The 121896-nt window shown below is 33.5% G+C and overlaps 3 protein-coding genes and 1 pseudogene across 4 annotated transcripts; 3 read left to right on the top strand and 1 right to left on the bottom strand.

Moving 5' to 3' along the window:
• The first annotated feature begins 6741 nt into the window (after positions 1-6741).
• On the top strand, positions 6742-7486 carry LOC141485267 (uncharacterized). Its single transcript, XM_074181642.1, has one exon. The coding sequence runs from the start codon at positions 6823-6825 to the stop codon at positions 7459-7461; it is 639 nt and encodes a 212-aa protein (XP_074037743.1). The 5' UTR covers positions 6742-6822; the 3' UTR covers positions 7462-7486.
• Positions 7487-21073: 13587 nt separating this feature from the next.
• On the bottom strand, positions 21074-98640 carry LOC111515112 (retinol dehydrogenase 14). 2 transcript variants are annotated; one of them, XM_074181637.1, is made up of 5 exons: positions 98373-98640; positions 77393-77716; positions 28125-28448; positions 24507-24832; positions 21074-21370 (listed from the first exon to the last, which is right to left on the bottom strand). In XM_074181637.1, the coding sequence occupies exons 1-5, from the start codon at positions 98506-98508 to the stop codon at positions 21179-21181; spliced, it is 1302 nt and encodes a 433-aa protein (XP_074037738.1). In that variant the 5' UTR covers positions 98509-98640; the 3' UTR covers positions 21074-21178. The 2 variants fall into 2 exon arrangements, with proteins under 2 accessions (XP_074037738.1, XP_074037739.1); XM_074181638.1 differs by lacking the exons at positions 77393-77716; positions 98373-98640 and adding an exon at positions 38515-38704.
• A 1241-nt stretch (positions 98641-99881) lies between these two features.
• LOC141485266 (uncharacterized) lies at positions 99882-103544 on the top strand. Its single transcript, XM_074181639.1, has 2 exons — positions 99882-103411; positions 103473-103544. Exon 1 carries the CDS (start codon positions 102059-102061, stop codon positions 102926-102928), a length of 870 nt encoding a protein of 289 aa, XP_074037740.1. The 5' UTR covers positions 99882-102058; the 3' UTR covers positions 102929-103411; positions 103473-103544.
• Positions 103545-116526: 12982 nt separating this feature from the next.
• Positions 116527-117503, top strand: LOC141485265 (uncharacterized; annotated as a pseudogene).
• Positions 117504-121896: the final 4393 nt, after the last annotated feature.

Raw genomic sequence — 121896 nt, 5'->3', positions numbered from 1 at the left:
CGGCATATCATGATTTCGATAAAAATATGGCAGAGCATGTTATCACGGACGTCACTGATAAAACATTAAGAATACCTTCATCATGGAAAAATGTATTTTTATGCATACTTTGCATGTAGCAGAATTGAAAAAAGTCAAAGCGGTTTTAGAGATATAACGGAGAAATTATTTTTTTGTTGAATTTCAACATTCTGTATCTCAGAAATAAGGCAGTTATGTGTATTATGTGTATAGAGTAAATGGTAGTCTTTGCTGACTACCTAGTTAGAAACAAAATTACTGAACTGTTGGGGTACGCAGCTTGCAAGAGAAAACTCTTATGACATTATTTCCAATATTTCGACACTTTCTGTTGTCATTATCAGGGAAACTACAAAAATGAAAATGTGCTGTTCATATAGTGCTTGAGTTTTGATAAAACAACTTCCATTGTCCATGAGGTTGTTTGCAAATGGTTGAAAAATTATCACATAGATGTACAAAAACACATTTAAGTAATTTTGACAAAAACAATATTGGTAACAAGTTAATCTTCTTTGGAAAATGATCATGAGTATTACAGTCAATACTTGAAATAAAAATTTATTTTGTTGAAATTTTTGCGACGCAGTAACGGAATAATGAGAATATTCGAAATTGTAGTTGATGGATTAAAATTTTTGTTTTTTTCTCTCCAAAGTCAAATTACTAGTGGTGCTAACACATTTAGTTAAGGCAACTCAAAAATTAACTCAAGTGTCATAGAACACTACGTCAAAATGTATTCATAAAACACTCATGCCCGTATTCGCCGTATACCAGTAAGCGAAGCTTGAGGGGTAAGCTCGCTTAACGCTTCAGTTTTGTATGCCCCGTATCCTCAATCACCTTTAAGTTTGCTTAAATGTAAGCGGAAACATTCGGTAGCTTCATATGCAAAGCCAAGCTTATCTAGACATCAGAACGTCACTTTTTATTCTTTAATTTTGGTAATAATGTAAGTGTCATTTTGCTGAAATGTTTCAGTAAACGGACGTGTAAAATTAAAATCAGTTGTTGCAGAATGATGGAACTAATCAAATCAAATCAAAATGTACTTTATTGTCGAAGATGAAATCTCATTGACAAAGATATTCGATCTAGAAATGCACTTTTTCAATTTTTTTCAAAAAAAAAGTTGAATTCGACAAACAATGAACGTCAGTGGGTTGCAGTTGGCCGCATCATTTTAAGTTAAATTTAAAGCACAAAAAAGTGCCGAAGTTAAACTTCATTGAAACTTTTCGAAAAAAAAGTTTCCCATATGGTGCGCATTTTAATGGTGACAAAGTATATGCTACAAATTGAAATAAATAATAATAATAATGAATATTCTTATGCAACACATAAATGTAAGTATAAAAATATAAAAACTATAAACCATTGAAATATAAAAGTGAATGCATAGAAAATAAAAGTAAGTATCAACTTCGTAAACATCGAAAAACTAGAAGATAAACTCATGCTGAAAGTCAATCATGTCATCTTACACATCATTGATTTTGGATTTCCATAAAGAATTTTCAGGAGGCCAAATTATTTCGAGGTGATGGATGATAAGGCCTTTTACAGAAGATTCGGACTGACCAAGCTGACAACATGTGCTAGAACTCATAGAAGATGTTTTAGAATTCGAAAACGATTTGTAAAAAAAAACATTCGTTACACATGTAAAATAGAAAATTTATAAGTGGTTTTATAGTATTATTATTGCCCAGCAGAGCTGGCTATCGGCCGAGAATCAGGTAGTCCTGAGTAGAAAATTTCTCTCTCTATACGTGGCAGTTAGATCTTATTTTGCAATAATAATAATATTGCGGTATAATCTTAAAAAATGTAGTGAAATATTGAAATATATAGGTACGTACTCAGTAGTACACAATTAGTTATACATACAGATATTCGAGGTTGACTGGTTACACAATACAAGAAATATATATATATATATATATATATATATATATATATATATATATATATATATATATATATATATATATATATATATATATATATATTGATTGATGAAATCTCCAAAAAAGATCTATTTTCTTTCAATATCCACATTTTGGCTTTTTTCTTGAAACTATTTCTATTTTTAGTGTCTTTTATAGGTATCGGTAGAATGTCATAAAGCCGAGGTCCAAGGTATTAAGCGTTATGTTTTCCTATATATTTTTCGCAGCGAGGATGAAATACATTTTTATTTTTGTTTCTACTATCATGGCAATGGTTTATAGGCTGTAAAGTTATGAAACCGTTTTTAATATGTTTCAAAATACTCGAGCAATAGAGTTGTATCACGTCGAGATTCCAGATTTTTTATATAAGTTATCACTATACAAGGGGTAAGTAGGTATTTTTTGATACATCATTTTAAGTATATATTTTTGCACAATATTCAGACTCTCTAGATGAGTATCAGTCACCCCTCCCCATCCAATTATTCCGTACTGCAATTGAGACTCTACTAGTGCATGGTATAATGTTCTTGAATTTCCAATATCAAGAAAATCCCTCAGATATTCAAATTTATGCAATAATCCCCTTACCTTCCCTACAACATTTTTAATTTGCAGGTCCCACCGCAGATGGCGATCTATTACGAACCCAATATATTTTATTGATGTGTCTTCTGGGATTTCGTAGCTCTCTCTTATTTTCAACGGGGGCTATACAGGAGGTTATGATTGAACTGCGAAAATTAATTCTCTGTTGAGGTAAAGTTTGGTACCCTTACTTTATCAATCATTTCTCTTGTAATAGATATGAAAATTCACTGGTAAGTATGTCTAATTCTGATACTTTTCGACAACAAGGTGAATAGTCTAATCAACAAGTTCAAAAACATGAAAAATAGAGATAAAGGTCGTAAAAATATAAGCTATAGCTCATTCGATACGGTATCACCTCTAGAGAAATGTTGATGACTCAAAAAATATTGATATTTTAAGCAATTTTGAAAAACGCTCGTTGAAGCTCTATCTCCATTATTTATAATTTCAATTTGACTTTGAAAATAGGGTTCCGCGCGGCTGTTACGGCATGCGCGCGCTGCCGCTAAAGAGAGTTTATCAAAAGGAATAATTTTTTTAATAATATCAAATGTCATTTTAAAAATTTGAAAAAAATCTAGTATCTTCTTTACACTTAAATGAATCGAGTCCCGTAGGAAAAAAAGTTTTATCACCAGTTGAAAAAAAATTCAATTTTAATTTTCAATTCTTTAATTTTAATTTTTTTGTATTTCGATTGTTCAAATAATTGGTTAAGAAATAATTTTGCTTTTAAAAATCATAATTTACACTTTTAAAAAGTTTGGCAAAAAATTTTCATTTATCATTCAATTGATTATTAGTTTAACAATTTGTTATAAACAGATATTCACCAACGTTTTATTTTTTTTCTGATGCAGAAAAAAATTATAAAAACAGCTATATATCATATATATTATAATAAGTATTAAAACAAAAAGAATAAAATTATGGCACTTTTTTATATAAGTATAGCTGTTTTTATAATTTTTTTCTGCTTCAGAAAAAAAATATAACGTTGGTCAATATTTGTTTATAATAAATTATTAAACTAATAAACAATTAAATAATGAATGAACAAATTTTTTTTGCCAAACTATTTAGAAGTGTAAATTATGATTTTTAAAAGCGAAATTATTTCTTAACTAATTATTTAAACAATCGAAATATGAAAAAATCGATTTTAAACAGTTGAAAATCAAAATAATTTATTTTAATCATAATTATCTCTAAACAACGGATTAGCAAAAAAAAATTTTCAAAAATATTGAATTTCTCTATTTGTTTAAAACAATTTAATAAACAAATAACGTAAAAAATTCATATCTTATGTTGATAACTGCCATTGTTTAATGTGAAAACAGACATAGCTAAAAATCAATTGGAAAAAATTCCCTTTTGCAATAGTTATGAAAAATCATATTCAACAAATTAATTAATTTTTATGAACTTTTATCGCAGGATCGTATGAAGTATATATATCAAAAGGTCTCCACGAAGTTTAAAATTTATAGGCCAATTATTTATACTTTTTATCCCATTATTTATGCTAACGGAGATTTGGAAAAAATTTGTTAGTTAACAATTGAATACATTTTTGAAAAATGGTGATAAAACTTTTTTTCTACGGAACTCGATTCATTCAAGTGTTAAGAAGATACTAGATTTTTTAAAATTTTCAAAATGACATTTTATGTTATAAAAAAAATATTTCTTTTGATAAACTCTCTTTAGCGGCAGCGCGCGCATCAAAATTATGAATAATGGAGATAGAGTTTCGGAAGTCGGGCCTTTTTTATTGGAAATTTCCTCCTCTTTAACGAGTTTTTTTCAAAATTACTTAAATATTAATATTTTATGAGTTATTAACGAAAAACTTAATACCATTTCTTTTAAATCTTATTTTGTTAATAACAATTGCAATTTTTCACCTGCACCAAAATCCTTCAAAAAACATTTTTCTAGAAGTGATTCCGAATCGAATGAGCTTTCGCTCATATTTTTAGGACATTTATCTCTATTCTTCATGTTTTTGAACTTGTTGATTAGACTAGAAAGTAAACCATGGAAACCCCAATTTTTATTAAATTCACCTAACATTCGGTTCTCGTAATTTGAGAAATGACGCGTAAACAGTTATTATCCACGAAAAGATACAACATTGCCAAGTTATTTTGGCGCTTGGCTAAGCTACGTTTATTGATCTGTGGTGCATACAGCAAACATTTAGGCTTGGCCTGAGTTTTAAGCGGGCTTACGCAGGCTTCGCTTCACAGAAAAAACGGCGAATATGAGCGTAAATGTAAATGAAATTGACAGGTGTCCTAACTCTTAATTGAATACTCTGGAGATTTGTTTATTTTATTGTGGTGATATTCCCAATATGAAGTTTAATTTTCGAATTCAAAAAATTTACCAACCAGTGTACTAATGTACACTGAAATATAGTTTATAAATTTGAAAAATTATTCCATAATATTTTTGATCCATATATAAACAATAATATTATATTTCACTTTGATAAAATTGATATCAGATTTCCTATTCAAGCATGATGATGATGGTGGCCATCTCTAAAAAAAGTCTTTTGTAGTATTCATTATATTCCGTTGCTAATATTTTTGTGGCATTGAAATCCATAAAATGACCTTCTTCATTAACGTGATTACTCGAAGCACATCTTTTTGGTCTTGATCTACAATCACTTTTATGAAAAGTTATTCTATCTTTGAATAATATTGTTGTTCGTCCAATATATATATATATATATATATATATATATATATATATATATATATATATATATATATATATATATATATATATATATATTGCAATTGAAGCATGGTATACATGGTATCGGGCGTCCCGCAGCAGGCCTTGCACCTTGTGTCAGGAACCTCTACACCCATCACGCGACTGCGGTAGACTAAGGTGTTGAAGACACCATCCTGGCAAGCCATGATGAACCCCTCAGTTTCCGACTTCAGCCCACTCGACCTGAGAAAAGCGAACGTCAGGCGCTTTGATAAGCCAAGGTCTTATTATTATTATCATTATTATTATTATTTTTTCACCGTAGTGTGTGCTGGTCAGGCCCTATCCCCCGAAGCCCCGATACATTCGGGAGGGCGCGCCAGCATTATCAACCAATGACCACTCCCCACACTGTGGGGTAAGTGATCATTGGGTCCGAGAATCATGTGCCCTGAGCAAACGTAGTGAGCCAAGAATGACAGCCTTCTGCATCTGTGCGGCTAAGATTTCTTATTATTTCTTATATTATTATTATTTTGTGAAGGAACTGAATATAATCTTTTTTAGTAGAGTTTTGTAGAAATAGGCCACATAACACCTTCAAGTTTCCGTCATGGAAATCACTGTGGAGATCTTTAGGACTCGTTTCATTTGTTTGACTAAGTTCACTTTTATTGTCTGCCTGTGGTATGACAGGCAGAAAAGTCTCGGGCCTAACAATAAATGGCGCTAGACTTATTGCATCACACCTTTTTCAGTTCTCAAAAAAAAACTATTGAAATTTCATGATATTCTACTTATAAGTTTTTGAATTATTGTGCCAAATGTGACAATGTGACACTGTTTTTCTTATTTCCAAAAACAATAGATCAAAAAACCAATTTCGAGTTTTAATTTTATACTGCTTTTTGATGAAACAATACCGTTCAAGCGAAGCAATGACTTGAAAAGTGTTATAAGGACTCCGCGAATAAACTCAGTGTCTAAGAATGGCACAGTGTGTTCGTTTTTTTCACACTCTATCGTGAACGGTATATATGGGTCGTAGCTGTTGAAACTTTCCACTATCTCTTCAGTGCAATCACCTGGCAGAGCAATATATTGCCATCAACACATCTCTTAATGAAATATGACAGATGACAGCTTTTTGTAGTTTCTCTGATGATGACAATTAAAGGTGTTTAAATATTATATATAATGTTGGAGTTTATTTCATTTATTTAGTTTAAAATCGTTACATTCTGTATAATTATATTTGATGTTTTGTAAATATTTGGTAATATGTATCAGTTAACTGTGACATTGAAAAAAAATAGATAAGAGTTTGACAGACAAAAAATTGGATTTTAATTTGGTTCTTCGAGACAATAACATCTAATTTACAGGTAAAGTCAAAACATATGGTCATTCGAGCCGGATCTTTTCAATAACACCTAATTTACAGGTGAAGTCAAAACATATGGTCCTTCGTTGCCTATGAAGAACAGCAATTTGGTAATACAAAGCCAGAATTATGTCTGAATTGAGAACAAGTAAACGACTTGCCGAAAAAAGAAATCAAAAAGACGTAGAAAATAATGCTGAAGCTGATGAGAAGTTGAATAGACCAGAAATGGTGCATGTGCAATTTTTTTCTGATAGATCGGTGGTAGATCCAAATGACGTTGACAAATCTACCCGAGAATCAATGAATGCAGACAGCAAGAAAAATTATTCTGTACATGGTAAATCTCATGAAAGCAAGAAAGTCAGCACAAGAAGTACTGCGTCATCAAGACGTCAAAAGCAATGTGAAATCGAAATTCAGATAAAAAAGAAACGACTGGAAGTTAAAAATCAGCAAGAGGTTTTGAAAAAACAACAAGAAATCTTAGATTTGGAACTTGCAATGAAACCAGCCCAAATTGAAGAAATTGAGTCAGTATCTACTTACCAAGATAAAACTGGATCAGATGGATACAAGGAGTCAGTGGCAAGCTATGTTCCTAACGTACACAAGTGGATGACAGGAAGAACTCCGTGGGATGGTAATGACAAAGCAGGTATTTTCACACCAAAATATGAGCTAGATCAGAGAAATGAGACCAAATTAGGTGATTTTCATTTAGAAAATCCACATTCCGAAAATAGTCATGAATGCATACGTCAATAACAATGACAATCGGAAAATTTTGGTTAGACAAGGTGTACCAAAAGAATTGCAAATTTTCAGCATTTTATTCAGCAATACAAACATTCTACATCTATATGTGGCTACTCCAATGAAGAAAATCAATGTCGATTTCAAAAATGTCTTAAAGGTAATGCAAAAAAATTAACTCAATCTCTACTAATATTGCCACAAAATGTTCACAGAGTAATTTACTTTTTACAAAACCGTTTTGGATGTTCAGAACAAATCATCTCACTTTTATTAGACAGGGTTAGAAAGTTTCCCAATGTTAGGGATGAACAACTAGATATGTTAGTAGAGTTCTCAGATGAAGTGAAGAGTCTTGTTGCAACCATTGAGACATTAGATGAGGAAGACCGTTTGCGCAATCCAATATTGTTAAAGACATTAGTGGACAAATTACCAACTTCACAAAAACTCAGTTGGGTGGAATATACAGGGTGTAACTGGATAAGTGTTAAACATTTAAGGAGGTGATTCCTCATCGTAAAAAAGATAGGACCTTTCATGTAAAGAAACTTCATTGGAGCATCCCTTGTTAATATACAGCCCCTTAAAGGGGGTACATAAAATTTGTATAACAATTTTTTTCACAAGCACTGAAAAAGTTACAATATTGAAATTAACCTGACGTTTTGTACTACCAAAAAGACACTTAGCCAGTAATTTATTTGGTTCACCCCATGGTTTTAAGGGGTGGAAAACGCAACCCCTAAAATGTATTTCCAATGTTACTTTTTGTCTCATTATTTGTTTACCATTTAAAAATTTATTTCCGATAGCCTTTTTCATTCTAAACAAAAAATGTCTCTTGGGTTTTTTGCCCAAAGTAAACCAGTTCGCAGCAAAAAATTATTTTACGAACAACTACAGAGATACATCGTCATAAATGCGAACTAGATTTATTGTTATTTTGTAGTTAGTACCTGCATTAAACGATTAAAGGGTCATGAACAAAACTAATTTATCAATAACAAAACACACAACATGTAGAAATCATAGTAAATGTTCAATATGTCTACCATCATTACGCATGCGTCTAGACGTCGGCGCATTGAGCCACGTATTCGCTCAAATATTCCTGGAGTCTCTCTGATTACCCTGTATGCATCAATAATGCGGTTTCTTAAGTCCTCTACATCGCGAACAGGAGTACGATAAACCAAATGCTGTAAATGGCCCTAAATAGAGAAATCGAGAGGATTGAGATCCGGGGATCGAGCGGGCCAGTTCTGTAGTCCTCCTTGACCTATCCACTGATTTGCATATGTTTCAGTTAAATGCTGACGTGCTACTTGACTAAAATGGGCGGGAGCCCTATCATGCATAAAAAACATATCCCTTCTGACGCCCGAAGGAACTTCCTCCAGCAGTACTGGATGCACTTCTCTTAAAAATTGAACGTATGCCTCACCATTTAATCGAGGAGGTAGGAAATGAGGCCCAATTAAATCATTCGCGATAACTTCGAGCCACATGTTAAGAGAAAACTATTCTTGATGGTTAGTTACGACAATAGCGTGAGGGTTTTCATCAGCCCAAATGTGGTGATTATGAAAATTAATAATCTTGTCCCGAGAAGAACTATATTCGTCTGTGAATTCTATCGTCTTCAGAAAGTCACAATTTCTTCTAATCATTTCCAGCATCCAATTGCAAAATTCAAGACGGTTCGGAAAGTCTCGCGGTAACAGTGCCTGTACTCGTTGCAGATGGTAAGGGTTTAAGAGTTGTTCCTTTAAAATTCGAAATAACGTCATATGATCAACATTTAGCTGGAAAGTAATCTTTTTCGTAGTGGTAGTAGGTTGTTTTTCAATCAAATTAAGTACTGCTTCCTCAAGCTGTGGTGTTCGTACTTCTCGATGGCGACCACAATCCTGCGTTCTTTTGTCGAATGAACCATATTCTCGTAATCGTTGATGAAGTCGAGTAAATATTCTATGTGAAGGATGCTGCCGTTGAGGATACATTTCAGCATATCTTCTAGAAGCTTCTAACCCATTCCCCTGCGACAGTGAATTATCAAAGTAACAAATTAGGAACAGCGAAATAACAACACACAATTATTATTAATTCAATTTCGAAAATTCACAAACTGACAGCGTCATATCAATTTAATTGTCACTATCGCTAATAGCGACCTACTAGATAGATTAGTGTCGTATTTTCGCATTTATGACGATGTATCTCTGTAGTTGTTCCTGAAATAATTTTTTGCTGCGAACTGTTTTATTTTGGACATTTTTTGTTTAGAATGAAACAGGCTATCGAAAATAAATTTTCAAATAGTAAACAAATAATTAGACGAAAAGTTACATTGGATATAAATTTTAGGGGTTGCGTTTTTCATGCACCCCTTACAACCACCATGGGGTCAACCAAATAAATTTCTGGCTTAGTGCTTGTGAAAAAAATTGTTATACAAATTTTATGTACCCCCTTAAAGGGGCTGTATCTTAACAAAGGATGCTCCAATGAAAGATCCTATCTTTTTTTCGATGAGGAATCACCTCCTCAAATATTTTACACTTATTTAGTTACACCCTGTATATCAAATAAAAGATCCAAATGCAAATTGTTTGAATTTACTACCTGGTTAGAATCAAATGCAGCATGCCAACTTTTGATTCCATGTATTTCTGAGGACAAAGGTTGTAATTCGAAAAATAAAATACGTAAAGACGATACCCTGACAACAAAAACCGTTTTCGAAACTTGTATGTGTTGTAGAAATGAAATTCGTCATTTGACTGTTTGTCCAAAATTCAAAGCTTTCTCAACAGACGAAAGATGGTCCTTCATAACATCCAAAATAATATGTTTTTCTTGTCTTTTTCCATTTCATAACATCAAAAACTGTAGAAAAAGAAAATTATGCAATATCAATGGCTGTCAAAAGCCTCATCATGAACTGTTACATAAAGATTATAGTCAAGAGACAAATATTCAAAAAAATACAGATGTTGAAACTAACTGTCACATATTGACAAACAGAAAAGTATTACTCAAAATTTTACCCGTGGTGGTCTATAAAGGAAAATAATTAGTCGAAACATTTGCCCTTCTTGACGATGCTTCAACAGTTTCATTAATCGAGAAGAATTTTGCCGATGAATTGAATTTGACAGGTCCTAAAAAACCTCTTCAATTACAATGGACAAACAATCAAGTGGAAGAACAGAATAATTCAAGAGTTGTTAGTTTCAAAATATCTTCACATTCAAATCAAAATTCAAATTTTTATGTGCGTCACGTTCGAACAATCAAAGGTTTATCTTTACCAAGCCAAACGGTGAATGTTAGTGAGATTCTGAACGTTATCTATATATAAACAACAGATTTAAGTAATCAGTTGACGCTCAACCAAAAATTTTGATTGGGCAAGATAATTGGCAATTACTGGTAAGTAAAAAAGTTATATCAGGACCTTGGCATGGGCCGCAGCCAGTAAAACGCCTCTTGGATGGGTCATACATGGTAATTTCAGGAATAATGATCAAACTGTACCTAAAAATTTCGTTTATTATACAGATGACAAGGTGAAGGACGACATCGACATTCTACATGATCTTGTCAAGGAGCAGTGGAAAATCGAGATTTATGCAGAAGTAGGAAAGTCTATGTCCAAAGAAGATTTACGTGCTCAATGAAAAGAGTTGGAAATGAGTATAAAACAGGTCTTCTTTGGAAATCAGATGATCTGGTTCTACCAAATAGTAGAGACAATGCATATGAGAGACTTCATGCTACTGAAAGAAGAATGGATAGAGACGAATCGTTTGCAAAGAACTATATCGAGAAAATGCAGGACATGGAAGGTGAAGGTTATATTTATAAAATTGATTCTGAAGAGATAAAATGTAGTTTGGATAGAATTTGGTTCCTTCTTCAATTTGGAATAACTAACCCAAAGAAACCTAAAAATTGAGAATTGTTTTTGATGCTTCTGCGAAGTCCAATGGGGTAAGTTTAAATGATTTTTGTTAACTGGACCTGACCTTTATAATTCACTGCAAAACATTCTCCTTAACTTTCGTATACAAAAGTTTGCTTTCACTTCTGACATCAAGGAAATGTTTCTCAAGGTCAAGGTAAGAAAAGAAGATCGAATCTCCCAACGGATTTTATACAGAGGAATAGAGTGGGCAAAACAACCAGATGTTTATGAAATAAACGTTGTTTTCTTCGGCTCAACTTGTGGTCCCTGCTTAGTACAAGAAGCAAAAAATAGAAACGCTCGAGACTTTAGCCAGTACTACCCGAAAGCAGCAAGGGATATAATCGACGCTCACTACATGGACGACTATCTTGGAGGAGAAGATACGGCAAAAGAAGCAGCACAGATCATGGATGATGTTATATATGTACATAGTAAAGGAAATTTTGAAATTTGTAATTTGATAGCTAATGATACAAATATATTATAGGATGTAGATGATAGGTTATTAGCTGATTACCAGAAAAATTTTGATAAAAACTAATCGTCAAACGAAAAATATTAGGTGTCTGGTGGGATTCTAAAGACGACACATTCACTTTCAAAACCAATTTCCATAAAATAGATAAAAGTCTATTAGATACTGGACTAAAACCATCTAAAAGAGAAGTTTTGAAAGTGGTGATGTCGATTTTTGATTCCCTAGGATTTCATGGTACAAGGTAAAATACTTCTCCAAGATATCTGAAGAAGTAAACTCGACTGGAATGATGACATTTCCGATAACTTGTACAAGAAATGGACAGAATGGATTGGCGATCTAAAAAATATTCGTCACTTTAAACTTCCACGACAATTTTGCATAATGCAAAGGCAGAAAAGTATTTTTCAACTTCACATTTTTTGTGATTCTTCTGAGAACGCCTACGTGTAGGTTACATTCGTTGGGAACAAAACAAAAATGTGAAAGTTGGCTTCGTGACAGCCAAAACTCGAGTATCGTCTCTAAAACCTTTATCAATACCCCGCCTGGAATTGCAGGCTGCATTGATGGAAGCTAGATTGGGTTCTTATTTGACCAAATCTCTGCAACTTAATATTTCAAGCACGTTCTATTGGACTGATTCACAAACCGTACTTCATTGGATACGTTCAGATGCGAGACGATTCAAAATGTTCTCCAAGACGATTCAAAACGTCTTGGAGAAATACAAGAATTAAGAAACGTTTTTGAGTGGAAGTATGTTCCGTCAAAGCAGAACGTTGCAGATGAAGCAACCAAAAGTTATGGTAAAATGAATTTCTCAGCTGAAAGCAGATGGATAAATGGTCCTGACTTTCTATGGAAAGATTTTGAATATTGGCCGAAAGAAGATGTTTGCAGAAAAGACTGTTCAACCAAGCAATGTTACGATCAAGCAGAATTAGAAATTAGGAAAGATTTTGTTTGCGTACAGGCTGTGCTTAGTGAAATTCAATCTCCACAAGTTAAACATTTATCAAAATGACAGAAATTACTACATTCAACCGCATGGATGTTCAGATTCGTGAATAATTGCAGAAAAACCAGAAAAGATGGGGAACTTGATGTACTGGAATTGGACAGAGCAAAAATTCATTTATGGAAAAAGGTACAGTTTGAATCATACCCTGAAGAAATATTAATTTTCAAAAGAATAGGAAAATTGACGCCGTCAAATAAATTGTACACATTTGATGGTTCATTTGATGAAACCGTAGGACTGATAAAATGTTATGGAAGAATTGATAATGCATTTGTGAATGAAAACACCAAAAGGCCTGTCATATTGAATGCCAAACATGAAATCACAAAATTAATCATCAAATACCACCATGAACTCGTGAACCATCATGGTCAAGAAACAGTTGTCGAAAATCTACTTCAAGAATATTGCATTCCCAAAATTCGCCAAGCAGTTCGACGCTGTTGGGCAAATTGCCAAATTTGCCGAAATAGAAGAAGTATTCCAAAAATACTTCTAATGGGACAATTGCCAATTTGTCGACTCGAACCCACTGTGAGGCCGTTTATCAAAACCGGAGTGGACTATTTTGGACCAATTGAAATAACTGTTAAAAGATCACACGAGAAACGATATGGTGTAATATGTCCTTGTATGGTTACAAGAGTTGGCCACTTAGAAATAGCCCAAGATATGACCACTAATGGATTCATTCATGTATTCAAATAATTTGGTTGCAGTTTCCCAGAAGAAATTTCCAACTTCAAAGGAGCGGAAGCGGAACTGGATGAAAATCTTCAGAATATGGCCAATTGGAAATTCAAAAATATTGCACAGTGAAAAATGCTAAATGGACATTCAACCCACCGTTAGCACCGCATATGGGTGGCGCATGGGAACGTTTGATACAATCCATCAAAAAACATTTTGAAAGAAATTTTAAGGAAAAGATATCCCCAAGAATGTCTTGAGGACAGCCTTCGCAGAAATAGAGAACATTTTGAACCCCCGATCACTGACGCACGTATCAACTGATCCAAATGATTCTGATGCACTGACTCCAAACCATTTTTTGATTGGGCCATTATATGCGGCATTACCTTGTTCAAAGATTGAAGAAATAAATTCACATCTCCTGAAGAAATGGAAGGCAGCTCAGAAGATTGCCGATATATTCTGGCAACATTGGTCACGTGAGAATGGTCGCCTTGGTAAGAGTTACTGCAGGTAAATTTGCCTGTAGGTATTTGGGTTACATCAGGTTGGATTTTCTCTAGGTTCACTGTTTTTAGGAATATGTAGTGTATTGTGTAGTACATTAAATGTTAGGTCTTGTTGTGTTTTGATTTGTATTTGTTTCTCCATAAGTGAATTATGACTTTTAAATTTATGGATGTTTAAGTTTTCCCAGATGTCCATACGGTTTCCTTTATTGACTTGTTTTATGAGTTTTATGTTCTCTGGTGGGGGAAAGTTATGTTTGTTTTGTATGGCGTGTGTTGCGAGGTTTGCTTTATTTGTTATTGGGTTTATGTATGTTGAGGATGTTAAGGACACCCCTTAGCAATGAAGCCCGGAACAGGGAAAGGAAAATCATATACCAAATAGCGAACGAGAATGGATACACCCAAAAGACAATAAATAAATAAGAAACTAGAATCAAACAAAAAAAATACAGAACAAGGATCAAACTACTCCAACAGATAAAATAATACAACGATGGACTGCATTCACATTCGTAGTTCACCAAACAAAAAAACTAACAAACATCTTCAAACCCCTGAACATCAACATCACATACAAGCCAAACACAAAAATGACAAAAAAAATAAACAGCTATGAAAAAGAAGAAGATGAAAACCTAAACGAAGTGTACAGCATACATATAAATCAAACCTCGCAACACACGCCATAACAAACATAAATTTCCCTCACCAGAGAACATAAAATTCATAAAACAAGTCAATAAAGAAAACCGCATGGACATACGTGAAAAACATCACATACGTACGGTGTCACCAACAGGAGCCAACTACACATTTGTAGTTTCAGTCAGAAACCTAGGTTTCAGTTCAAGGGATGCCGCTATTCGAAAACTGAGGAACGGACAGTTCCGATAATAGGAATTGAGATGAGAGATGTAGTTAAAGAACAACACAAACATTCTGAATCAACTAGAGACAATCGCACATTCAGAGTTTTTGTTATAGGTATATCATACTTGAAATGAAAAAGTATTTTTTCAAATCATACTTACCCACAAGTAAATGAGTCAGCAGAAACGAACTGTAATAATTTATCTGTATTATGGAATTCAAACTATCTTCAGTCAGACCTTCGGGTCCTTTGCCTGTTCTGGCATTATTGATTAGAATGTCCAACTTTTCTTCAGATTTTTTCAATTTTTCAGCCAATCTCCTAACGGAACTGAAAGATGTTGATTCCACAAATTCTAGAGAAATGTTTTGGTTCAACGTTTCCCTAATCAACCTTAATCGCCTGTCAGCGATTATAACTTTGCACCCCCTAGATGCAAAATCAAGAGCAGTTTGGAATCCTATTTCTAAAAAATAATAAACGTTCAAATCAGGTTCAAAACGATGAGAGTTCAGGTTGAATTTCAACCACAGGGTAATTTTTAGTATATGGTCGTTTCAAAAGTTTTGTTAGTCTACTTCAAACTATAATATATCAGTGAATACTTATTAAATTCAATCGAAATAAGCGCCATTTGAATCAGTGCAATTATGCCAATAATGACAGGACTGATAATTCCGCATTCTGCTTCGATAAGTTTGTTGGGGAATAAAATGGATACCAATATGTCTTGGCACAATCATGTAGCTGAAATTGCAAAAGCTGCTTCTCAAAAGTTTGGAGCACTGTTCCGAACCAGAAAACTGTATACACCTCAGCAACTTTTGATGATTTATAAAGCTCAGATCAGACTTTCTTTGGTATATTGTTCTCGTGTATGAAGTTCCACCTCTAAGCATACCCTGAAGCTGCTGGATTCCATCCAGAAAAGAGCCATCCGCCTGATTGGAGACGCGAACATCAAACTTGATGGTCTGGAACTTCGAAGAAAGTTGGAAATTTGTCTCTCTTCTGTAGATACGTTCTCGGAAAGTGTTAAAGTGACTTAGCGCATTTGATTCCACAAAAGTACGCGACGGACTGTGACTGCTCAACGTTTTGAGGTTCAACTCAGTACACCTTGAACTTCACTGTTTGATAATTATCTTATTTGGAGAACTGCGTTGATGTGGAGTAAACTTTCTAAGAACGTTTTTCCAAATGGATTTAATCTCCAGTGATTCAAAATCAGAGCGCCTTAAGAATTTTCCTGTAGTGCTTGTGTTTTGTCCTTAAAGAAACGTAATACAAGTCGATTAATTCAGTTAGCATACAAATTGTGTGCTCAGAATTCGATGAAGTTGACGAAGGCTTTTTGTGTCCGGTCCTGATTGACGAATATTCTACAAGTGAGAAGTTATAGAAGTGCTTGAAAAATTGGTAGTCGGTTGCCGAGTGGTCTGGGGAGTATCGTCGATAAACAAGAACTACGACGCTCAATTCGTTCAATTTTCGGACGGTGATATGTGAAACGTGCGGACGAGCGTTGTTTTGAAGCAGGATTGGACTTCTTCTGAACACAGTAGATATTTTCATGAATTCAACATTCCGGCATAGTAAAAATCAACCAGTAAGTCCACTCCCACTGCTTTCATTCATAAATACACAAAGTTCTTGGTGATCTCGAAACGAAGTGCGGAGCCAATTTCGTTCTTTTACCATAGGCGTGCGCTCATATAAAAACAAAATTTGAGGTTATTATAGAATATTTTGTGGTAAATTACTCAACACCAACTACAAAAACTAAAAACAATAATAACAACAGCGAATGAACTAAAGACAATCTCAATTTCCGACCGTTTATTATAACTAATCCGATGTCCGTGGTACCTTTAATCCTTCGATACTGCAGCACTGACCGCGTTGGATGAGAATCTCATCCTGAGAGCGGTTAAAGGTCCCCGGCAACTCGGAGACCTTTAACTGTTTTATGAGTTTCAAATACACACCCACAACATTCAAAAACATGATTCTGTTATTGACAAAAACATTGGTTGCTGGACAAAAAGCTCTACTTCCAGCAAACTCTGTTTGCATATTTGCATATAAAATGAAGTTCACATTCATTTAGTTACTATCGTCAATATTTTTGCTTTTGCTATCTATACAAAATTTATGCTATTCCTTTGAGCATCCATTTACTGCCAATAGCCCCTGAAGTCAAATCTCCTGAGACCTACTCCTATGGGCCAAAATTCTGATGTATATAATTTTTTTTGTGGGAGAAGTCAGCCCCCACCATGAAACATTTCAGATGGTTTGAATCTGTTTGCAGCTCTGAACTGTGACATCACTATTTTCTTCCCCTTCTGGTTCCTCCGGGTGAAGCTTTTTCGATATGAACTTGTTTATTTGGGTTACTCTGTATAGATATAACCATACTTTCGGATTTGCCCCTGTAAAGTCGGTTTTATCTTCACTGATGCCAATATATTCTGTTGGATTTCCTGATTTTCTATTTATGTTGTTATGGCGTCGACTGTTTCTACTCTTAGGGCGTACAACATTTTTTCTATCATCACTGTCACGGCCAGCGATACCATTAGTTTCCCCTTGATAGATGATTTCATTCATCAAACTCACTTGTTCTAGTTCGATCTTACTAGGCATCCCTGTTAGTTCAGGTTTTTGTGGTAAATCATGTTTATTTACAATTCGTTGGAGAGCTGGGGGATTCCTTGCTGGGTAAAAAACTTGCAGATGTATGAGTTCTTTTTACACTTTGACTGGATTTTGTTCGGTTCATTTTTCGTTGGTGGCTTATCTGTTGTGTTTTTATAATCCTTGAGTTTTTCTATTAGGAAGTGAGCATTTTGTTTCAGTAGATTGTTATTTTCTAATAATAAATTGTCTTTATCTTCTTTCTCTTTTAGCAGGGCTCTTAACATATGGTTTTCCATTCCCAGGTTTTCACATCTGTTGAGTTTTTCCTTTTCTGCGTCACTTACTGGGTATTGTTTTTCATCTAGCTCACATCACTGTATTCTGGAATCACATATTTTGTAGCACTTGAGTTTGTTTTTAATCGCACATGAAAGATGGAATACATTTCAACAAACGAATTATAGATTTACTTGGCTTTGTTTGGCAACATTTATGCGCCTTTTCACCGAAAATTTCATCTTTTAGTTGGATGACTTCTTCAAGCTCGTCGTCAGAAGACGCCATATTGAATATGATATTTTACCGTTTGAAACGCTACTTATTTTTGAATATATTATTGACGATTTGGTACTGGATTCAGTTTCCAACATTAATTAATTAGGCGTTTCTTGTAATTTGGAACTTGTATTTCATCTGTCATCAACAAAGCTCTGAAAGTTTTAAGATTCAACAAAAAAGTAACTGCTGATTTTACAAATATATACTGAAGACATTGTATTGTGCCTTACTGAGACCTCACTTCGAATATTGAATGGTTTCAGCACAAATTTTTCAATTACCTCAATTTCACCAACTTCTCCTCACTCATTCATAAATTAATCACCTGTAAAATAAACAGTGTCAGTCCCATGGAAAATATGTTTTCCAGTGCCATCTCGTACCACCAGACTGTCATATCCACTTCCATCGAACCAACTTTGGTTACAGGATTTGTCTTCCACGTATCCAAAGCAAATGGATTCCATCATATTGATTTTTTTCATCTCATCTAAATCTAAATTCAAAACTCATCTCAAATTGTATGTCATTTCACCATGTCAGAGAGAAATTTTATTATTAAGATATCGTTTAGAAGTGTCTGTCCAAAAACATACAAACAAGAGAAATCAAGTCATTCGACGATGACAGTACGTAATGACATCCGTAATCCCAGCCATAAGAATATCTTCAATATTGAAAGAAGAATTCAAGAAACAATTCAACTATGTGTTGAAATATCACAATAAAGTGTTTCTTGAATACGTCATGGATTTTTTGTATACAAAAAAAGTAGGAACTTCCGAAAATGAATACACTTCAAGGATGGTACAATTCCATAAAACTGCAATTCTATATCAATTATCTCAGTGTAGCGTTCTTGTGAATAATCTGTTTCAGTTCCAAGACGAATGCTCGGAGTACGAACTGGATGAGGAAAATGAATTTTCTTGCAGTTCAGTGTTCATAAGAATACTTTGTGTCTGAAAGAAACTTTCATGTATAAAGCGAAATTGCTGTATTTTTAGGAGAGATTCATTTTTGGAAAAGGACGTTTTTGGCTTTTTTCTTCTCCATCTTAATATAAAAAATGTGGGAATCTTACAAATGAAAGGAAAGAAGCAATCAATTTCAAAAAAGTTGAATCTATTCAAAGATGTATAGATCATGCGAAGAAGTAATTTTCAGACATAATCTGAAAGAAAAAGCCTCAACTGCCACTTTCATATAAACATTGAATTATAGGAAAGAAAATTACTTTGAGAACAAATACTTTATTATGAATACTGACTTATACAAAGAAGACTTTTGCCTATTCAGTTTGTATTCCAAACATTCGTATCAGAATCGAATCAGATATCATTCACAGGACTGCTACCCGTTTCTTGTATCAAAATGGAGAAGAAGAAAGCCAAAACCTTTCTTTTATGTATGTTCTACATCTACGCATCGCATTTCTTGCGGAGTTCACACATTTTTTGTATAAAGATAGAGAAGTAGAAGAACAAAAGGCTTCATGATGAGTACAATGAAGTATTTTTCTGAAACACATCCATATCAACATATCCAAATGTAAAAAAACTAATTGATATAGTTTATTGTATGATTTTCACTATAAAGGGTTTTATAAAAACCGCGACACGTGTTTTGCTATACAATAGCTTCCTCAAACAAAAACCGCGTGTCGCGGTTTTTATAAAACCCTTTATAGTGAAAATCATACAAAAAACTGTATCAATTAGTTTTTTAATATAGATTTTCGTCAAGTACCGGCCAGTTTTATTCAAATATATCCAAATGTAACGTAATGTCCTACTCACTGAAAACGAATCTGACATTACACAACTATGTCGTAAACAATCAAGTTCTGGAGCGTCCTGACACACTCACTGATCTAGGTGTTACTTTTAAACAATTTCTCTCTTTCAATAAACATATTGACACTACTCTGACAGCTGCTTATCGCGACAAAAGATTTCGAAAAAGCTTCAATATTGAAATTACTTTATTCCACTTTTGTTCGATCTAGGCTAGATTATGAATCTGTTGTGTGGAGTCCCTACTATCAGGTTCATATAAATCAATTAGAAGCCCTACAGAGACACTTCCTAAAATATATGTCTTTAAAACTTGAAGGCACGTATCCTACTGTAGGAATACCCTATTATGACATGCTTGAAACTCACAATTTTTGTAGTCTCGAGGTAAGGCGTAAATATTATTCATATCTTTTTTTATTCAAAATCATAAACAATATCATTACCTGTTCTCAATTGTTACATATGTTGAATTTTCGGGTTCCTAGACGGTCATCTAGGAATAGTGTCACTTCTTATCTCAACATTCCGCGAACGGATATAATGAAAACATCCCCAATTTATAGAATTTATACATATTCAACTGCCAGGATTATACAAATCAAAAGACATTTCTTAGCTAACTGACAGTTCTGTTTTTAATTTTTTTTTTATATAGATTCACAAATTATATTATGTAAGTACATATTTGTAAATGCCACTGTTTCTTCCTATTCTGTAATTGGGTTCATCCTGTAGAATAGTGTATGAAATAAATGAATAAATAAATAAATGAAATCAATCAGTTCACGGAATTAGAATATTTTGCAACAACACTGACATCATTGAAAAAAAAAATATTGATGGAAAATGTGCAACCCAAATAATTTTGGGTTGCACTGCAAAAATTTTGAATGATCAGAAGATACATTAAGATGCAAAAATTTCTCCATCTAGAATATCAAAGATTGGAAAATATGCAAAAATAAATAAACCTAGAAGAAAAATAATATTTGTTCGAAGGTTATACTTTGGTAGAAACTATTATGTGGGTTAGACAGTAGATTAAAACATGGTGAAATGAAATCTAAAACTAACAATGCTGATCACTTGTTCAATTCTATCATCTATGAAAGAATACATATTATGGAATATGAGATACAGTTAAATTCAATTTAATTATAAACTTATTCAACAATTCACAATTTCTCTTCTGGTCTTAATTTTACCACCACTTCGGAAGCGTTCCATATTCCTTCGCAAAAGGCTTTGTTATAAGCTCCTCTTGGCTTTGGAGTAGGTGTTGTTTCTCCAAAGTATTTTCCAGTTACACCTTCAACATCTTTAGAAATTGCTAGATGAATAGCAGTTTGTGCTCCTTCTTCTGGTGTCTGTAAAAGATGTCAAAATCAATCTAAAAACCAAAATATTCCCATGGTGTGGAAAAAACTGTTAGCGAGGAAATTACAAGAGTAATATTCCAAATCCGTCGTGACTGTCTCTTTATAATTTAAAAATTTCAACATTATGTTCAATGATCATAACATATTTGAAATGTGACGTTCTATCGGCACTTGAAAAAAAAATGAAATTACATGTTTTCTCATATTTTGAAATTGTCAGAGACAAAATTACTAGAATTTTTAACTAACATGTTTGTATTTTATTCATTCGACTTGGACGAATTAGATTCAATTTGATTTTAATCTAATCTAATATTACTCAAATGTATTGTGAACATTCATCAGACTTCCATTGGAATTCGTCAAGTAAACGAATTCAATTTCGTAAAGAACCTTAGTTTGGAATCTTTTTAACTTTTTTTTCAATTTCTTCAATTTTTAGTTTCTTGCTTATTTTTATTTTTTTAAATTTCTTTTTACTCTGTGCCTATTTTCATCTTTCGCCTTGCTTATTTTATTCGTCCTATTGTATTTTCATTTTACGTTTTTATTGCTTAATATAATTAATATTTTAGCTATCCATTCTGAATTAATTTGGTCTTTCATAGATTTCGAATCATATTTGACAATGGAAGTCCGAACTAGTAAAATTCATCATTGGTGACCACTTTCAAAAAAACTTCACCATTGTAAACTATATATATATATATATATATATATATATATATATATATATATATATATATATATATATATATATATATATATATATATATATGTATATATATATTTGATATCAATATATGGTGGCTCCGTGTATTTGTATTTCTATCTTTTGGTAACCAAGTGTTGCCCATCCTTATACTTGGCTGCCCCATTCTGATGATGGACCAAAAGCCCGAAACACGTGTCTATGGTTTGTCACTTTTTTTAACTTTTCAATTTTGAAGAAATAGAATTTTGATTCTGTTTGACTTATACTTTTTATTATTGCTTTTAAAGTTGTTTATTATTTGATGAAATAATAATTTTGGCTCAGCTAGACTCTTATGTTGAGTTGAAATCCCTATAACTCAATGTATAGAAATTTTTTTCAACACCTCAGGTGGATTCAGGCTCAAATACAATTATTACTTACCCAAAATAATCTGAATAGCAGGTGTTCCTGTAAATAAATTTGGAAAAGACACCACTGAATATAAGAAAATGTAGAACAGTTTAATAAAATGTAAAATTCCAAATATAAATTACCTAAAGAGAACAGCAAATAACTCGAAAAATGTTCTATGGCTACACCGAACTAATTAAAGTGAATAACGGACTAACAGTCGCACTAACAGTCTGTAAAATATCAGTTAATATCTCAGGGACACTATGTGATTTACTACTTGTTTTCGATGGAAGTTCTTGGAATAAATTTTTCAATTCAATTGTCCAGTTTTTGTTTTTGGACGAATTATTTCTTTATATATGCATATATTACCTGGTTTTTCTTCAGTGCGTTGTGTGTAGTGAAAATTTCTTATCCACTGGATCTTCTTTTCCTGTGATTGAAATCCTCCAAGTGCTGAATTTGTGATGGAATTTATCTTATACAGGTTAGTTTTTATTTTAACTCCATTCAGTTACCATTATTCCATATAATTATTTAATATTTTTAATTTTTTATTGAATTTAATTTGGATACAATAATTTTACGTAGCGTCCACTTTCGTCGCCTTCAGAAGAATCCTTTTGTTGATAAAAACATAGAAAATCTTCCTTCTTCCTTAGTTACCAACTGAGTTAGTTAAAATTTTCAACTTTTATATCTCAAAAACTATCTGCTCTACAAGTTTATTACTTATATTTAAATTTAGATACTTCTTTCCTTAACATTCATGTAAATAGATGGTTAACCTCACTTATGTCTAAATATAAAAATTTTTCTTTAGAATCTTTTGATGTCCGTAACTAGGGAAATGGTTTACAACAATAAAATTCAAACTTTTCGTTATTTCTAAATATTTACAACAAGTTTATAATGTCTCTTTAATTTTATTTAACAGATATCATTTTGTTTTCATTTGACATTAATTTACAACCTCTGCCAGTTATCTGTTTTATGAAAATTAATTAATTTTGATACACAAATTTTGAATTTCCCACTCTTTTGTACTTGTTTCATGTCAAGTCTGTGGATTTCTAGACATGTTATGTTCTTTTTTAATATAACATATATATATATATATATATATATATATATATATATATATATATATATATATATATATATATATATATATATATATATGTTTTTTTTTATTTTTGTTCCAGAAGCCATGTCACATCAATATTAGGTCAACTATTTCGTTGATGATCTTAAATTCCAATGCATAACAATCATTACAACATTATAAGTATTAAACAAGATTCATATCAGAAGTTTTCTGACATACCTTGAATCTTATCTTTCCTAAATAAGGTTCTAGAATGATTTCGAAGTTCAAAGATCACAACTAATCGAGAAAGAAGCGACTGAAGGTGCAAAGTGCTTGATAATAGACGATAATTAGGGCTATAATGCAACCGATAATACAATAGTCCGCAAACAAGTGATTTATTTAGGCATGATGCATGAATAATTTCAATTCCTTCAAGCCATGCCACATCAATATTAGGTCAACTGTTTCGTTGATGATCTTCAATTCCAATGCATAACAATCATTACAACATTATATGTAGTAAGCAAGATTCATATCAGAAATTTTCTGACATACCTACCTTGAATCTTATCTTTCCTAAATAAGGTTCTAGAATGATTTGGAAGTTTAAAGATCACAACTAATTGAGAAAGAAGCGACTGAAGGTGCAAAGTGCTTGATAATAGTCGATAATTAGGGCTATAATGCAACCGATAATACAATAGTCCGCAAACAAGTGATTTATTTAGGCATGATGCATGAATAATTTCAATTCCTTCAAACTTGGCACGTTACTCAGAGAACGGTTGATTGGCTAAATATTCATCCAAATAGGTATTGGCTCCTCAATCTCGATTAGACGGTAACTTTCAATGATCTTTGTATAATCTGAAGGTGCTTGAGTATTTTATTTTGATAGTTCAGATATCCAACCTTCTTACCTTCCCATATAGAAATAAGAGACATAGCAGGAAATACACCAGTAGACTCTCCCATAGTCCTCGAGCGTCCCTGACGGCTTGGTTTATTATTCCCGTGTTCACAATTCCGGGATGATAAGCGTTGGAAGTTATATTGAATTTTTTCAGCTTCATGGCGAAAATATCGGACACCACTATCTGCATGAATTTGGAATTGTTGTAATCAAATATTTTCATCTTCTCTTTGATTTTTCCATTTTTTGCATCACCTGAAGAGAAGTTGTGGAAGTGTGATAAAGCCGAACTCGTGAAGACGATTCTACCAGATGATGATTTTTTCAGCAGATCTGTGAAATAGATGACTGACTTACTGATTTTAACTCGACTATATCTATATTTGTTTTGGACGTCAATGGACCTCCTACCCTCCTAATTTTTAAACGGATCAAGATATTTAAGTCTGCTATAATTTCCGGCATACGTAAAGCGTGAAGATACTGGTATATTTATCTCTTTTTCTTCAACCGAGCACAACTCGAGAAATTCTGTTGCAGTTTAACTTTCGTACCCAGTAACATACGGTTCATCCAAATGGAACTTCAATTTTCCAAAAGATTGGGGTATAGAAAACCGCCCTGAATCTTCTAATTTATCAACGATGGATTAAAAAAAAAACTTTCAAAACGCTTGCATTCTTCGGAAATCATTCCTTTCGTAATCAACAACTAGGTATAACAAAAGCTATATTAGAAGAAAATCAAGTGAATGAAAAGTAACATACGAACCTCAAGAATGTTGCAGAGGCTTGAAGAAAACATAATGGAACACCTTTATCGAAAGGTAAAATCTCCAATCCAACAAGTGAGGTACAATTCGTTTCATATAAAATCCAGCATCCAACATAGGTGATTCAGAATCGAAACTTATTGACAATAAATTATTTATTAGTACAAAAATGATTCATTTGAACGTATCGAAAAAAGTGTGTTTTACCCATGGAAGTAGAAACAAATGAAATGTGCATAAGTTAGACTATAGGCACATGCAAGTGAAGCCTGAAGTGCGGTAAGGAGTATCGGCCCCGAAGGCAGATCCGTACTTATATTAAGTTTAAATACAAATATAGAATCGTATGAATAGTTATGAATTTGTTGCTAGTTGAAGTCATATTAGGACAATAATACATTTATTCAATGGTTATCGATACATATCCACTAAAACTACCCCTCAATTCCAAATAGCTCACAATTTTCCTGTATACAGGATGTGACATAAGTACGTTAAAATATCCAAGTGACGTATTTCCGAGACAATTTCAAGAAAAAAGTTTATATAAACTTGTGCCCGGAAATGTTTCATTTTGGAAATGCAGGGTGTGGAAATGAAATTTTTGTGTTCGTATTTTGAAAATTACTTTTGCAAAAAAATAAGTTATTTACATGAAATTTGGTGCCTGGTGTTTTTATTGATTTAAAATTGCCCTAATATTTTTGACAGTTTACTTTTGGTACTTTCAATGGAAAGAACCTTTTTCCACACCTTTCCCAAATAAAAACGGTACACTTCCTTAAGAGGTGATCGTTTTCGAAATATTCAAAGTTTGCTATATCGATGCATATTATTTAGCTCCTAGGGCGCTACGTGAAGCTGCTGAGATATGGCGGATCTCTTCGAAATAAACAACTTTTTCTATAAATTTTTTATTGAAAAATCATCCGTTTTCGACATACAAATAACTGAAATTGCAAAAACTATGACAAAAACCATATTTTGAAAAATTTCAACAGCTTGTATCTCGAAATCGAATCATTTTTTGATGAACCTCTTGAAAGAAACAATTGTTTATTTTGACGAGATCCACCACAAACTTGGATTTTTAATGTTCTCAGTAACTTCATTTAGCGCCCTAGGAGCTAAGTAATATGCATCGATATAGAAAATTGTAAATATCTCGAAAACGATCACCTCCAGTGATAAGTGTACCTAGTTTTACTTGGAAAAGGTGTGGGAATTGGGTTTTTTCATGAAAATTAATATAAAATTATGATTTCACACATAAAAAACCCAGTTACCAAATTTCGTGTAAGTAACTTATTTTTTGCAAAAGTTATTTTTAAAAAGCGAACAAAAAAATTCAAATTCAACACCCCATATCTCTGAAATGAAGCATTTCCGGACACAAGTCTATACAGACTTTTTTTTGAAATTGTCTCAGGAATATGATACTTGAATATTTTAATGTACTTATGTTACACCCTGTATATCTTTGAATTGTTGCTCCCCCATGCGATCTTACGTATCCGAAAAATAATTAAAGGTATTCTTGAGTGAATTTTCACATTGAAAGATATTTTAATATATTAGTATCTATGAGGTCTTTGTGTTCTGATAATTTACTCTCATTCGTGAAATAGACTATGAAACTAAAATCTACGGTATGTTAGTGTTTTTATATGTATATGGACTTCACCTTCACTTACCATTATACTGACCTATCCACTCAAATTTGTGTCATACCCTTCATGCATTTCACTCTATTCATATGTTATTGATCATCCTTTACATTCTTTGATTCAACCAGGTTTCTATCTGGGATTACTACGTATAACATCAAACAAACGACTATTTGAAATAGGACCTTCATTGCCTTTCATAGAACAGCGGTGGGTTAGTCCACATACATATAAAAACACTAACATACCGTAGATTTTAGTTTTAGTAATCTCCTGATGATGCTAACTTTGTTAGCGAAACGCGCGTCTAGAGACAGTATTTTTGTTCTGGTGAGAAAAAAATTTCTCAATAGATTGATTTTTCGCCAGAAAATACAATTCTACCTATTAAGATTTTTGTTTTATTATAAATATTGGGAACAGATATCAAATATATAAACCTATCACGAAAAACATATGAAATTTCATGGAAACTCCAATTCCATGTGATATTTAATTTTGAGAAAACAATAGTCTAGCAGAGAATGTGCAATTTATTGTGCTCATTTGTAAGTTATTTAGTAAAATTCTAAAGTTGATTGCATAAAATAATAAAGAAAATGTAACTTTTTTGCGAGTACGGTCCATACGATTCTGCAAATTTTAATGGCCTCGAATAAACAAATATTTTATTACCTTAATATGGAATGTCACACCAAAAAAAGCTGAATACCTTTTTAAAAGAAGTGAACTACACGAATACTGAGTCACAACTAATGCGCTTCGATTTATTTTACCATAAGTGTACCATACTTCAATCGTCACTCGGCGATTTGAGTGCTTATTTCCTTGGTTTCTACTTTCATGGTTTTACTAATCCTCTCAAATCCTCGCTTTTCATACCGACATAAACGATCGCTCGCTCAAGCAAAACGGAACGTAGTCGTTTTTGAAATGATTTTTCGAAAGAAAACATATATACAGGATGTTCCAAAGAGAATAAACAAAACTGAAACATTACCGAGCCAAAACCGTTCTGTCTGTAATTTGAAAACTGAAAAACCGACACTTCCGAAAGTAGAAATTAAAATGAGGTATAAAATCAACAAAAACACAAGGAATCGTCAACAGGGACAATCGCACATTTATGGTTTTTGTTATACTCCTTCGTTGAAATGGAAAAAAATTTAAAAAAAATCATATTTACCAACAAGTAAATGGGTCAGGAGAAACGAACTGTAATGATTTATCTGTATTGTGGAATTCAAACCATCTTCAGTTAGAGCATCGGGCCCCTTGCCTGTTCCAGCATTGTTAATTAGAATATCCAACTTTTTTTCTGATTTTTTCAGTTTTTCAGCCAATCTCCTCACGGAACTGAAAGATATCAGGTCCACAAATTCTAGAGATATGTTTTGGTTCCCCGTTTCCCTGATCAGCTTGTCTCTAATGTCTTCACTCACATTTTTGTCAGCGATTATAACTTTGCACCCCCTGGATGCCAAATTAAGAGCAGTTTGAAATCCTATTCCTGAAAAAATAAATAACGTTCAAATTGAGATTTCAGAATGAATTTTAGAGTGTTTTAGAGTATATACTAGGGAGAAAGATTTCGTTGCCAACAAGGGATAGAAAAACATTTGATTCATTGCAAATAAATTCATAAAAAAATCCGTTTGTTTATATATATATATATATATATATATATATATATATATATATAGTGTGACCCATTTAAGATGGAAGCACCTATATAAAACTTACATTTTTCAACCGATTGGAATGTTTTTTTTTGTTAGGTAGATATTCAAAAAGTCTATTAGGACACCAAATATCATGAATAAATCTCAATTTCCAGGGCCAACTAATCTTATTTTTCAAGGTCAAAAATCTAAAAAAATTACTAGCGATTTTTTTAGAAAAACTCTGACTACACCACTGGATTTGTGACATTTTCAAATGGGTAACATGTAAATTACGTTGAAATGCGTCAATCAATAAAAAAGTTATAATGGAATAAAATTTGAAAAATATGCCGTTTAATCAACCCACCAATTCATGTTCAGGAATTTTCATAAAATTCTGAATACACCACTGGATTCAGAATGTCTTGAAATATCACTGGTCACAGTTTCATCGAAATCTGTTCAGTAATAAAAAAGTTATAAGGGAATGAAATTTGAAAAATATGTTGTAAAATGAAATTTTAACAACGTTCTTACTACACCACTGTTGATTATTGAAAAAATTATTGGGGTGATTATTGCAATGTCGTACAATTATAACATCTGAAAATCATGATGGTAAAAATAGTCTATAGGTATTTCTCGAAGTGGAGTGGATACATAAACAAGTACAATCAGGAGAGAACTCCTGGTTAATCTTCATGAAAACAATTTTAACAATATAAGACAAGTCTAATGTACTCCCAATAGAAATTATAACGAAAAAAATATGCAATGGATAATAATTATTATCATTCCAGTAGGTAACATCAGCTGAGATTTCTTCCTTTTGTTGAATAGCAAAAAATGAGATTTGCAATTTTAACTGCCTGTTATTCAGAATGCATTAATGAAATAAACAAGTTAGCTGTGACTTACAGTTTCTCATCTATTTATTTGCGCATGAATTGTCATTTTGTTAAATTGTCATTTTGTTACGCACCATTAGTGAACTGAATAATTTGTGTTTCAAAATAAAAACAGATAATGGCTCAATTGTCAATTCAAGAAAAAATCGAAATTATACGTCTTTCCGGTGATGATTACCGGAGTGAAAGAGAAGTAACTAGAATATTCAATGAAAGACACCCAAATCGTCCAGCCATAAGTAACAGCACGGTACATAAAATAAACCAAGTTTTCAATCGGACTGGAGCAGTAACCACATATATTTTAAAGAACAATATACGAAGAAGGAACGAAAATAACCAGACTATATTAGATTACTTCAGAAATAATCCAAATAGTAGTTTGAGGGATGCCAGCTTAGATTTAAACTTACCTAGGGAGAATGTTAGGCGATGTCTGAAGATAAATAAATTGAGGCCATTTAAACCAAAGTTTTTACATACTCTGGAACTAGGTGATCAAGAAAAACGATTGGAATTCTGCTTATGGGCCCAGGGCGAGTATCTTAATGACAGGCAATTTTTAAAGAAAATTTTATTTAGTGATGAAGCTAGTTTCACAACAAATGGAGTGGTTTCATCACAAAATATTCGCTATTGGGCCACTAAAAATCCTAACTGGGTGATAAACTGTAAAAGGCAGTATTCAGAAAAAGTGAACGTTTGGTGTGGAATACTGAATGAAAGGATAATTGGACCATTCTTTTTCGACGGCAACATGAATGGCGCAATTTTCCTACAATTTTTAAGGAATGAATTTTCGGACGCAATAGATGAACTTCCCCTTGCAGAAACAAGAAATTTATATTTTCAGTTAGATGGTTGTTCCACACATAATGCGGGAATTGTGAAGAGTTGGCTGAATCAAAATTACCCTAATCGTTGGATAGGAAGGGGGAGTACATTAATTGGATGGCCACCAAGATCGTCTGACCTTACTTCACTCGATTTTTTCCTTTGGGGTTATGTTACACAAAAGGTTTACAAATCACGACCAAGGAATCGAGTGGAACTGTGCACCAGAATTCAGCAAGCTTGCGATGCAATTACTCCACAACAATTGATGAATACTTTAAAAAATATTCGTAAGCGATATGATAAATGCATTGAATTGGATGGAAGTTTGGTGGAGGCCACCAGAATATGAATTGCACTCATTTATTTTTCAATTCGGTATCTTCTTGGTTTCTATTTTTACATTGATTGTGAATAAAATATTGTTTTCCGCTAGTTTGTAGCAATTAGAAAAATGTACTTACAGTTAGTTTTTTGTAGATTCATTTGAAATTATTGACACTAAAGTTTGTTGTGATAAACTGATTGATTGATATGGTTCGACATACATTATGAAAGGAAATTGATTCTCCCATAAACGTTTCATGAATTTTATTTGAATAAATAATATTTTGTTGAATATTGCCCCTAATCCAGTGGTGTAGTAAGAACGTTGCTAAAATTCTATTGAACAACATATTTTTCAAATTTTATTCCTTTATAACTTTTTTATTACCGAACAGATTTAGATGAAACTGTGATCAGTAATATTTCAAGACATCTTGAATCCAGTGGGGTGAACAGAATTTTCATAAAATTCCTGAACATGAATTGGTGGGTTGATTAAACGGCATATTTTTCAAATTTCATTTCTTTATAACTTTTTTATTGATTGACGCATTTCAACGTAATTTACATGTTACCCATTTGAAAATGTCACAAATCCAGTGGTGTAGTCAGAGTTTTTCTAAAAAAATCGCTAGTAATTTTTTTAGATTTTTGACCTTGAAAAATAAGATTAGTTGGCCCTGGAAATTGAGATTTATTCATGATATTTGGTGTCCTAATAGACTTTTTGAATATCTACCTAACAAAAAAAATCATTCCAATCGGTTAAAAAAAGTAAGTTTTATAAGGGTGCTTCCATCTTAAATGGGTCACACTGTATATATATGTATACAGTGACTCACGGTCGATGGTAAGTTAGACGTTTCTGGAAAACGCAAAGCATGATTTTTCTGAAAATTTCACCTCTCACATTTCCTTACCTTTTGTATCGATCTAAAATATTTTCAGCATTGCGGCGTTGCCACTTCCATCAAAAAGTCCTAGCAACATATTTTTTTTAAATGGAACACCCCGTATATTAATACATTTTTGGAATCGCACTGGTATTTTATTACTTTTTTGTTAATAATGTGCTGAATATGGTCCAAAACATAGCCTTAATTGAAATTAAGTACATATTTTGATGATAGTTTGGACAAACTCGGAATATTCAAATAACACCAAGAAATCGACTCCATATCATACAGGGCGTGCTAAAATTACAATTAATTCCATTGTGCATAAAAGTAGTCAAAAGTTCATTTTTTCAAATGAAACCCCCTGTATATTACTCAGTAAAATGAAAGATGGTGAAAAATGCTTCAAGATGATATATCATGTCCCTATACCTAAATCGTCAAGTTTTCTCAATAAAGTCGCTTCTTCTAGAAACATTATTTTTTTTTAGAATTTGGAGTTAGGTAGCAGTGGAATTATCAAGCTCATAGCAGTTTGATTACTTTTACAAGTAATTTACAAAAAGTTATCGACGGTGTTTCGAATCCTCTTCCAAAATGAATGCAAATATTGATTATTCAAACGAAGTTCTTATGAAATTATTTATTATACACATGAACAAAGTGATCAAATTATTGTCAGAACGTGTAAAAAATTCAACCAAATGTATCCTGAATTAACATCAATGAACGAGAGGAAGTTTGTAAGGTTACAAAATAATTTCCTTAACTATGGCTCAAAGTTTCCAGGGAACAACTGTACCAAAAATCTGTTATTTCTAGGTAAAAAGTAAGATTTTGTGGGCAGACAATAACAGAATAGGATGATTCAAAATAAAAAATTGTAAACAAAATATCACATTTTCACAATAAATGCTGAAAATGTTGTCCATTACATTCTAAACACTTTAAAATGTTTTTTTGTACGCGACTTGTGGTTGCTTTTTCAATTTCCTGGGGATCCAGATCTTCAATACTCCGCACTATTCGCCGTCACAATTCTTCTTTGGTAGGCACTAGAGTACTGTATACCCTTTCTTTCAAAAAACCCCATAAAAATAGTCAAGTGGCGGGAGATCGGGTGATCTAGGTAGCCAATCCCACGGCCCTAAATGCCTAAACCAACGATCGTCAAAGAGTTCGTCAAGTTTCCTGGAAACCACGAATTCCTATATTCCTCTGAAGGCAAATTTTCAAGAAAATCGGCTACAGTCGTCTTTAATATTTAGAGATATCTCTCTGCATTCAGTGTGTCTTCATAAATAAAAAATGCTAATTTTATTATTCTTCAGAATACAGAAAACATTCAGGTCAAATTTTTCTTGAAAACCCATTTCTTTTGTAACATGAGGATTATGATCAGCCTAAAAATGTTTATTCCTTCTATTGAAAATACCATCCCTCGTAAATTTTGATTCGTCACTCCAAATTATTTTTGACAAAAAATTCCCGATCTTCCTGTGTCTGAATCAAAAGGGATTCACAAAAATGCATTCTACGTTCGAAGTCTTCTGCTTTTAGAGCTTGAACTTTGGTAAATTTATACGGATACATTCCGTGATTTTCCAAAATTCGTTGTACTGAAGCATGTGATACACCTAAATCTTTTTCTGCACTGCAAATGGAAGCTTCTTGATATGCATTAAAATATGCCAAAACCTTAACAGTATTGTCCTCATTTGAAGTAACAGGTTTTGGTAATGTTGAAGGCGCTTTTAACATGGAGCCATAGTTAAGGAAATTATTTTGTAATCTTACAAACTTCCTCTCGTTCATTGGTGTTAATTCAGGATACATTTGGTTGAATTTTCTACAAGTTCTGGCAATGATTTGATCACACTGTCCGTGTATAATAAATATTTTCATAAGAACCTCGTTTGAATAATCAATATTTGCATTCATTTTTGACGATTTTTTGAAACACCGTCAATAACTTATAAAAGTCACCAAACTGTCATAAGCTTGATATTTCCACGGCTACCTGGAAATCAAATTCTTTAAAAATAAATTTTTGTACAACTGTTATTCAAAATCTCTTTGATAGAAACACTTCAATCAGAACACCTACCAAAAACTCATTTAGAAAAGTTCACACATGCAGTTCGTGCTATTGGTAATATTAAATCCCTGTGAAGTTACTGACGATGACGAAGTAGTATTTAGTCCAACTGTAGAAAGTCCTTCATGACTAACCAATAATCCTCCTTAAAATAACGTGAGTTGGCGTATGTAGTTGTAACATATGCCTTGTAATCCATTTTTTTTATCAGCAGTATATTACATTTGATATTTTTATAGCGTTTCATTTGAAATAACCACCGTCATCAGTGACAACAATCAAACAGAAAAACAATCTATTTTTATTATGAACTTTTGGGAAAAATTAAAACAATACGAAAAATCAAAGCTACATGGCAATCTACATTGAATGCTCAATTTGACGACCTCTTTGTTGAATACACATAAGTTGTCGGTCCAGACAATTTCTGTGGCAATTTTCTAGCATAATAGATCTAATACTAATACATGCATTTTCAATTTTTTGTTTAAGATGATCGATATCTGTACTTGGTGTACTTGTATCCCTTATGTATCCCCAGACAAAAAATGTAAAGTAGTAGATCTGGGGATCAAGCTGGCCAGTTAATTGGTCCATTGTTTCCAATTCATTTTCTTGGGAATATTGAGTCTAAATAGTCCCCTACTATTGCTGCATTATGGGGAGGAGCGCCGTCCTGTTGAAAATGTTGTATTTCATGGCGGATATATATTCAGTGGCAATTCATCTGAGAAGCCATCGAATTCATTGAATAGAAAATGAAGATACATTTCGCTATTCAAATGATCATCGTAAACGAAAGGGCCACGGATGTCTGTTCCCACAATTCCCAACCAAACATTTATTCCGAACATTTCTTGGAAATTGGTTTCCCTATGTTAATGTTCCTTTGTATTATTCCACCTATAATGGATATTTCTGTTAAACCAACCATTGTTGGTGAATTTTGATTCGTTCGTCCATATAATTTTTTTACAAATATTTCCAACTTTCCTATTTCTACGTCTCAACCACTTTACAAATCGTACTCAAATTCCGTAATCCCTTTCATTGAGGTGATGAACTTTGTCGTATCCTGTAGCATTTATATTTTTTCTTTTTCGCAATAGTTCCGGTGGATTTTACAGAAATCCCCATTTCGTGAGCAATTTCTCGTGAGCAACAATCTTGATTAGCATAATTTTTGTAACTGGCCCATCTTAAATTAAAAAAAAATGTTTTCATTTTGTAAATTTTTTTGTGGTAATATTTGCTTACCTATACCATTCATTTGATTCCTCATACTTCCAGTAACCTCAAATTTTCTTGTTTTCTTTCTGTCAATTGCACCATAGTCCCACAAATTTCTTTCTAATCGTCTAAACATTTGGATGTTCGGAATACGACGATTCGGGTATAGCTCAACATATTCCTTGCCAAAAAAAGATTTCTATTTGATTTTGCATAACTAAATAGCATATCAGTCCTTTCATCATTTAAATACATCCTTGATATGTTCAAAAACCTTTGACAGTTCTCAACAGATATCAACAACGCATTAATTTTTCCTGCCATAAAAACCAAGCGAAGCTTAAAATGAATTGAGATGCTATTAGATCATACCAAATTATACAACAATAAAATTTTGTCCAAAAACTGATATTTTTGTTACTTCCAGGATTCAGAATTATAGAAATATTACGTATTATAATTGATTAGGGAGAAATAAGCCTTGAAAGAAGGATTACGGCAATACATAAATTTCCAAAAAAAGTACGAATTTTCATTGTGTTAGGGTACCTACCTGTCGAATTTATTGGGTCGTCTGAATTATATTTTGAAGAAATCGAAACAATAAATTGATAGATGTAGCCGTTACTACGTGGTAGGAAATCATAATGAAGAAAAGATAATTGAAACTTTCTATGTTTTTTTACCACTTTTATCTGTAACTAACGTTACTGTATTTTCAAACTTATACATTAAGTAAGTTATACATTAAGTAAGGACATTTTCAAACTTATACATTGTTTGAAAATGCCCTTAAAGGATGAAACTGCAGTAACGTTAGTTACAAATAAAAGTGGTAAAAACATAGAAAGAAATCGAAACAATTCAACGACAGTTACGAAAAGGATTTGAAGCTCTATGACTTCTATTTGATTATCTGCGAGCGCTTTCGATAGCTGGTCGTGCTGTCTTCTTCTAGGCACTCTTCTATCTGAACGTGTTATCCTGTTGTGTGTCTTTTTATACGGTCCGAACGCCTCAATACAGTTACTTCTGTTGTTTTAGGTGAATTTTCCTGTATTTGGATTACATCAGGTAGGTACTATTCTTTGTGTTAAATCTTCTCCAGGTTCATTGCTTCTAGGAGTGTATATTGATTTGTTTAATATACTGAATGTTAGGTCCTGTTGTGTTTTGATTTGTATTTGTTCCTCGATAAGTGATTTTTGACTTCAAACAAACTTCAAACCACAGACACGCGTCTATTAGCTATTTGTTTCATCAAGGCAGTGTACCCAAGGGCAAATGGCAACACTTGGTTGCCAAAAAAACAGCACAAATGAACGGTGTGGTAAAGATTTGAATCACATATTTCACATCTCAAATAGTTTACCAAATTCGTGTTATTTTCAATTGTCTTTTCAGCAATTCTAGGTAGAGAAACGTTGCAGGTTCATTGAACTCACCATAGCTATACCTCGACCTGATTACGAATTACTGCAACCTTTTCAGTACATTGAACTGTGTGTAGTTCAAATATATAAACAATTAGATAATAAGTGATGATCAACCAATTCCAGTTCATTCAGTGTGAAGAGAAAAAAGAAACTAGTTGAAAATGTGTGGATCAAAAGTTACAAACGAAGAAAGACTGCAGATTCAAACTGCTGGCACGGGATCAAACAATGCAAATCAATCCAGTTACACCGATTCACAATTGTTATCAAAGTTATCATTTATTTTATATCGAGGGAAATGCGAGATGGTTTGAAAAAATTAAAGGAACAACAAATCGCGTTACGCGAACTTCGACGGTCTCGTGAAGGTGTTGATTCAAACTAAAAAGGAGAAAAGGAGAATATCAGAACATGCTAGTACCCAGGGCTCATGAGCAGCAAAGATATTCTGGATGAGTTCACAGAAGCTGAAGAACAACTAGTGGAATTTGAAAAAAATCTTCGCAAAGACTCTTACGAAAAACGATGTGAAGCAACCACGCAGAAACGGTATCAGAGGTTAGAAAATGTTAGTTCACTTATTAATGAATTAGTTCATAAGTTCAATAGTAGCGGGTCAACTGAGGATGAAATTACTGAATTAGAATTATATTTACTCATATTAGAGAAAGTATCTATTACAGTAAAAAATGTTTTGGATGATCAGTTCAATAAGGAAAATAGATATTAGCACTATTATAGATACAGGTATCTATAATAGTGATTATCATGTAGCTAACCTATTGCGAAAATTTGACGGCACAACTGAAGGCATGTATCAATTAATAGAGGCTTATGATGCACTGTTTGGACCCTTTGTAGTAATAGAGGGTATAGAATTATACGAATCTACGTTAGATACGGCAAACAATCTCTAGTAAATTATGTTCTCGAAGCTTGCATATCTCACAGAGATAAAATACGAATAAAAAACAATTATACCACCGCCGCAAATTGATTAAAGAATTTGAATATTACCTTTTCGCCAAAGTGATTTACTTCAACACTTTTGGCTAAATTGCCAAATTTAAAACAAGCTTATTCAAGTAGATATCGATGAATACGGAAGATCAATAGAAACACTAATGTCAGATTGAAATTTCTAAAAATGAGAATGAAAAACTAGTCATTAACGTTTTCGCAAAAGGTTTACAAAATACAGAACTATCATAAAAGCTCGGATTTACAACATACTGACAGACGCCCGTAATGGAGCAAAAGACGAGTTCACACAAGACAACCATCAACCACCGACTATATTTCACATTCGAAATAAACAAAACCATCATTTCAAAAATTCTAACAATAGGTATAGAGGGCAAAACTTGAACAGGTATCGAAACAATTTGAACAGATATAACAATACAAAGTACATCCAAAACAACAATTTCCGAGAGCAATTCAATCGTGATAACAGACAAAACAACTATATGAATTGAAGTCGTCCCTCTCAAAACTCGCCAAATTATCGTCCCCAACGAAATTGAAATACTAGAGGAGATAACAGAAAACAAACTATGTTTTTAGTGAGTGGTGCAGAATACGAGGAATCAAATCAAAACAGCTCACAAGAACACACATTTTTTCGAGGCCAGTAGCCTGAAAAATAATGCTAATTTTGATATACGCGGTTTAAACTATGTTAGATTCAATTACAATAATCAGGAAATTTATTCACTCCTCGACTCAGGTACATCGATTAGCGCACTTTTCCTCAAATATGTAAACAGACTTGTCTACAATGGGTTACTCAGACACAATAAAAATCGACGGAATTTCAGGTTCAACAAATACGCTAGGCTCATTATATATTTTCAGTACCTACATTGAACTATTGCAATTCAAATATATAAACAATCAGATAATGCGATGATCAACCAATTTGTATCAAACCCGATTCTCGCGACATGATTAGTGTGCATATACTCTTCGATGTAAGATGTCAACTTGTTACGAATAAAACGGAACTCTTGGTAATGACTGGTTTCAATTCAACTACTTGAAGCAACCAACAGGAGCCTACCGCACATTTGTGGTTTCAGTTAGAAGACTTACAATTACTAAGAATTATCTAACATTACCACATAGGCAGCTATACCTACAGCTGCTACAATCTGGACTTGGCTGTTTCATTAATAAATTACCTGAACTTCCTCCTGTGATCAAAGCAGTTTTTCCCACCAGGCAAACTCGACTTCTGCACCGGGCACAACTCAGTAATACGTGAATTCTGATTAAAATGATGAGGCCAACAGTCACCAAAATAATACCAACGGATATTGAAAACATTTTCAGAGGAGATCAAACATAACAACAATGAAATTAGCGAAATGTTTATTCATGAATGAAACATTTTAATAGCAATTGAATTATGAAGGCTGCATGATTATCACCAATACAACTTTTACCTATCATTAATTCAAATATAAGATATACTTCAGATGGAAGGTCGACTTCAAGAAATGAATTTATTCAAACATATCGATCAAGGTGAAATATTTTATTATTTTTTAGTCACGTCAAAATATACGTAAAACAGGCAACTCCTCAGAAATATTTCTCATTTTGATGATTGTGAGTCATGATGGAATCATGAGTCAAGAGCTCAAGCTGAGTATAGATGGAACGCTGTTTATTGAAAACACAATAATCTGCACAAACTCTGCAAAAGATTGAATGGTGTAATATGAAACTATATAGCTTCACTACCAAGTTGAGAGTCATCTTCGATGACTTCACTGAACTATATTCAGGTGATTCGTCCAGTGGTACAGAGTGATCTTCTTTCTTGGGATTGCGAAAACATACGAAGTCATATAAGCAGACGCAGTTAATATGTACAGTTATATTAAGCCATGAACAAAGAATTAAAAGAATATTACCACAGGACAATCCTGCTAAACAAGAGTACAGTACATTCAAGCTTAGAACGGTAACGTACGAATAAGCGTCAGCCAGTTTTTTGCTTCACGATGTTCATTCCAACTTGTAAAAGAAACAGATGACGATGTAACAAGAATAATCAAGGAAGACTAACGACAATGACGCTGCTGGAAAATGAAAAGATGAATAGATGAATACTATATTCACATACACACTAACAAATGAGTTAGAAAAAAACCGTCGTACATTCAAGCTTAGAACGGTAACGTACGAATAAGCGTCAGCCAGTTTTTTGCTCCACGATGTTCATTCCAACTTGTAAAAGAAACAGTTGACGATGTAATAAGAATAATCAAGGAAGACTAACGACAATGACGCTGCTGGAAAATGAAAAGATGAATAGATGAATACTATATTCACATACACACTAACAAATGAGTTAGAAAAAAACCGTCGTATTAATTTATCTGAAAGTGCAATTCGAACCAACTTCCGTGAGCTTATAGGGTTATCTGCCTACTCCGGCGTTATTTATGAGGATACTCGTATTCAATTTCTTTTCTGAATGTTTCGATCTATCAGCTAAGTTCCTTACAGAGACGATCATCTCAATGATTTCCAAATAGATTATGGTATGGAAGTATTATATTCAAACTTATACCAAGTAACTTTTTCAGTCAGTGATATACGAGTGTGATACTTATGTGATGAAATTTTGGAAACACAAAATTATCCACAGTTCTACTAGTGATTAATATGTGATGAAACTCAATTTCACTATCAAGTTGAATGTATTCAATTGAATATACTTGCTATACAATAAGTTTCATTGGAAAAGGGCATACTATATTAGGTGTAAATAATGGACCTAGACCATTCTAAACAACTTATATTCAATAGATTCCAGATTTTTTTATATTCAAGACACAGGATGATTTCATTTATTATGTTCGATTTTTCAATTCTCTAAAACTTACGAAAAACTATATAACTTCTTTTCATATTCACTACATATATTTTTCGTTCAATGAAGTATCGAAAGGCGTATAATTAAAATTTGAATCCAAGTTCGGATAAAAATTAAATTATTTTAATTTTTTTAATTTTTTTGTAAATGGAGAAATGAAGTTAATAGTTTGTTTAAAAAAGTTTTGTTCGTTTTAATGTCTTCAGTGTTTGACTTCTTCATATCTCAATGAATATGTATGGGTCGTTCTTCTTTTTAACCTACAAAAAGATGTTTCCACCAGTTAGTGAAAAAAAACAAGGAAACTACAGTTGCGAAACGTCGTTACAATGTTTTTCAACATAACAATTATGAATTAAGATATCAATGTACATAATAATTATATAACTAGTTTAGTGATCCAATAATTTTTTTGAAATAGGGGGTTGGTTGGGTAACAGGATCAATTTTTTCTTAAAAAAACAATTGTATTCTTTCCGACGTTTCGAATTTAATTAAATTCTTCTTCAGGGCTCGAAAAGTAGTTTTTTCGTGTTGATAATAATACTATTATAAAAATCATCAGACATATCAGATACGTATTTGAAAAATAAAAAACACATTGCAAACAACAAATTTTCGAGAAGACACCAACACAAAACGACATGAAACAAACGTTTCAACATTCGATAGGATTTTGGTGCAGGTAAAAAATTGCAACAGTTATTAACAAAATAACTACAAAAATATTAATATTTAAGTAATTTTGAAAAAAACTTATTAAAGAGGAGGAAATTTCCGATGAAAACTGCCGACTCCCGAAACTCTATCTCCATTATTTATAATTTTAATTTGACGTTGAAAATAGGGTTTCGCGCGGTTGTTACGGCATGCGCGCGCTGCCGCTAAAGAGAGTTTATCAAGAGAAATAATTTTTTTATAACATGAAATGTCATTTTAAAAAATCTAGTATCACCATTTTTCAAAAAGTTATTCAATTTTTAACTAACAAATTTTTTCCCAATCTCCGTTGGCATAAATAATGGGATAATAGTATATTATGCAACGATCATGTAATGATGGTTATTAAGACACGAGCATTAACCGGGATACGAAACGTGCCGAAGGCGCGAGTTCTGTATGGTATATGCGAGTGTATTAACAACCATTACATGAGAGTTGCATACGCTATTTTTTCTAAACCCGATAAATAATGAAAAACTATAAATATTATATTTGTATTGAACACATTTACAGCAATTACACAAACTTAATGGTATTATCATGGATATATGAAAACTATGAAGATTCTAATTATATTTATATTGAATATAACAACTGTAATTAATCTGATCTTTTAAAAATATTGGTGTCGATGGTATTCCTTCTATATCGCTGTTTTCAGACATTTTGATAATATAGGTAGGTAATATGAAAACTGATTTTGACAAATAAAGCAATTAGTTACTTAGGTTAGAATCTAGGACAAACAAAGGAACAGGATTCTTGATTGAAAAATTATGGGTTTCTATTGGTTGATAATCTGTATCGTTATGAAAAATCTGTATCATAATGGATATCATTATGAAACGGATTATGGTCATATAAGTGTATTGTTAGAGCACGGGTGTAGAAAAAAGGTATAAATGATTGACCTATAAATTTTAAAATTCGTGGAGCCCTTTTGATACATATACTTCATACGATCCTGTGATAAAAGTTCATAAAAATTTAATAATTTGTTAATTATGATTTTTCATAACTATTGCAAAATGAAATATCTAAAAATTGTTGATACATTTTTTTTTCAATTGATATTTAGCTATGTCTGTTTTCACATTGAACAATGGCAGTTATTAACATAATATATGAATTTTTCACGTTATTTGTTTATTAAATTGTTTCAAACAAATATAGAAATTCAATATTTTCGAAAAATTTTTTTTGCAATTTTGTTGTGTAGAGATAATTATGATTAAAAAAAAAGTTTTTCCTTAATTTTAATTTTAAATTGTTTAAAATCGATTTTTTCATATTTCGATTGTTCAAATAATTAGTTAAGAAATAATTCTGCTTTTGAAAATCATAATTCACACTTTTAATAGTTTGTCAAAAATTTTTTTCAAAAATTTATTATTTACTTGTTTATTAGTTTAACAATTTGTTATGAACAAATATTGACCAACGTTATATTTTTTTCTGAAGCAAAAAACAGCTAGGTATATATAAAAAAGTGCCATAAAAAATTATATTATAATGAACGAAAAAAACTTTATGGCACTTCTTTATATATAGCTGTTTTTATAATTTTTTTCTGCTTCAGAGAAAAAATATGTTGGTCGATATTTGTTTATAACAAATTGTTAAAGTAATAAAAATTGAATAATAAATAAAATTTTTCTCCGCCAAACTATTTAAAAGTGTAAATTATGACTTTTAAAAGCAAAATTATATCTTAAATAATTATTTAAACAATCGAAATATAAAAAAACGATTTTAAACAATTAAAAATTGAAATTAAGAAAAAATTACTTTTTTCAAATCATAATTATCTCTAGACAACAAATTAGCAAAAAATTTTTTTTCAAAAATATTGAATTTCTCTATTTGTTTAAAACACTTTAATGAACAAATTACGTAAAATATTCATATCCTATGGTTATAACGGCCATTGTTCAATGTGAAAACAGACATAGCTGAATATCAATTGGAAAAACAAATTTATCAACAATTTTTAGATATTTCATTTTGCAATATTTATAAAAAATCATAATTAACAAAATAATTAATTTTTATGAACTTTCATCGCAGGATCGTATGGGCCGATTATTTATACCTTTTATCCCATTATTTATGCCAACGGAGATTGGGAAAAAATTTGTTAGTTAACAATTGAATGAATTTTTGAAAAATGGTGATAAAACTTTTTTTTCTACCAGACTCAATTCATTCAAGTGTTAAGAAGATACTAGATATTTTTCGAATTTTTAAAATGACATTTTATGTTATAAAAAAAATTATTTCTTTTGATAAACTCTCTTTAGCGGCAGCGCGCACATGCCGTAACAGCCGCGTGGAACCCTATTTTCAACGTCAAATTAAAATTATAAATAATGGAGATAGAGTTTCGAGGGTTGGGACTTTTTTATCGGAAATTTCCTCCTCTTTAACAAGCTTTTTTCAAAAGTGCTAAAATATTAATATTTTTTGAGTTACTAACGAAAAACTAAACACCATTTTTTTAAAATCTCATTTTGTTAATAACAATTGCAATTTTCTACCTGCACCAAAATCCTTCGAAAACATTTTTCTAGAGGTGATTCCGAATCGAATGAGCTATCGCTTATATTTTTAGTAATATTTATCTCTATTTTTCATGTTTTTGAACTTGTTGATTAGACTAATAACCGTTACTGGTAAAGAGAACCATCAATTTTTGATTATATAACGCGAGTCTTCAACTTGTTAAATTAATCAATGAATCCAAAACTAATTAGTTCATGCATAGTACTTTGAATAGTTTTCTATGCAAACAGTATTTATACAGTACGTTTCGAATTGAGATATGACATTATCTATGATTTTTTACATGGTAACAATATGATCCACAGATTTTCAAGATAGATGTAATGTAATGTTTATCCACCAAATACAAAAAGAAGTTATACATATTTCTCACATTTAATATACATATACATATGAATGAATAAACAGGGTAATCACTGAAGCTGAATTGGGTACAGCTTTTGCGTGATGATGATGTGTAGAATTTTTTCTGTATATAAACATGTATATTTGCAGATGTTGATGTAATGTGTGAAGAAATAAATTGAGAGGTAAATTGACTCAGTGAAAAAATAGAAGTTGACCGAATATAAAAAAATATTATTATAAAATATTGTAAAAGTTAAATGGAAATAAAATACATAATAACATAATATAAAATTACCAGTAACGATAATTATAAATGTAGATAAGCTCTTCGAAAAAATGTCATATAATAATTACTAGTAAAATACAAACTTCAGAAAAGATGCATCGATAGATGGGGATCTTACCGTCAGAGTTCATAAAACGAGGCAGGATAATGGTGACTTGAAAAAAAAAGGGATATGAGCTTAGGCTAACACATCACAGAAGTTAATTAGAATTTCATTAGTTGGTACTTCCATTGTCCAATGTTACATAAAATGATTTGACATCCCAAGTTACTTCACGACGTTTCGATTTTTAGTATCCACAGTCGTCTTCGGGTGATGACTGGACTAATTCCTCCGAGAGATGACTATTTATGGCTCATTCGAGTACTTCTACTTATCTCCGGTTTCTTTAGGGGGAGTTGGCCAAGGTGGCGTTGATAGACGCTCGTATGAACACATATAATCCCCCAAACGGTCATCTTCCGCTAAACCGATGAAGCGGAAAGAGGAGATCAGTGAAAGTGCTCGAATGACCCATAAATAGTCATCTCTCAGAAAAATTAGTCCAGTTATCACCCGAAGGCGATTGTGGATACTAACAATCGAAACGTCGTAAAGTAACTTGGCTTGGAATCTCTTAATTTTTCATTTTTTGGTTGATTGTGTTTTATTTTTACTTGTATTTTATTTCGCTGTTTTGTCATTTCAGGGTTTTTTTGCTTTATATAATTGTTATTTTCAGCTATTCTTTTTTTAATTCTTCCTTTATTATTGGTTCTTTCAGGGATTTCAAATAATTTTATGCAATATTAGACAATGGAAGTCCGAACTAATGAAATTCACCATGAAACATTGTCAATTATCTTCAAACAAACGTTAAACTGAATGTTCAAACCGAGTTTCAGTACAATTTAGGATATTGCTAATTTTTTCATGAGCGACACTTTGACATTGTATTGAAGAAACATCATCAATGTAACTGAAATATGGTTTATATTTGAACTATGATTTTGTTATATCTCGCGCTTTGAAAATACTTTGTTTCGATTTAAAAAATTGTCGATAACATCATATCTCCAATATGGGACGCGGTGTATAGATTGACGTGTCCGATTTATCGAATTCATTCCCAGTTAGGGACTCGCACAATATACGATTCAGCGAATGATTGGGTGAATGCAAATATTCATTTGAAATTACCGTATTTTGGTTAGCACAGTTCATTTTACTCATGATGGATGAATTGATGAATCAAATACCTGAACTTCCTCCAGTTATAACTGCTGTTTTTCCTATAAGGCATTCGTTACTAGTACATCGCGTATATTGTAGTCTTATTACGATATAAATCAACATAAGTAGTGTTGAAAATATAAGAAGGAAGAACCAAACCATTTCACAACGAAGGTCTATAACCAAACTGAACTGACTCTACTTTGTCAAGGATGTTCATGTCGTGCTTCATTTATGTTTCATAACAAGTCTATCAACTCATCGAGTGTTCATTAGCTTGTTTCTCTCCTTTATCTCGAGCTCACTGAATTTGTCAACTATACATGTACAATCAGATATTTTTTCCTAATTGCACTGTTTATGTTTAATGAGTTTAAAATTACTGCGAAGAAAACTTCGATATTTTAAAAAACAAGTTCATGTATATATAACAAACTCATCATGGAGTTTAACTTTTCTGATAAATTTTTACTCATACGGACATTTTTAGAGCGAAATTAAAAATGTGCTATAAAAATTTCAACATGACTGGTGCGAAGTTTCAATCACTTGGCTATTTTCTTAAACAAACGTCAGTACCTTCAATTTTGAAAAAGCAGACACAACTCAAAAACTGCAATAAGTATTAATAAAATTACTAGAGTTGAAATTACATTAAAATTTCAATATTCAGTATTTACAGATTATTTATAAACACTAACTAGGGCGGTAAGGATGCTTAATCACGTTGAATCAAATTTTTAAGTAGGTCTTGACAAAAAAAATGCATGCTATGGTAGTGTCAAGTTGTTGATTTACTTGTGTCAAATTTTTAACAGTTATTGTTGCAATAATGTTGTCTCTTCAGGAAATGATAGAAATAATTTTAATATGTGGTGAGAATACACCATACAGGCAAGTAGCTAACATTTTTAATGAAGGGCATCCAGGAAAAAATGTGCAACATACTACAGTGTCAAGGATAATGTCGAAATTCAGAGAAACAGGATCCGTAGCAAATCAATTTAAGAAATAGCACACTCCAAGTAAATATGATGAGGAGGCCCAACTTAACATTTGTTTAAAAGTTATTGAACACGGACAAACGAGCATAACCGATATTATAAAAAATACCGATTGCAAGAGAGAAAGTGTTTGAAACATTTTATTAAAGAATAAATTTTGGCCTTACAAGCCAAAAATTATTAACACATTAAAAGAACGAGATTTTGATGTCCGTTTGGGGTTTTCATTCTGGTTTCAAGGAGAGAGAGAAGAAAATGTAAAGTTTCCATATAAAATTTTATGGACAGATGAAGCAACGTTCTCTTCAAATGGAACGGTAAGTTCTCAAAATTGCCGATGGTGGGCTCAAGAAAATCCCAATTTCACAGTTGAATGTGGTGATCAGTATTCCTTCAACACTAATGTATGGTGTGGGATACTTAACGACCAAATAATTGGGCCATTTTTCTTTAGGGAAAATTTATCATCCGTCGGTTATCTCAATCTTTTAAATAATGAGATTAGTGAAGTTTCAGATAATATGCCTTTAAATATTAAATACGACCTATGGTATCAGCTTGATGGCGCACCAATACATCACACGGTTGCTGTAAAACAGTCCCTCCAACAAATGTTCAGAGGCAAAGTTATTGGACGTAACTGGGAACATTATTGGCCACCTAGATCACCCGACTTGACGCCTTTAGACTTTTTCTTGTGGGGTTCCCTGAAACAAAAAGCGTACCGATGTAGACCATTTACTGACATATAACATCTGGAAAATACCATTCGCGAGTGCTATGCAAATATAAATCCCCGATTTATTGAAAATGCAGTTACAGATGTCAGTAGAAATACCATAATTTGTATTGAACGTGGAGGACGACGTACTGAAATATAGGCTATAAGTGTCTGACAACCTCATTTAGATCAATAAGTAATTTTTTGTACCCATATGTATTTTCTATAATATTATTGTTGAATATTACTGGAGTTTTTTCCCAACACCAAATCGTTATTTTTACACCTCGACACGTGTTTCGATCACCAAGTGATGATCTACAAGAGGAAGAAAAAACTGTTTTTTCTTCCTCTTGAGTTCTATCGAAATTATTTGCATTTTATTTTAGTTGCCTCTGCTTTTTCGAAATCCAAGGTTTGTTTAAGAAAATAGCCAAGTGATTGAAACTTTGCACCAGTCAGTCATGTTAAATTTTTTATAGGAAATTTTTAATTTCTCTCTAAAAATGTCCGTATAATGGTGATACTGTATATATATATATATATATATATATATATATATATATATATATATATATATATATATATATATATATATATATATATATATATATATATATATATATATGTTAACTCGAAAAATTTCTCCCCATAAGGATTATTTTCACAACGTTTCGGCAAAGTCTCATTTGCCATCTTCTGGTGATGTCTAGTTGAAAAAAACCAGACATCACCAGAAGATGGCAAATGAGACTTTGCCGAAACGTTGTGAAAATAATCCTTATGGGGAGAAAATACACAGAACACGGAGCGAAACCCGAGAAAACAGCTCATCATATATATATATATATATATATATATATATATATATATATATATATATATATATATTATACGATGAAGATGTTGATAAATGATTTTTAATTGATTTGGGTTTTGTAAAATATAATTTTTACTATACTATACCATCAAGTACCCTCTGTGATGAGAACAAAAAATATATAAATTCTGTATAGACAAACCAAAACTGCGAGAAATTAGAAAGGTTAACATGTGAATAAAATGACAAACAACTTCATCAGTACCTTCAAAATCAATATCCAACTATGCACTAACCAGCCATGAATTAAAATAATGTACTGTATAGAGCACTATAGAATAAACCAGACAATATGATATTGCATAATAAGTTCAAGAAATATAGTAACATTATGAATCGATTAATTGATAGTACCAAAATGAGTGTCTGTAAAAATGAAGTAGACCAAAATATGAACAATTCTACCGGTTTATGGAAAAGCCTCAAAGCCCTCGATGGAAAACAACAAAATCAAAATAAAATTCAATCAGTTATAATGGAATGAAATTAACGAATAGAAAAGCAATTTCGGAATACCTTTTGAAACACTATACAGACCTCGAAATAAAACTAGCTACAAAAATTGCACCAGACCCTGCGTTCAAAATACCACAAACCATTACGCCAAATTCACTATTCTAGAAACCTCTTACAGTAGATGAAATTACCAATACCTATTTGCTAAAAATAGGAAAGGCTCCTGAACCTGACAAAATTGAAGCTGAAATTCTTAAGGAATATACAGATCTAGTATCAAAATCTCTCACATATTATCATAGACGAATCATTCAATTATTGCATATTCCCTAACTGACTAAAAATGCATTGATCGAACCAATGTACTAATCTGGTGGTAACAACTTCAGACCAATATCAATAATCAACAATGTAGCAAAAGTTTTTGAAAAAATTATCAAATATTGACTTCAAAAAATAAATATAGTTCAAAAAACTAAAAACACTGTTTTAAAGAACATCGAACTGAAAAGTTAAAAATATTTTTTTCAAGCTTGAAACAGTAACGAACGAAAAATACTAGTATTATTGTGAAAAAAACTATGGGCCCTTGATATACAAAAAATATGGGACAAAGCGCCCACGCTTTTTCACAATAATACTAGTATTTTTCGTTCGTTATTGTTTTAAGCTTATTTAAAAAAAATATTTTTAACTTTTTTTAACAAAAGCGTGTTTTTTAGTGTTTTAAACTATATTTATTTTTCATTTTTTTTAGTGCTATAAAAGCGTGTTTTTTAGTCTTTTTAAACTATATTTATTTTATCCAAACTTTGGGATCAATAAGCCGTATATTGTTTAGAAAAATGACCACTGAGGGAGAGGGAGCCTGAACATCAGCCACTAAGCCCAAGGCAGCAGGCACTTCAAGGAAGGTTACAAATAAGGCAGCAGGCGCGCGTGTTAATGAAAAAACTACTTTTTCCAAATGAAGAAATACATGTGAAGTAAGTTCGAATTATATCAAGGTGTTTAGGTACAGTGCCATCTGCCCGCGAATAGGTCAAGCAATAATGTCGATAATTCTGTCAAATGCAGATCTCGACATTCAAACGGGAAAAATATGAAATGAAAAGGAGAGTTTCAAACAAACAAACAAACATACATACTGACAAGTGAAGCTGATAAAAGCGTGTAAATTAAAAATAATTAAAACTATAATATACAGTCTGATGAACAGTTCGGGTTCAAAGAATCCAGGTTGACTGAAGATACAAAGACTGATCTTACCAATCAGATTTACTTCTAATTAATTAGATTGTATTACCTATAATTCATATGTATTGCATTAGATGCAATTGTCTGAAGTGTTTTCCGGAAACTTGGAAGATACCTTGGGAGATGAGATAAATATTCAAGTCAGAGACTGAATGGAAATCCAAAAAATTGATATCGGTCGATAGAGTGGAAAAAAGATAAAAAAATGTAAAAAAAGTTCACTTTACAATATCTTAAGGACTTTTTGCTTTAGAACCGACTTCGAACAATCAATTGAACTAATAACAGATACAATTGGAGAAAATTGAATAACTTCAAGAAATGTCACGAAAAAAAGTATTTTGTTGTATTTCATATACGTTAAAAATTTTGAAACTATGCTCTCAATCTAGTACTCCGTCACCTCCAGTAGTTCCAGAAAACGTCAAAGTTCCACATTGTTTGTGGACACTGAAGTGAGGAGAGAATATTTTCGTATGGAAGACATCAAGAAAGAGTTGAAATTTTTAGGAAAATATATAATTATATCAGAGCAATTTTTCGAGTTGTTTCGCCGTGGTCTGCAGGTTTTTTTTGACTGACGTTGCGTGTACTACTGCGATAGACATAATCAAAAGCGATTAGATAACAAACAATTCGTGGACACAACACTCCAAAAAAGAGGGGCAAACCGCGGACACGTGTTTCTGGCTATTGGCCTCATCAGCGCGGTGCAGCCAAGTGTAAAGATGGGCAACACTTGTTTGCCGAAAGCAGGAAACAACACATACGCACGCAACATCCCGAGCACCAACTCGAACACTTCGAAGGTTACCTCATCGCCATCGATAATGTCCACCACAGTACTGGACGAAACGTCAGGCATCAAAACCTGCAGAGTTTTATATTTGATAATGATATTTGATATATATATATATATATATATATATATATATATATATATATATTATATATATATATATATATATATATATTATATATATATATATATACATATATATATATATATATATATATATATATATATATATATATATATATATATATATATATCCGCGGTTTGCCCCCCTTTTTTGAGTGTTGTGCCCACAAATTGTTTAATTTTTTATTTATATATATATATATATATTATATATATATATATTATATATATATATATATATATTATATATATATATATATATATATATATATATATATATATATATATATATATATATTATATGATGAAGATGTTGATAAATGATTTTTAATTGATTTGGGTTTTGTAAAATATAATTTTTTTTATTATTATTGTTATTTTTTTTATGGAACAACATCTAGAATTCTTAATGATAGAATAACTTCACATAAAAGTGATATAAAGCTCAATAAAAAATCATGTGCATTAGCACAACACTCTATAGAAACAGGTCATAAACCAAATTTCTCTAATATCAAAGTTTTACATACAGAAAAAAATATTTCCAAACGCCTTTTTCTTAAAATGGTGGAAATTAATAAGTCTTCTGATTGTATGAATAAGAAAACTGACATTGATAATCTCAGCAGTATATATAGTAATTTACTAGAACTACATCAAAAACATAATAATAATGAAAGATGTATCAATCAATAACTCTTTCATTACAGTAAAAAATTATCAAATCATCATACCCATTGAAAAATGACATTTATGTGAAGGTATGACATTTGTCAAACCCACAAAAAAAATCGTATACATGTTAACTTTTATGTCAATTCTATCTTCAATTTATTGTTTTTCACTCATTTTTACTGTAAGTATGATTTGTAATATTATTCAAAGGCGAAAATATTCAAAAATCATTAAATTATAGGCCCTGAAGAAGCTTCCCATTAGAAGCGAAAGCTTGGCAAAGTAAAGCAGAGTTTGATTTTTGATTTTTTGACTGAGAGACCCTGTTAATCCATTTTACCATACATTTCTCCAGTCGCTAACATTATCCAATTTATACAGTGTGTCAATTTGAAAACTTCCCACCCTCAATATCTCCCTTCCAGTACATAATATGAAAAAATGGTCAGACAGGTCAACTTTATTTGCAAGGGGGACACTCTGAATGAATATTTTCAACCCTCGGGGTTCAACCCCCTAGGAGGGGTGGATGTTACCCTCAGAATTTCAAATGGAAAGGGGGGTCAAGTGGCACATCATTTTGAAGGGCATTCAATTCGCTTGCCGACGGTGCCCTCATTTATTATTTTCCGATCAGCAGTATCCGAAAATGTAGTTCTAAACTAATAGAAGTAATTAGAATTGGCCTATACTAAAATGCCTGGTTATCAAGTTAGTATGCAAAGAAATACAATTTATTGACTCTCTTATAAGTAAAACTTGTGATGACGGGTCAGCTTTTCAACTTTCCATCAGGGGCAAAATTAGACAAGCCTCAAAAAATTTACATTAATTAGTTATCTGATTTCGGTGACTTTCATTTGGGTTTATTATCGGATTTAAAACTCTTATCCCTTTTTTGTTACTTCTGCTATAAAAAGTATCGTTTTTTGAGCAAAAAAGGTGTTCATCGCATTCAAGCCATTTGGTAGTACTATCATTTCAGTTTCATTTGTTGAGCTGATCAGCGATACCTTAGAAAGTGTATAAATTGTACGAATGGTTTACACTATCCAAGACCGAATTGAAATAATTTTTATTTATGGAGAGGTGGGCAAGTGCGCACGAAGGGCGGCATCTCTTTTTAATGAAAGAAATCCAAATCTTAATATAAGTCACCGGTATGTGCTTGATTTGGTGACAAAGTTTTCCGAAACTGGTTCGGTGAAGAATAAAAAAAGGAATAACCCCAGAGTACTGAATGAGGATGCTCAAATTGAGGTGTTGGGAACATTTGCTGCAGAGCCGACTAGCTCCTTACGATCAGTAGCAGAACAGACGGGAATGTCACACGAGACTGTAAGGAAAGCACTGAAAATGCACAAATTTCATCCATATAAAATGCAGATTCTCCACGAGCTCCATGAGGATGATTATGACAGAAGAATAGAATTCTGTGAAATCATGACTCTTCGAATCAATGCTTTACCTAATCTTCTGTTCAATATCTGTTTCAGTGATGAATGTTCATTTTTCCTGAATGGCAATGTTAATAGGCAAAATTGTCGCTATTGGAGTGACGAAAACCCTCACAATTTTCGAGAAGGACATACACAACACCCACAAAAAGTTAATGTTTGGGCTGGTATTCTTGGAAATGCCATTATCGGACCTTTATTTTTTGAAGAAAACTTGAATGGTGATCTGTACCTAGATATGCTTCAAGCACCTATCGATCCACTTATAACTCACGAGCTCGAAACTCAAATTGATGCACACGGTAATTTACTGTTGCAGGAAGATTTGTTACATTTCCAACAGGACGGTGCGCCACCTCATCATTTTCGCCCCGTCCGACAATGGTTGAACGAGCGATTCCGGGAGAGATGGATTGGCAGAAGGGGATCAATTGAGTGGCCACCGAGATCACCGGATTTGACTCCATTAGATTTTTTTCTTTGGGGATATCTCAAATCTGTCGTTTATAAAACACAGCCCACTGATATGGATGACCTCAAAGGACGAATTACAGCAGCATGCCGGTCAATTAGTGGTGAAGTTTTCCAAAATGTTCGAGAGGAGTTCGAAAACAGACTGTATTACTGTTTAGAGCAGAATGGACAACATTTTGAACATATTATCAGATAAAGCGTAACAAGATGGTTGAAATTTGTTTTTTGCAATTTAGTATTTTTTGTTTGCACTCGATGCGTATTTCGTTAACTAAGTAGTTCTACATTCCTCTCACATTCACGAATTCGAATATTACTCAAGGGTTGGAACGATGCTACCTAGTACGATGCTCACCTTTTCCAATAGTCCATTACAATCATTTGTTTTGAATACCAACCTGAATACCAAACATCTAGTGCGGGCGAGTTCTAATCATTTATTCTTATTCACTTCTAATCACCGTTCGTTTGGAACGTTATTGTTCAAAAACTGCTCATCAAAAACTAATGAAAAAGGTATCATTGGCAAGAGAATTGAATGCCCTTCAAAATGATGTGCCACTTGACCCCCCTTTCCATTTGAAATTCTGAGGGTAACATCCACCCCTCCTAGGGGGTTGAACCCCGAGGGTTGAAAATATTCATTCAGAGTGTCCCCCTTGCAAATAAAGTTGACCTGTCTGACCATTTTTTCATATTATGTACTGGAAGGGAGATATTGAGGGTGGGAAGTTTTCAAATTGACACACTGTATATATATATATATATATATATATATATATATATATATATATATATATATATATGTAATGAAAATAAAACCTGCAGACCACGGCGAAACAACTCGAAAAATAGCTCTGATATAATCATATATTTTCCTAAAAATTTCAACTCTTTCTTGATGTCTTCCATACGAAAATATTCTCTCCTCACTTCAGTGTCCACAAACAATGTGGAACTTTGACGTTTTCTGGAACTACTGGAGGTGACGGAGTACTTGATTGAGATCATAGTTTCAAAATTTTTAATGAAATTTTGAAAATGAAAATGAAATTTTTATATGAAATACACACAAAATACTTTTTTTCGTGACATTTCTTGAACAAGTTATTCAATTTTCTCCAATTGTATCTGTTATTAGTTCAATTGATTGTTCGAAGTCGGTTCCAAAGCAAAAAGTCCTTAAAATATTGTAAAGTGAACTTTTTTTACATTTTTTCAGCAATGAAGTCATCTTTTTTCCACTCTATCGACCGATATCAATTTTTTTGATTTCCATTCAGTCGCTGACTTGAAGTTTCCGGAAAACACTTCAGACAATTGCATCTAATGCAATACATATGAATTATAGGTAATACAATCTAATTAATTAGAGGTAAATCTGATTTGTAAGATCAGTCTTTCATCTTCGGTCAACCTGGATTCTTTGAACCCGAACTGTTCATCAGACTGTATATTATTTTTTTAATTATTTTTAATTTACACGCTTTTATTAGCTTCACTTGTAAGTATGTATGTTTGTTTGTTTGTTCGAAACTCTTCTTTTCATTTCATATTTTTTTTGTTTGAATGTCGAGATCTGCATTTGACAGAATTATCGAAATTATTGCTTGACCTCTTCGCGGGCAGATGGCACTGTACCTAAACTCCTTGATATAATTCGAACTTACTTCACATGTATTTTTTCATTTGGAAAAAGTAGTTTTTCCATTAACACGCGCGCCTGCTGCCTTATTTGTAACCCTCCTTGGAGTGCCTGCTGTCTTGGGCTTAGTGGCTGATGTTCAGGCTCCCTCTCCCTCAGTGGTCATTTTTCTAAACAATATACCTACGGCTGATTGTTCTCAAAGTTTGGATAAAATGAATATAGTTTAAAAAGACTAAAAAACACGCTTTTATAGCATATGACACTAAAAAAATGAAAAATAAATATAGTTTAAAAAACTAAAAAACACGCTTTTGAAGAACATCGAACGAAAAAGTAAAAAATATTTTTTTTAAATAAGCTTAAAACAATAACGAACGAAAAATACTAGTATTATTGTGAAAAAGTGTGGGCGCTTTGTCCCATATTTTTTGTATATCAAGGGCCCGTCGCTTTTTTTACAATAATACTAGTATTTTTCGTTCGTTACTGTTTCAAGCTTGAAAAAAAATATTTTTAACTTTTCAGTTCGATGTTCTTTAAAACAGTGTTTTTAGTTTTTTAAACTATATTTATTTTTTGAAGTCAATATTTGATAATTTTTTCAAAAACTTTTGCTACATTGTTGATTATTGATATTGGTCTGAAGTTGTTACCGCCAGATTAGTACATTGGTTCGATTAATGCATTTTTAGTCAGTTAGGGAATATGCAATAATTGAATGATTCGTCTATTATAATATGTGAGAGATTTTGATACTAGATCTGCATATTCCTTAAGAATTTCAGCTTCAATTGTGTCAGGTTCAGGAGCCTTTCCTATTTTTAGCAAATAGGTATTGGTAATTTCATCTACTGTAAGAGGTTTCTAGAATAGTGAATTTGGCGTAATGGTTTGTGGTATTTTGAACGCAGGGTCTGGGGCAATTTTTGTAGTTAGTTTTATTTCGAGGTCTGTATAGTGTTTCAAAAGGTATTCCGAAATTGCTTTTCTATTCGTTAATTTCATTCCATTATTACTGATTGAATTTTATTTTGATTTTGTTGTTTTCCATCGAGGGCTTTGAGGCTTTTCCATAAACCGGTAAAATTGTTCATATTTTGGTCTACTTCATTTTTACAGAAACTCATTTTGGTACTATCAATTAATCGATTCATAATGTTACTATATTTCTTGAACTTATTATGCAATATCATATTGTCTGGTTCATTCTATAGTGCTCTATGTAGTACATTATTTTAATTCATGACTGGTTAGTGCATAGTTGGATATTGAATTTGAAGGTAGTGATGAAGTTGTTTGTCATTTTATTCACATGTTAACCTTTCTAATTTCTCGCAGTTTTGGTTTGTCTATATAGAAATTATTTATTTTTTTACTCATCACAGAAGGTACTTGATGGTATAGTTGAGTTTTTGATATGTAGGTATTGGAAAGTGATCACTTATACATGATTTTATTCCAAAAAGTCCGAATCGATTCGCACAAAAATATAATCAAGACACGTTTTTGTTCTACCCCGAATTCGAGTATGTATATTAATTTCTGGAATATAACCATACTCCCCAAGTATATTTAGATACTTAGGGAGTATACGGAGTTTTCTGATATATATGTTGATATATGTTGATGTCTCCTATTATTAAACTAACCTCTGCAGTTGAGCGTTTTCAAATAATCATAGATACATTTAAGAATTTTTGGACAAGTGGAGAGATATTTTTATATTGTCATGATATCAATTACTCTGTCATTTATTTGGTATTCATAACAATGCCTCTTATTTCATCAAAGTTCATTATATTGTAGGAATATTCATTACTATTGTGAATAAGAATCGTTATTGGAAATCGTGTATGAAAATTCAAAAATAATAACTGACGTTATTTTTCATTTATCGTGAATCTCTGCATGAGATTTCAGTAAAATTTTCAGTTTTTGTCATAATCACAATATCTCATTAGCCAAATTTGCAAAATATTTAAATATGACACTTTAGACAAAAACATATTTTATGAACTAAGATCCGAACCAAAAGTGACATACAAAAATCAATAAATATACAGGTCATATGGTTAGAAGGATAGTCATTTCTAATTGAAAACAATATTCTCTTGATACTCCATTATAGTGTTCCTATAATAATGAAATTTCTATTTTCCAACTATTTTATTCACGTTCTATGTTTGAAACAGATCATCATTGTTAATCACAATTTTTCTTCTGGTTTCAATTTCACATTTTTTTCAGATGCAGCCCAAATCCCCTCGCAAAACTTTTTGCTATCAGTTAATCTGGGTTTTAGGGAAGGCGTTGTTTCACCAAAAAATTTTCCTGTTACACCTTCAACATCTTTTGATACCGCTAGGTGAATGGTGGTTTGGGCTCCTTGTTCCGGGGTCTGCAAAATGATTAATGATCACTTATCGTTTAATTTCGTTGATAAAATAAAGTGAATGAAAAAGAGAATGATCTGTCACTTGACGAAAATTCATAACACTCTACATGACTACAATTATAGATTTGTTTTAAATAAATTTAATTCAAGACGCGTTTTGTTACACAGTTGGACTGTTGATGGGCTGTTCAAAAAGCTGGAGTGTTCCTATCTCCCAAAAACGGAGATTTATCGACTCCAAAGAACTATCGAACGGTTGCCTCCATCACTTTCTGAGGCTAGTGGAAAAGTACACGAATGTTATCAGTCGGGGATTACGTCCCTATCTATAGGCATACATGTTCAATCGTCTATTCTAAACCTGCATCCATACTGTTGAGCCAACTCCCATGGCAAAAATGTCAACAAAAACACCTTCTCTTAGAATGCCACCAGTATGAAGCCGATCGACAACGATATAACTTACCGAATAATATCAGAACCAAAGCTATAAGAAATGTTTTGAACTTTCTGAAAGCAACAGACCATTTTAACAAAATATAAACAGATATTGTATACTACAAAATGACTAATGACCTCAGCAGTCGATGCCAGAATAATAAAAAAAAAGGTTCTAATAAATACTCACTAGTAATACCACTAGAGGTCAAATTATTTCCGGAAATTTTTTGGAGCTTATGATGATTTTGAAAATTTTCCGAGTCGCAGACGAGGGAAATTTTCTAAAAATATTAAAATTGCGAGAAAAAATTTCCGGATATTAATTTGAACTCGCGTGGTATTCGGTAAGAAAATTCCACACCGATTTGTGGTGAAAAATCAAATATTTTCCATTCTCAACATTGCAAAGTAATTTATTTATCAAGTCACCAGCGAAACATAAAATGTGTGATCGACTTGATTGTTGAAACCCTAACCTCGAAATTATTTCAGTTTTGAAGGGGCACAACGTAAAAATATGTTTCGCTTCGGTCAAGAAAGTAAAGAAAACATTCGTCAGGAGCAGTTGACATCCGTGAATACCAGGAAATCGAAGTCAAGCGTATGGAGGAAGTGTACAAACTTTTGCGCAGAAAAATTGTATAATTCGATAGAGCGGACATACCTGAGGAAGAACTGGCGCTTATTCTTGAAGACTTTGGGTTCAACATGCGAAAAAAGAAATCCGAAGACTACAAGGAGAGTGTTATCAAATTTTTATGGAATTCCACAGCCAAGCAGTTGCAAGAATATTTTTTTGAAAAGTATAATCGAAAATTTAATCCATTCTCTGACATAGGATTTTTGAACGCAAGAGCTGCAAAGAATGCTAAGCGCAGGAAACTACAAATGGATCCAACCAAGAGAAAGGAAAGTTCATCTGCAGACGAAAACACTCCGGAAGGACTACAGAAAAGTTTTTCCACGTTGCTGGTCATGAATTGGCCTGGAGAGAAAATGAAGGAGCGGCAGCACAACTCAAATGTTTTGTGAAACAAATTGACAATAGAGGGGAAGCAACAGGCCGCCTTGAGTATAACCCGGTTTTCTCCAAGACCACCCAAGGCGGTTCAAAGAAAATGGCTGACAGTAAGTGGCTAGTACCGAATACACTAGGTGAAGAAATATGCCCAGTGAGACTGTTCAAAAAACTAACAAGCAAGCGGGGCCCAATGAAAACGAAGCGTTTATTTTTCACGCCAAATCCAAACTGGAAGACTCTCAGTTCCAAAGGCTGGTACAAGAACAGTACAGTTGGACAGAATACAATATCTTCCTGGTTCAAATCAGCTGCATCATTGATTGGAATTGATGTTTAAAAAATCAAAATAATAAATCATTCTGTAAGACCCACTGATTAAAATAACTGGTCATGATAACAGCCACTCAATAAAACCATATCTGCAAATAGACTCGGGCCATCATCAGGAAATAATTGACGCAATGAGTTATGTTTCAACTTAGGCAAAGAAGATTAACAAATCTCTGAATTAAGAACAAGCAACTACTTCCAATGAACATGCCAGAGTTTATAATAATTGCGTTTCCCATATAAACATTAATATAAATAATTAGATTTATTATCACTAGCCAAATACAATGAATTTACATTGCGGCAAAGTTTCGTTATCATTTTCTAGGTATGGGTTACAAGCCTGCGACGATTCTGAAATTTTCATTCATTATAGTTGCATGGAAATGGCAATAAAGCGTAATATAATATTTTCTTCTATTTTATATCAATTTTGGATTACTACAAGTGGTTGTTATAATTACATCAAATTTAATGTGCTTTGCAGTTTCGGCACTGGCCATATAATGGCTTCTCAGTCTGCCCTTTAAGATATCGTTTTCTACTCATTGGGGTTACAGGGTAATGCAGTTTTATAATGAAATATATTACATTCTTTGGATTTTTTTTTACTTCGGGATATTATAAGTGGTAGAAAATGAAAAAAATTGTAGTTTCATACCTACAGGAACAGGTTACATAATAATATTCAGTTTGTCTTCACACCAAAGGACTCTTAGCCTATAAACTGTTGATTTCAACTGATTGTAGTAGCTCAAAAGTGCACTTACGGACAAAAAATATAATATTTTTTCAGTTTATAGTTACTTGAGCTTACTAAAGTGGTAGAAAATTATAATTTTAGAGGTTTTTCGGGAAACTGCATAAACAGATTCACAGCGCGTCATAGCTTTAGCAGCAATTATTTAGGCCTTCAAATTGGTAATTTCTACTCATTGTAGTTGCATGGGAATACCATTTCAAGATAGAAAATAGTGAATTCTTCAATTTTACATAAGTTTTGAGTAACTACAAGAGGTAGAAAATGTTTTTTCCCGTTTTTATTAATGTGGGTTATGCGCGCTTTAATGGTATAAAATTCATAACCAGCGTGATCGAAACACGTGTCGAGATGTTGAAAATAACGATTTGGTGTTGGGGAAAAACTCCAGTAATATGCATTACTACACCAAAGCTTACAAACAGTGCATCATAAATTGTTCCGAATTGTCCACGAATATTTGCATCTGAACTACGCAAAATTGAAGGTACTTAATGGGAAAAAGGTGAATAAATTGAAAACATTCAAAGTCCTGCATTTTCGCCATTAAACATCTCAGCTTTGTAATTAAAATGTATCAAAACTGAATATTATGTGAATAAATAAAAACCAATTTGACAAAAATGGTTTGTTATTATTAACGTCAAAACATTTCTAGTATAATTCGCTGTTGGATATCCCACAAGTAAAAAAAATCCACTAAAATACCTCCTTTGCCATGGTGTCATGGTTGTCAAAATAACGTATTTTGATTGGTTCAAAATTACAGGTGTGGAATTTTCAGGAAAGTCATTTCGATTATATGATAAGGTGTTACTATGATGAATGACTATTATTTCATTTTGATATTCATTTTCATAATGGATCTTACCTTGCCAAACAGAGTTACGAGTATATTCAGTAAATAATATTGAAAAATTTTGGAAGGTTTCTTCAAGAATGCGGTAATTTGTGATACAATTGGTGTTTTCACAACCCCAGGGTGGTAAGCATTTGAAGTTATGTTGAATTTATTCAGTTTCTTGGCAAAAATATCAGATGCCACTATTTGCATCAATTTGGAATTCGGATAATCGAAGAACCTCATCTTCTCCTTTATCTGTCCATTTTTCACATCATTCGGAAAGAAGTTACTGAAATAGGACAGTAATGAACTTGTGAAGATTATTCTGCCAGATGGTGATTTTTTCAACAAATCTGAAACAGAATAAAGATCATGTTATTTTGAAGTGGCCTTCCAATCGGCTTTGATTAACTAATCCACCAGTGGAGCTACCGTCTATCTATATGAATATTTGGCTGTATATTCAACCATCTCTGACTCAGAACAACTACCAATACATTACACACATTACATACATAAGAAGCAAATTCATTCATTTTCTATGATATTTGCTTTTTTCAAGAAACTCCCATCTCCTTGACGTGACATATGAATTGAAATAGAGGTATCAAGTATTATCTCATTTTAAAGGGTTTTTAATTATACAGTGCATTTCTTTAAGTTCCCCCTTTTTTATATTTTGAAAGGGTCAACTCAAAAAATTTAAATGTGAGATAATGAAAATAACACTTTATTTTGAAGTGAAATTGACAGATGAAACTTTCAAGATGGCGACTGGGCGCCATCTGCGAAAAAAATTGAGGGGTCTTGTGAAACATCTTTTTTGAAGCTCACAACTCTAAAATGTAATGTCAATATCTTCAACTACTACCAAATGGTAAAACTTTTAATAATTTCCTGAATACATTGACATTTAACTACATAATATGAGGTAATAAGCTTGAGGTCAGTTCAGAAGATGCTCGAAATGATTGTCTTGAACTTCTTGACAGCCTATCCGATACACGTCGAACATTTTCGAACACAGTAACGTCAATATCTCTATAAATATTTACTATTCTCTGACGTATATACAGTAGTGAAGCAGGTTGAGTTTCGTACACCTTATGCTTCGAATAACCCCATAAAAAAGTCCAAAAGTGTCAAATCTGGCGAGCGGCTGGCCATTCTGTAGGACCTCGACGGCCAATCCAACGACCGAGAAAAGTAGTATCCAAATAGTTTCTTACTTGTCTGGAGTAATGTGGTAGTGCTCCAACTTGTTGGAATACAATATCCATATCGAATTCATTAGAATTCGCTTCGACGATTTCAGTGATGATAGTAGTTTCCAGCATATTCAAATACAGTTCCCCTGTTAAATTTTGATCAATAAATAGAGGTCCTACAATATGGTTTCCCAATATTCCTGCCGAAACGTTCATTTTTTCTGGATATTGGGTATGTGTTTCCCATAAAACGTGAGGATTGGTGACACTCCAATAACGGTAATTTTCTCTGTGAACATTGCCGTTTAAAAAAATGTACATTCATCACTAAAACAAATATTGTGGAGATAGGTAGGATGCCTTGCAACGGTTTCCGTCATGATTTCGCAGAATTCTGTTCTTCAATCAGGGTCATATTCAGTTAATTAGGGTACCATTTTAATTTTGTATGGATGAAATATATTCCTCTTTAAAAGTCTCCACACAGCAGAAGGAGATACCTCACAAACATTCGCGACGAAATAAGTAGACTGTTCAGGATTTACTACCATCTCACCAATTATTTGCACTTGTTGTTCTTCCGGATTGGACGGATGACTTGGGGGCTTTTTGTTATATACACTACTGGTAGTTGTGAATTTTTTTTATAGAAAGGACGATTCGGAAAACGTTCATTGAGAATTCTTTCGGTCTCTTGAAAGATACGCATCGCACCGTAAATAAAAATCGCTTAAATTTTTTTTTCCGATGGACGAGAATTGACCATTTTAGAGATTGTTGACGTGGTATCTTTCTACAAGTTAAACCGAAAACTAAATGAGAATATTTCAACTGAACAATGTTTATTGTCGTACTGACATTTTTTGTCGTTTTCATAAACAAAAAATAACTCAACAAACCTTATCGGGTTGTTGGAATTGCCATATGGCAGATAAAAAGGAATAATTCCCGAAATATCGATATTAATGTGTTTGTCTTCAGGAAATTATTATGTAGTAGGTGAATATATTGACTTCATATTCTTGGGTTATGAAGTATTCGTCAGGAGCTTCAAAATGATGTGTCACAAGACCCCCTTTTCCATTTAATTTTTTTTCCTAGGTGGCACCCAGTCGCCATCTTGAAAGTTTCATCTGTCAGTTTCACTTTACTTAATTAAATAAATTTCTTTATTCCAAATTTAAATTTTTTGAGTTGATCCGTTCAAAAATGAAAGGAGGGGACATTAAAGAAAGCACTGTATATCTTGTCATTGTGTTATTTGAAAAATTCATCGTTATTTCTACAATCACACGCGCTAGTAATAAAACTTGTCAGAGTATATCACGCCTTATGCTGTTTGTTCCCTGACAATAGCCGAGGCTCCGCTGGAAGTTATCGATAATATCTTGAATAGTGATAGGAGTGATACTTTCTAACTCTCTTCTAATTTTGATTCTTGACCTTTTGATATTGTTTGGGTCTTTTGGTGTATATTTTAGATTTTCGATAACCCCACAAAAAAGCATGTGGTATACTTGAAATGTACCCAAATTGAAGGAAAAATAATTTTATCTTAGGTTTCAACAATATTTGTGAAAAATTACTAGTATACAATATTTTCATCAATGATAACTCGTAACTGAGAAACATTTTGAGGCTTTTGCTTTTATTGAGATTATTCCAGAAGAATTACATCTTTCGTATAACGCAGTGTTCATGTAAAAAAAGTTGTTTTGATAAAACTTTTTTTTTCAGTTTTTTTCTGGAAGTCATTCTGAAGAACAGTGTATCAAACACTTTTCATCATACTGATTGAATTTTGATTTTCTAAATCACTTCTTTCACACATCCACTAACTGCTATGAATTTGGCCTCAGCAGTTCTCGAGGAAACAATTGGTTGATTTGAGAACATTATCTCTTACGGCCGGTCACAATTGGAGAGAACCCAATCCGGGCTTGTCATCAAATATTTCGTCTGCTACTGCGGCAGCAATCATCAGTGGTATGTGCGTTGTTGATACTTCGAGATATAACCAAAATACAAAATTCTTCAGTTGTCTATTTGGTTACAACGCTACATATTTACAAAAACATTCTCTCACATACGAAAGTAGGGTTATATATATTTTATGATATAATCTAAACACCATAGAGAACAGATTTCCATTGGAATTTTTCATTAAAGTTATTTTTCAATAATGTAGATAATTGTTAATTAACTAAATTTTCTGAAATTTCCTTTATCGTTCATAGTGAAATAAATATTTAAATAATTACCGCAAAATTTTTTCGATTCGTTGAAACCTTCTTAGATACTTACAAAAGAAGATTGCATGATTAAAGTTCTAAGAATTTTAATACTTTGTTTATAATAATTTTTTAAAGTAAACAAAAAAAGAAAAAACACAATAATGTTGTAAAAAAATGTTTTTCTTTATTTATCATCATTTTATCGTTTTCATGTCATAAAAAACTTCTATAAACTAAAACAAATGATTTTTATCTCCATTTTAATATTTTGAAGAAAAAATTTCACAACTTTATAGAGAACTGTCAATTATGATTTAAAAAAAAAGTTTTTTCTAATCATAATATTTAATTCTTTATATTCGTTTTTTTATATATCTACTGTTCAAATCATTAGTTAAGACATTTTTTTCTTTTCTAAAATCATAATTAACAGTTCTCTACAAAATAACAGGAAGGAATTTTTTCATCAACAATTGCATTGTTTATCAACTTAACAATTTGTTATAAAAAAATTCTCAACATAGCTTTATTTTTTTTTGAAAGTTATGAAAATTACTAAAACAACCACGAGCATAAAAATACCGAAAAAAAATCTCTTCCATTATTTATAAAATTTTGAAAATACACGTGTTACAAAAGTTGCAGCAGCTGATCCATTTGTAGACTTAAATGCTTATATAAATTTTAAACTATTACATATACGACAATAAACATTCAGGTTATTTTTGTAGATAATTAAATTATCTTTCAAATGTTAGTTGAAAGTTTTTAGTTATTGTTAATTTGTTGTTTTAGGCATTTGTTTATGAAAATTTACGATTTCCTTGGGTTTTTTCAAGTTTTCAGGCTTACAGCTCAGTAAATAATGCGAATTCGGATATTGAACTTCAGAGCAATTTCGTTAAACTATAAAGTATCTTACATTTGCAGTTGGTTATTTGTTCATTTGTAAATTTCCTCCTCTTCAAGGATCTTTTTTTTTAATTCAAAAATATTTATAGTTTACAAACTATAAACAACAAAACCGAACACTGCTTTTTAGGGTCTTTAATTGATCATAACTTTTAGAATTTTTTATGAACTAATTTTTTTTTCACAATGATCTAGACAATATTCCGGATCGAATGAGCCTAACCACTTAATTTTACTAAAAGTATGTCCATTTAACACGAATCTGAACTTAAAGCCCAGACTATAATACGTGAACGTTCAAACATACTGGCAGATAATTCATAAGCACATACTCAGATACTAGACTTCAAATTCTGATAGAAAAAAATAAAATTGAAGAAATGAATGAAAGGAACGTCTAGCACATAATAATTCATTAACATAATATAGTATGTTAATGAATCACTTATGTAGAGTACTACATATATTTAATAATAAATGAAAAAAGAAAAAAAAAAACTAATATCGAAATTTAATTTCTTTCTTTGGAAGATACCCTCATCCTTTTTTTGTATCAAGATGGAGTAGTAGAAAGCCAAAAACTTTCTTTCCCAAAAATTATTCACTCCTGAAAATATAACCCTTTCATTTAATTTTTGTGTTGTGATTGCGAAGGTAAAGTGATTAGTTTATTTATTTATATGTCGTGTGAATTACAGATAAAAAACAAACCATTTGAAACACACATTTTGGGTCGCTATCAACAAAATACTCAATCAAGTAGCAGTTCAATTCATGGTAATATAAATGGAAAAGAATATTATCTGAAAGAACAATTCGTTCAGGCCAGTCTCAACTTACCTATATTATAGGTTGAAGGACTGACACCTATCAGAAAAAACTACTTCCTTGGATAATACCACGAAGGGCATTAGATTATATCCGACAAGTGTCAGTGCAGGATTCTTCACTGAAGGTATTCCTGCATATGCTGTTGGCGATGCAACTGCCGGAATCGATTTTCAATTATTGGAGCCCAATTGCAGACCGGTTTCGGGCTGTTTGGCCACTCGTCACTGCAAAAATGTGAAGTTTTTTTCCTTACATGAGAAATTGGGCAAATTCGGATATGCGGTTAGTATATATGGCGATGACAAATAGTTGTTTGTCGTTCACTTCAGCCTAATTCGAGGAATGATACTCTCTGAGGAATTCAATCTTTAATTATGGGAAATCATCGACTTAATGTTGAGGATATACACTACCTTGCACTGACGAGTGGCAAAACAGCCTGAAACCGGTGTGCAACAGCATATGCATGAATAAATTCGGTGAATAATCCTGCACTGTCACCTGCACTATATTAGATCATATATAAAGTAAGGGGGATAGTTATAGAGGGGAAATGGCAGAAAGATGACTGTTTTGTTGAGCCTAATAAGACGGTAGAAAACACGCCGCCACACAGTCCCACGATTGGTCAGTAGGAGGCGCCCCCGCTAGTGTTAACGGATAACCCTCCTTCCAACAGATTTTCCCTATAGCCCCGGTCTATGACGTCTCGCTTCCTGCCGAAGCTCACGCCCGAGTTCTTCTTGAGGTGCGATTTCGATATTGCTTTATCTCAGAGGTTCTCAAACTTTCTTTGTCCACCGCCCACTTCGGAATTAATTATTTTGTAGCGCCCCGCCCCCCAATTATTTTACTCTACTATATCTTAAGAATCACAATCGCAGTCATTATTTTAATAATTAAATTATGTGTGTCATGTGAAAATAAGACTTTCTGATGAGGGTAATGTAAAACACCATTTTGTAATATTAGGAAAACTTTTATTCATGTTATTAAAACAAACATTTGAATTTGAATTTTGAAACTAATCTAATGTGAAGGATAAATTTGATGAATTTTAACAAGTCTGTTAATATCAGGTTCGAATTTACTCAAAAACAGCCGTAAGTCACCGCGTTCGGTAATCTATTCTCTCCAATTGGTTGCGTAGTAAATGATGCAGCCACTTCTGTCAACATTCATCAATACATCACCAGTCATCAAAAGCGGGAACTAATTTACACGATGCTATTCAGAACTTATGTAGAATTTTCTTAATTTGTGAATTCTGATGTAGTATTACTGAAGTTTATTAATTATTTCCAATCCGATAAACCTTTTTGTCTTCCTTTTACGGTGACTTCAATTTCCTCTCAAATCTTTTGTTGATTCTGTTCTCATTGCTACCAGTCTCATCAGCGTAAATTTCTGAATTGAGTTTCTTATCTTTCACTCCGTACTCTGGTACAATTTTAAAAACTCAGTTTTTCTTTGAAGACAACATTTTAGTTTCTTTGGTATTCTTTTATTTTCATTTGTCAGAACCAAGTTTTTCTTTCAAAATTGTCAATATAATGTAATTATCGAGTCTGTCTGGAATTTTTTAAATTCGTGAGAATGTTTTCCATTTCATTTTTCTCTACAATTATACTTTCATTCCTATTTTCTTGGGCTTTATCTTCTTCTATATTCTCTGGAGAACTTTGTTGAAAGTCACTACCATTAGAGAAAATTTTCCCTCTCGAACATTATAATTATAATTCTTTCCAAAATCTATATCCATTTGGAGCTAAGCCAACCAAGAAAAGTTTCTTGCTGCGTTATTCCAATTAATTGTAATTTGAAGTCCGGATAAATTTGGTCGAGTTCCTGTTCATTTTGTTGTTTGGGTTTCATTAATAGTACATGTACTATTTTGATACGAAGAAATGGAAGGTAGATGACTTTCTTTCAACTCTTGACAACAAATCTCCGAACATTAGGTTCATATATGAAGTTGAAAACTACGGGGAGCTATCACTTTTGGATGTCTCAGTGATTAGAAGTACTCGTAACCAGAGTCTAGAATTTGATGTCTACAGGAAGAATACCAGTACTTTCAGAGCTATTACTGCTAGCCCAAACAATTGTCTACAACGCAAAATGGCAGGTCTGAAATCTTTTATCCATAGGATTGGTACGATCCCCTTGAGTTAAGAAGATTACGATATTGGGAAAGATGTTATTAGGGACATAGCTGGTATCCTTCAAATCATAGAATAAATGAAAACTGTCTGATATTGTTGAGATCGGTACATGACACTAGATTTTTGGATGCTTCCGAAAGTCTGGGAATAGCTAAGTGTGACATGAGAATTATGAACAGTAACCAATTTACTATTCTAAACAGGCTATTGTTAACCTTCTCATGAATCTCTCCGTTAAAATTAGCGGGAAATTTCACGAGAAAATTTCAGACAAATGTCCATCCGAAATCATTATTATGTGTCAAAAAGTGAAAGTGTACCGTGGCTCCTATCGAGCAACGCCTAAATTGCCAAAAACGACTTTCCTCGATAGAAAGACTTAACATATTGTCACTGGTGTCTGGATTCCTGGTCATACTGACCTGGAAAGCAATGAGGCTGCTGACTCCCTTGAAACGGAGGATGCTGCAAGCAGCTTCATCGGACCAGAACCTATAATTGGCATCACTTTGGGCTTTTCCAAACAAACATTGAACACCTGGATGGCAAGAAGATTCATAGACTTCTGGCAGATTCTTCCAGGATTGGCTCCTTCGAAGTTTAATTCCAAACAGTTGTTGGACTACAGTAGGGATGACTACGATATCTAACAGGCCTTCTTACTGGTCACTGTCATTTGAATCATCATATACAGAGACTTGGACTATCGGAAGACAATATGTGTCGCCTCTATTTGGAAAATGATGAAACAGGCCTCAGTTTTAGCAATAACCTCTTCATTCTCAATACCGGTGAGCATTTTTTGAGTTCTGCGAACAGAAAAAAGTCGCTGGAGGCCAGATCTAGAGAATACGGTCACGGTACGTTGTCTTGATGAAACAAAATTTCTTTCTTTGCCATATGCGGTCGTTTCTTTGCAATATCGCGAACGCTCCAGTAACGAAATATAATATTCATTGTTGATGGACGGTAGATGAATATTACATCACGCACATGCCGAAATACCAAGGCCACAATCTTTCCAGCCGATTGTTGGGCTTTCGGTTCCTTTGGACGAGGTTCATCAGTTGCTCTCCACTCGGATGACGATCGTTTTGATTCCGGAGTGAAGTGATGGATCCATGTTTCATCCGTTGTCACATATCGACGCAAAAAATTTCGGTTTATTATGTTAAAACATGGCCAAACACTGCTCAGAATCATCAAGACGTTCTTGTTTTTGGTCAACAGTTAGCTCGCGCAACGCCCGCTTTGAACAGAGCTTTCTCATAGTCGAATGTTCATGCAATATAAAGCCAAAATGTTTTTTTGATATCTTCACAATGTCAGCCAACTCACGCAACTTTACTTTTCGATCATTTAAAACGATTTTGTGTATTTTTATGATTTCTGGTGTTAGTGCCACTGGACGTCCACTGCGTTCTGCATCATCGATGTCTCTACGACCACGTTCGAAGTCAGCAAACCAATGTTAATTGTTGTTTCTGATGGAGCGGAACACTTTTCAAGCCATTACCTCGCTTGAACGGTATTTTTGCTCATCAAAAAGCAGTGTAAAATTAAAACACGAAATTGTGTTTGATCCATTGTTTTGAAAATAACAAAATTAGTATTGTATCACTCTTAGCACAGAAACTTGATGGTTTTGCAGAGAATTATGTGCATCAGTAGTTCTTCCTCAACAGTAGTTATTATAAGCTCGTACCTATTCAATTTTTTCATTATATTTGGTGACTGGTATCTTTGGTAAGTGATGATGTTTTTCTCCATTTAGGATTCCGTAAACTATCTGGGTGTAACTTCCATGTTGTAATTGTTGTTGTGAAGAACATTGATGTGTTAATAGTACTGATGACTTTAACACCTGATAGTGAAGAAATATCTTTCAACTGGTTAAATATGATGCCTCTCAACGAGTTTATTCTACAACAAGAATGACAATAAAATATATTATTATTACAACAAATTATCTCCTCATCGTTCTTGCATTCACGGAATGTGATACTACATTCACTTTTCATAATACAAGGTAAAACAATTTATTGAACATTTCATTAATGATGGGAAGTTCCGCAGCAGCTGAAATGAGGTGTCGTCAATATACAATAGTATAAAACGAAGTCACTTTCCGCAGTGTGCTTAGATCTTTGAAACTACGCAACGGATTTGTATGTGGGTTTTTTTAGTAGATAGAGTGATTCAAGAAGGAGGTTTATATGTAGATAACATGCATGATATAGTGGAAAAATACTAATAATTTTAGAGGTTTTTAATGTGATGTCGTAAATTAACACACCCTACGAAATAGATCAAAAAAGTACTACAGAATTGTACACTTTAAAAAGGTCTACAAAAAAGTCCGCTATGGTATATGTCTATTTCTTAGGGATAACCCATAATTACCATTTTTCATTAGTGACTTATTTATGAAGCGATTTCGTGCAATATAGCATCATTCCTTATTCAATGAAGTACCTTAAATACATTGTGCATTTAATAGAGGTCAATATGGCCCTTTCCAACATGGGTTTTTCGACATTACAGTTTGGGGTCCGTATATTGCTTGTTTATTATATTATTCCTGAAAACATCGAGTTCTGAGATACGCCATTTTAGAAAATCTTGTTAATTTCATCCTTGATTTGAACAATTGAAATCGAAAGAGAATAATAAAAAATCATTAATAGACCAAACTGATGAAAGTGTTATTTGTGACTACATTTTTGTAGATTCAACTTTTCATGGCCTAACACTTTCAAATCTAGAAGCCTCTATTTGTTGTAGGAGAACCAAACAGACATAAGATATCGTGTGTAAGAGTATATGGACATCCGACAGTTTATAATTGTCTTTTATACTAAACAATTAGTTACTTTCATAAACGTTGAACTACGGGCATTTCACATTTCAAAATGAGTGAATTTTATATCGTTATCATAAATTTTAACCTCAAATTGGGAATGGCGCTATCTAATGTTCTACATACCTACTGAAATCTAGATATCGAAGATATAATATGGAATACGAAGTATAATGCATGAACAGAATAGTTGATAAAAGTCCAATGGATTGAATGCAATTAGCCAAAACTAGAAAATTGCAATCTTTTTTTAATGAATTTCAAAAATGAAAAGCTTGTTCTGTTGTTAGGAGCAAATTTCTTTTCGAAAAATGAGAATGTCCTATAAGGACATTTTCAAACTTATACATTAAACTGGAAATGATTGATTACATTGGCTCTCGTATAACACCACTTTAGGTATTAATATAGGTACTTAATGATAATAATAATAATAATAATAATGCACACTACGGTGAAAATAATAATAATAATAAAATATAAGCAGGGATGGCCACTAACACCCTTGGCCTTTGATGAGTTGCGACACCACTTACCCGAGCAACTGGTGCAAAACCGGACCGGCGGACCGGCAGCCCAGGCGCACCTGGGAAGGAGAACTCTATTCTCCCTCCGGTGCCGGCCGTGGGTCCACAGGGCTAACCACTCGGTGGACTCAACACTTAGTTCCCAATAATCAAGGAAGAGGCCGCGCGAAGAGGGTACATGGCGAGATTGCATGCTCTGTGGTGTGAAACACATCCGGAGCATGCCGCCTTTTCCGCCCAAAATCTTAGGGATTACGTATCCTATCTGCGGCGGCAGGGCTATATAGCTCCTCCCCAGTCTGCTAACAAAGTGTTAGAAGTGGCAGTTCTACCACCCGTTGGCACGGCTGGAGAGGAGACCCGCACCATACCACCAATGGAGACGACAATCAGAACACGCAGGGCGCTCCACAGAATTAGGCCCCTGAAGCCACAAGATCTGGCTTGTTTGGATGCGGAGGTTCATAGTGTTCTAACAGAAGAGGCTGACATCTGGCAAATCAACACCGCCGTGTATAACGTCGTCCAATCGCTTTCCGAATCGGAAGGACGAAATCCCGGCCTTGCGGTTCGGAAGATTGAACGGCGTGTACACAAGATGGAGGCTAAGATCACGTAGGCGAGACAACACGCGTCTCGTATCCAATATGTGATGGACTACAGGGCGGCCAATAGGCCTTTCACGCCCGCAGTGTGGCGAATAGCCGCCAATTTACGACGAATCCATCACACTCTAAGCCAAGGCGTGCTGTTGACCACCAAACAGCATTGCCTTGATAGGATACGAATGCTAGTGGCTTCTAAGAAGTCACTAGTGAGGCGAGCGAGAAGTATCGCGGAAAATCTTAGGTTCCGCGAGAAACCTTCTCGCTTATTCCAAGAGCCCCCACATGTTGTGGATAATCCGCCGACCGCTGATCAGGTGGAATCCTTCTGGAAGGATATCTATGAACACCCGCAGCCACTCAACTTAGACACTCCAGCCCTAGCGCAGTTCGAAGCTTTCAACAGAGAGCTTCGACAGCCTGAGCCCAATGAACTGCGCAACCCGATAATCCCGGATGACGTTCGAAGGGCCCTTGTTGGTTCCAAGAACTTTGCTGCTCCAGGCCCAGATGGGCTGAACACTTATTGGTGGAAAAAACTACCAAGTACCCACCGCCATCTGGCCAGAGTTTTCAACTCATGGCTGGATGGAGAGCAGCCGATTCCGGATTGGTTTGTCGAGGGGCGGACCGTTCTTATCCCCAAAAGCGGAGATGTGTCGATTCCTAAGAATTTCAGACCGATAACATGCTTGAATTCGTGTTATAAGTTGTTTACAAGCATCTTATACACACGAATACTCACCGCAGTTGACCGAGAGTTCGAACGGATATATGAGCAGAGAGGGTCGAAGAGAGGAGTCGCTGGATGTAAAGAGAACCTGCTCATCGATAGATGTGTAACGCAGGACTCGATACAATATAAGCGTAACCTCTCTATGGCCTGGATCGATTACCGTAAGGCATTTGATACAATTTCGCATGAGCTCATCTTGCATTTGCTCAGATGCCTTGCGGTACCCGACAACATAGTGAGATGCATTGAACAACTGACACCACTTTGGCGAACTCGCTTCACCATAACATCTGGTCAAGCAAGAGTTTAAACAGGTTGGGTCACTTTTAGAAGGGGTGTATTTCAGGGAGATTTCCTCAGCCCCCTTCTATTCTGCATCTCACTATTGCCATTATCCGTTGCGCGCAGAAAGACTCGACGGTATAACTGTGGCACCCCGGAAACCGGAGGCACAAGGTAACCCATCTGTTTTATATGGATGATCTTAAACTTTATGCCTCTGGAGAGAAGGATCTCTATCAGTCCTTGAGGGTGGTGGAAGAGTACACGTATGCTATCGGTATGAAATTCGGGATAGACAAATGTGCAATGGTTCATCTCAAAAGAGGACGATGCGGGGACTACGGAGAGGATGTGCAGCTCGTAGATGGAAGCATCCTACACCATCTGGATGCCGGAGAGACGTATACTCACCTCGGGGTGGAACAACGCCACTCACAAGAGGTAACTGCAGTGAAAAACTCTCTCCGCGGCAAGTATCAGCACAAACTTCGACAGATCTGGTCATCGGAACTGTTGGGAAGAACAAAGTAGCTGCAACAAATATGCTTGCCGTTCCGGCAGAATGGTACTGGATACAGCCTGTAAAGTCGTCAGGATTTCGGATCCCCTTCTCTGCATGGTCCGTGACCATGAGAGAGCAGGAATTGGAACATTTCTCCTTAGGGCAGCTGCTCGAGCAGCTGATGAACTCGGTATAGTTTTCGACTCTGAACGAGGTGACTACAACTCTGTCACCGAGTTGGAACCCGTTCAGCAAAAAGCTCAGATAAAAGCCGCAGAGATCACCTTACTTCTGCGGAGACACAGGGATAAGCCAATGCATGGGGTCTTCTTCAATAACATTGAAGACCTTGGCATATCAAAGCGCCTGACGTTCGCTTTTCTCAGGTCGAGTGGGCTGAAGTCGGAAACTGAGGGGTTCATCATGGCTTGCCAGGATGGTGTCTTCAACACCTTAGTCTACCGCAGTCGCGTGATGGGTATAGAGGTTCCTGACACAAGGTGCAGGGCCTGCCGCGAGGCGCCCGAGACCCTAATGCACTTGCTATCAGCATGTCCAGCATATGCGGTTTCGGCCTATATCCATCGACATAACGCGGCCCTAAGAGTGCTATATTACCATCTACGGCACTCTTACGGTATTGACGAGACACCAGTAATGCCCTACACTTCGGGGGATATTGAATCCGTTGTGGGGAATTAGAAGTGCCGAATTTATTGGAACTATACGTTCCCCACCCTCAGGCTCATACAAGCTAATAAGCCTGATGTAGTCCTTCTCGACCACTAGACCAAAACGATATTTGTCGTGGAGTTTTCAGCTCCTGGCGAGACGAATATCGTCAGAAAAGAGGAGGAAAAACGGATAAAATATCGAGATTTTCTCTTCGAACTCCGCAGACTCTATCCAGATCACTCTGTCAAGATGGTCGTTCTGATTATTGGAGTCCTTGGTGGAATGATGTCTTCTCTACTCTCGAATCTCAAAATCATACCGGCTTGCCGCACTAAGACAGAAATCTTAGCCGCACAGATGCAGAAGGCTGTCATTCTTGGATCACCGCGTTTGCTCAGGGAACATGATTCTCGGACCCAATGATCACTTACCCCACGGTGTGGGGAGTGATGACTGGTTGATTATGCTGGCGCGCCCTCCCGAATGTATCGGGGCTTCGGGGGATAGGGCCTGACCAGCGCACACTACGGTGAAAAAAAAATAATAATAATGACTTTTATTGATGGTTACATACAATTACAACCAATCAAAAGGCAGGATTCAATATCTGTGTCTGAATAGAAAAATTAGTACACCCTTCCCTCAAACAAGTTTTACATACAGAAAAAAATATTTCCAAACGCCTTTTTCTCGAAATGGTGGAAATTGATGAGTCTTCTGATTGTATGAATAAGAAAACTGACATTGATAATATCAGCAGTATATACAGTAATTCACTACATCAAAAACATAATAATAATGAAAGATGTATCAATCAATAACTCTTTCATTACAGTAAAAAATTATCAAATCATCATACCTATTGAAAAAATGACATTTATGTGAAGGTATGACATTTGTCAAATCCACAAAAAAAATCGTATACATGTTAACTTTCACGTCAATTTATATCTTCAATTTATTGTTTTTCACTCATTTTTCACTCATTAAATTATAGGCCCTGAAGAAGCTTCCCATTAGAAGCGAAAGCTTGGCAGAGTAAAGCAGAGTATGATTTTTGATTTTTTGACTGAGAGACCCTGTTAATCCATTATATATATATATATATATATATATATATATATATATATATATATATATATATATATATATATATATATATATATATATATATATATATATATAAAATAAATAGATAAGTACTCTTTGATCATTCCCATATTGATTTCAATTTAAGAGCCACCGGTATACAGCTGTTTCAGCCTATTGGGCATCGTCAGTACCGGGCAGGCGGTCCTCGATTGAAGACAAAATGAGAAAAAACCAAGAAAGTACTTGATAAAAATAGCTGCGTAAACGCAAGCGAAACATAAGTGGAACCACCTATTGGTGTGACACCCAAGTCAACTTGCCAAGTTTTTATGTCAGTGTTGGTGGTTTGACCAATCAACTGACAACTGCGGTAGCAGAAATTTGGGAAGCTAACCTGAAATGCCATCGGAAAACGAATCCACATGTTTCTAGAAATGATATGAAATCTAGAAAGGTTAATGCAGTGATTTTCATGGAATTATTTTCCAGCAGCTTGACTGCATTAACCTTTCTAGATTTATATATAAACATATATATAATGAAAAAGAGAGATTTTATCGAGTGAGTATGATATAAAAATCAAAAAATTAAACAATTAGTGGACACAACACTCCAAAAGTGGGGCAAACCGCGGACACGTGTTTATATATATATATATATATATATATATATATATATATATATATATATATATATATATATATATATATATATATATATATATATATATATAATCAAACTTATCCACTTTATATTTGGCATTGAAAAGGATATCAGATAACATGGCATGTAATCTAAATGCCATTTACACATTGTTTTTTCGGAAGAACCTCGCATTTATCTCTGTTTTTTTATCAAAATTTGTTCTGGGTGTATATTAATCTGTAAGTGAATTTACGACTTTGTTTTCTGGATTGTGTCTGCGTTGGAACCATTATTATGGCCTATCTGTGTAGTTATTTTAATTTCCCTACATAGATTGTTAGCAGACATTCTCTGTGTAACATTGAATTGTAGGCTGCTGACTTATGACTGTCTGTTAATTTATAGCAGCCTACAATTCAATTTTACACAGAGCATTCTCGCTACTTTGTCTGCTCACCATCTAGATAGGGAAATTGAAATAATTACACAGATAGGCCATAATAATGGTTTCAACGCAGACACAATCCAGAAGTTAGTCAGAAAACAAAGCCATAAATGCACTTACAGATTAATATACCCCCAGATCAAACAATCAGAAATCAAGAAATGGGCAACTCTAACAAATTTTGCTTAAAGAACAGAGATGATTGCGGGTTTCTTTCGAAAATGTGGAACTGGCATTCAGACCACGTGCCAGGTTATCTGATTTTCGTTTCAATGCCAAAGATAAAGTGGACAAGTTGGAGAAATCTGAAGTTTATAATCTTAAGTGTCCGGAGTGTAATAGTGTTTATGTGATACAATGTGGTCGAACTTTCCAAAAACGGTATTCTGAATATGAAAGGTCCTTCAGTCTTGGTAAAAATGATTCGACGTTTTCAAACCATTTCTTGGGATGCAACCACAAGTTTTCGAATCTAAACGACAAGGAAATTTTGCACTATGCAAGGAAGGGTTGAGAACTCAATTATTTGGAATCCTTGGAAATTCATAAGCATAAAAATTGCGGGTGCAACCTGTTAAATGATTAAATCGATCTAGTTTACCCACCGGTTTTTAAATTAGCGTATCCACATTGTCACAAGTAAACAAAATTCAGGTACTCAATTAAGATAAGTACCTCTGGTATTACCTACAGTGATGTTATAAATGGGCTAATGGAATTAATCATTTTTAGTTCAATGTATAAGTTTTAAAATGTCCTTATAGGACGAAACTGCTGTAACGTTAGTTACAAATAACAGTGGTAAAAACATAGAAAGTTTCAATTCTCATTTTTCATGATGATTTCCCACCACATAGTAACGGCTACATCCATCAATTTATTGAAAATTCATTTCATTTCCATTATTTTGTCGACCTATTTCGTACGCACAAATTGATGACTCATATGTGAAGATACATTGACTGTAGTGTAGACATATTTTATTCACATATAAGTTTACAAATCTGTTAAAAACATATGTTTAATAGTTACTTACCTACTAACAAATGAGTTAGGAGGAAACTGCCATAATAATTTATCTGATAAATGGAATTCAAACCGTCCTCCGTCAACATATCTGCCATATTCCCTACACCGGCATTATTGATGAGGATATCTACTTTCTCTTCTGATTCTTTCAATCGTTCAGCTAATTTCCTCACAGAGTTCAGTGATGCCAAATCCACAAATTCTAGATATATTTGGGGGTTCCGAGATTCACTGACCAATCTTTCTCTAATATCGTCACTAACATTTTTGTCCGCGATTATAACTTTGCATCCCCTACATGCTAGGTCTAGAGCAGTTTGGAACCCTATTCCTGAAAAAAAAACTTGATATTAATCATACGTTTTTTAGATATATTCCATGAAAATTATGTTTTCTGGGTTATAAAGACCAAGTGAGTTTTGCAGTCGGTGATATATCATCCTTGTGGTTAATAAACAAATTTCCAACACCACAAAATTATCCACAGTTTCACGATTGAAATGTAGAAAAACTCAATCTAATGCAACACATGTTTCGCCATACAATGGCTTCTTCGTGCGTGTCTTTACTAGTCTTCACCGAAGAAGCCATTATTTAGCGAAATACGTGTTACGTTTCTGGAAAACTGTTCGGTGAAAATCTCACAATAAAAGTTTTTTTAAATACGTTAGTTATGTATTTTCATCAAGTATCGGCAAATTCCATTATAAAACTCAATCTTAGTATCAAGTTGAATTCTACCACAAAAGTAGTAATGATTTACTTCAAGTTATCGACGCCACTGTGTCGATAGGTACATACGTTATGTGTGAATAAGGGATATCTAGAATATTCTAAATAACCTACATTCAGTGTGTCTAAGATATTTTATTACTGAAACCCAGGGTGATTCTACTAATTTTGTTCAATCGTTTGATTCTTTATCTATTGATTATTTTGAATTGAAAGGGGTATATTTCTATGAGAGATACATTTTTGGCAATTGAGAGAAATCTGATTGCCTTTCTAATGAAAAACACTTTTCGAACAGTCCAAATCTAGAACATTATTTATTGATGCGCTTTTCGCTAAATCCGTTATCATCATCAATAGGTGACGAAAACTAATTCATCACACGTAATCACTGTAATTACCCCATTTTCCTCGGTGATGAGGGATGGGATGGATTCTCAGTACCAATTTTTATTTTAATAATGGTAACATTCTTCATTATCAGCCATTACATGCTTGGAAACAGTATGACTTTGGACTACAGACTTATGAGGATAATTAAGGGCGAATTTCAACTCGGAAGCAGAAGTCCAAAAATACCGTCATATACAAAAAAAACGAATAAACGAGACTAACTATAATTATATACACTCCAATACAAATATTATCCATATTCCATAACTTTTGATTCAGCAGCTAATTTTAAACGAGAATTATGAGATCGGATGGAAAGATGTTATACATTTTGCAAATTCGATAACTTCAAGATCTCCTGAAGTATTCGCTTTTGAAAGAGAGCGATGACAATATTCCCCTAAATCTTACATTAAAATCTGTACGAAAGGTTATTTTTCGATGAAAATGACACACAATGTAAAGTTCTTCTATTTATGTAGAGCCAACTTACTTCGTGCCTTTTAGGAGAAATAGCGAACCGCCCGGCTCCGCACGGGTGTAATATACACAAATTTCACAGTTTTTTTGCCAGTAGACATTACAAAAATATTTTTTATAGTTTACTCTTGAAAGAGCGGTACCGTCGCAACTGTTATGTCCCTGTATTATTAAAGATAATTTCATAAACGCTGCTTTTTTCCTCGCGGCTGGCGCCCCAGTTGGAATATTTGAAAATCATTATTTATTGTACATCAACAATATAAAACGAACCTACATACAAAATTTCAGTCTCCGAAAATATATCGGTATGGAAAGACAGTATTAAAAAGGTACTTTACAGTGCCCTTTTATCCCCACGGGGGCGCCCCAGTTGGAATATTCAAAAATCCTTTCTTAATGCCCATCTAAGAGCTAGGGAGCACCTATATATCAAATTTATGGAGAAACAGAGATTTATAAGCATTTATAAGTATAGATTCTTTCGCGTCTTTGGTGTGAAATTTGCACTTTTTAAATTTTTTGTTTGAAATGATTAGTTATACCTATTAGGTCTATGTAGTTGAAGTTCGACAACACAAAACTTCTACAAAGTATAACTTTGAGATTTGACGGTAGAAAATGCCGCATTCTATATATTATACGTATGGAGAATAGAGCTCTTTGTAACAGTGTAAATACGCCTTGAACTTTGACTTCCTCAACAATTTCTATGGTTTCATCACTAACAACTATATTCATTATGATAAGGACATCACTGCATTTATTTTTAGTTCCAAAAAGATAGCTTTCGCTTCTAAGGAATCAATAATCGAGCGGTAATCTGAAGTATTCTTGATAAATATATCCAGTTCTCTATTAATTATACTACAAGCGGTATCAGTTTCTGAAGTGGGAAAAGAGAAATGCATCTCTGAGTATCATCTGTCTAAGTAAATGTTACATTGTTGTAGAATTTTGATGAGATTAGATGTATATACCGCAAACAACAGTAGTTCAAGAGTTGATCCTTGAGGAACTCTATATTTCAAAAATAAATAATAAAATCGCGTTAAATCACTTTTTACACTTTGGGATGTATCTTTAAGATAATTTTCAATTAACTTCACAGCATCTGGTAACATACGCATATAGTTCAATTTGAACAATAATAAAGAGTGATTGGAAAGTACAGTGATCTGATCCTTGCTCTAACATCATCGGAGACACGGAGCAGGTAGTCGTATAGCTATAGCTTTTTCTAAATCCTGATTGAACGAGGGGCAGCAAACTGAACTCTGTTGTATTTTCTGTCAGTTGACATTGCATAGCTGGGTCTGATATTTTGGATAATGGATAATTCTACAGAGATCTTTATATTCTACAGGATTCAATTTCTTTTTTAGTATTTTCACGATCTCCTCATCTTATGACGATGGAAAAATGGAATTCAAGTATGATGATAGTGGTAGTATATTCGATTATATGTTTGAAAATGAGTTTGAAATGTAGCTCATCCCAACCAGCAGCTTCAGTTTCAATATTCGTAATAGTTTCCGCAACAAAGAAATTATTGATCTTTGATCATCCCGAAACAAAACTCAGAGGTACCGACTTTTTTTAAATTCAGTTGTGGTTTAGGTGGATCCGAGTACGGTTAGTTAGTTATTGTATATTCATTCTTAATTGTTTTCTTAGTTAATATTTGTTGTGACTTATAATATTTTCTTAACTATTTGGAACTTTACAACAAGTAACATTAAAATTAACAGTTCAGAAATTACTTTTCAAAACGCTCAAAGGTGCGAACTCGTTTCCTCCTTTTCATAAAAGAGGATGCCGGTAGACCCACTGTGATTCGGAAGTGCATATAGATTATAACGACAAGGAGTCACATTGTCTGCTGCATAATAGTTCATATCTAATCCATCTAGAGGAAATTCGATGGCAACATTTACCTAGGTTTCTCAATAATTCTTTCAACGTCATTATGTAAACCTTCTAAAAGATAACGAAGGAACTCCTGGGCGTCTTGATGCGCATGACCCATGAATCGAGGGGCAAAACTCTCAATCTGACTTTTTGAGGACACTGTGTTCACTGCTCTATCAGGTGAATCTTCTGACCACAATTCCTTGATAACTTCTGCGAAAGCTTTGATTAAAGCACCCTCCATACTAGAAATATTATAGTATTGATATATTTCATGTACTCATCCTTTTTCAAATATTCCAGTAACCATCTCGTATTTGATAAACATTGGATTACACTGTTCATAACAGATGTTGTCAATATTTTTCAACCCAATAAGCCCAAGGGTTTTGACTGAGAAATGTATCATTGATCTAATTGTGTTGTAGCTGTTGGTGATACGCTCGCCACCACTGTTTTCAGTCCAGCAATTACGGTTGCGATGGTTCTCCCCATCATTGGACCAACGGAATAAGGAATTTGAAGCTAAATTGCTTGAAAATGAATTAGATATATTCATGGTGGTTTTTCAGAATTTGTTTTGAATGAGATTTTTAACGATGTTCATAGGTCTCATTTTCATTTTTCGATATCTCAACTTTCAGGAGAGTCTAGAAGCCTGTTGTCATGTATCGGTTTCAACGAAACTGAATATTTGGAGTACGAAACTGAATATATGTAAAACTTGTTCTTTGAACTGAGTTATTATCATATAGTCCATGAACTATGAAACAGTGATAAACAGCGATAAAAGTCGATTACTTTTTTACGTAATGATTACCGGTGCCAACTAGAAAATTATTATGTATCATAATAATTAGTCGTTGATATAACAATTATATCGCGATATAATAGTAAACTAAATCAAAGGTAATAATTTGTACAGATTTTAAAATGATTCAACTTTAGTGTGACGTATTAGTTTTAAACAACTTCTCATGATTTGTGATGCAATTGGGTCTGATGATACTATGATACTATGAATATAAAATGCGACATCACTGATATCAGGGATACCTACAGAATTGGGAAACAAGCAAGAGGAAAAAATCGTCCTTTTGTAGTAGAATGTGTTAACTACAAAATGAAGATAGAAATACTAGCCAAGGCTAAAATGCTGAAAAACACAGGAGTATTCATTTCAAATGACTATATTCATGAGGACTATGAAATGAGAAAAACATTACTTACTCACCTGAAAATAGCGCGGGAGAACAATTACAAAGCAGTCATCAGGAAAAATAGTTTGTATGTGAATGATAGACAATTTACATATGAAGAATTAAAGAAAATTGAAGATTTTTTGAATTACCTTGCAAGAAATGAAAATACGGAAGGGAATGATGTCCCCAAAGTTGTCGAGGAACAGTCATCAGCAGATAGTGGAGAAAAGAAGAAAGTAACACACCAGTCGGAGGTAGGAGGCAAACGGCGCACAAGATCAACTAAGTAAGAAACACTAAATTATACTGAAATTAAATTATTTACCTATACTTATTTACATTATATAACAATTTTATTTTGTTTATTATCGCCTCCTGTAATCAAATTCACATAATTACCTACTCATAGTGATCACTCGTGCTGTCAAATTAGTTTTGGTGTTGTTATTTCTATTTGTAAATATAAGGTATATCATCCGTACTATACAAACCAGGATTTATCAGTCTATCAGTCTTTCTGTATCACTTACAAAAAATTATTAACTAGAAAAACTAAATGAAATGGACCCATATATCAAGGAATTTGATACACAAAAACTACCAACAGAGATAGCAGTAAATTTCGACGAATGCAATTTAATGTTAGGAAAAGATGAAGGTTTTAGAATAATTCACACAAATATTCGAAGTATCACAAGAAACATTGATGAGTTGAAAATTGTATTGCATAACTTTGATGTAAACTTCGATCTGATTGTATTAACTGAAACATGGAAAGTAACTAATTTTTTCAATCTTGGCATACCAGGATACGATATTATATATAATGAGGGTAAAATTAATCAGAACGATGGGTGTATTGTATATATTACGAGTGAACATATTTATACGTATGAAATTAAAACCTTGGAAGATAACAACCAAATAATTGAATTAAATGTTACTGTAAACACTAAAACGTATAAAATAATAGCATTATATAGATCTCCTTCCCTGCCTCCGTCCGATTTCATAGAGACACTAAGTAAGTATTTAGAAAACCAAGAACAATGTAAAGCAGATTTTAAGATTATGATTGGAGATATAAACATAAATATAAAAGATGAAAATAATGACGATACTATATCTTATGTAAATATTCTAAATGTATATGGATTCAGATCAGCTATAAATGAGTATACTAGAATCAACGGAACTTCGAAATCATGCCTAGACCACATATTTGTCCAACACAAAGAATTGAATGTAAATATCTTGCCAGTAATAATACAATCAAGCATTACCGATCATCATCCAATAGTAATCCAGATAAAATCTTCGGAAACGAAATCAAATATAAACAATGACAGAGAGCATAATATTAAATATTATTTGAATAAGAATAAATTTCATAACCTAGTCTCGGCTGAAACGTGGGAAGACATATATAAAAAGGAAGATGTAGAAGACCTCGCAACCCAATTTATTACTAAACTAAAAACAATGATCGAAATGAGCACAGAAAAAATGCGAATCAAACGAAGTCAAATTAAACGGAAAGAATGGATAACTAATGGTCTAATAAATTCTATAAATACAAAAAACAAGTTATATGATAAATTGCGCATTGACCCATACAACGACGGTTTGAGAAATCAATATAAACGATACCGCAATAAACTCAATGAGGTGATAAGAAAAACCAAAGAAAAATTTTACATAAATAAAATCAACAAACTTAAGAATAACTCAAACAAAATTTGGCAAGCTGTAAAAATGATAGATAAACCAATAAACCTAAATAAAATAAAAAATATCAAAACTAATGATGGAATACATCTAACCAATGATAAGGAAATTGCTGAATATTTTTTATCACACTACTCAAGCATTGGAGGAAAGTTGGCCGGATCCATCAGTCAGCAAGAAACCAAAATTGTAGAGAAAACAATATCCAACTCATTCTTCTTAGAAGACACCAATGAACATGAAGTTAAAAATGTAATTAATAATCTGAATAAAGGTAAATCACCAGGTCTTGATAACATCAGGTCTGAAACTCTTATAGAATTCGTCGATTACCTAGCTAAACCAATTACCCATATTATAAATAGAGCCATGAATACCGGTAGTTTTCCAGAAGCCTTTAAAACTTCGATAATCAAACCAATATTTAAATCCGGAAATAAAAATGAGGTAATTAATTTTCGACCCATATCATTAATCAGTCATATAGCTAAAATATTTGAGAAAATATTGAAAGTAAGAATAGATAAATATTTGAAAAAATATAAAATACTCTCTGACAATCAATACGGATTCCGAGAGGCCAGTTCAACACAAGATGCAATGATTCACCTAATGAGAGAAATTTACGATTCGATGGATAATGGTAAACCATGTCTTTGTGTTTTTGTCGATCTGGCCAAAGCTTTTGATACGGTTTCACATAAGAAATTAATAAAGGTAATGGAAAACATCGGTTTCAGAGGGACATCGCTGAAATTATTTGAAAGCTATCTCTCTGATAGGAAACAGTTAGTTCTTACCGTACCATAGAATATGGAGTCCCCCAAGGAACGGTATTGGGGCCTCTCCTATTTAATATCTACTTGAATGATTTGTTTAGGGTCAATTCAGAAGGTACCATTATTAGTTTCGCTGATGACACAGCCGTACTATATCGCGCTGAAACTTGGAATGAATTGAAGGACAAGGTTGAGGGAGATTTTATAAAAATTGTCAGTTGGTTTAAGAGCAGGTTGCTGACAATTAACACAAAAAAACTCACTTTGTACTTTTCTCTTATTTCAACAACAAATTGCCAAATTATACCTCGTTGGAAATCGATAATGACAATGACACAATGACTATAAATATGAAAGAACATACAAAATATCTTGGCATAATAATAGATAAAAATGTAAGATGGAGTAAGCATGCAGAATATGTTGCGAATAAAATAAGGTTTCTACTGAACAAATTTCAGTTTTTCAAAAAGATTTTTGACATAGCACAGCTACGAACATTATATTTCAGTCTAGTACAGTCCCATAACAACTATGGAATAATTGTGTGGGGAGGTATTACTGATAATCATCTCAGGGTTATAAATGTCACTCAAAAATTTCTCATTAAAATTATTTTCAATAGAGATTATACCTATCCGTCTGAAATACTTTTCGCAGAATCTAAATTTTTTACATGTAGACATCTATATTTTCAAAGTCTCGCTATGTATCATAGGAAATATGAAACAAAATTATTGTCTGTGGATCACTTGCACGATACCAGATTCAAGCACAAAACCTCAAGCACAAAAAATGTTCAGAAAAGTAGTTATTGCTCGAAATTTCCAAAATCGGTAAAGAGAAAAGATGATTGTTTTCTCATTTTTTACTCATATACCAATTTTTAGCTCACTAGTACAAATTTAGTTTTTTTACAGTTTTTCGAAAATTTGAAATTTGCGGATTTCTCAAATTTAGCCAAACCTCAACAAAGTTAGTGCTTTATGCCTAACTTATCTTTTCAACGCATTTTTATTACCAATTGCAATTCTAAATACAACTTATTTCGCAAAAATTTAAAACACCAGAAAAAATGATGCAAAGTTGATACAGTTTTTAAAAACAGATAAATATTTCACTTTATTTCTACTTTTTGATACATAGGCATAATTGAAAAACAATATCAATGAAAAGTCAATAATTTGTTCTTTACTGCACTTTTCAAACAGTTAAAATTTGATTTACTAATTACGAAAAATTACAACGCAATTAAACTAAGGGAAGGAATTACGAAAGTAATTTCACATTTACTAAATATCTTTTATGAGGTATGAATGAACAAAATTACTTCAGAAATTAATTTAGATTTTGTTGCCTAGAAAACTAAACCGTAAAAAATTCTAACAAACATCTGTTAAAATAAAGTTATAATTTAAATTAAGAACACTAAATCAAATCGTTCAATGCAATCAATTGTTCTTTTTAAAACATCTTTAACTGCATTCTTTATACTACGGGGTTTCGTGCTTACAACACATTCTAAATGGTTTATATCTCGAAAAGGTCTTTGCTTATACAAATTTTGTTTTAAGTAACCTCACAAGAAGAAATCTAGTGGGGTTACATCAGGAGATCTAGGCGGCCAAAAGTGTTCCATATTGCGACTGATTACTTTGCCTCTAAATATTTCCAAAAGACGCTCTTTAACCACCCTTGTAGTATGAATAGGTGCACCATCACACTGATACCACACAACATTTCTTACTTGAAGGGGCATATTATCCAAAACTTCAGATAGTTCGGTATTCACAAAGTGTAGGTAGTCCGCAGAATTTAAATTGTGTCTAAAAAAGTATGGTCCTATAATTTGATCGTTTAATATGCCACACCATACATTCGTCTTAAACGAATATTGATCTCGACATTCGATTACGAAATGTGGGTTTTCTTTTGCCCACCACCTGCAGTTTTGCGAGCTCATAACGCCATTTGAAGAGAAGGTCGCTTCATCTGTCCATAAAATTTGATAAGAAAAATGATAATTTTCTTCTTTTTCCCCTTGAAACCAAAAAGAAAAATACAAGCGCATATCGAAGTCCCTTTCTTTTAATGTATTAATAAATTTCGGTTTATAAGGCGTAAATTTATTTTTGTGTAAAATACGTCGTACACTCTCTCGGTTAACATCTGTTCTATCTGCAATATCTTGAATACTTGTTTTTTTATGTTCTACGACATCCAAACATATTTCAAATTCCACTTCTTCAGTATGTCTAGAAGGCTGATGTGCTTTTCTAAAATTACTCTCAACCGAGCTAGTAGATTCAAACTTAGCTATTATCCTACTAACTGTTGATTGATGAATATTTCTTGCAGGATGTCTGGCATTGAAAATATCAGCTACTTGTCGGTGACCGGTATTCTCGCCGCATATTAAAACGATTTCAATTTTCTCTTGAGGATTCAGAATTTTTAAGAACACACTAGACAACGAATCAACAATTTTAAATCTAAAACTGATAAACACTAGTTTGAGTTATTCAACAAATGTCATATGACAATAAAATATTTTGCTTATTCAGTTCAGTTCAATTGTTTCCACAGTACCCTTAGTTTAATTTCGTTGTAATTTTTCGTAATTAGTAAATCAAAGTTTAACTGTTTGAAAAGTGCAGTAAAGAATAAATTATTGACTTTTCATTGATATTGTTTTTTAATTATGCTTATGTATCAAGCTATTTCGCAAAAAGTAGAAATAAAGTGAAATATTTATCTGTTTTTAAAAACTGTATCAACTTTGCATCATTTTTGGCATAATTTTTTCTGGTGTTTTAAATTTTTGCGAAATAAGTTGTATTTAGAATTGCAATTGGTAATAAAGAAGCGTTGGAAAGATAAGTTAGGCATAAAGCACTAACTTTATTGAGGTTTGGCTAAATTTGAAAAATCGGCAAATGTCAAATTTTCGAAAAACTGTAAAAAACTAAATTTGTACTAGAGAGCTAAAAATTGGTATATGGGTGAAAAATAAAAAACAATCATCTTTTCTCTTTACCGATTTTCAAAATTTCGAGCAATAACTGCTTTTCTGAACATTTTTTGGAAAAAATGTCAAATTTGACAGGGAAAAAAAATCACTTGATCGGTCATAAGCCTGTCATTTGGCATCATTTTTAAAGCACAACCTAATGGAGATATCAAAAGTTGCTTGAAGAGAAGAATATATATATATATATATATATATATATATATATATATATATATATATATTTTAGATGAGCTTATTGATGACTGTATTCAGAAATTATCTTTCCGTATTCCATTCATCGAACGTTTTGTAGATGATTTGATTCTGACCATACCTACAGATGGAAAAGAAGAAATTTTGAATGTATTTAATTCATATGATCTCAATATCCAATTCACTATTGAAGAGGAAATAAACAACTCAATTCCTTTCCTCGATATGAAGTTATTGAGATCAGAACAAAATATTATCATCACTGAATGGTACAGAAAACCAATATCAAGTAATAGATTTATTAATTACCATTCCTATCATCCAAATAAAATGAAAATCAATTTAATAAAATCATTAAAAAACAGAATCATCAAAATTACCCATCCCGATTTACGAAACCAAAGTTTGTCTAATTTCAGTAAAATTCTGATCCAAAATTCTTATCCTAAATCTTTAGTAAACAGAATTTTATTTTGTGAAAGAACAAACTTTCAAAATAATAATGAAGAAGTTGAACATAACAACGTTATACCTTCATTCATATATAAATCACTCCCATATATTCAAGAATTGACACCAAAATTAATTAATGTATTCCGAAATGATAACCTCAAAATATCTAAAACAAATGTCACTTCTATATCTAAATTATACAGTAAAGTAAAAGCTCCAATTTCAAATAAACAAAAATCCAATTTAGTATACAAAATTTCTTGTATGGATTGTTCTAAAACATATATAGGACAAACATCTAGACCTCTAAGTAGTCGCATCACTTCCCATAAGAGCGACTGTAGACGAAATGTTAATTCTTGTGCATTAACAGAACATGTTAATTCAGAGGATCATAAAATGAATTTTGAAAATCCAAATATTTTAGATAGAGAAACCAATACAACGAAAAGAATATTTTTGGAAATGATACATATTAATAACGAAGAACATTCAATGAATAAACGAACTGATATTGATAGTCTTAGCAAAATTTACACGTACCTACTGAAATATGATAAAGAAAATAAAAAATCTAGTAATTCGAGTATCATTCAGAATTTTCTCACTTGACATTGTCAGCCAACTGTCATTTATTAATGTTTTTCTATCTGTTTTTGAACCATTTTATATTTTATTCTCACGTTAGTAAGTTCTCCATATTTATATATTTTTTACAAGATATATAATCTTATTATTGTAGTTGTCCTGACGAAGGTGTGAAATATACCGAAAGCTTGACATATAACAAAGAGTTTTCTTTGTAACAGCCCAGCTATTGACTGCAACCTCACGAATTAAATCGATTTATAGTTAATCCAGTCACTAATTATTCTGTTATATATATATATATATATATATATATATATATATATATATATATATATATATATATATATATATATATATATATATATTACAATGTAGGTTTTCACGGATGGTACAATATGATGTTTTGTTTTTCCGGGTGTTCATCCGTTGTGTACTATTCGATAGTCGACGTTTCGCCATCATCTCAGATGGCATCATCAAGACGAGTTACTGCTTCGCTTCGAGAGGTGTAACTTCATCCATCTGAGATGATGGCGAAACGTCGACTATCGAATAGTACACAACGGATGAACACCCGGAAAAACAACACATCATATATATATATATATATATATATATATATATATATATATATATATATATATATATATATATACATATATATGTATGTATATATATATATATATATAACAAAGAGTTATACCAGTTCTATTGAATTCCCAGGATGATATATATATGAAAAGATAATTTTTCGACGCGATCATCACTGAAGTATCAGAAATATTTCGAGTACCAAAATTTCTTGAAATTCACAAAAATAAAGACATACCGATGAAATTATATACATGGTCTAAACAATTTTTTTGGCCGTAATAGGCGAAGAGAAAAATAATGTCTGACAAAACTTCAAGCAAAGTACCCGAAATATTCCGAGTGCCAAAAATAAGTAGGCTTCGTAGGAAAGGAGACATATGGGAAATCATATATACAGGGTCAAATCAATTTGTTTGGCCGTAATAAGCGAAGAAAAAAATTATGCCCGACAACATTTCAAGTAAGTAGTAGTTTCAAAAACTATTGAGCTATCGATAGGAAAATTAAATATATCATCGTACTATAATTACTCGAAAACTGAAAGCGTTGCCACGAAACAAAAAATACCATTGAAAAGTCCATGATAAATAACAAATAATTCCGTTATACAATCCTTTTGGACCCCTGTCGGTATATCGATAGAAATATGAAATATATCCTCGTACTTTAATTACTCGAAAACTGAAGGCGTTGCTACGAAACAAAATATTATGTTGAAAAGACCATAAGAAATAACGAATAATTTCCTTATCCAATCCTTTTGGACCCCCGTCGGTAGAAGAAATGAAATATATCCTCGTACTATAATTACTCGAAAACTGAAGGCGTTGCCACAAAACAAAAATACTATTGAGAACACCATAAGAAATAACGAATAATTTCGTTATCCAATCCTTTTGGACCCCCGTCGGTATATCGATAGAAAATGAAATATATTCTCGTACTATAAGCACTCGAAAACTGAAGGCAATGCCAAGAAACAAATAATATCCTTGGAAATTTTACTAAAAACTCAACTATACAGTAATAGGATTCTTCCAGAGCCCCGTCAGAACGTGGAAAAATAAAATAAATTTTTCCGTGGACATACCTTTTCAGGAATGTCGAGATATCAACAATTCTATTTGTAATATATTTAATACAAACAACATAATTCGCAAACCAATCCAGTTATATCTGATTCTGTTTTTTGTACTGGAATGCAAGAATGCATATTATATTATATTATAATATAAAATAAATATTTTTCAGACATGTCTTCGGACGACCTAATAATAACATTTTTCATGTTATTTCTATATTTTATTAGGTCTATGTTATTTTGAAGTGATCCTACGTTGACTATATTGTCGAAAAAATATAAAATGAAGGGACCACAACTGAAACCATCCTTTTGTAAATCGTGATTTATTAGCTTACAAGACCAATTTTCGATATTTATCAACCCGTCGTTCAAATCGTTATGAAACTTTAAATATTTCATAAATTTATTCAAATATAAATTTGCCTCTTTAGCAGTAGTTCCTAGTGGATTTAAATATGTAAATTCTTATTTTGAAAAGTCCACAACGGAAAGGCAAAAATGATGTAGGTGTGGTTTAGGGGTAACGTCTGAATAATTTTGTAAACAGGTAGGACAATTTTATTACTATTTATTTGAAAATTTTGAATGTCAATATGATTCTCACCAGAAGGGAACAAAAAAATACGAGTAGCCAATAAATATGGAACAATTTGATATTGCATCATTTCTGAATTCAGAATGTTCAAAAATATGTCTATTAAAAAATTTGTTAACCACTATTTTGAAAGGATTTGAAAGTCTTCGCTGGTTACTTCTTTGACAATCGTATCAAATCTCTCGAATTCTGCTATAAGTTTTTCCAATATCTTTGTAGAATTCGCAGTCTTATACAAATCCGTTGCTGATTATACTCTATATACTCTATATGAATATTGATGGGTGTTTTGTGACATTTGCCAAATACGGCAACATAAAAATAAAAAAATCTCTGCACTTTCTTGCCTATAGTTGAGTTTTTTGTGAAATTTCCAAGAATATTTTTTATTTCTTGGCCTTGCCTTGTTGTTGCCTTGTTTTCGAGTGCTTATAGTACGAGAATATATTTCATTTTTCTATCGATATACCGACGGCGGTCCAAAATGATTGGATAACGAAATTATTCGTTGTTTCTTATGGTCTTCTCAATAGTATATTTTGTTTTCTGGCAACGCTTTCAGTGTTCGAGTAATTACAGTACGATGATATAATTAATTTTTCTGTCGATATACCGACGGGGGTCCAAAAGAATTGGATAACGGAATTATTCGTTATTTTTTATGGTCTTTCCAAAAGTATTTTTTGTTTCGTGGCAACGCTTTCAGTTTTCGAGTAATAATAGTACGAGAATATATTTTATTTTTCTTTCGATATACCAACGGCGGTCCAAAAGAATTGGATAACGGAATTATTTTTCATTTTTTATGGTCTTTCCAATAATATTTTTTGTTTCGTGGCAACGCTTTCAGTTTTCGAGTGATTATAGTACGAGAATATATTTCTTTTTTTTATCGATATACCGACGGGGGTCCAACAGGATTGAATAATGGAATTATTCGTTAATTTTTATGGTCTTTCGAATGGTATGTTTTGTTTTGTGGCAACGCTTTCAGTTTTCGAGTAATCATAGTACGAGAATTTATTTCATTTTTCTATCGATATACCGACGGGGGTCCAAAAGGATTGGATAACGGAATAATCCGTTATTTCTTATGGTCTTCTCAATAATATTTTTTATTTTGTGGCAACGCTTTCAGTTTTCGAGTAATTATAGTACGAGGATATATTTAATTTTTCTGTCGATATACCGACGGGGGTCCAAAAGGATTGGATAACGAATTATTCGTTATTTTTTATGGTCTTTCCAATAGTATTTTTTGTTTCGTGGCAACGCTTTCAGTTTTCGAGTGATTATAGTACGGGAATATATTTCATTTTTCTATCGATATACCGACGGGGGTCCAAAAGGATTGGATAACGGAATTATTCGTTATTTTTTATGGTCTTTCGAATGGTATTTTTTGTTTTGCGGCAACGCTTTCAGTTTTTGAGTAATCATAGTACGAGGATATATTTCATTTTTCTATCGATAGCTCAATATTTTTTGAAACTCGAAATAATTCGAGAATCTTACTTGAAATGTTGTCGGACATAATTTTTTTCTTCGCCTATTACGGCCAAACAAATTGATTTGACCCGGTATATATGATTTCCCATATGTCTCCTTCCCTACGAAGCCTACTTATTTTTGGCACTCGGAATATTTCGGGTACTTTGCTTGAAGTTCATATACCTAAATACGCGTATATACGTGCACATAAACATGTTCACATACTTACGCACAAAATCATAGCCTTAGCAAATATAAATTAAATGTAGGGGGGTATAAATCATTTCTCTAATTTGTGTAGGCCTAGTATCAGTTGAATAAGATGGAATTGTGTGAGCTTAGTATAGTCAAACTTCAAAAAGTGTATGAATTTTTTTTCTGTCAGTTGTTAAAATAAATTTTTTTTAATTTTGTTTTGAATTTTTTCAGCGGTTTTGAAATTTTTATAGATTCTGGAATGAAGTTATAAACTTCAGGAGCTAGATAATGGTAACCCTTCTGTCCTATTGCCTTATTCATTCGCGGGACGATGTACTTGTTTTTTTGTCGAATGCAATGAGTGTGAAGGGGAAAACTTGCATTCATTCCCTGCAGGTGATGTCTGATACAAATTTGTTGGAAATACAGTTGCCTCATATCGAGTATACTTGTTTCAGAATAGAGTAAGTTACTTAAATATCTAGAATCTTTACCTGTCATCATCCTGAAAAATTTTTTTGAGAAACTTCAAGAATATTTAGGTGGCTCCGCGATACTCCTCCCCATCCTATTACCCCATAATTCAAATGTGATTCAACCAAACTCTGGTGAACAATTTTTCTCTGTTGATAGTCGAGGTAGGGTTTTATTTGCTTGAATCTATATAGAATACATCGCAATTTTTCAAGTAAGTAATTAATGTGTTCATCCCATCGCAGATATGGGTCCAAGATAATTCCTAAATATTTAATTTTTTTTTCAGGTCTAATCAAACAATTTTTCTGAATTTTTAAATTGAAGTTAGGTAATGCAATTTCTCGACTGTTAAAAGGTAGATAGTAAGTTTTTTCAAAATTTATAGAAAGACGCCTACTGTCTAGCCAGTCTTTCAAATTGCTCAGATCATTCTCATATATTTTGTTTTCATTTCGTACCAATTGTCCCCAGTATAAATGATGACTGTGTCATCTGCAAAACTGAGAATTTTTCCGTCTTTTTCCTGTAAAAAGAAGTTGTTTAAATAAATTGTGAACAGTAAGGGCCCGAGTACTGTACCTTGAGGAACTCCACAAGTAATACTGTACTCAGTTCATTTTCTATTCTTACTTTTTGTTTCCTGTTAGTCAGGTAACCTGCAAGTTATGGAACTCGTGTGACCTCAATGTCCTCTAGAAACGCCCACCACAGCGACTTCCCGGACGGATGCTGTATCAGCCCTATTTTGATAAGCATTTGTATAAAACTGTTTGTAATGACGCCTCCCGTCACTCTTTACATATCCTTTGTACAACACTGAATAAAGTAATTTGTCATTTTCCAATTTCTAAGTTTTTCAACTCCTTTTTAAAAAGTGTTTTCGCCAAGCCACGACGAAAACTTGCAAGTAGATCATAAGTTTTCCCTCTTATGCCAATATCATATAAGGTTTCGAGGAGTAAGTGGTGATCGACGGTATCGAAAGCTTTCTTCAGGTCCAGAAAAACTCCTATTACTGGTACATTCTTATCTACACAATCATAGATGGTACTTATCAATTTATGAATGGCATCCTGGGTGGATTTTTTTTCCCTAAATCCATACTGCGATGGATATAGAAGGTTATATGTGTTTAGAAATTTTGTGAGTCTGATTTTCATTATTTTTTCTATTATTTTACTCAAGGATGTAATAAGAGATATCGGTCTGTAATTTGTTATTTTTTGTTTTTCTCCACCTTTGTGAATGGGAGTTACGATTGACATTAAACGCTGTGGGAAAATAACCCCGTTCAAAAGATTCATTTATAATGTGTGTTAAAGGTTTACTCATATGGTTTGAAAGTAGTTTTAATGTTTCTCCTTTTATGCCATCATATCCCGGAGTTTTCTTGTTTTTCAATTGTTGAATGATATTTTTAACTTCTGTTTCGTTAGTTGGTTCCAAAAAAATTGAATTTACTGTTACGTTTTTTTACTCCTGTAATTCGAATTTTTACTAATCTTTTTTGATAAATCTTCCCCTATACGTATAAAAAATTGGTTGAACAATTCATTTTTTTCTTTGATGTCAGAGACTAAGTCACCATTTTCGTTTTCAATTTCACCTATTTGTTTATGATTTGATATTTCGGGTACTTTGCTTGAAGTTTTGTCAGACATTATTTTTCTCTTCGCTTATTACGGCCAAACAAATTGATTTGACTCTGTATATAGACTTTCTATATATCTTCTTCCCTACAAAGCCTACTAATTTTTGGCACTTGAAATATTTCGGATACTTTGCTTGAAGTTTTAACAGACATTATTTTTTCCTCGCCTATTACGGCCAAACAAATAAATACATAAGAACTTTTTTATTATTAAAACAAACGAATTGTTTAGACCCTGTATATAATTTCATCTGTATGTCTTTATTTTTGTGAATTTCAAGAATTTTTGGCACTCGAAATATTTCTGATAGTTCAGTGATGATCGCGTCGAGAAATTATTTTTCCTTAATCCAGTCATTTAAGCTTAAATTAGGTAAGAATCTCGGAATTCGAGATACCCAGCTGTAACGAAAGACAACTCTCAGAAGTTGAGAAACTTGCAAGCTAAGGACTAACGAGGTCTTACCTTTTAACGTGTGATTCCTAAGATATGTCCGGAGTTGCTTTGTTTCTGAGATACAAGAAGTTGAATTTAGAAAAAAAGTATTTAAAAATATCACGAGTATCTTTACATCGATTGGGATGAAATTTGCTATAATCCAGTCATTTAAGCTTAAATTAGGTAAGAATCTCGGAATTCGAGATACCCAGCTGTAAGTCTGTAAATACTTGTATATTGACACCCTAAAAGTTGTCTCAAAACCTACATATGGTAGGGTGTAAGCAACTATTAAATTTCAAGGTCAAAGGTCACAAAAATCGGTTTTTTGCGCTTTTTTTGGAAATATCTCATTTCCTATGGGTATATTGCTATTTGTATTCATTATCAATATTGTAGAATACAAAATTCTCTACAAATTTTGTTTAAAAAATTTTTTTATACGGTGAACCGTTTTCGAGATAGAGGGCGGAGGGCACGCGGTCACAGCATCACTTCAGGTCAACCGGTGCCTCCGTTCGATAACGCGCCATATATAGTTGATGAACTATCGATAAATCAATGATTATAAATATTTGTCAATTTTTATTAACTATTATATTATATTTTATCATTTTCTTCATGCATTAAATCTATATCTATTCAAAAATACTGAATAACCGTTTACTAAAATTAAAAAATAAGTAAGAGAAAAACTTAAATCATAATATAATTACATTCCCATTTACACTAATGACATTTTAAATAGAAAATAATTTAGTGCCTCTTTAAAATCTGTAAATTTTAAAATTCTTCCACTACGTCGAAAATTATACCTGGGAATTATACAGCATTTGAGGAAGAAAATTGTTCGGCCCAGAGATTATTAGAGAGTGGAACTCAAACCTTATTGGCAGTCTATAATGCTCCGAAATCTGTGAAAAGTCTCGATCATCTTCGTTATATGCATTACGTCAAGTCTACAAAACTTAATGAACCTGTGCAGCTTTCAAATATTCCACCAACAAGTGCAGCTGCTCATCAACATTTCAACCGTGTATATTATCAAGTTCAAACTTGGTTAGGATATGATTTGGAACCCCAGGTATAGGGTTGGGCAATGCGAAACGATTTTCTGGAGCCTATCATGACAATTTTACCACCTGCTCCAGAAGATTTGCTGAATACAATTTTCTGCAACTGCAAGAGTGGTTGTGGTTCGCGATGCGGATGCAGGAAAGCGGGCTTGCAATGCTCTTTATCTTGTGGCCAATGTAATGGGCAAGCTTGTCTCAATGCTCTATCATATCAGAGCGACATTAACGAAGATGGAACCTTTGACCCCGAAATCATGGAAGAACTTGAGACAAATGTCGTTGAAGACGATAATGAAGACCAGTTTGAAATTTACCAGCAGCCAGAAGACGACGATGAAGAGGAAGAAGATGATTAAAATTATAAATTGTAGTTTTTGTACCCTTTATTCCATTTCTTTGCTTTCAATAAAAATAAATGTATTCAATGATATTTTTTAATAAAAATATTAATTCATAATTTATTTGTTTTTTTTTCATCATGTAAGAAGTTATAAATATCAATTAGGTTAAAATTCAAATATAATCCCTATATTTTCATTAACAATTATGCAATTACATGGGCAGGTAAGTGTTGTTAAATAAATTAAAACTAAATAAAAGGTGGATAAGTTAGGAAAAAATGATGAAATATAATATAATAGTTAATAAAAATTGACAAATATTTATAATCATTGATTTATCGATAGTTCATCAACTATATATGGCGCGTTTTCGACCGGAGGCACCACCGGTTGACCTGAAGTGATGCTGTGACCGCGTGCTTTCCGCACTCTATCTCGAAAACGGTTCACCGTATAAAAAAATTTTTAAACAAAATTTGTAGAGAATTTTGTATTCTACAATATTGATGATTAATACAAATAGCAAAAAACCCATAGGAAATGAGATATTTCCAAAAAAAAGCGCAAAAAACCGATTTTTGTGACCTTTGACCTTGAAATTTAATATTTGCTTACACCCTACCATATGTAGGTTTTGAGACAACTTTTAGGGTGTCAATATTCCGAGGTGAACTTATAATGACTGGACTATCCTCTCCTATTGCGGTCAAACAAATTGTTTTGACCCGGTATATATATATATATATATATATATATATATATATATATATATATATATATAATCTTTTGTATGTCTTCCTTTTTGTGAAATATAAGAATTTTTGACATTCGAAATATTCTGGGTAGATTACAGGAAGTATTGTAGTTAGAGTATGACTTTATGTTGAGCATTGTATAGAACAAACACATGATGTTCCCGTAGGTTAATGTTACACACCGGAAGGACTTCAATCATCAGTAACTGAGAAAGTAGAAAGTCTGACAACACCGCTCGCGTTTGCTCCTCTATCCCTCATAAAATATTCCCTACGTCAGAAAGTGTGCCCAGAAAACTGTGGCTAACTTCACATTAATTGGATTGGATTGACACGAAACTGCATGATATTGAAGAGTTGAAAAAGAAATGGAATGTGGGTGTAGGCTAATTCGGCCAAAAATTATTCAAAATGTTCGAGGTGAGTTTCAGTACAGTTAATGATAATGCCAATTTTTCATGAATAAAACTGTGACAATGTATTCAAGATATGTCAATGTGAATGAAATACGGTTTATATTAGAAGTTTCATTACAAGTTATATCTCGCAAACGACACAAAAAAGCAATTTGATATCTGGAAGTTAAGTTTAACTTGAAATGTGCTTTGAAAATACTCAAAAAAGTTCTGTTTTGATTGAAGAAATATCGGTAACGTCATATCTTCAATTTACGAGGTACTATATAGATCGACGTGTCCGAAGATTCTTCCAAAAAAACATTTGTTTTTGATTTATCTTATATATTCACACTGTATATGATTCAATGGATAACTAACTGAATGAAGAATCAATACCTGAACTTCCTCCAGTGATAACTGCTGTTTTTCCGATAAGACAAACTTTACTGGTACATCGTGAGAATTGTATTCTAACAACGATTTCAATCAAGAAAAAAAGTGATAAAATTATAAGAAATATTAACCAAATCATTTCACAACGACGAATCTAGATACCGAACTAAACTAACCCGATACTGTTGAGAAAGTTTAAGTCGTGGTTACTTTATCTTTCACATCAATTGCACTTTGTATTTTTGAACGGCTTCAAAATTACGACTCACAAACCTGCGTATTGTTTAGAGCGTGGCTCATGGTTAGACGTTTCTAGAAAAAGCGACGCAGCATTCTTCTGAATTTCCCTACCTGTTCAATCTATCTAAAATATTTTCAGCATTGCGGCGTTGATACTTCCATCAAAAAGCCTTAGCAACTTTATTTTTTGAATAGAACACCTGTAGCGTAACTTCCCTACCGCTCGTGATTTCATAATGTAATATGTTTTCGTTTTTAGTTTGTCCTCGTTTGTCATTTATACTCAGTGTAACATGTTTGTTTACATCTTTTCGTTATCGACGTTAACCTATTTTTCATTTCATTCCGGTGTAAATGCTAGGGATTAGGGATCTGTATTGACCGAATTATCAACATTGTTTGGCTTGGCCTATTCGCGCGGAGATGGCGCTTTCTCGGTATAATTAGAACTCGTTTTTCTTACACATTTCTTTATTTGAAAAAGTATTGTGGTAAAAAGTTCGGGAACGTTGGATCCATCTGCAAGTGGACTCGTTCTAGTTGATTTCGTGTATTGGAACTGCAAATAAGTTTTTCTGGAACCTTAGCGGTATTTGGAAAGGGAATTAATTTGAACTTTTTTGCCTGGTCTAGGTATGTAATATATCGAGCTAAACTTTAGGCATATTATTTATATTCTTGATTTTATTTTATAGAAACTTAGTCGTATTTTCAACGCAATCTGTCATACAACCGATCAACTGGGAATAAAAACCTTTTTAACCCGAATTATTCTGCTTGGTGTACGAACTTATTGTTCCCACCCCACTTCATCTGGCGCTCAACGAAAGGCCAAGCAGTAAAGGGAAATGGGTTTGTATCATTTCCCATATAACTTGAGAAAACGTGACCACGGTATAACGGGCGAAAATCAAGCTCCTCAGATGACCACGAATAGAACTTCTGGGTCAGGTGAAGTAACTGGAGATCTACTAAATCCCGATCGAAGTAGGACAAATCTTTTATTCAATACAGCCCAGAATCTTCCTGCACCAGTCAATGCAAACGTCCCACATTTAGAAACACCCAAGAGCAGTCTTCGGCCACACGAAGTGAGGGCGAACATGAGCTTTAACCTGCCTCCTCCCCCTGTGGGTATGAGACCTATTCATCCTCCATCAGTGCCTCCCATGTTACATGCAGATGATGTATCTGGAATAGCAGCAGAAGTCGTTCATTTGCTGAACTTTGTGCCTAGAAAGACAAATAATGTTTGTAATGTAATTTCTGCAACTTTAACCGGTGCACAGAGTTTGTCTGAAGCCCTGGACAGACTTCGTCAAGCAGATTATTATTTTAATCGGGAAAGCCGGGCCAGTAGACAGTTTTTCGACAATAAAAATAATTTCGTTCCCCGGAACAGAGATGTTAAAAACGATGCAAGCGCTAATAAACATGTCGCTTCATTAGAAGTAGAAGATCCGATAGTTAAAACGGAAAACTTCCAGTTTTCCTACCTGAAATAGGCCCACAGTTAGGAGCGATTTTAAATAGGGCACGAGTAGTACTTGACACTCCCCAACAGGAGCTGTTGTCTGATGAATGTGACTTACGTCATAGTCCACCGGATGACAGGGTTCCTGTCATATCTATAAAAATTTTTGGCTTTTGTTTCCCAGCATTGTGTGATACAGGTAGTCAAATTTCAGCATTTTCTTTAAGAGTATGGAATCAACTAGAAATTTTTCACAAAAAAATACCATTTTTTAAATGCTCTGGAGTGAAAATTTGTGGAGCTTTCAAAGCTAAACATAGAAATGCTATTTTGCAAGCTCACCTTGATTTTTTGCGAATTCTCATGTCTTCACCCACGAGTTTCTGTTGATTGCCGACTTAATTTATGAATTCATTTTGGGGACCGACTTCTTTAGAAAATTTCATGCGAAATTAGATATGGAAAATAAAATTTTATTTTGCAAAATCAATAATGTTGAAGTTAGTATACCTGAGGTTTTCTACCATCATGAGAATAGTCCCCCTGATGAAGTTGGTCTTTCAGTAGTCTTGAAAAGCGATCCCATAAAAAGCAATATTTTATTTGATGAAAAAAAAAAACGAAAATATTTGGGATGCAGATTTTTTGACACATTCCGAAAAAAATGACTTCCGTAGGTTAATGGAAGAGTTTACTGATATTTTTTCAGAAATTCCGGGTAAGACAGAAGAATACTTTCATGAAATTCACTTAAGAGATGAAAGTGAATTTTTTGTCAAGCCTTATCCCCTCCCTATGTCCCACCGGGAGACTGTTAACCAAGCTTTAGATCAGATGGAGTCTTGGGGTGTTATTGAGCGCTGTGTGGAAGCTCCGTTTGTATCACCCCTTATGACAACTATGAAAAAGGATGCAACTGTCAGAATCTGCCTAGATGCTAGGCATCTCAACACCTTGTTAGTTCCGGAAAGAGAATGTCCGAAACCTATAGAGGAAATTCTTAGATCAATCCAAGGACGCAAGATAATGAGTTCTATTGATCTTGCTTACGGTTATTATCAGATTCCAATAAAGGATGAACACAAAAAATTCACGGGTTTCATGGTTGGTTCGAAATGTTATCGTTTTTGTCGTTTTCCGTTTAGTCTTTCTACAGCAGTCAGTTCTTTCGAACGCTGTATGCGGACTGTTTTTAGTCACGAATTCAGTTCGTTCTTGTACACGTACCTGGATGATTTGCTGATACTGTCAGATACTGTAGAAGAACATCTGAGACATCTGAGTAGGGTTTTCGGACGCCTCCGAACAGCAGGCTTCACTGTTAAACTAAAAATGTGTCACTTCTTCAGGAAGGAAATCACTTTTTTAGGATATATCCTCACACAAGAAGGAATCAAACCAGACCCGTTGCGAATACAAGGCATTTTAGACTACGAAAGACCTAAAAATGTGAAACAGTTACAAAGGTTTTTAGGTATGTGTAATTATGACCGGAGTTCTGTTTTGATATAAAGTATATACCGGGAGGTGACAATGTGATTGCTGATGCTCTGCCAAGAGATGCCTGTGGAGCCTATAACCAATCTGAAGGAGAATGTTTTCGGATTCTCTCCGCTCTGAAGTTGCCTTCTGAGTTCTTGTTGTCCTTAAAAAAATAAAGGAGTTGCAAGATGCAGATTCAAAACTGAACGCTATAAAAAAGGACCTTGCTCACAATGTCGCTCTGCAAAATCATTTTGTTGCTCAGAAGGGAGTATTGTATAAACATGGAGGTGAAGAGGGTTCATACTTGTTATGTATTCCATCCAGCCTCATCGATGAATGCATTCTTGCCTATCATGAAGCCATAGGGCACTATGGGGTTTATAAGACCTGGTGCGCTTTGAGAAGGGAACTGTGGTTTAATAATTTGCACAGAAGGGTGAAGAACATTCGTAAGTCTTGTGATATTTGTCAACGCGCTAAAAGTGCGGAGATGCCTAGGCCCCCTCAACAACCTATAGTGCCTTCTTCCAAAGATGACATTATAGCACTAGATTTGTATGGATCTCTAATTAAGAGTAGAGGTGGTGTTACATACCTATTGGTAGTGGTAAACCTTTTCACTAAGCATGTGGCTCTTTTTGCTTTAAAACGGGCTACTACTAAATCTATTTTGAATCGTTTGATTCAAGATTACTTCCCTAAAAATGGAATGCCGAAAAGAGTCCTTCAGGATCATGGCAGCCAGTTTACAGCTCGCCTTTGGAAAGAAACACTTAGTGACTTGGGTGTGCAAGTGATTTTTTGCGCTGTGCGGCATGCCGCAGCGAATCCCTCTGAAAGGGTTATGCGGGAGCTGAATAGGCTGTTTAGGACGTACTGCCACCAACAACATTCCAGGTGGGCCTACGAAATACCTGCTTTTGCGGATTTTTTGAATTCAGTGGTCCACGAGTCTACTGGATTTGCACCTAATGAGTTGCAGTATGGAATGGATTCGCTTCGACTTCTGCCTGTGGCCTATCGATTCCTGGGTGAAACCTGCTCCCGTGTTCCCCCGGAACGGAAACTAGTTCTGGCGGAAGCGACCTTGCGAGGAAAAGCTGCTCGAAGGGCTGAAAGATATCCAGGTAAACCTTATCGTGAGTTTTCCGTTAGGGAACTAGTCTTATTGAGGGCGAATACCACCTCATCGTCGTTGAAAGCTGAAACAAAAAAGTTTTTATTATTATACGAGGGCCCTTACAAAGTGAAGAAAAGAGTTAGCTTTGCTACCTTCGTCCTCACTTACCTCGATGAACAGGAGACTGGAAGGGGCACCTTCAATGCTTGTCACCTGAAACTTTACCTTCCTGCTCACTGACGTGTATCCGTCACGTTCGCATAAATGAGAGGGGGGCGAGATGTAGTGTAACTTCCCTACCGCTCGTGATTTCATAATGTAATATGTTTTCGTTTTTAGTTTGTCCTCGTTTGTCATTTATACTCAGTGTAACATGTTTGTTTACATGTTTTCGTTATCGACGTTAACCTATTTTTCATTTCATTCCGGTGTAAATGCTAGGGATTAGGGATCTGTATTGACCGAATTATCAACATAGTTTGGCTTGGCCTATTCGCGCGGAGATGGCGCTGTCAGTAGCTTTCTCGGTATAATTAGAACTCGTTTTTCTTACACATTTCTTTATTTGAAGAAGTATTGTGGTAAAAAGTTCAGGAACGTTGGATCCATCTGCAAGTGGACTCGTTCTAGTTGATTTCGTGTATTGGAACTGCAAATAAGTTTTTCTGGAACCTTAGCGGTATTTGGAAAGGGAATTAATTTGAACTTTTCTGCCTGGTCTAGGTATGTAATATATCGAGTTAACTTTAGGCATATTATTTATATTCTTGATTTTATTTTATAGAAACTTAGTCGTATTTTCAACGCAATCTGTCATACAACCGATCAACTGGGAATAAAACCTTTTTAACCCGAATTATTCTGCTTGGTGTACGAACTTATTTTTCCCACCCCACTTCACACCCCATATGTTCTTTATCCCGACACAGTGAAAAATGTATTTTGAAGGCATCATGAATATTTGAAATGACGGAAATTATAGAAAATAGTGAAAACTAAATGAAAAATCCGAGCAGGGGGCGGTATATATACCTCTGTCAACATTTTAATCAGACACCCTGCAACCTTTATATTTTGTTATAGTGTTAACAAAAGGAAACGAAGAAATAGTGACGAAATCAAAATACTGGCCGTCGGAGGCGATACAAATCCACCAATATTTTTATAAGAGCCTCTGCCACCTTCATATTTTGGTATAGTGTTAAAAAATGGAAACAAAGAAATACGTCAGAGGCGAAATCAAAAAACTGGCCGTCGGGGGCGGTACAGATCCACCAATATTTTCATTAGAGACTCTGCCACCTTCATATTTTGGTAAAGTGTTAAAAATGGAAACAAAGAAATACGTCAGAGGTGAAATCAAAAAACCGAAGGCGGTAGAGATCCAGCAATATTTTTATTAGAGACTCTGCCACCTTCATATTTTGGTATAGTGTTGAGAAATGGAAACAAAGAAAAACGTCAGAGGTGAAATAAAAAAATCGGGCGTCGTGGTCGGTACAGATCCAGCAATATTTTATTAGTCTCTGCCACCTTCATATTTTGGTATAGTGTTAAGAAATGGAAACAAAGAAATACGTCAGAGGGGAAATCAAAAAACCGGCCGTCGGGGGCGGTACAGATCCAGAAAAATTTTTATTAGAGACTCTGCCACCTTCGTATTTTGGTAAAGTGTTAGGAATTGGAAACAAAGAAATACGTCAGAGGTGAAATGAAAAAACCGGCCATCGAAGGCGGTAGAGATCAAGACCATATTTTCAGTGACCATGTTTTGTTATAGTGGTCACTACTGGGAATAAAGAAATGTATCAGAGGTGAAATCAAAAAATCGATCGTCGGGTGTGGCTATACTTTTGTTAGAGGCCAAGTCACTTTCATATTTTGTTACAGTTTATTGGAGAGAAATGGCAGATAGGAAATTAAAACCGGCACATGCAAAATAAATAGAAAATCATAACCAATAAATGGCAATGCAAACTGAATTATATTACTTATTATAATCTCAAAAAAAACCAAAATGTAAATCACATCCTAAAAAATGAAATCATATCATAAATCAAAGTTAACGCAAATTAAATTTCACAACAAAATAATCTCAAAACACAAAATATCTTAAAAATCTATATCGAAAGCCATTTGACATACACATCACACAAAATCATAATAAATCAATAACAATACAAACTGAACTCTATATCACAATATAATATCAAAAAATTAAAATGAATAAATTTCAAATCGGCAGCTTATTGGTAAAATAATGAAAATTTATAATGAATAAGAGACACTGCGTACTGTATTCTACATTACTTTTCCTTAAAGTTCCCCGCCTTTTATTTTTTGAATGAGTCATTTGAAAAATGTGAAACTTGGAATAATGAAATTGATGCTTGAATACTATATTTTGTAGTAACATTGACGAATAAAAACTTCAAGATGGCGACTGGGCGCCATCTGAAAATGGAAATTGAATAGGAAGGGGGGCTTAATTGTGACCCCCATCATCATTTTGAAGCTCCTACAATATCTCTATTTACTACAAAATGGCGGCACATTCGATAATTACCTGAATACATCAATGTTTGACTTCCATAATTTGAAGAAATAAGTTGATTTCAGTTCAGAAAATGTTCGAAATGGTTGCCTTGAACTTTTTGAAAGCAGAACTGCCCAACTGATATTTCACGTCAAATATTTCCGAAAATTTTAACGTCGATATTTCTCCAAATATTTAATATTCTCTGCTGTATATCCAATATTCGAGCAAGTTCAGTTTCGTACAACTTTTGTGCTTCAAATAGCCCCATAAAAAATCAAAAGGTTTCAGATCTGGCCAGCGGGCCCACTAATCACCAAAATCGTCGGAGCAAATCTGTACCAATATTGCTGGATCTGTACCGCCCCCGACGGTCGGTTTTTTTATTTCACTTCTGCCATATTTCTCAATTTCCAATTGTGACCACTGTAACAAAATGTTAAGGTGACAGAGACTCCAATAAAAATATTGCTGGATCTGTACCGCCCCCGACGGCCGATTTTTTGGTTTTCACCTCTGACGTATTTCTTTGTTTCCATTTATTAACACTATACCAAAATATGAAGGTGGCAGAGTCTCTAATAAAAATATTGCTTGATCTGTACCACCCCCGACGGCCGGTTTTTTGATTTCACCTCTGCCATATTTCTTTATTTCCAGTTGTGACCTACTATAACAAAATATGAAGGTGGCAGAGACTCTAATAAAAATATTGCTGGATCTGTACCGCCCCCAACGGCCGGTTTTTTGATTTCACCTCTGACGTATTTCTTCTTGTTGACACTATAACAAAATATAAAGGTGGAAGGGTGTCTGATTAAAATGTTGATAGAGGTATATATACAGCCCCCTGCTCGGATTTTCCATTTAGTTTCCACTATTTTCTATAATTTCCGTCATTTCAAATATTCATGATGCCTCCAAAATACATTTTTCACTGTTTCCGAAAAGAGAATAGAAAATACGAAATATTGCTGAACTTTATTGCCTAAGAAACCGAGGTTTTGAAGTTGGGAAAAAAACACCAGTAATATTCTTTACACATGAACAAAGTGATCAATCATCGTTAGAATTTGCAGAAAATTCAACAAAACGTATTCTGAATTAACACCAATGAACGAAAGGAAGTTTGTAAGATTTCAAAATAATTCGTAGTGCAGATAAAGATTTGGGTGTATCACATGCTTCAGTAAAACGAATTTTGAAAAATCACAAAATGCATCCGTATAAATGTACCAAAGTTCAAGCTCTCAAAGCAGGAGAATTTGAACGTAGAGTGCATTTTTGCGAATCCCTTTGATTACATATACAGGAAGATCGAGAATTTTTGTCAAAAATAATGTGGAGTGAAGAATCAAAATTCACGAGAGATGGCATTTTTGATAGAAGGAATAAACATTTTTGGGATGATCATAATTCTCATGTGACAAAAGTAATGGGTTTTCAAGAAAAATGTTACCTGAATCCTTTCTGTATTTTGAAGAACAACAAAATTAGCTTATTCATTCATGAATGAATGCAGAGAAATATCCCCAAATATTGAGGACGACTGTTATCGAAAATTCCTCGAAAATTTGCCTTCAGAGTAATATAGGAAATCATGGTTTCAACTGGATAGAGCACCAGCTCATTCCACGTAGGAAGTTTCCAAGAAACTTTACGAAATGTTTGACGATCGTTGGTTTAGGCGTTTAGAGATATGGGATTGGCCACCGAGATCACCCGATCTCAGACCACTTGATTTTTTATGGGGTATTTCAAAAGAAAGGGTGCACAGTACTCCAAAGAGTACAGTGCCTATCAAAGAAATACTGCGATGGCGAATAGTACGGTGTATTGAAAATCTGGATACTCATGAAATAGAAAAAACATACGCAAGTCACGTACAAAAAAACATTTTAAAATGTTTGTGAAAATGTGATATTCTGTTTAAAATTTTGTTATTTTTTATCCGGAAGATTGGGGATGGATAAAAACTGAAAATATGTATTCTCTTAAAAAAATCATTTTTATGTAATTTCAAATAATAGATCTCTTCCGGGTACACTTTCCCGGGTGAGAAATTACAAATCTAACACCGGAGTCCTGGGCGAATTAAGAACTGGAGATCCCGAAAAGGGCATCCAGGGAGGACTGGGACCTGATGGCATATACCCAGTAATGCTTCAAAAGGGACCGGAAGTACTTTTCAAAAAATTGTGTATAATTCTCAGGGCAAGTTTAGCACTGAAACACATATCAAAAATTTGGAGACTGATCAGGGCCAGCTTCATTCCGAAACCTGGGAAAATCGGACAGGACTCGGCGAAGGCCTTGAGACCAATTAGTCTCATGCCATTTGCGTTGAAAACGGTGGAAAAACTACTTGGCAGGCATATCAGGGCGATCACTGGCTATCAGACCATTACATCGAGACCAATATGCATACAGGTCAGGTATGTCAACAGAAACGGCTCTATGTCGAGTAACAGAAAAAGTAGAATATATTTACAAAAACAAGGAAGTACTTTTAGCTGCTTTCTTGGACATTGAGGGCGCATTTGATAATACGTCATTAGAATCAATCATCCAGGCGTTGAGGAGAAGAGGGATCGACAAGACAAGCTGTAGGTGGATAGACTGCATGCTTAGGGGAAGATTGCTTTATTCCTACAACCATTATGGGGAAAACAGTCGTGGCACGGGGTAGCAAGGGGCTGTCGTCAGGGGGGTTCTATCCCCTCTGTTATGGAACCTTGTAATGGACGAGCAATTGTGTCTCTAGGACCACAATGAAGCACTGGGCTATGCAGACGACTTAGTCATCTTAGTCCAGGGTAAATACAATAATGTAGTGTTATAATATTATAACAAGATGGACCGAAGAAGAAGGGCTTAACATAAGCCCATACAAATCGACCACATAGTAACATTCACCAAGAGGACTAAAACGAAGGGTCTTGGACCTCTAAAACTTCGAGGTAAAGAAATACAAGTGTCGGGGGAGGTTGAATATCTGGGAGTAATCCTAGATTCCAAACTGACCTGGAACCAACACTTGGACAGGATAAAAAGAAAAGCAGAGGTAGCACTGATGCTCGCCAGACGCACCTATGGAAAAACATTGGGTCTAAAACCAGATATGGTATATTGGCTATACACGATGGTGGTTAAACCCATGATAACATACGCATCTCTGGTCTGGTGGCCAAAAATGAAGCAGGCGACCGCCATCAACAAACTAGGCAAGGTGCAAAGACTTGCATGTTTGGGAATGACGGAAGTAATGAGAACTACTCCAACATCTGCATTGGAGACACTCCTGAATCTACCTCCTTTAGACCTTGTGATAATGAGGGAGGCGGGGATGGCCCAATTCAGACTGGAAAATGCACCAAACTATAAAAGATCGGACCGAACAGAAATTTCGGAAAAAGTGGAGGAGCACATATTGAATATGTGCACGGACCACATGGCGCCGAAGTACACCTTTAACACAAACTTCACGGCCAAAATCGTAAGCGGTGAAGAGTGGAAGACCATCAGTTATCCCGAAGACATGTTTGGAAAAAACACCTGGTATACAGATGGATCGAAGACCAAACATAGAACGGGAGCTGAAATATACCGAGCGGATACAAATTTAAATTACAGCTATCCATTAGGACTCTATACATCTGTCTTTCAGGCGGGAGTGTATGCTATCTTGCAGTGTGCAAAGCTTATTAAATTGAGACCTCGAAGAAATGAGCGGATCAATATTTTTACAGACAGCAAGAGCGCACTAGGGGCTCTGACAAACCCGAAGGTGACATCAAAACTGGTCTGGGAATGCCATGAAGAACTGAATGAACTTGCAAACAGGAACAAATTGAGTTTGTTCTGTGTGCCAGGGCATTCAGGAATCACAAGTAATGATAAAGCTGATGAATGCGCTAGACGCGGATCATTAACTCCATGTATAGGTCTTGAACCAGCTCTGGGGGTACTAAAATCATTGGTAAGAAACCAGATTAGGACATGGATCAATAACAAGCACACAGAGTACTGGACAAAAGTACCTGGCAACAAACACAGTAGAACCTTCATTAGGGAACCGTTAGAGAAAAGAACCGAAGAATTACTTCAATATAGTAGGGATCGGCTCAGAATAATTGCAGGATTACTAACTGGTCATTTTCCGCTTAAAGGACATCTGAATAAAATGGGGCGGTACAACGGAGACCTCAGCTGCAGATTATGCAACGAAGGGATAGAAACAGCTCCACACATCTTATGCGAATGTGAGGCACTGAATCACAGGAGACAGGCAATATATGGACGTACGAAATTACGTCCAGAAGAATATGACCAACATTCAACGGAACCTGTACAAAACAGTACAGGGAACGAGACTGATGGAATGGGTGTCATGAGAAGAAGGGAGAATAAACGCAATGAGCCCAAGAGGCTGCAGTGTTTTCCGGATACTTGGACTAAATGGACAAGTCAGACAGCTCCCAAGGCACCAAAAAAAAACTTCAAATAATAAGAATACAAATAAATTTGGATGTTAAAAAATTAAATTTTGTTTCATTGCTTTCATTGAACTTTTCACATTTTAAGGTCTTTGATTATCAATAACAAAGTGAAAAATCAATTTTTTTAAATTTCAACATCGGGAATCTTTTTTGAAAGCCCTCAAGAAAAGCTTCAAGAAGTGAAAAAAAATTGAGGTTTTCAGTTTCAAAATTATCAGGGTTTTTATGTAAATTTGTAACTTGTAGAAATTAGTTAATTGACTAAAGTATATCTAATGAAATAATCACGAAAAAAATTTTTTCAATGTATTTTCGTCTATTCAAGTGTCGAGAATGTATGTTATTTTTTCTCTTAATAGTGATATTTAATGGGTTAAAATAATTTTTATTGTTCAAAGGTCCGTATCGGTCAGTGCTTATCGCTCTTTTCGCCTCTAAATTGAAATAATAAATATTGGTGATGGAGTTCCGGGAGGCAGGACTTTTTTTAGGAAATTTCCTCCTCTTTAAGGATTTATCAATCTCTTTGAGTAACCGTTATACACCTAGAGTGTATGAAAGGAACGAAGAATGCAAATGTGTTTCAATGGGGTGGAATCGGTTTTGTATTATCTGTTCTCGATCACGACTATCGTATTTATAACACGAAAAAAGTACTGGAACACGAGTAATTGAACACATTAACCGGAAACAAGGAAAAACTACTTCATCCTCAAAATTCAAATTTCATTCAAATTTACTCAAATAGAATAATTATTGTAATTAATCTGGAAATGTTATAAACATCTCACGAGACCATGAAGGTGTTGTTTTTATAGATGAAATCCTTGACGATGTTGCTTCATCTTTCATTAAGCAACCATAATAACCTAATGAATATCATCTTTGACGATTGATTTGTTTTTGACTCTACATATTCCAATAACCTCATTTTAGTAGACAGCGGCGGATAGACGAAATTTTCTCTGCGGAGAAAATTTGGAATGATGACTCTTTTTATACTTTGATGTGCAAAAAGTTATACAGTATCTAACAACCTAATCTAGGGATTCACATTTACTTAAATTTTTAAGCGAAAATTAAGATAAAAATATTGTTATTATGACGATGATGATGATGATAAGTCAGTCAGATTTATAAAGGAGCCACACCCTTTCATTTGATGGTAATTTTTCATCCCCTTTCAATATATTTCATTTTGACGTGACACATCATAATCAATGTTGAGTTGTTGAGTGTTATGAATGTAATTGTCAAAAACTCATAATGTTCTCTTTCAGTTCTCTTCTTGGTGGTACCATTCCTTTTTCTTTTCTTTATTTTTTTATTTTTTTCACTTTTCAGCTCATCCCATATACCAGCGATATAGAAATAAGAATAGAAAAAGCTATTAACATATTCCAAAAACACTTTATTGTGAGATTTTCACTAAATTGTTTTACAAAAACGCAACACGTGTTTCGCCATACAATGGCTTCATCTGGCGTGGGAAAAGACACGCCAGATGAAACCTTTGTATGGCGAAACACGTGTTGCGTTTTTGTAAAACAATTTAGTGAAAATCTCACAATAAAGTGTTTTTGGAATATGTTAGTTATGGATTTTCATCAAGTATCGGCCGATTCCATCATATAAAAGCTATTAGTCATTTATACCGCAGAACACATAGTTTTGTTGCTTTCTAGCATTTTTCAGAAAGGGTAAAGTTTTGAGAGCTCAAAATCGGCATGTTTATTGAGAGAATATTACTAGTGATGAATGGAGACATAGAGAATATACAAATATAGAAGAAACAAATTCTTCTGAAAGTGCAAATATAGATTTTTTATTGATGAGCCCGTTAAAAATAATGTCGCAACTCAGGTACCCGCTTGACTATTAACGAGAGGATTCGCTGCTTCATCTATTTATTCATTCATCCAAAATAATGAAAACACTCATTTAAAAACTTAATCAAACATCTATTGTGAAGAAACGGAAAAAATAGTTGAAATAAAGTCACACTCAAATGTTAATGAAAAAAATACATTAAGACACCAAAAACTTACATCATACTGCCACCCAGCAGGATTGAAGAGAAGGAGATGTGCTGCATAGCTTATGATCAATAGATACTGAAATGAAGATCTGAATACTGTCTCTTCATGATCTTGACCCACCTCAATATTTGTGAAGATTTATACGCTGACATTGCAACTTTGATCCGGTCACTGTACTAAGGTAAAATGCTCGGCATGCAATCTGTGCGAAGTTTGCGTATTTGGAGATTGTTTTATATTTCTGTCTCCTGTGATCGGATCAATTTCGATGTCTATGAACTTGGAAGATTAAAAGATGGAATTCTGAATATTGAGTGTTGCCCAAGATGAAGCTGGCCCCCAGCTTTCTGGGTGGTAACGAAAAACAAAAAGCCAAATTCAAATTCAAATGAAACTTACAACTCAATGAAATATTTTGAATAATTAAAAAAAAAAACAAAAGTTTCCAAATATGATTATAAACATCAATTACAAACTAGATGTCCTATATAAGTTAGAAAAAACTATATTGTCCAATTGATTCTGCAACTATGAGTTCCCACACTAATTCTGTTATAGTCCGGCACTGAACTTTATCTGTCTTTGTGGCACTCCACCAATCTGTCCCTACAGCGTTCTGTGTCTTGGTTCTGATCTTGTTTTGGTTGACGGCTGCTCAGCTACCACAACTTAACTAGATGGAAACATTGGCAACGTAGCAGTAGACTGAATTGGACTGGACTATAATTACGTATTAAGTTGTGTTTTGCATTTTCTCGTATTCACAAAACATGTTTCTGTGAAATGTATCTGTCATTCTCTTCCATGCCTATTTTCTCAATTGTGTATCGGGAAGAAGAGTTACGACTTGACATGAAATACGACATACATATAATTTGATGAGTAGGTGAATATTTAGCGGCATTTTTCGTTCACTGAAGTAATTTTGATTTTACACTTAGAAATATATTTTTATCTGTGTGTTTATCGTGTAATAGTGTGATCGAGCTATTAGCGGCCGTGGATTATAGAAATTTACTCCTGGGAACTGGGAACTTCAAACATCATCATTTGTGGTTATATTGTGTCAGCATTTATGAAAATAGCGTTGTTCCGATAAGCTATTTGCGAAATATTTTCTATAGGCTGCTTGGGATTTGGATTACCCCAGTACTCAACGGTATGACGGTGATTCTGGATTATTTTGAGTATTACATTATTCACATATTTTTATGTATATGGATGATGTCTGCCCACACAGGAACTGTTTATCAGCTACTCAGAACAACTGCTAACAACGCAACAATGTATTATTTTTTTCCATATTAGACAATAGTAAACATTTTCACGTACATTTTGTTGGACCGGTATGCCATATTGTATATGGCTGTTCTATTTCATCAATATATTGTAATGAATTGAAGAATTAACAAATTCATTTTTAACAATATTTCAATATCACAACTAATTTATATACAACACTTAGCAACTAACGCTTAATCCTACCTAGTACCCAGCTTACTGCTGGAAGGACAATTAAATTGAAAAGTCGAGTCCTGCTGGCAGGACATGAAAAATTTCAACACCGATGTATAAAAGTACTTCCGGCAGGACCTTCCAGCAGGATACGGGCTTGTACGTTCTATCATCAATATTTTGAATCTCACTTCAAAAAGCGGAGAACACACATACGCAATGGGGATCGCGATCACGATCACGATAGCAATGGCGACAGCGATCGCGTTGGAAAAACACATAATAAACGATAGCGACCTACAATCGACGCATTATTAAAAATGTGTGACTTGGAAGAAGAAGCACTGCTTCTTCAATGTGACTAGCAGTCACATTGAGGTAATATAATAATAATTTCGTAATACTTCACTTTTTTATTCAGTTGAAAAGTATAATGTGATATAAAAAAATATGTATGGATTTCACACGTTGGTATGGTGAAAATCTTCATACCACGTTGCAGCAGAAGAATTGTCATCAGTCTCACGTATATTGGACGAATTTAACGATGAGTTGTCATATGGCATAATATTCGTTGTATAAGGTGAAGCAGTGGAATTGTTTGAAAAACATGTACCCGGTCGACTTTCAGTCTGAGTTTCCGCTTCTAGAGCCAGTTCTTCTTCCATTATGATTTTGGCGATTTTATATTTCACTATAGTCTGGTGTCGATTAGACAGTTTTTTAACGCTTGCAGCATATCCTTGAAAAGGTAAATATATGCTGTCGCAGTTATTTTTAACATCCGAGTGCCTTTTATTCAAAAAGTGAATAATTTTTTCAACATTAGATGAATTGTTCGATGCCGAATTTTCTACAGCTTTTTTTTCTGGCTTGAATTATGGATATATGAGATTTGTGCCGATCTTTCTTGTACATTTGTCCCAGTACTGGCTTCGTTAACGTTTTCTGAACTCGCTGTAGCTTCTTTTTGTGTACTACTTGCTTCAATTCCTTCGTCTACTACTTCAGGACTTTCTGCTATGTCATCAGTAGTAGCAATGTTGGACTCTGTTTGCGCGAATTGCAAAAAAGGTCTAAAAGCTTCCACGTGCTGTGCCCATGGCCAGGATTTATAGCGACAAATGGATTTAGCCCCTTGCCCAGTTACGTAAATGCTTTGAGAAACAATATCTTAAGTTTTTCCAGCGTTTTTATAGTTCTCGCCTGCAAATAAAATATTTCCCAATCATCATGTTCCTATTTCCATAATCAAACTAAATTTAAAATAAACATATTGTTATTGTAATAAAAGAAAACCAAATTCTAAAACCTACTACTTTTTTCTAGGTTTTTAGCTACTGGCGATTGATATAAAACAATTGGTCACAGCTTTCGATTAGGATTTTCAACCGTTGCCATAATTGTGGAAGAAGTTTGCAAAGCTATATGGGATAGATTGCAGCCAATTTATATGCCAGAGCCCACAAAAGAGTTATGGGATAAATCATTTTTGTGCTGTGAAAACTTGTGGCACTTTTCCAATTGTTTAGGAAGTATTGATGGAAGGCACGTGACCATCAAGTGTCCAAAAAAAAGCGGATCAAATTACTTTTGATAATTAAAAAAGTTTTCAATTGTACTTATGTACCCCGAATACAAATTTACTTGTATAGACGTAGGTGCATAAATATGGTAAAACAGTGATGGAGATATTTTTGAGGCGTCAGCTAAAGGAAGAAGATTTGAAAATGGCACATGTAATATTCCTCCGGATAGGCCTTTACCCAGCGAAAAAGATGAAGTTCCGTGTGTTTTGATAGGCGATGAAGCTTTAATCTTAAGTACTTACTTAATGAGACCATTTTCCTATAGACAATCACGGCATGACCGTAATAAAGAAAATTTTAATTACCATTTATGTAAAGCTCGTCGCGTTGTGGAAAACGCATTTGGACTGTTAGCACACAAGTGGAAATTATTTTTTAGACCATTAGAAGTGAAAGTGGAAACAGCTGAAAAACTTGTAAAAGCAGCCTGCGTATTGCTCAACTTTTTACGGGAAAAATATTGTCGAACAATTTCTTCATGTACAACAAAATAACGATAGGCCAGTACAAATACAAGCATTCCAAAACATTCCAGTTGAAGGAAAGAGAGCAGTCAATCTAGCTTTTACCATTCGTGAAAAATTTGTCACTCATTTCAGTAATTTATAAATCCATAATAATAAATTTATTATGAGCAGGTAGTGACTCATAATAAATTTATTATTTGAAAAAATTAATATTTTACGTACCGGTATGTTTTCCAATCTCATTCGCAATTTCATCCCATACTTTATTTTTTATGCGTACATTCTTGTAGTCAGCATGTGACATATCATGCAACACATTATGTATTTCACGTGTTCTATTAATTTTTCAGTGAAATCTTCCATTTTTATTGTTTGCGATCTGCGATAAACGTAACCTTTTTCGTTTAATCGCTTATCGTCGACTATCCCACGATCGAACGCTGCAGACTTTCACTCTATCGCTAACAGGTCGTAACAAGTATGTGCGACTTAGTGTTTACGATAAATGCGTTTGATCGCAGTGTTAGATACCTTCCCATATCATAGATTGTTATGTACACGTAAGGGTCAACTTTGTAATCTTAAGTCCGTATACTTTTCTATCATTATCATTTACCATTCGTATATCAATATTTGGAGATTTAGTTAACAGCCTTACATCCATATCTAAACGTTGAACGATTTATGTATTTAAACTCAACTGAACTCAATTATGTTATCAAACTTGTTTATTTATTCATTCTCATCCGACAAAACAATTATGTTATCAAAACGTATAAAATCATAGTCATAACTCATAACAGATACAGTTTAGTTCAGACACAGTAGTTCATCTCTTGTCATATACCGAAGTTAGTAAAATATCAATGTGTAAATAAAGTTTAGTTAAACCGATTCGCAGAATAAGTTCTTTGTTCCTCAAGTAATTGGTTCACAACACCAAAATTGGCGCAGTCGGTAGGATTATCGTCACAAATTTGGAGACAACATCACCGATAAAATCAGCAGATTGAAAGTGATCCTTCAAACAAATTTGACAAGTTTCAACTTCTTAGACGACGACGGATCATCTCCATCGAGAAAGAAGAGTTTCTGAGTGGCAAACAGTGGATTTCAGACTACGGAAACTTCTCAACTGGTCACACGAATATAGGGTGAGACAAAACTGTACACTTGATATTTACTTCGATCTGACACATTGCTTTTGTTGTGCTCAAACTCAAGTAAACCCAAAATCCAAATTCAAATCCAGAATCTCATATAACATTTCACATACATAAAAATTATGCCTCAAGCAAATTCAACAAATTCGAACAATATCGTAGAATTGAAAATGTCTTTCATTTGTTCATTGATTCCAAGATGTTTTGATGGAAATAGATTAAAATTGCACGAATTCATAAGTAATTGCGATAATGCAGATACCTTTGCAACTAATGATCAAAAAAACAGCACTTTTAGCATTCATTCTTTCAAGGTTAACTGGCAGTGCCAAAGCTCAACTCCGGAAAAAAAGTTAATTGCTGGAATGATCTGAAAGATATTTTAGTAAAAATCTATGCAATAAAAAACACTTTACCCAACTCATGGAAGAACTTAATGCACTCAAACAAGGATTTCAAGAGTCAGTAATAGATTTCTATAATAGACTAGACAAAATAGTTACAAGAATAATAAATTTGATTAATTATAAGGATATTCAAGAAAAACTTGGTCGAATTGAACTTGTCAGGGAAATAGCTTTACAAAGATTTATATACCATTCAAAGCCAGACATTTCAAGATTTTTGCGATCAAAAGAAATCAATGATATGAATTCAACTCTCAATGCATCATTCGAAGAAGAAAAAGCTCTACGTTCAAATGCACTATCTCATACGTCATCAACAAAATTTTGCAATCTCTGCAAACGAAATAACCATACCTCTAAAGAATGTCGTAGGAATAACTATCAAAATCACCAATTTCCCCAAAATAAACGAAATCCTAGTAATGAACCAAATACTAATACTATCACACGGTCAAGTAATTCAAATCCAAATCAAAATCCAAGCTATCAGAATAAATTTTGTCGTTATTGTAAAAAGAATGGTCATCTAATCAACGAATGTCGAAAAAGACAATATAATAATCAAAATACAAGTTCACAGGTAAACTTATTAAACAATCAGAGTGATTTAAACTACTCACAATCCCAGATCAACGTCGTATCTGTGGATTCCATATAAACAAAACCGACGATCCACCCCCACAAACTCAAATCAAATCAATAAATCTACCAAAACCAAATCATAGTAAAGATTCTTAACAAATTCCTAACTCAAACGTCGAATAAAATCACTTAAAACACGCCAATATTCATACCATTCCAGACAATAGTCATTATATCAGAACAGGTAGACGAATTCGAATTTCCTATCTAGTTTCATATCGTGAAACAAGAATCTAATATCCCATACGACGGCATAATTCTAACTACACAAGAATCAGCGCAAATTGATCTCAATAAAAATGAACTCAGAATAAAATCGATTCCTAATCCAATTCTAAATCTAATACTCATATTCTAGATCCAAGATCAGAGACTATAATTGAAATTAACATCAAAAACCAAAACCTCACAGATGGCATTTGTCCAGAAATACAGATTTCCGAAGGAGTTTATCTCGCAAAATCAATCGTTGAAGTAGTAAATCAAAAAGCCATCACCACAATTTTGAATACAACCGATAAAAAATTAAGAATAAATAATATAGAACTGTTTCTTGAACCATTTATCGAAAACCAGTCAACAATTTTAAATATTCAGGAAAGGAACCAGGGAAGTTTCAACAGACTAAATACCCTCTCGAAAAATCTTAGGCTCAATCATCTGAATTCAGAAGAAAAAAAATTCGGTACTGAATATTTGCAACGAATACAACGATATTTTCTATCTACCTAATGATGATTTGACTTCAACCAATGCTGTTGAACATGAGATCAATACCACAGATAATAAACCCATATTGTCAAAAATCTATAGATTTCCACAAATTCATAAAAATGAAGTTGATATACACATCACGAAAATGCTCAAGCAAGGAATTATCAGACCTTCAGTATCACCTTACAATAGTTCACTTTGGATTGTTCCAAAAAAATCCGACGCTTCGAACGAAAAAAAATGGAGAATAGTTGTCGACTACCGGAAACTAAATAATGTCACAATAGGAGACGCATACCCATTGCCCAACATTGAAGAAATTTTGGACCAGTTAGGTCATTCTAATTATTTCACCACTTTGGACCTAGCATCTGGATTTCATCAAATTGGCATAAGAGAATCCGATATACCCAAAACAGCGTTCTCTACTCCTTCTGGTCGTTTCGAATTCACTCGTATGAGTTTCGGTTTAAAATCAGCACCAGCTACATTTCAAAGATTGATGAATAATATCCTGACAGGACTCCTTGGACTCCCATGTTTTGTATATCTCGACGATATTGTAATATATGCAAGTTCAATTCAAGAACATTCTCTAAAACTCAAATCAATTTTTGATAGATTACGACAAAACAATTTACTACTTCAGCCAGATAAATGCGAATTTATGAGACACGAAGTTTCGTATTTAAGACATGTAATCAACGAATCCGTTATTTCTCCAAATCCCGAGAAAGTTAAGGCAGTAATGGAATACTCAACTCCAAGAAATCCGAAACAAATCAAACAATTCTTAGGAATTGATGGATATTATAGACGTTTTATCGAAAACTTTTCCAAGCATGCTAAACCTCTGACAAACCTCCTCAAAAAAGATAATCCTTTTATTTGGTCCGAAGAACAACAAACATCATTTGAATATTTCAAAGAAGTCTTGACTCATCCACCAATATTACAATTTCCAGATTTCGAAAAGGAATTCATACTCACAACTGACGCATCTAATTATGCAATCGGTTCTATTTTGTCTCAGGTAACAACCGGTAAAGATCTTCCAATAGCTTATGATTCGCGAACTTTAAATTCTCACGAAATAAATTATTCCACTACGGAAAAGGAACTCCTCGCAATCGTATGGTCTACGAATCATTATCGACCATATCTCTATGGACGCGAATTCACTATCCAAGCCGATCACAGACCGTTAGTATGGCTTTTCAATTGCAAAGACCATAGTTCACGCCTTCTCCGTTGGAGACTCAAATTGGAAGAGTATCAATACACGATTCAATATAAACCTGGACGAATCAACTCAAATGTTGACTCGCTTTCGAGAAATCCTGTTTTAACCATTCAAACTTATGACGAATCTGATACGTATGATAACTTCATCAAAAGTCATTATACGAATACTCAACTTCCAGAAATAGAAATCATAAATGACAACATAATGAAACATTTTCCAAATATGTTCCTTTATTCCAAAGACCTAGATGAGAACAACGAACATTTCGAAAATTTGAACAATATGTATGATCTAAATCAGATTCCGTCTGATTTGAAATTATACGATTTCGTGAAACTAACAAATGACGAAAGCAAAATAATTTATCTTTCATTTGCGAAAATCAATCACTTCGAAAAGGTCACCTATAAAGATATATTTTATACATCAAAAAATATGAGAACTGAATTATCCAGTAGCAACATAACTAAACTCTACCTGAAAAATCCTATTGAGAATAACGCAAACCTTAAGCAAGATTTGATCAATGATATGATGAACTATTTATTTTTGAAATCCAACATAGAAATTATTTTAGTTAATAAACCAAAAACTCAACCCAAAGATGAACAAGAAATAACTAAAATACTTCAAGAGAATCACGAATCCTCGGTATCAGGTCATTCAGGATATTTGAGGACATACAAACGAATTAAGGAAAATTATAAATGGTCCGGTATGAAAAAGGATATAAAAAAGTTTATAAAAAGGTGTCAATCATGTCAAATAAATAAGACAAACCACAAACCAGGTAAATCTCCAATGCAAATTACAACAACCTCAGAAAAACCATTTCAAAGACTAGCAATTGATGTTCTTGGCCCACTACCTCTCACTATTAATGGAAATAAATTTATAATAACTATGCAAGACGACTTAACAAAATTTTCATTTGCAAAAGCAACAGCAAATCACGAAGCTATAACAGTAGCAAACACTTCATTAGAGTTTATAACGATCTTCGGGATTCCTGAATCAATATTGACCGATCAAGGAAGCGACTTCATCTCAAATTTAATTAAAGAAACCAATAAACTCTTCAAAATCAAACATATCATCTAGCCCATATCATCCACAAACAAATGGAGCTTTAGAAAGGAGCCATCTGACTCTGAAAGAATATCTAAAACGTTATATAAACAGTCAACAAAATGACTGGGATGAATTTGTAAGTTTAGCAATGTTTACTTATAATGGTCATGTTCACAAAAGTACAAGTTTTACCCCATATGAACTTATATTTGGACATAAACCATCAATTCCAAACTCGCTAACCGCAAATCCAGAATTTCGATATTCTTACGATAATTATTATTCTAATTTGAAATTAAAATTTAATAAATCCTATCAAATAGCACGAGAAAACAAAAAAAATTCCAAAGAAAAATCAAAACAATACTATGATCGAAATACAAGACATCAACACTTCGAAATAAATGATCTGGTATACGTTCTCAATAAACAAACTAGACCCGGATTGAATAAAAAACTTTCAGCAAACTATAAAGGGCCATATAAAATAGTGAAAGTCAACGATAATCAAACATGTGACTTAGAAATAAAATCTAATAAAATAACCACATATCATAACAATTAATTGAAACATTTTGTTTCAGATGAGGAAAATTGCGACGACTCTGGTCCTCCTAATCCTATTCCTTAATATAACCCAAACCCATTGTTTTTCATCTGATCCTTATTACACAATTTGTACACAATCCTTATTACACAATTTGTACACAATCCTTATTACACAATATTGTTTTCCCTATTGAGAAAAATCCTGGAATTTTCTATCATAATTTAGGATTAGCATCAGTTTCGACTGATCATTTCACATTGCTAACCTATCTCAATATTTCTTTTTATCAACAAAAATTAAAGTTTATAGAAAGTATTTTTATAAAATCTGAAACTATTTGTAAAAACTTTCATAACTCAGACGAAAATGACAAGATATATGTCCATACATTCCATTGTTCTGAAGGACTTAAATTTTTAAAATTACAAATTTCCAAGCTCAATGAAAAGTTCGAAATCATAAGCCATTTAACTGGTCATTCTTTCAATATAACCGGTAGAAAACATAAACGTGTTATTTTCATCAGACGCTATATCAAAATATAATCAGTCGTATCTAGCTTTGAAAAGTAATGAGGAAAAATTAAATTCGAATATTGAAATATTCAATCAATTCTCTAAGAGCACTGTTCATTCACTCAGAGCTTATTCCTACACACAAACAATAACAGACCATGTAAATCTTTTGGAACAACTCATAAATGAATTAAATGAAGAATATGATGTTATAATCCAATCTATACTATTTTCAAAACAAAATATCTTGCATCCGTCAGTAATAACACCGAAACATCTGAAAGACGAATTATCTAAAATCAAATTAAAATCAAA

Source organism: Leptinotarsa decemlineata, unplaced genomic scaffold, assembly GCF_025532065.1.
Source record: "Leptinotarsa decemlineata unplaced genomic scaffold, Ldec_3_MD MMD2_tig00026314_RagTag_RagTag, whole genome shotgun sequence".
In the NCBI taxonomy this organism is placed as follows: domain Eukaryota; kingdom Metazoa; phylum Arthropoda; class Insecta; order Coleoptera; family Chrysomelidae; genus Leptinotarsa; species Leptinotarsa decemlineata.
The sequence above is the reverse complement of the archived record's forward strand: the minus strand, read 5'-3'. Positions and strand labels throughout refer to the sequence as shown.

Excerpts from the sequence above, each read along its gene's own strand:
- LOC141485267 (XM_074181642.1), top strand. The coding sequence starts at position 6,823 with ATGTCTGAATTGAGAACAAGTAAACGACTTGCCGAAAAAAGAAATCAA.
- LOC141485266 (XM_074181639.1), top strand. The coding sequence starts at position 102,059 with ATGCCTAGGCCCCCTCAACAACCTATAGTGCCTTCTTCCAAAGATGAC.
- LOC111515112 (XM_074181637.1), bottom strand. The coding sequence starts at position 98,508 with ATGATTTGGTTAATATTTCTTATAATTTTATCACTTTTTTTCTTGATT. Across the intron at positions 28,449-77,392 it reads CCTAACTCATTTGTTAGTAG|GAATAGGATTTCAAACTGCT; the intron begins GTAAGTAACTAT and ends TTATTTTTTCAG. Across the intron at positions 21,371-24,506 it reads TCTTATTTCTATATGGGAAG|ACACCAGAAGAAGGAGCACA; the intron begins GTAAGAAGGTTG and ends CATCTTTTACAG.